The 130,357-nt window shown below is 41.5% G+C and overlaps 1 protein-coding gene across 2 annotated transcripts; it reads left to right on the plus strand.

Annotated features, from left to right (window-relative positions):
• Window positions 1–45,667: 45,667 nt before the first annotated feature.
• Window positions 45,668–110,973, plus strand: SHISAL1 (shisa like 1; the record flags this gene model as incomplete). Of its 2 annotated transcripts, XM_083366369.1 has the most annotated exons (4): window positions 45,668–45,763; window positions 48,514–48,727; window positions 75,802–76,107; window positions 110,407–110,973. In XM_083366369.1, coding segments are annotated over exons 1-4 (588 nt in total). In that variant the 5' UTR covers window positions 45,668–45,696. The 2 variants fall into 2 exon arrangements, with proteins under 2 accessions (XP_083222495.1, XP_083222494.1); XM_083366368.1 differs by lacking the exon at window positions 110,407–110,973 and having other exon boundaries at window positions 75,802–76,111.
• Between the last annotated feature and the right edge of the window lie 19,384 nt (window positions 110,974–130,357).

The raw sequence follows: 130,357 nt of genomic DNA on the forward strand, positions 1-130,357 counted from the left end.
CCCAGCTAGAAATGGGGAAAAGAAATTGTAAATAGGACCGTCTATATTTGTGTATGTGTGTTTGAGTGGGTGAGAGAGAGAGAGAAAATGAGTATGTATATTAGGGTTAGGGTAATATGTAATTTATAGGGACGCGGTGGCTCAGTGGGTTAGGACGCTGAGCTTGTCGATCAGAAGGTCGACAGTTTGGCAGGTTGAATCCTGAGTGCTGCGTAACAGAGTGAGCGCCTGTTACTCATCCCAGCTTCTTGCAACCTAGCAGTTCGAAAGCACATAAAAATGCAAGTAGAAAAATAGGGACCACTCCGGTGGGAAGGTAACAGCGTTCTGTGTGCCTTTGGTGTCTAGTCATGCCAGCCACATGACCACGGAGACGTCCTCGAACAAGCGTTGGCTCTTCAGCTTTGAAACGGAGATGAGCACCAGCTCCTAGAGTTGGAAACGACTAGCACGCACGTGTGGGGGAACCTTTACCTTTACCAAATATGTAATTTGGGCAGCAGGCTTTCCTGGAGGTTGACAATTCTGCATTGAAGTTCCAAGCAGAGGGGTGGACTAGAAGTCCTCCAAGGTCCCTTCCAACTATTATTCTGTTTATTCTGTTAAGTTAGCGCAAGTATGCAGAGTCTGATTCCTTGATTTTTTTTTTGCAGCCCCTGTAGTGAGAGTGACTGCAGAAAGCCTCTGTAATTTCTTCTATGTAGCCAAGTACTGTAATGGGTTTTGCAGAAGTCTGTGGTTCTGCATAAACCTTGTATTACATTTTTCTGGAGATTTTTTTTTCTTTGCAATCCTGGCCAGATCTAATCTGTATTTGATCTTCATTATTCATTTGGTACCTCTTTCGCCATCCTATTGACTAATGGAGAATTAGCTCTGAACTCCTTAATATACGTTTATCTCAAAGATGGACTATTCTAGAGCTTTCTTTAGTCCCTCTCCTGTTTCCCCAGAACATCTGTGGAGTCAACAGGGATAAATTTTCCCAACAGGACAATGGTAAACTGACACCCAGGGTGGGGGTTTCAGTTTACTACTTCACTTATCACATATCTAAAAACACCGAAGAATACAATTAAACCCGCTCCCCCAGCAACAATTCTGTGGGAATTTGCTTTGCAGACAAATCACGTTTCTTTTAGTTCAAAGATAGATGAATGATGAGGGCTGGGGAAAAAGATAAGCAATGAGGAGGCAGCCAATGACTGATGATTTCCAGGCTCAGAATCTAAATGGTACCATATCTTATTAGTATTTCCATTAGGAAATTCCCAGGGTTCATGGATATCCACAGGGTATGGTCAGAAAAGTCAAGATGACTGCAGCTGAAGCGCTCTCCATTTTTTATGTGCATTATGCACTATACCCGTGGTGGCGAACCTATGGCACGTGTGCCATAAGTGGCACACAGAGCCTTCTGTGGGCACCTGCACCGTCGCCTCCACTGCCCTGTGCAAAAAAAAAAAGGTTCGTTCAATCAATCAATTTCAACTTCTCACGGGGAAAAAAAGATCTTGCAAAGTTAGAATTGATTTAATTTTTTAGTCCCACCCAGTCTGCCGTTACCACCACAGCCACGCCAACGCAATGGGCCACACCCACCCAATGGGCCATGCCCACCCAGCACCCGACGATACATAAGTGGGTTTTGGGTTGCAGTTTGGGCACTCGGTCTCTAAAAGGATCGCCATCACTGCACTATACCGTTGTGGCCACCATTTTGACTTTTTTAACCATACAAGTTCACCCTTGCTAAGAGTTGGAGGCTGGATCAGGAAGCTGAAAAAATCCATTTTCAGTGGCAAATAACCTGCAACTGTTGCCAAGAACATACGGAGTTGCTCGATTTGGTGTAGAAATAGAGAAGACCCCCTATAAGTCTGTCCACAATGGAATTGTCCGTTTTATTCAGTTGCCCTGAATCATTTATTATTTAAGTCACTACTATTTAAATCGTTGTTTCTCAACCTTGGCGACTTTAAGATGGGTGAACTTCAACTCTCAGAATCTGGCTGGGGAATTCTGGGAGTTGATGTCCACCCATCTTAATGTTGCCAAGGTTCAGGAACAACCTCGGTAGGACAGGAAGTAACAGACGGAAAATTATCAAGGAGAGATCCAACCTAGAAACAGTGAGGAATTTCCTGTCAGTGACGATAATTAAGCAGTGTTGCTTTTAGAAGTTGTGGGTGCTCCCTCACTGGAGATTTCTGAGAAGAGGTTGGACAGCCATTTGTCCAGAATGGTGTAGGGTCTCCAGCTTGAGCAGGGGGTTGGAGAAGACCTCCAAAGTTCCTTCCAACTCTGGTATTCTGTTTTAGAGGTTAACAATATTTCAGAGTTGCAGATGTCCTGCGCTAAATGCATGAATTCTCCACCCTACCCTTTCGGAGAGAGCAACTCTTGTGTGGGGTTGAGGGTGGATTGTTGGAATGGCTCTGTAGTTGTTGTTTTGCCCTTTCTCAAAGCAAGAGAGAGAGTTGCTGCTATCAAAGTCCATCCATCTCCTCAGCCTAAAGAAGTCAGGAGCCCAGGCGATCTGGACCACCCAGGCTGCTCTCCAAAATGCATGTATTAGGACAGGAATTCTTTGGCATGTGCTTCCAATAAGCTCTGCAGTTAAGCAGATGGATTTGAACTTGGTAGCCCCAGTCCAGCACAAATATTTGTTCTCCTCAGTAGGGCTTCTTAGAGCCATTGGGAGGAGCACCAACATTTTAGCAGGAGAGGGATTGTGGGGATATTTAACACTCTCACCTAACGCAGCCTCCCCATGGGAAAATAAGCATTAGATCAGGGCTTTTCAACCAGTGGTACGGGTACCACCTGTGGTACATTGGCAACTGCCAGGTGGTACGCGTCCATTCTAGAAAAGTGGTAGCGGGGGAGGGGAATGAGCTGAATCGGTGACAGCACTGCACAAGCCTGAGGGAGAGTTGGCTGGAGCTGCAGGGCTGTCAGGGCTCAGCGGAAGCGCCAGGATTAGCACTTCTTCGGGGCTGTCAGGGCTCAGCGGGAGTGCCAGGATCAGCACCAGACTCCAGCTGGAGCTCGGCATTGATCCCAGGACTTCTGCTGAGCCCAGAAGAAGCGCTGATCAGCTGGAATGTTGCAGCATCTCCAGGGTCTTGTGATTTACATTCAGATGCTGGGCAACTGATTCATATTTATGACGGTCACAGTGTCCCAGGGTCATGTGAAGTGACCAAAACCTGCTGCAATCACCCAGCAGAGGGGGGAGGAATAAAAACCAAACAGCCCCCACCCCACCTGCGCTGCCAATCCTCAACAGAAATGCTCACAACAATGAAAACCTCAGACAGGAGGAAGAGCGTGGCCTGGCGGGCAGACAGGTGTCATGCTAGGCTGTGGCTTGGGGGGCACTTTTTTCAGTGCCATTGTAACTTTGAACACTCACTAAGCGAACTGTTGTAAGTCGAGGACTACCTGTACTTCATCACTTTTTTTCCCTTTTTTTTTGGTCCTCAAGTTTTTGACACCTTGCTAGGCGGCTGGTGGTACTCAGATGATGCCATATCCTAAAAGTGGTACAAGGGGTGAAAAAGTTGAAAAGCCCTGCATTAGATTTCTCTCTCGTTAAGGCAAGTTTAGCCAAATGCTTAGCCGTTCTAAGTAGTCCACGATGACAGGGCACCTGGGCTATACCCCTGCTCCCGTGTGGCCTCTTGGATGGGCTGTTTCTGAACCCAGATATACAGCGTTTTTCTGAAAGATGACTAAACCCAGGCTCAGAGGTTACTGAGGAGAGAAGCCAGACAGAGGAGGGCTGCCCCCAGCAGATTTCCCACAAGAGACTGGTAACTAAGGAGGCCAGCTCAAGCCTCAGGCTCATTAGCATCTAGAACAGGGGTGTCCAACTGCCGGCCCATGGGCCAGAAGCATCACACGGAAGCTGCGCCCACCCCAGCTCCGGCAAGGTGAAAAAAGTCACAATAGGTTGCAATAGGTCACAATAGGTCACGTTTGACACCCCTGTTCTAGAAGTAGCCATTGGTCAGCCAAGAAGAGCTTGCCCACTGAAGCAGATCTTTGGAATCACATGTGAGTAAGCCTCTAAACCTTTAATCTGCTGTATGTACATCTTCCTAAGGCCACAGACATTGCTGCTTTTAGGACTTCATTTACAAGAAAGCATGCTGCCGGCTCCTCTTTCTCCAGGGCAGTGTCCCTCTGCAAACATAGAGGCATCACTGCTCCTGGATTCAAGAGAAGTACACGGACACGTAACCTGTCAGCAACTCATGCTGCCAATCCCACCTTTCCTCGGTGCTGGACCACAGCTGCAGAACCATCTGTGCAATTGTAGGAAAAGATACCGCAACTTATATTGCTAACCAGGGTTACGTCGAGATCCACCTCCACCCCTCTCAAAGGCCTTGAAGTTGCAACCTAGTAATGTTAGAAGAAGAACATTGGAAGTTGTTATTTAGAGCAGGGGTGTCAAACTCAATTTCATTGAGGGCCGCATCAGCATTGCGGTTGCCCTTAGGGGGCCGGGTGGGTATGGCCAGGGTGGGCGTGGCCTACTGGGTGGGCGTGGCTAGAGTGTGTATGGCCTACTGGGTGGGCGTGGCCAGCTCTACATCATTTGCGTCAAGGGTGCCTATGGGGGCCTTGGCAGGAGTGGGAAAGATCTGAGGGTCTCTGGCAGAAGGAGGGTCTTTGGGCCAGGGCCAAGGAAGTAGGGGCCGTTCCCTCACTGTTTCCAGGATGGCTTCACGGGCCACATGAAACCACCCCGGGCCTTGTGTTTGACATGTCTGATTTAGAGGCTTCTAGGACCGGGCCAGTTCTTCTGACAAAGAGATTGGACAACATGGAGCCTGTTCTCTGGTTGAAAGAGGAAAAGGGGGGGGCCAAGAAATTAGTGAAGGTGGTTTATTCCCTCCTCCCTGAACATTTTTAAAGAGCTCTTGTTTTGTTTTTAAAAAATAATAATACATTTATACAGTCGTCCATCTTAGGCGAAGTGATTCTGGGCTGTTAAATCTTCCAAGCAGAAGAAGAGGGAAAAATAGGTAGCTCCAGAAACTGAAAAGGATGGAAGCGAGCCAGTGTCTTGTTGTTTTCTACCTTCCAGAAGGCAAGGTTGGCAAAATTATTTGCTACCTCAAAACCTCTTGTCTTCTTGACTGCTCTGCGTATAGTTGACTTATGAGTCAACGTTTGCCATTCTTAATCATTGGTGTCTTGGAGAGCTCATTAGTGTTTCCATGACAATGTGACCCTAAGATTGTTCTGGTTATCACTCTGCCTGTGCTTGATATTTATAGTCACACCGATGAATGGGGTGCCATGATTATCTAGCTGAGGAGGACTTGCTTTCTCCCCTGCCCTGATTTCTTTACCGTATCTAATAGGGAAAAGTGAGAGACCATCTGCCACTGACTGTTGTCTACATTAGCGTTTCTTGTGTTCTCTGGGGAATTTCTGGCAATTGAAGTCCATAGATCTTAAAAACACCAAAGCTGAGAAACAATGGTCTATATCAGACATGTCAAACACAAGGCCCGGGGGCCGGATCCGGCCCGCAATGTGGTTTCATGTGGCCCACGAAGCCATCCTGGAAACAGTGAGGGAATGGCCCCCACTGCCTTGGCCCTGGCCCAGAGACCCTCAGATCTGTCCTACTCCTGCCCAGGCCCCCATAGGCACCCTTGATGAGAACGATGTAGAGATGGCCACGCCCACCCAGTAGGCCATACGCACTCTAGCCACACCCACCCAGTAGGCCACGCCCACCCAGTAGGCCACGCTCACCCAGGCCATACCCACCCAGCCCCCTGAGGGCAACCGCAATGCTGATGCGGCCCTCAATGAAATTGAGTTTGACACCCCTGGTCTATATGTTTTTGGTTTTGGTGGATTGATACGCCAGGCAGGAAGAGTTCCAACGGGAACTGGAGAGATTTTAAACTTCATGGCTGAATATTTTGCATTTGTTTTAAGTCATTTAAATTTAGTCTGTTACATTTACTCGGAGTATCTTAAGGCATGTACTTTCATTAATAGCTGATTGCATTAAATGGTATAAAATCTTTTGTCTGCATTTCTAAGAATTCTTTCTTTAGTTGGATGTTAAACTAAATAAGGGGGAAAGAACAGCATTTTTAGGAATTAGATACCTACCTAATCTTTGGCATACGGGCAATCATATTTCAACTTTTCGTAAAAAAAATTGTCAGGATGGGAGTTATGGGGCTGATCACAACTGGGGGACAGATGTTGGGGAAAGTTAATTTATTTGTCATATTTAATTATAGTTCTATCATTACATCCAGTTTGTGTTGTACAGTACCAACCAGGCATAGAACTGGAAGCAAAGTGTTACTCTGGACTGCCATACTGCCTCTTACTCATTTCTCATCGCTCTGTATTTTGTAAAGAGGGAATTTAATGTTAAATCTGCTTCTAGCAAGTTTTAAACTGTTAAATGACGATGTAGAAGGAGTGACTTAAAATGAAAATTCAGGTTTCTTGTGCTTAGTAAATGAGTTCTGAAGAGTAACTGCGCCGATTGCATTGCCTGTCCTGATTTTTAATTTTTCTGCTTTCTTGCTCCATTGTAGATTCCCTTTCAATTGCAGTGAGCAGGGCAGATTGGATCTGACATCCAAGTGCAGTTGCTGAGCAGTAACAAAAGAGGAGGCTTTAGGATGAAGACAGAGTAACAAGACTAAACAGACATATTGATTAGAAGGTGAAAAATCTAAGTTGGGGTGCACCTAGCGTCTGTTGGAAAACCTTGAAGTAGCTATGTCTTTTTCTGGTCTCCTGTGCCTGCTTCTATAGCTGATGCACCTGATCCCAGGAACAGATACGCATTCCCTCAGGATGTTCTCCACAGTGATCCATGAGCTCCATTACATTTGGCCTTTTGAACCCAGGGGACTGCACAGCCCTAACTGGTAAGGAAGCATCTTCTCCTTTAACTGGGAAAGAGGACAATAAAAGTGGGTAAAACAAAAATTGTAGATGGTATTAATCCACACCAGGGGGGTAAGGGCTTATCACAAGCTGGTCTCCCTTGAGTCAAGCTCCTATCCTAGAGGCTGAAAAGGAACCATTTGTGCAGTTTTCTTGAACAGCACTGAATTGGCTTGTCTCTGCCTTCTACCGGGACGTTGATATATAATTTTTTAACTTCCTACTATAGGAAAGGGTGAGATTTCTTGAGGTCTTTCATCTGAGTCAGACCTTTGTTAGCTTTTTCAAGATTGGGAGAGCATTTTGAGCTCTGCTTTTATGCCCTGTGAACTTGCTTTGATTTTAAGCGGTATAATATGCATTTTCTCTGAGCATTCTTTTGTGATAACACAAGGACGCTGGTAACAAGCTGTCCTGTGCTTGTTAGGATGAGCCCTCAGGGACTAAAAATTCTTACCTATTATATATTTCTAATGGTCTGACAGGTTTAGTGTTCAAGGTTGACTCGACTCAGTGGTCAGCGAGATAGATTTGGAATGTTACCAGTGAGGCATGAAGAGCGAGTAGTATATTTCATTCGTAGTATATTTCATTCACACGCACGAATATACACTTTGAGAGCAGTAATCTCTGGGAACAGAGATTCATTTAGTCGATTGTGTTTGATAAAATCAGTCTCCATGATTTTTTCCTCACTCTACAGAATATGATTGGTCACTTTGACAACTAAATGTTGAATGAGACAGAAATTTTGCTTATTATTTTGGGTGTTGTTTTTTTGTAATTTGTTTTTGATATCAGAAAGGAAAGTGGATCTGTTGCAGACTCATCTTGCCTTTTAAGAATCAAAATTTCAGTGATGATATTATTGAGTAATAATTCAGTTTGTTGATTAGCATGCTGTATCTTAGCTGAATAGTAGCAACATGTGTTGATGCAACAATTTTGCTAAGATAGTTTACAGACTGAACCAGCAAGCCGCGATGATCTAAATTTAATGTGCCATTATGTACTGACCAAACGGAAGTAAGTAATTTGCATAGGGAATAATTTGCATAGTATATGCTAATTAATTAAATTAATTTAGAACTGCTTTGGCATTCTTTTGCTGTGACCTTACACTTGAAGTAATTGGAAGACAGATGTCCATAGTAAAGCCAAATACCAACATTTGCAAATGTTGGTAACCATCTTCACCCCACACAGATTTCTTTTATGATTTATCATGGGCCTGAAACATCTTCTCATCTTGTCTTCCAACCTATAAAAGCTCTGAATAGCTGTTTGCAAGCCTGATTTAGGCTCTATACCAACTACAATGAATAATTTGAAAAGCAGTTTTATCTTTAGTTTTTTGTTCATCATGCAACATTCATGAAATTTTATGCATGTATTACAGAGGTTCAAAAGCAACTGGTATATCATCTGTAGAGATGTTTTTAGACAACCCCTTTGCAGCAAATGCAATGCTCACATTTTGTCTGATTAGTTGAGATCTTGCAAACAGTTCCCAAATAGTCAAAATTAATCAATCCTGAGGTGCTAGTCTAGCTTTAGCTTTAACAGTGCTAAAGAAAGAAAATATTCCAAATTGCTAAACAGAACACATTTGCTAATAAGTTCATTAGATGAGTTTGCAAAGAACCACTTTTAGAACATAGCTGCATTCAAATATAAAACCAATTGAAGTGTTAATTTGCATTACAAAAGATTATTGCCTTTTAGATAGAAGGAAGGGATCTTTTGACTAGATGAAAAAATGTTTTAGAAAATCAGTTTGGATTTCCCTACTACCCTCACTGCTTTCCTTCAGAGCCTAGCTCATTTGTACCTTGTCTAACCTGTCCAACATTAAAGCCCAGTTCTGTTTGTGGCTAGCTGGCCAGGAGATTTCATTAGCTCACTAAGTAGCATGTGCTTCTCCTTCTTGCAGAAAAGTCTTGAGTGCTGGCTAATAAACCACCTCTTAGGATCTAGGAACATGTAACCCAACTTTTCCTTGGAAGAGAGATCCTAATGGTGGAAAGATTTATTTATAATCTACAATCGCCTTTTTTTAAAAAAACAAACAAACTAATTTCCATACAAATTATTGTATTTTAAATGTTCAACAGTGCTTTTATCTAATTGCACAGGAAGTAAATTGGAGCGTCCTGTCTTTGAGGTGGCTGAAATCTTGATCCCTCCCTCTCATAACACACATAACACAAAGCCCACTCTGATTGTGTGTCCTGTTGTTTTGTAGCCTTCTGCCCCAAATTCTACTTCTGTTGTTTCAGTAACAATTTCATGCAGATTTAGGAGCAGATTCCATTGGACGTTGTAGGAATTATTTCTCTGTAAACACATAGTTGGTATGTTGGTTAGATTTCCTCACTGTGTGGGTTTATTCATATAAATCAGGGGTGCCAAGCTGCTGGCCCATGGGACGGATGCATCATAGCAAAACCACGCCCACCCCATGGCTGTCAATGCCAAAAAAGTCATGATACGTTGCGACACATCACGTGACGTTGCGAGTTTGACATCCCTGATGTGAATGAACGAATCCTTGTAGAAATGGTGCAGAAGGGTAGATTCTGTGCATTTGTTGTTTTCATAATACATGAGCAAGAGTTTTATCTGAAGTATCTTAGTAATTATGTATTTTAATTGTATGATTTCCAACTCTGTTACACAGAGAACTTGATGGGATTTTGTGAGAAACTTAAAAAGTAAATTTTTAAAGAAAAATTCTTTGGGACAGGCAAGGGGTGTGCATAACATTTTTTTCTAAGGGAAAGCAATCACATCCTGATCATTGAACAGGGATTGGTCAAGTTTTAATTTTATTCTATTTTATTACTAATTTTGTAGCACTAGAGCTTTGCCACCTGATCAGGGTCCCTGGAATATACCTTCTGAAATACATATATACATTATTTTAACCAGTGGGTTCTGCCCCCTAAAAAAAGTTTGAAAATCTGATACTAGCAAAGGTAAAGGTTCCCCTGCACATGCGTGTTAGTCGTTTCCAACTCTAGGGGCCGGTGCTCATCTCCGTTTCAAAGCCGAAGAGCCAGCACTTGTCCGAGGACGTCTCCGGGTCAGGTGGCCAGCATGACTGGACTCCAAAGGCGCACGGAACGCTGTTACCTTCCCACTGTAGTGCTCCCTATTTTTCTACTTGCATTTGTATGTGCTTTCGAACTGCTAGGTTGGCAGAAGCTGGGACGAGTAACAGGCGCTCACTCTGTTACGCGGCACTCAGGATTCGACCCGCCAAACTGCCGACCTTCTGATCGACAAGCTCAACGTCCTAACCCACTGAGCCACCGCGTCCCTCTGATACTAGTACTATCAGCATAATTTAATATGTTGCATAGAGGGCCACTAGAAGAGGCATTCTGATGCTAAATCACATTTTTAAGTTAGATTTAGATAGTAGTCAATGAAATAAATGTTGAGGATATCGTATTTGTAAACCTTTGGCTTGTTTATATCTAACCGGTATTGAATTGTCTGGAATAAATTATATGCAGCTTGAGTCAGAAATGAAAATTAGCCTGTATGGCTTAGCTAGGGCATGTAGAGATATAGACAACTTGCAAGAAAATGCTGGTTTCCTCACTTCAGTCTGGTGGTGATTCACATGTTAGGCCCTGCAGGAATTTGTATTCCAAGACTTCTGTTAAGCACCCCTAGTGTCTTGTATGAAAGGATGAAGATTGCAAGAAACCACAATTAAACATAGCATCTCCTTGTATGCAACTATATAGAACAGAGGTGTCCAACTCGCAACGTCACATGACGTGTCACGATGTATTGCGACTTTTTTTCCATTGCTGGCAATGGAGTGGGCACGGTTTCGCTATGATGCATCCGGCCCATGGGCCGGCAGTTTGACACCCCTGATATAGAAGCTAAGATAAAGGGTTTCTTGGGATCTGGACAGACTCGAACACTGGGCACTATCTAACAAAATGAAATTCAATGGTGAAAAAAGTAAGGTTCTACATTTAGGCAGGAAAAATCAAATGCAGAGGTATAGTATAGGTGGTACCTTGCTCAATAGTAGTAACTGTGAGAGGGATCTCGGAGTCTTAGTAGACAATCACTTCAATGTGAGCCAGCAGTGTGCTGCAGCTGCCAAAAAAGCCAACACAGTGCTAGGCTGCATTAACAGGGATAGAATCAAGATCAAGTGAAGTACTAATACCACTTTACAATGCTTTGGTAAGGCCACACCTGGAATACTGCATCCAGTTTTGGTCACCACGATGTAAAAAAGATGTCGAGACTCTAGAAAGGGTACAGAGAAGAGCAACAAAGATGATTAGGGGGCTGGAGGCTAAAACATATAGGGAACGGTTGCTGGAATTGGGTATGTGTAGTTTAACGAAGAGAAGGGTGAGGGGTGACATGATAGCAGTGATCCAATATCTCAGGGGCTACCACAAAGCAGAAGAAGCCAAGGTATTCTCCAAAGCACCTGAAGGCAGGACAAGAAGCAACGGATGGAAACTAATCAAGGAGAGAAGCAACCTAGAACTAAGGAGAAACTTCCTGACAGTTAGAACAACTAACCAGTGGAACAACCTGCCTCCAGAAGTGGTGAATGCTCCAACACTGGAAGTTTTTAAGAAGAGACTGGACAGCCATTTGTCTGAAATGGTATAGGGTTTCCTGCCTGAGCAGGGGGTTAAACTAGATGACCTCCAAGGTTCCTATTATTATTATTATTATTATTATTATTATTATTATTATTATTATTATTATTATTATTATTATTATTATTATTATCTCATTTATAGTAGCTGGTTTCCAGCAAGGGCTGGTCATGGTTTCCTCAGTTGTATTGTTGCTTGCATCCTGGAGGGAATGAAAAAGCAACAGGAGGACTGCAGATTTTTTACTGCAATGTGTGCATTTTGGTAATCTGATCAAATGAATGCAGACAATCCCTAATTGTCTGAAAATCATGGTATAATAAAAATTGATAACTAAGGAGGGGAGTTTTCTTATTAAAGGGCATTGTCATGGTCCAGATGAATGAGACAAATCAAACCAATTGCAGGCATATTATTTATCTAAAAAGTCTTAGTAATGAAATGAAACATCGGCACTCATGGAGGGATGTCAGAATCTGAAATCTCCTCCCCCCCAAACCCATCATAACACACACACAATCCGCATCCTTATCTACACGTCATAAATCACATTATCCAATTAGTTTTACATATGAGGTCTCACCTCCCATTCTGTACACTGGCTTTTCTAATCTTCTCAAAATAGTCCTTAGAAAATTTCCTCCCTTCAAGATTCAGAGGGAAGCAGTTTAAACAAAAGGCTGTCTCTTATATTGTCAGTGCAAAAACATGTCAGTGTTTGCAGCATTGACAGGCATACTTCACATGAGTTTCTGCAAGGTGTGTTAAAAAATATTGAAGAAAATTAGGATGGTGCAATCAAAGCTCCATTTTTTTAATGTGTATCACACCCCTATACGGCACATATGATTGCGCTGGCACAGCCACCCTCTGAAGGAACCCTCTGCAGATCACCTTGCTTCATAATATATTTTAGTTGTGTCATCCTTGTAACCTATTGATAAAATACTCCCCAATTCTTATTGTAAATGAGCAGGGGGCACTTATCAAAGCTCTTTGTGATGCAGTTATTTAAAGGGATGTGACATTTTATGTTTCCCTAGTGACATTTTTTGGAAGTCATCCCATTAGCAAGACAAATTTAATTCTTCTAAGGCCATTTCTAATAAGAAAGTTGCACGAATAATATGCCTCAGTAATTCACTTTATTATAACTCCTTGAACTTCATGTGCAAATTAGTATAGGCAACCAAGTAAATAATTTATTTATTATTATTAATTATTTATTAATTTAATTTATATACCACCCTTCTCCCAGGGGACTCAGGGCGGTGAACAGGGCAATACATAAAAACTAGATACAAAAATTAAAATTATTAAAACATGATTAAACAATGCCCATAAAATTAATACAAATTTAAAATTAAAGTTCATTTATAAAAATCCCACCCCGTCCCATCAGGCCAGGCCAGCTTGTTTAAAGAGATGGGTTTTAAGATCGCGCCGGAAGGAGCGGAGATCGGGCGCCATCCGGAGCTCAACCGGAAGATGGTTCCATAAATCCGGTGCACCCACAGAGAACGCCCTCCCCCTGGGGGCCACCAGTCGGCATTCTTTGACCGGTGGCACCCTGAGGAGGCCCTCTCTGTGGGAGCGTACTGGGCGGAGGGAAGTTGACGCCGGCTGCAGGTGCTCCCCAAGGTATTCCGGACCCATGCCATGAAGGGCTTTGTAGGTCATTACCAACACCTTGAACCTCACCCGGAAGACAACTGGTAGCTAATGCAGCTCGCGGAGCAAAAGTGTGACATGGGAGTATCGGGAAACTCCCAGTACAACTCTCGCGGCTGCATTCTGTACCAGTTGGAGCCTCCGAGTGGTCTTCAAGGGTAGCCCCATGTAGAGAGCGTTGCAGTAATCAAGACGAGAGGTCACGAGCGCATGAGTGACCGTACGTAAGGCATCCCGGTCTAGATAGGGCCGCAACTGGCGCACCAGGCGAACCTATTTAACCACCTTTTTAAATTACATTTTGGAATAATAAAATCTAGCTATCAGTGCCTTTTTGAGTTAGTGCTAGGAAGAAATGATTATATCTTACCATGAAATAGAAGATCTGACTTATTTATTATGAAGAGAGATATTCAATAACAGATGCCAGAACTGAACATGACAAAAGAAAAGTTAACTTCAGCTTCATTGTTTTTTTGCTCACAGATTAGTCTGACACAGAAAGAGTAGAGACATATCAAGGAAATGTTCATTGTGTCTTTCATAAATGTAGTTGTAAAGATGTGAACACAGACAATATAATTCATCAATGCTTTCTTGTCAGTTCTGGAAGAGCACTGTTAGGCATTGGCTGAGGTCATAAAATGAAACAAACCATATTTCCAATGTCCTGTTATGTGTAAATCTCATGATGGGTGTTCTTTAACCTTGAGATCTTCTTGTGAAAACAGCCAGCAAGGTTGGTTTTGAAAAGTAATCCCATTTGTCCAGCTGAACCAGAACTGCCAAGGCAACAAATGGAATACATTACAGAATGTACTTGAAAATGCTTGAGGACCATTTTGCTGTCTCTCACAAGCATTTCCCATTCTTTCAAAGGAAATTCCAAATCGGTTAATTTCATCCAGGATTTTCAGAGGTTTCAGCCCAAAAAGTGTTAATATTTCCAGCCTTGTTTTTCACAGAGGCCAGGATCAGAAACCATGATTTGGTCTAATGCAGGGGTCTTCAAACTTGGCCCTTTTATGACTTGTGGACTTCAACTCCCAGAATTCCTCAGCCAGCGTGCCTGGCTGAGGAATTCTGGGAGTTGAAGTCCACAAGTCATAAAAGGGCCAAGTTTGAAGACCCCTGATAATGTATCTAGATAAGCCTTTACCTTCTTCCTCCTTTCACAGGAAGTGATCCAAAAGTTCTACTTCTGAAATGAATCCTTGATGACCATACCATCCAAATGCTAGGCTGTGGTTTGTTTGAACTGTAGTTAGTGAGGAAAAATCAAAATGAAACCATAGGTTTAGAGTCCATAATTTAAAATGCAGGTAATCCTCGACTTACAACTATTCATTTAGCAAATGTTTGAAGTTACAAGAGCACTGTGAAAAGTGATTTACAACGGGTCTTCACACTTAAGACCTTTGTAGCATCCCCAATCACATGGTCAAAATTTGGACATTAGTTGCAGTGTCAGGGATAATGTGATGGCCATTTACAACCTTCTCACGTGGCTTCTGACAAAGTATATAACTGCCTATATATTCAGATGCTACCTTAATAACTCTTAGGTCAGGGGTCTTCAAGCTTGGCCCTTTTTATGACTTGTGGACTTCAACTCCCAGAATTCCTCAGCCAGGCACACTGGCTGAGGAATTCTGGGAGTTGAAGTCCACGTCATAAAAGGGCCAAGTTTGAAGACCCCTGTCTTAGGTCCTTGGTTAGTACTCAAACTGTTAAGTTTTTACCAGTCCCAGACTGTGAATTGAATTGAATTGAATTGAAGATTAAGATGATGATGATGATGATGATGATGATGATGATGATAATCTGTCAAACATTCACATCTGCCTATCCCTTGGTCCTTGGTAAGAACTCGATAGGTAGACAAAAATGGCAAACCCAGTCAGAACATGTGGCTGCCTGACATGAATGATGATGATGATGATGATGATGATGATAATAATAATAATAATAATAATAATAATAATAATAATAATAATAATAATAATAATAATAGTAATAATGAAGTTGGAAGGGAGCTTGGACGTCACCTAGTCCAAACCATTGCTTGGGCAGGAAACCCTATACCATTTCAGACAAATGGCTGTCCAGTCTCTTCTTAAAAACTTCCAGTGTTGGAGCATTCACCGCTTCTGGAGGCAGGTTGTTCCACTGGTTAATTGTTCTAACTGTCAGGAAGTTTCTCCTTAGTTCTTGTCCTGCCTTTGGGCGCTTTGGAGAATAGCTTGAGTCCCTCCTCTTTGTGGCAGCCCCTGAGATATTGGAACACTGCTATCATGTGTCCCCCCTCGTCCTTCTCTTCATTAAACTAGACATAACCATTCCTTATATGTTTTAGCTTCCGTTCCTTATATGTTTTAGCTTCCAGTCCCCTAATCATCTTTGTTGCTCTTCTCTGTACTCTTTCTGCAGTCTCAATAATTTTGTACAATAAGTTGGTACAATTTCCGGTCTGACTTTTAGTTCTTCTAAGCATTGAACAACAGGATCCCTTCTGCGTTGGAGGCATTTGGACCTTGGGTGCTCATTAGCCTCATGTAAGCATGGAAAAATCAGAGCCTCCACTGTGAGTGAGAATTTTGAAAGTTTCTCTAGAGAGAGCTGAGCTGTTTATTTCTGATTATTTTTATTCCTTTGACAACTTACCTTCCTTTTTCCTGCCTCTCCCAGCCTTTAGGTAAAATTAACTGTTAAAGAGGAAGGTGAACAGTGGAAAGAAACAACAGGTCCTACCTCTAAGGAAGTCTTTTGGATTTTCATTTACACATGGTTTTCACCTTACTCATGAATAATTTAGGGATCATTTGATCTCCTCTCTCCGTTCAGACCATTTTAATGGAAATCTGTATTTTCATAGTTGGAAATGGCTGCTATTATGCTTGTAAGTGGCATAATTTTTCCAATGTTCCCCATCTTCTATTTACCTCAACCTTGCAAAGCCCAGTCAATTTGAGAGCCTTATCACTGCTTGCATCTCATGCTCAAAATACGAACATTTCTGATTCCTGATCCTCTCCCACAGGGAGCTGCTGGCCTTCATGGTGACTTATGGATTAATTTATTGCTTTTTGGAATTTTGAATTTATGGTGCTACTCCATCATTTCAATACACCTACCTTCTTTATGGGGATTCTATCTGTCCATTTTTTACAGCTGTAGATTATTGCTAGAAACAGGATTACTTTTATCTGGCCTGATCCTTCTTGCCAAAAAAAAATGTATCCCTTATGATCTGGTCCCATTTTGTCAGTACCTCCCTCCTTTGAATTAATCTCCATCAGGCTCTTTATCTGTATTCTTGAGCCCCAGAAAAGAACATTATTTTCACTTATTCATTGTCAGCTGCAAATTCACTAAGCGTGCTGATTGGCATCACCTTTGTCTTCTAACATTAATCCAGGTTTTTCACTTTCCGTTTTTATTTTGTAATGAGATCTTCTAAACCTTCTATTGTAATTTACTTTCAACTAATGAAATAAATTATTTTGAACTCTAGTTCTGGTTCCCCGTCTCCTCAGAACTTGACAATACAATACACTAGCTATAAATTAACTCAGAAAAAGATCCATTCTTGGGCATTTCTGGACGGAGGGAGGCAAGCGATATTGTAAACATCACAACATCCTTTGCGGATTCCATAAATGCAGCATTCACAGCATAATAGGCTATTATGGTGACATCATGCTGTGGTTTCCCGTGTGCACCTATGTGCTTGTCTTCCTTGTTCTCTTAATTTAATTTTCAAATTCCATTCTTAGGGTACCTGTTTCACACTAAAGATTCCCCAGAAGAATGATGGGTGGGTCTGGGTGATGGTTAGTCTTAATATATGCCACATTGAGGCATAATCTGCACAAAGGCCTTGTTGCAATCAATGAAGCAAAAACCGGCCTTCTTAACTAACAATTAAATAATATGAACATGTTCATATTGTAATCCAAAATAATAAATGCAGGCTGGGAAATTTTAGAAACTCAAGTCCACACATCTTATAGTTGCTGAGGTTGAGAAACCTTGGACTAAGCTAATTCAATGGTATGTACAAAATTTTCTTGCCAGACAAACCTACGTGTATTTATTGAGAAGTGAGTCCAGCTGTGTTCAGTGTATTTGGAAATTGAAAACTCTTGTCACTGAAGAGTAATTATCTTTATTTAAATGACTTTGACAACAGCTGTTATTGGGAATCTGTGAACTGTGTTTTGCTTTTCTAGTGTTCTGTCTTAATGAAATTCTCCGTGCCTAAGATTTTACCCAAAAGTTGGGCAAAAGCTGTTGTAGTGGGACTTCGACATAATTTAATTCTTTTTTAATATTTGTATTTATTGTATTTTATTGTTGTTAGCTGCCCTGAGTCCTTCGGGAGATAGGGAGGCATACAAGTCTCAGAATAAAGAATAAAGATTTCCGGACCAGTTGAGATATATGTGCACGTGATTTTTACACCATCCGAAGTATAGTTTTGAACAACCCATCTGAGACAAAAGTGGGATCTGGAGAACAGAAGAAAAAGGACCCACATAATTTATTTCTCATTTGCTCAGGGTTGCTGCTTGGCTCATCCAGCCACCGGCCTTCCCTATGCCAGGGGTAGGCAACCTTGGCTCTTTTATGACTCATGGACTTTAACTCCCAGAATTCCTGAGCCAGCTATGCTTCAGAAAAACTCAGCTATGCTGGCTCAGCAATTCTGGGAGTTGAAGTCCATTAGTCATAAAAGAGCCAAGGTTGCCTACCCCTGCCCTATGCTTCCCTTCCTAAGGAAAGAGTCCCATTGTAAATCTTTGAGCTATCCTTAATTCTACAGATATTCATTGGCAGGAATTGCCCAGCTGTGGGAATCAGGATCACCTTCCTCCAAGCAAAAATGTGTTTCCCACTTGTAAAGTTGGGTTTCTATGGTTTGTAAGTTGCATTGTGGATTTTCCATGAATCAAAAAATTCAACCATCTTGATAAAAACCTGTAAAGATAAAAACAATCCTTAATTTGAAGCCCATATGCGGTAGCAATAAAGGAGACTATTTCAGAGTTGAAATGAGGGGTCCTTAGTGTTCTCTGAGCTTGGTTGTTTTCTTGCGGATGTTTCATTACCCAAACCAGGTAATATTATCAATGCTGGTCACTGCAAGAAGTCACTGAACTTCTGCAAGCAAACAACCAAGCTTAGAGAGCACCCAAGGACTCCTCAATTCAGTAACTTAATTTTTTTGGTGACTCTTTCATACGGATTCTATTGCACGAAAGAAGAACTGTGTTAATGGACATTTAAAATGGTTAGCGTTTAGAACAAAAGCAAACTTGTTGAAGTTATCTGTGGGTTGTGTTGGTGTATGTATGTGTAATTTACATTAATCCATGGTGGCTCAGTGGCTTCAGACGCTGAGCTTGTCGATCAGAAGGTCAGCAGTTTGGCGGGTCGAATCCCGAGTGCCGCGTAACAGAGTGAGCGCCTGTTACTTGTCCCAGCTTCTGCCAGCCTAGCAGTTCGAAAGCACATAAAAATGCAAGTAGAAAAATAGGGACCACTACGGTGGGAAGGTAACGCCTTTGGCGTCTAGTCATGCCGGCCACATGACCACAGAGACATCCTCGGACAAGCGCTAGCTCTTCGGCTTTGAAACGGAGATGAGCACCGGCCCCTAGAGTTGGAAATGACTAGCATGCATGTGCGGGGGAACCTTTACCTTTACCTTACAGTGTAAAATTTTATGGATGTTTTTAACCTAAACATTGTGCCACTATTGGTAACAATAGCAAACACAAGATTTAGTTATAGGATTTTGTATTCCGTATTCAACAACCTTGGAAATCAACAAAAACTGTTAAATCAGTTTAGAAGAAATATCTGAATAGGCCTCCAAACTGCCAATACTCATGAAATCTCACAGATGTACCATTTTCAGTTTTCTTTTCAGCCACTTCAGAATTTTGGGGAGGTACAAATAAAATTATTTAAGAGTTAACTTGTATTAACTCCAGTCTCAGTAAAACAGGTCTCACTGTGACAGACAAGCAATAATTGGGACATTCTCTTTCCCTCCCATTTTGTTGCCTTTTTTCATTGATTTATATACTTCTTGCAGAAAGCTGGTCATTTGCATTATTTTAGAGAATTGTTGATGCCACCTGGAGGCCTATTTGTGTTATCAGGGTTACCTGAGTAGTGCAAATGGGTGTGCAGCCTTCTTGGAACTGTTGAAAGGACTGTGTTGTACACTGAGGATAGATGATGTTGTATCCCTCACCCTCTATTGAGAGGTAAAGGTAAAGGTTCCCCCGCACATGCATGCTAGTCGTTTCCGACTCTAGGGGCCGGTGCTCATCTCCGTTTCAAAGCCGAAGAGCCAGCGCTTGTCCAAGGACGTCTCCGTGGTCATGTGGCCGGCATGACTAGACGCCAAAGGTGCACGGAACGCTGTTACCTTCCCACTGTAGTGGTCCCTATTTTTCTACTTGCATTTTTACGTGCTTTCGAACTGCTAGGTTGGCAGAAGCTGGGATGAGTAACAGGCACTCACTCTGTTACGTGGCACTCGGGATTCGACCCGCCAAACTGCTGACCTTCAATTTTGAGATAGATGGCCTCTTTGACCAAACAGTCAGCCTCTTGAGATACTGTGTTTTTCAAGCGTGTGCTGATATTTCTGAAATGATTTTGTGTTAGATGATGTTCTGATAGTGCAGGAAAGAAAAGCTGTGGTTGATAATTAAAGAATAACACACCACAAGCACAAATTGCATGTGGAGACTTTTTCTGCAAAGGATAAAACTGACAACTCTTTTCCTTCGTTTAAAAATATAATACTGATGTGAGATTTGAGATATCAAAGGAGAATGAAAGAAACTATCAAGCAAAAGGATTATTGAAAAAAATCACAATAGAATAAAGGGCATGATGTTTGTTAAGTGTATGAGTTGACTGGAACGATCTTCAACTTCACTTTTTAAAAACATTTTGTGGATTCACAGCAAGCCCTCAGTCCCTCCTAGATGTGTCCGTTTAAACTCCCAGAATTCTCAGCTGTGGCCACATGAGGTAAAGAGTTCTGGGAGTTGAAGTCTTATCATTGTCCACAATGGGCAAGACTAACCCTGAAGTTTCAATTTCTGCAGTGTCCCCTGCAAGTTTTATTATAAGTCTGTTTGGGATTTGATTATTAAAGAGTTTGTGTATAAAGATGCATTTTGTGTACATGTAATCCTCAGGATTCCACAAGTTTGCCATTAAAGAAGGCCTGATGAGCTCAACTCCTGCTTCTTTCATGAATACATCCTGTTCTTTTCTTGGCTGCATTAAGAGAGCAGTTTACCACTGCTGCCTTCTAGCATGTTGTTTTGACTTAGCAAGATGGGATTTCCTAGTGGTCTCCCATCCATGTTTTGGCCAGGCCTGACCTTGCTAAGTTTTCAAGCCCAGTCAAGGTTATTGAGGCATGACTATTTGCTAATGCAACCCTTTGGGTACTTTTTCATGAACCAAATAAAATTCACAGCAAGAAAAAATCTTTTGTCATTTTAATTAATTTGTAAGGACTTTTAGTTCATAGCTATCTATGGATGAAAAAGAGATAATTTTCCTCCCGAAGGGATTCATAGCCGAAAGATTCTACAGGATTGGAAATGGTAGATAAATATTATATGTTGTTTGAATCTTATGACTAATAAATGGCAAGACTTATTTATTTTGCTCTGGTCAGATAATCAGAAACTGGAATTCAGTCTAGCTTGCAAAACCAGTTGCATTTGTTTCAGCAAACTGACCAAATTACAGGAATAAATCATTTTGATGGCAAATAATTAAACGTGTGAATAAGTAACCTGTGTGCTTTAAATGGTTTGTGGATAGTTTTGCTTCCATTTAGGAAATAGATTGATGAAAGCCCCACTCTTAGCTGTGTATGGAAAGATTTGCTGCTAGATGTCCCTAAGGCTTTATTCTACCCACAGCATAAACACCATTAGTACTCCAAAAGCTCCTCAGTTCCTCCTTAGTAGCATGTTACATTCAACTCATCCACCACTATATTGTCAGTCCATGTGTCCATTTCATTCCATGAGGTACAAAGGCAGGACCGTGAGTTTTCTTGGTAAAAAAAAAATACAGGAGTGGTGTATCCTATGGGAAAGAAAATGCAAAGACAGAATTACAGTAGGAGCAAGGCACATAAGAGGCAATTATCAATGCAAAAGAATAGGAGTTTTATGATCTGTTTCGATTGGAAATTGACAGAATATGCAAACTGTTTGCGATTGGAGACTGCAGTGCCGCAGTTGGAAACCTCAAAGAGGAAAATGAAGTTGGATCGTCTGGCTTAAGAAATCAAAATGACACAGTAGGGTGATTTATCAGTTTCTGCCACTGTTTCTTCATAGCTAACACAGTCCTCAAACAACCAAAATAAGCCTGCACACATGAACATCACCAGATGGACTATGTTATTGCTAAGATGAGCTGTTGGGGGGGAGGGGCTGAATGACAGCATCAAAAGATAGAGTGCTCATTGTGGAACGGATCAAGAACTGCTCACATCCAAGTTCCAAATTAAGCAAAAGAAGAAGAAAGCCAGACAGTTATGATATTGAACATATACCCACCGGTTTTAAGGAGAGCGTCAAGAATGGCTTTGAACCCTATTAATAAGAGAACTAGAGAAATTGTGCCACGAACTCAAAGGGGCCATTAAGGATAAATATGAAAAGAAACTGCCAAAAATAAAGAAAGAGAAGAAAACAAAAGTGGATATCACTAGAAATTGCCAAGAATTTAAAAAACCCAAACTCAAACGCACTAAAGAGCCTTGGTGGAGCAGTGGGCTAATGCCTCCTTAAGTAACACCAGCTGCCTGCAATTAGTGCAGGTTCGAGTCCCACCAGGCTCAAGGTTGACTCAGCCTTCCATCCTTCCGAGGTAGGTAAAATGAGGACCCAGATTGTTGGGGGCAATAAACTGACTTTGTAATAATGCCGCTTGGGGGGTGGTGTGAAAGCCCTAATAAGCAGGCATATACATAGAATGAAGGCTACTGCTAAGCTTGTAAGCTGCCCTGAGTCTTCGGAGAAGGGCGGGATATAAATGGAATTAAAATAAAAATAAAAAATAAAGACAAAAACCTCAGAAAAGAACAAAGTTTCAGCTAGCGGCTAGAAGAGACAAGAGACAGTACTACAACATCTGTAAAGACACTGAAGATGGAAACAGAGATGAAAAAAACAAGGAAAGTCCTTTCAAAAGATGTCTGAACCCAAAGAGGTTCCAACCTCGAATTGTTACGTTAAAAGGACGTCAACAGGCAGATTATAACCAATTCAAAAGAGATCTAAGGAAGGTGGAAGGAGTATGTTGAAATACTAGATAGTAGAGATGTCAACATCCAAGATATCTTTAAAAGTTTTTTTTTACTTATAAGAGTCTCTAGGACTAGAAGGTGATGTTTTATTAGCACTCTGGTCATTATGAAGCTGAAAGTCTACTACAGGAAAAGTTGGAATGCCTACAGAAGTATGGCAAGCCACAAGGTTCAAACCAAGGTACTGTATGTCAGTGAATCTGGAAAAATGACATACAATTAGAACGCCCAATAGATTGTTTCTTTTCATATTTATCCATAATGACCCCTTTAAGTTCATTCCATAATTTCTCTGGTTCTCTTATCAATACAATCTACATTCCAATACCAAAAAAAATTGTAATACAGTGTGCAGTATATCTATGGCAAATAAATCATGTTTCCACATTGGAGAAGTATTTGATAGCCACACAGACCACTCCCACCTATATGTGTACATGGGACCATGTGCACTATTTCAGTCAGTAAAGATAGTGCTCAGCTTATGATTATAACTGAACCTGAAATATAGGAGATAAAATTTAATGTAATATAGATAAAACCATAATTAAATCACCATAATATGGAGCCATAGTACTGCAGTGGGATAGAAGCTAACCATCTAACTGCTGGTGTGGCAGCAATGAGATCATCCCAGGTGCCTTGAAATTTCTTGAGGAGACATTCTTTAATTATATGTGTTATAGTTTCTTCCCGGAGCACCACCGTTGCATTGTGGATTCTCAGCAATTCCCTACTTGGAGCTTTATCTTAGTTCTGGCATAGCCTGTCCTGAGTCTGTTCAGGTGGCTCCATATTTTTCAGGGCAACTGCATTCCTGGAATTGGTTTTGTTGGATCTGCTTGATCCGTTTGGTTATGGTCAGTGCTTTTTTTGTAAAAGAAAAAGGTGCCGGAACTCACACATGTCATACAACCCGCCTTGCCTACTCTACAAGGTTCCATCCAAAAAAGGTGCCAGAACTCTGTTCTGAGTGTTCTATGAGGGGAAAAAAAGCCCTTCTTCATCTAGATCGTAAGACTGTGGTAGTGGGCTAGAATGCAGTATTGCAGGCTAATTCTGCCGACTGCCAGCAGTTCAATTGTGACCCGCTCAAGGTCGATTCAGCCTTCTGTCCTTCCGAGGTAGGTAAAATGTGGACTCAGATTTTGTGGGGCAATATGCTGACTCTGTAAAACGCTTAGAGAGGGCTGTAAAACATTGTGAAGCGGTATATAAGTCTAAGTGCTAGTGCTATGTTATCCCAGATTGGTTTCCTGGTGAGAGAGAGTCTAATAATTTATATATTGGAAGATCTCTAGGAGTGGATGGGATGTTTTGGATTGTCTATTGTTGCCTGAGATTAGGAAGGGCAGTGTTAGAAAGAACATGGAGCTGTGGAGCAGTGTGCATTTAAGCGTTCCAGATACTATTCTCATTGTGTCATTAAAGTGAACATTAATCTTGCTGGTATCACAACTTCTTCCCCATACAGGTTCAAAGCATTTGGCAACAGAGTATACGGATGGCTATGCCATTATACACAGTGTTTTTGCTGGTGCTCCCCCCAGCCTGTTGCTGCAAATTTGTAAATCAAGAACTACCTGTATTTCAATTAATAAAGACATTTTCTTGAAAAAGACATGCAGTAGCTCATCAATTGCATTTAATGAACCAAAATCAGATGATGAGGCCAAGTTTTCCTTCTAGTTTCTTTTGTAAATTTGCTCTGTTTGTGTTCATAATAGACTATTTAAGAAGAGGCTAGAGTAGACAGTCAGATGCCTGAGATGGTATGGGTTCTCCTGCTTGAGTAGGGGGCTGGACTAGAAGACCTCCAAGGTCCCTTCCAGATTCTATTCTATTCTATTCTATTCTATTCTATTCTATTCTATTCTATTCTATTCTATTCTATTCTATTCTATTCTATTCTATTCTATTCTATTCTATTCTATTCTATTCTATTCTATTCTATTTTTGAGGCATCCAGCAGAGATAATGGCATACAAACTGTTGCTTCCTTTTTCAGACTCCTTATTAATCCAAATTTTGTGGTGGAAAAGTCTCCAACTTTGCATGTATTTTCATGCTTTCATTTTCAATGTTATGGATAACGATATGAAATGTTTCTGTTGTTGTTTAGCATAAATTCCATAAGAAACAGAGTGTTGTGTCTAATCTCATTGTATGTCTTTGCTATTGCAGAAGAACACTATTTAGTAGGAATTGTTTATTTCCTAGTTTTTTAGAAGAATGGTTTGCAGTTCTGTCTTGGTAATTTTGATACCTTAAATCTAACTAAATCTAAATACTTTTAATTGCAAGCATGGATTTCTAATGAAATGATGATCGATTCTGGCTTTAGCTCCAGATTAGCTTTCCTTGTTTCTGTAAGAGAGCCATTTTATCAAGCAAGTCTTCTTCCTACAAAGCTAAAAAAAATCTGTTTACCACAAAAGGAAGATTTTATCTGGTCAGATGCATTTGTCTTGCAGAATCTTGCCAATAAGAAACTAACATTTTAAAAAGGTCAGGGAAACGCAGCTGAGCCCAAGCTCTTGTCAAATATGTGCTTCAAGCTACTGGCATTTTCTTTATATATTTTTGTCACTTAAAATGTACTTTATTTTAAAATGTACTTTATTTCAAAATGTACTTTATTTCAAAACTGTATTCAACACTGATTTAAAATTGTAGCTTGTTGAATGTTCAAATAGATCATCTGATTTGTTCTGGATTTTTTTTAATATAAATCCTTAATGCATTCCTCAAATAATAAGATATGAAAGCTGTCTTTTCAGATGGGAAATGCATTGGTAAAATCCTGCAGAGGATGTTGGGAAGAAAAAGGTATAGAAGTAAAGCTTTCTTTGGATCTGACATATCCAAATGGCCCATAATTAGAGTTTTCCTGGAAATAGGTATTTCATGGCAACAGTAGATTGCTGCTGAATTTTTCCAGGATTTTTTTACTTCTCATTCTGAGAAGTATTAACTAGGCCCAACCCCACTTTAACTTTTTGAGATCATTTAAGGCAGACATGTCAAACTCGCGACATCACGTGACGTCATGTGATGTATCGGGACTGTTTTGCCATTGCTGGCAAGGGGGTGGGCGTGGCTTCCAGATGATGCGTCCGACCCGAAGGCCAGCAGTTTGACACCCCTGATTTAAGGCATTATGATTTTGGTCTTCTTCTGGGATTTTTTGTTTGTTGCAATACCCAATCTAGCCAATGACTCTGGTATTTCCTGGTGGTCTCTCTTCCAGATACTAACCACCTTCCAATCAGCAGGCCATAAAAAGATCCACCTGCTGAAATGGCCACCAAGAGAAGTGGCAAGAAATGGAATAACACTCAGCTAGTAAAGAATGTCTTTCTTTGAAAGAGGCACCCTTGTTGGTATTTTCTATTAATTTTGAAGGTGGAAGAATTAGCCACTAGATCAGGGGTCTTCGAACTTGGCCCTTTTGTGACTTGTGGACTTCAACTCCCAGAATTCCTCAGCCAGGCACTCTGGCTGGGGAATTCTGGGAGTTGAAGTCCACAAGTCATAAAAAGGCCAACTTTGAAGACCCCTGCACTAGATTAAAGAAGAAGGGAAGGTTTGCTTCCACATGAATTTCCCTCTCTCTGCTATCAGCTGTGATGAGTTAATAGCAATGTAGATGGAGACTAATGCAGAGGTCTGGGTTTAATCAGTCTGCTTAGGTAGGGGAAGTTGAAAACTGCAAGATGGTGGATGCAGTGTGGATGCAGTGGATGCAGTGTCCTTGTGTATGCTTCTGCATTAGCCACATCGGCCAAAGGAGCAGGGCTTTTATCACAAGGCCATACCCAGCGTCTTCCAGACTTCCCATTAAGCTGACAATATAAGAAGATGAGCCTTGTAGGAAATCATCAGAGGGGGAAAAAACATGACTTTTATTTTTCTGGCCAACTGCATGTCATAGGAAGTGTTTAAAAGTTGCCACTTCAATGTCTTGCAGATTTTTATCCTCCTATGGATGCCCCTCCGAGTCTACTCTAACTATGGGATATATTTGTTTTTTTCATCAGCAACAGACGATACATAGTCCTCTGCTGTCTCTGCATTGCACATTAAGTGGTCTCTAAAAGTTTTCAGTTTGGTTTTCTAGGTACTGTGGAATGAGAATCGTGTGCTACAATCGTCCAGGGAATATGACTAGGCAGATAAAATGGGAGATGTTTCTGTTGTGTACTGGGTTCGTTGCTTGAGAGAAGAGACGAGGCGAGTGAATTCGGCTAGTCCCGCTTGGAGGCAGCCAATGGCGGCACTGGAAACGGGTTGTCTGAGGAGCTGGGAGCCGTTAGCCTGCTTAAGCAACCTTCCAGTATTCAAACCCACGTGGTACACTCAGTAAAACAAAGCCCAATACGTTACAGTTTCCTTCCTGAAGACAGTTGTTGAGCCCCCAGAAATCATCCAGGCTTGTCTGTCTTGTCAGAACACACAGAACACAACTTGTAATTGTTTTCATTTGAAGTGCTCCCTCTGGTAAGATTTTACAATTGAATAGTTGTTGCAGACAGGCCAACCCTTTTTCATAAAGGCAAGAACAATAATACCACTGGCAAAGGGTAGCAACTTACTTGTGGCTCTCTGACGGCTTTAGGGCTGGACTCCCTCTCAGATGATCTTCTCTGGAGTTGCTTTAGTTTCCTAGAGGTGGTTACACCTTCCATATTCCCCTGTATAGTTTAGTGAATACCGAATAAAAGGGAAATATGACTTATTCTCTTGATTGTAACACTATGATCGTGACATTATAGTGATCTGGTCTACCTACTGGGGCTAACAGCATGTGTGAATCTTTTTCCATCCTATAAGAATAGAATAGAATAGAATAGAATAGAATAGAATAGAATAGAATGGAATGGAATGGAATGGAATGGAATGGAATGGAATGGAATGGAATAGAATAGAATAGAATAGAATAGAATAGAATAGAACAGAATAGAACAGAATAGAATAGAATATAGAGGAATGGAATAGAACAGAACAGAACAGAACAGAACAGAATAGAATAGAATAGAATAGAATAGAATATAGAGGAATGGAATGGAATAGAATAGAATAGAACAGAACAGAACAGAACAGAACAGAACAGAACAGAACAGAATAGAATAGAATAGAATAGAATAGAATAGAATAGAATATAGAGGAATGGAATGGAATGGAATAGAATAGAATAGAATAGAATAGAATAGAATAGAATAGAATAGGACCTTGGAGGTCTTCTAGTCCAGCCCCCTGCTCAAGCAGGAGAACCTATACCATCTCAGACAGGTAATTGTCCAGTCTCTTTTTGAAAATTTTCAGTGATGGAAATTAATCTGCATTTTTACCAGTAGAAAATAGGACATAAACACGCTTCCTTCTTTCCTGTGGAGACACCTGTAGGCTCCAGTCTCTGATTCAGAAGCACCCCAGAGTCAGAATTCTTTGTGTTGGGAATTTCCATTGAGACCAATGACACTCAAGACTGATTCATGGTTCTAAGGGAGAGGCCAGCTCGGCAAGCTTTTCACCATCAAGGGTTTTTGTTTTGATTTGCAATGGAATTGGGAGGAGAATAAAAAGAAGTTTATGGAAATGGATGCATTCCCTCCAGGTTGGCTTCAGTGCATTAGCTTAAAGAAACAGGCCGAGCTGCCCCTCTTCCCAAATTCTTTTTTCATGAACTCTTGATCTCTTAATTTCCTCTCCACTTGCCCTTTAAACTTGACCCACCAACCACATTGGGGTGGGACGGGGAATCAAAAGCTTCTGGCTTTGGTTTTTGAAGTCGGGGTTTGCCCACAAAGCAGATTGTTCAGCCCCGGCTGAGGCATACTTGGAAAGATTGATTGGCAAGCAACCTGATCAGCACAGAATGGAGGAAAAACAAGTTCTTTACAAATAAAAATTCCTCATCTTGCTTGTGGATGAACAAGGCAGTCTGGACAGAGAAGACGAGCAGACATCTTGTCATGATAACATAGGAAAGGCCCCCACTTTGTTTAGAAAGATCTCCTGCCTTTGGTTCTATCACTAACACAAGTCCCAAATCTCAGTTTCACTGCTTTCAGCAAAAGGAACATTTTTATCCCTGCACATCCCCATCCCAATTGATCACAGCCTCCTAAGACTCTTCCCAAGCTTGTCGATGGGAACCTCTGCTCCCCAAATCCAGCTGGATTCTCTAGCACTCCTGCGAGTCCTCTTATGACCCTAAAAATAACCTTTAAAATCAGACAGCAAATCAGAGCTGATTGCAAGAAACTCAAACAGATTGTGGTCTGAGATAGATTGCCAACAATTTTTATTTTAACTTTGTGGGACTGACCTCTTGAAGCCATAACTGTGTTCATGTAGGAGGACTGACAGAGCTAGTGGGAAGGAGTAAAAAGAGGGATCATCCTAGAACTGCTAAGTAACTACAAGTGAACTAATTCCATCTCCCTTGGACGCCAGTTGACTCTTATCTGACTATAACCAGGTGCAAACCCTTAGTTGAAAATATCCCTATGCATAGGCTTTTAGCAATAAATCAGTTAAATTAATCCAGAGTCTATCAACTTCACTGTGAGGGTAAAGGGCATGATTCATTATCGTGCTAGTTGGGAAATTCTGGGACTTGAAGTCCACATGTCTTAAAAGTTGTTGAGGTTGAGAAACACTGGTCTTTTGCTTTGGATTGTGGCATGAGAGTTTACAGTGCAGATTCTGAGACAGGTCCTCATGAATATTCACTCATTTTTCTCTACATCCCTGCCCAGGCCTTTGTGATGCTACAGTAATCCTGTTCTTTCTCTTCAGGCATGTCTTCTTTGAAAGCACGTTCTTTTTCTCTCTCTCTCTCTTTCCTATGATTTTTTTCCCCTATAGTTTTGGGTTTATTTAATCCAAAACTAATCTGTCACTACACAGAAGTTATAGTTTGTCTTGTATGGCAAAGAAACACAAGTTTCAATTCATGGTATCTGCTTTTCCAGTGGTGTGCAGTAATTAGTTTTGCTTTGTTTTGTTTTTTTGCTTTTTGCTTTTGGTTCTGAAGTCAGTGAAAAAAAATAAATAAGCCAGTTTGGAAGCTTCACATTTTAACTCTAGACATAATTTTTTCCCCCTTGGTGCAGATTGTCAAAGGCTTGCCCTCCCAATCCTATTTCACCCTTCGTGACACTTTGAGGATTTTTTGGAAGCTCTGTGCCTTGTCCACACAGATGATTTAATTTATTTATTTTTAAAAAAATGAGGAAAAGAAATGCAAATCACCAGACTTAAAGTCTGTGTATCCTAGAGATAAATTTCTTTTGATGGCGGATATTTAGGTGAATGTACAAAAAAAAAAAAAAGCTGGAATCAAGGGCCTCCTGGGAAGAGGTGTCAAAAAAACCAAGATGGGGGCTGTGACCACATGATTGGTACTCTCACTTTTTTCTAGGAGTTCATCGTCTGTGTGGCATTAGTGAAAAGGGACTTTCATTGTACACGGGGATACCATCCAAATCTTGTGGACTCCCACCATCCGATCCTATGTGGATCACACTTTGCCATGGAAAAAAAAACAGTCCTAAAGGCACATGTGAATTATGGTTTGTCACACCGTCAACCAGATGTTCAAACTGGATTTGGCATTTTTATCCTAAGCACCTAGGATAGGCAGATTCTGATGTTTAATGATATTGAAAGTATGTCATAGATGTAAGACTGTTCCCAGTAAAGCTGCCTTTTGCAATTGACTGATGATTTTGTCAATGCTGATGGTGTTCAAGGGGTGCTCCAGTTGTTTTGGGATTGCACCCAGGGCACCTTATTAAATTTATTTGATGCCCATCTCGCAGTTCGAGGAGACTCTGAGTAGCTTTACGGTGAGATAAAATATACAAATCTCCAGGCAATTATAAATCTAAAAACAGATTAAAATGACAAAAAAAATAAAACTAAAAAAACAGGCTTGGAATGGAGACATTCTATTAGTGCACCAAACCACTTTCAGCCAACAACAACTCCATCCGGACCCAATGCCAGCTGGCATAACCAGGTTTTAAGCCTTTTCCTGAAGGCTAAAAGGGAGGAAAAGGATATTACCTCCTTTGACAAAATATTCCAAAGGGCAGGGGGCATAGCAGAAAAAGCTCTTCTGGATCCCACCAGCTGAAATTCCTTGGCTGATGGGATCCCAATAGGTCCCTTCGGTCAGCACAAGTGGGGCAGGCCAGTCCAATGGAGGAAAGACAGTTCCATAGATATCCTGAATCCATGCCGTAAATGGCTTTAAAGGTAACAGCCAGCATCTTGAATTGCACCCGGAAGCAGATCAACAACCAGTTAGCTTGTGTAACAGTGTTGTTATATGTGCCACCCTAGGGGCCTCCAAAACTACCTGTACTGCTCTGTTCTGGAACAATTACAGCTTTGGGATATTCTTAAAGGGTAGCTTGGATTATTGCAATATTGCATATTGCAATAATCCAAGCGGGAGTTGCTCAGGGTGTGAGGGACTGAGCGCAGGTTCTCATGATCCAGAAAAGTGTGTGCAGTTGGTGCACCACACAAAGTTGTGCAAAGGCTCTCCTAGCCATGACTGCCACCTGCTTTTCAAGCAGGAATTGCAGGTCTAGGAGAACGCCCAAACTGTGCATCGTGGCTATCTGGGGTAATGCCAACCCATCCTGCACTAAAGATGATAAGCCTCTTGATCCCAAGGCCCAAAGCCATTCCATCTTACCAGGTTTCAGCTGAAGCCTGTTGTTCCCCCATCCGGGTCCCCACAGCCTCTAGACCAGGGGTAGGCAACCTTGGCTCTTTTAGGACTCGTGGACTTCAACTCCCAGAATTCCTGAGCCAGCATGGCTCAGCTTGGAAACCTCTCCCTTTCCCCTCAGCATGGCTGGCTCAGGAATTCTGGGAGTTGAAGCCCACGAGTCATAAAAGAGCCAAGGTTGCCTACCCCTGTCCCGAATCTCACAGTTAGTCCAAAAGAACACCACAGTCAGCTGCCAAGGGGTCCAGGAGAGCAAGATGGATGCACTGACTATCCTCCTGTCCTCCTCTCGCTAGAGATCATCAACAAGCACAACCAATGCCATTTCTGATGCATAACCAGGCCTGAAACGTGACTGAACGGTAGATAATTTTGTGAGCAATGTAGCCTGTTTCTCCTGCTCATCCAAAACCATTGAAACCTAACAAGAGTGTTTCTCAACCTTGGCAACTTGAAGATGTATGGACTTAAATTCCCAGGCTGGTTGGAGAATCCTTGGGAGTTGAAGTCCACAGACCTTAAAGTTGAGAAGCCCTGATCTTAACTGATGGGAACAGGTCTGTCGGTATACTACCCAAAATGTGATTTTCGGTCAAATAATCTTAGTTCTTAAATATCATCTAGCAAAAACAATATTTGCAAAGCTCTGCTTTTTACATTTGATGTCTTATGGGATGCATTAAATCCAATCTAGCCAATGACTCTGGTATTTCCTGACAGTCAACAGAATTAGCCTGCAATACTGCATTCGCTAACCACTGCGCCCACCATAATAAGACAAGAACTAACAGACTCCCCATGGCAAATCCTTGCTTATCTGTGTATTTTATATCTTCTGCGAATGTGGTATGCTTCCAAAGTGCAACTTCAGGAGATCAGCACAGGTACAAGGATTCACACACAGGGCTGCCACCCCAGAGTGCTGGGGCTTTATGTAGAAACATGGTGCTCCTGGTCAGTGGCAATAGCCCTCAGACTGATGGAGCGTAGGATAAGCAGGCCAGTCTAATTATTGATTCCAGGGTTGCCTATAAATTGAAAGGAGAACCAGGTTTTTGAAAGCTGAGGGGACAGTGGCAAAAATTTCCAGACCATTGCTGCAGCAAATAGCCATATTCCTGTTTGCAGTGGTGGGTGTTTGTTTCACAACCTTAAAGTAATTTGAGTATAATATGTGGGTCTGGGGTCCATTAGTGTGGTGCCCCAGGAGGAGGTTAATTTCTCTGGATAAACAAAAAGTGACACTAAGAGCCTTACCCTTTGCTGGCTAATGCACTGCCCAAAGTGTGTTTGTGGTATAAATAAACCAGGCTATAGATGCAAATAGGCTAGAAAATGTTTCTCTAATCCTCACTTCTTTAGCTCCCCTACAATGCACCAGCCTTTTATAATTATATTTAATAATTTGTGCTTGAAGTTAGGAGCTTAATGAGATGAGGGGTTGTTTTTTTCTCCATAAGGCTACTTCCTAAATGTATTTTACCAAAATGATATTTTGCTATACTCTTGAGAAAAAGGCAGCACACATGAGTGCCTTTACTCATAACAATCCTGCAGAGTAGAGCAGGGGGACCCAACTCCTGGTCCATGGACCAGTACCGGGCTGTGGCATGCTAGCAACCAGTCCGTGCAAACAAGGAAATCCCCATCTATGGGATGCAGGCAGTACGCAAAACCATGCCCTCTCCAGTCCGCAGAAAAACCTCTCTCCATAGAAGTGGTCCCTGGTGCCCAAAAGGTTGCCTGCCCCACTTTACATTTGGGGGGGGGGGCTGTGTGGAGAGAGTTTCCTTCTTTAAATTTCTGAAAGTCTACCTCTGTGAAGATCTTACCTGGAAAGTTAATACAACCCAGGTTGTAGAGAGCGTCCTTTCGCACTGTATTGTGGTTTGGTATGCTGGTCTGAGAGCCGCGGATAGGAAGGCATTACAGAGGGTGGTGAGCACAGCACAAGACATTGTGGGCTGTCCCCTGACACCACTGGATGACCTCGCCAGGGCTCGCTGCCTTGGAAGAATGAGGAAAATTCTCAGGGATGACTCACACCCTGGTCAGTACCTCTTTACTCTCCTACCATTGGGTAGGAGATACAGGAGTATAGCCAGCCACACCAACAGGCTGAAGAACAGCTTTTATCCATGGGCTGTTAGGCTCTTGAACGGGAAATAATTTTATAATTTTATGTATGACTGACTTGCAAGGCCAGTGTGTTGTGCAGTTAGCTCACATGTTGTAACAAGATGGTGGGTTTGTTGTCACTGTGAGTTGTGGTGGTGGTGGTGATGGGGCACGAAGGGAGGCTCAGCAATCTCAATGTATACATGGTTGCACTTTGACAATAAAGGTTCATTCATTCATTGGGGACCTCTGTAGTAGAGTATATAACTGACCTATAGTTCTGGGAAAAGTGCGTATAGTCAAGGCTATGGTCTTCCCAGTTGCAATGTATGGCAGTGAAAGTTGGACCATAAGAAAGGCTGAGTGCCAAAGAATGGAGGCCTTTGAACTATGGTGCTGGAGAAGACTCCTGCGAGTCCCTTGGACTGCAAAGCGATCAAACTGGTCAGTCCTAGAGGAGATCAACCCTGACTGCTCTTTAGAAGGCCAGATCCTGAAGTTGAAACTCAAATACTTTGGCCACCTAATGAGAAGGAAGGACTCACTGGAGAAGAGCCTAATGCTGGGAAAGGTTGAGGGCAAGAGAAGAAGGGGACGACTGAGAATGAGGTGGCTGGATGGAGTCACTGAAGCAGTAGGCGTGAGCCTAAATGGACTCCAGCAGATGGTAGAGGACAGGAAGGCCTAGAGGAACGTTGTCCATAGGGTCGCGATGGGTCAGACATGACTTTGCAGCTAACAACATAGTTCTGGGAATCAGACAGGGAGCTCTGCAGGTCCAATAGGGACTGGTCCAGCACCTTAATTGTTATGCTATGTTTGCTTTTTCAACAATTCTGGCAAGTAGAGGAGAAGAAGGGCCTTTATAGAAAACCTGGTGGTCTCCTCTTACATTTCTGAAAATATGAAAGCCATTGAACAGTGCCCTTTCTTTCATTACCATTTCACCCAAAAGCTAGTTTGGTGTAGTAGTATCAGGTTAGAAACTAGGAGGCTGTGAATTCTAGTCCTGCCTTAGGGATGGAGCCAGCTGGATGACCTTGGGCCAGCCACTTTTTCTTAGCCCTGGAAAGGAGGCAGTGGCAGACCACTCCTAAAAGAAATCCTGCCAAGAAAACCTCAGGGACTTGTCCAAGGCAGTCGGTTGCTATGAGTCAACACTGACTCGAAAGCACCCCCAAAATAAAATAAGATACACACATCCGCAGGCTTTCTTTCTCCTTGAAACAGCAATTCATGCCGTACCATAATTGAAGAGAATAAAATTCATGCCTGGGTCATATTTACTTTATGAGTGACGGGTGATTCATTCCATGCTCCCATTTGCAAGTCCTAAGATGCTTACTGTCAGCAAAGATGAATGTAGGGAAATGTAAGTGGATTCAGGATATAAGGAGAAAAATAAAAGTTTTTTTTAAAAAAAGGATGTTTTCCTTTTTTTTGCAACATAAACCGCTGTTGTCAGTGCAAGGGTGATTTTCACCATGACATTTGCAATTCATTAGTTTGTTGTTCCATTTCAATTACTCTCGGCTTCTCTTTATCTGGGCTTTATGGGGCACATTTTATGATGGAAAGTTCAGTGTTGAATATGAAACGCTTACATTCAAATGTTCAGATCAGGATTACATAGTTTTCAAGAGTAAAATATTCTGGTCTTTTCTTGGCTGTAACTTAACAATAGCCCCTGCCCTGATGAACAGCTTATAGCTATCCAGCCCGGAAAGCTTCAGCCAAAAGTGCAGCTTAGGTATTTCTGTAACCCCCACCCCACCCCAATTTATTTTATGTCAAAAACTATTATGATAGCAGTTATATGCCTAAGGACATCAAGGACACGTTATTTGCAAGATAGGTTTAATTTAAATCAAATTGCAAGGGTGGATAAAACACAACTGCCTGAAGGTTAAATCCAAATTATGTTTAGCTTTTTGGATGAATTTCTCATGGTGGTTAATGTCACCAAGGATAAACCTTATGGGTGTTTTTTTTAAGGTTGAATCAACATCTGGTAATTTCATGGGTTCATCCTTTAAATTTTATTATTTGTTTATTACATTTGTATCCTGCTGTAATTCAATGAAGGACTCTCAGCGGTTACATGCAATGTAAACATCCACAGTAAAAAAAAAAGTGGAAATTTAAGAGTAGAATTATGAAATAAGAATAAACAGTACCAATCTCAAAGAATTTCAAGCTGTTTGTGGAAGACGGGGAGAAAGCCAACTTAATCACAGCAGTTCCAAAAAAAAAAACAACCCCACAGCCCTTGTCACCAATTGTATCCTCTGGAAACATCATGTATCTTGGGCTGATTCCAGTTCTGAATCTGACCTGCTGCTAACCATTTAAACCTTTAAAGCAGTATTTCTCGAGTTCCAAGGAAGTAGTGGTGAACTAAAGATAATTCCATGAGAAGGGGAGCGAACGACCATTGCAAAGAGGGGAGAGAATGAATCAGTTCCCGAATTCCTCTCTGGATGAAGGAGAGGACTTGGGAACATCCACAGGGCTCCACACAGGTGTTCCCTGTGACAAGACTACAAAACAGCAATCTCTGCCGACCTCTGAAAGTGAGGAGAAAAACCATGGGACACTGGGATGATCCACTTCCTTTCTTAAATCACTTTTATCAGAAGTGGCTTGTAAATTGCTTTTTGGATATTAAGAGCTTCAGAAGGACAGGTTTTATTATACTGGTTGATTTTCATTAAAAAGAAAAGCAGTAAAATTGTGATTAGAATGTTGGTCTTAGAAAGCCTTTTCTTCTAGTATCGTGTCCTGCATTGGTGACGCCCTGTTGTCGAATCAGCCTCACTATTTGCTTCTGAACGTTTTGCAGATGGAAGTTCAAACCCCATGTTACCTAGTTCTTCCTGTAAGCTAAGTCCAGCATCCAGAAAGTGTTTCAAGGTGAGCAGATAACAGGGGCAAAACATGTGCTTGATGGGCAAGGCAGAGGAGATTCTATAACTGTGGTGGCGAACCTATGGCACGAATGCCACTGGTGGCATGCAGAGCCTTCTCTGTGGGCATGCGCGCCATCACCCCAGTACTAGGCCTTCAGCTGGGTTTTATAAAACCTTTTTGCTTTAAGCCTCTGCCGCCATGTGCAAAAAAAGAGGTTCATTCAATCAATCAATTTCAACTTCTCGCGGGGGGGGGAAATCTCACAAAGTTGGAATTGATTGATTGAACTTTTTAATTCCCACCCAGTCTTCCATTACCACCACAGCCATGCCCACCCAATGGGCCATGCCCACCCAATGGGCCACACCCACCTGACAATACATGAGTGGGTTTTAGGTTGCAATTTGGGCACTCATTCTCTAAAAGGTTCGCCATCACTGATCTATAACATGAGAGTTCCAACTTTATGAAGAGTTGAGAGATCACCACCACCACCCCTCCATGAGTATTGAGAAAGAGATTGACTGCATAACTTGTAGATGAAAGCACATACTTACTCTAATTCCAGGTAGTCAACTAATCAAAAGCCTGAGTACAGATTAATTGGGGCACTGCTTCTCAATCTTAGCAATTTTAAGAAGTGTGGACTTCAACGCCCACAATTCTAGGAGTTGAAGTCTGCACATCTTAAAGTTTCTGAAGTTGGGTAGCATTAGTTTAGAGCTCGATTAATTATAATAAAAGCAGACAGAGACTCAACATATTTTGTTGCTGTGGCATAGATGAGTGACATTCTGCTTGTCTCTCTCAAAAAGTAGATTGATGTTTTTCCTTCTGCTAATTTGGTTTTCTGCTTATTAATCACAACCTTTTGCCCCGAAGGTGGTTAATCCATATGAACTGTTAATGTGAATACCTGTCATTTGCTAATACCACTGCTCCTTGAAAAAGTAGATATCAATTAGCCAACTAAGAATGAAAATAAGACAACAATCAGTTTGAATGTGAGATCTGCAGTGGAAAGCCAGAGGGCTGTGAGATTCAAAGTGGCATTTCAGAAGCAACAAGATTCAATCCTGGGATCTAATGAAGAAACATCAAAGACATCTGCAGTTATTTCATTGTTCTGCGCAGAATGGGATGTGTTTAGGAGAGTAAGGCTGCAAATTTTCAGTTCAAACCCCAAAGGGTTCATTGCAAAAAAAATAAAAAAATAAAATCCCATATGACTTCTTTTCAAGCAGAAATAGCAGGGGTGAGCACAACACAACTCAGCAGGCTCCCTGCGTTTAGAGTAGAACTTCAGAGAGGTTGTGCCAAATCTTTGTAAAAAGTGTCCTATCCCACTTAAAAATAAACCCTCTTTAAACAATGGTTAAAAAGTCAGCTCTGTTTAAAGATCAAGTGGACCATTACTTTCTGAGAACTTGATTTTCTAGTCTTGTTGACAATCATGCCTCTTTGGGGGAAGATTCCAAAGTCTGCCAACAACTTCTTGCATCTTGTAACTCCCATGGTTTTCAAAATCCAGATCTTTAAATACAAATGTCTAATCTTCATCCCTTTGATCATTTCCTTTCTTGGCAGCCAAGCCTGGCATGATTTCTTTTTTCTTGGCAAGCCAACCCCTTACGGGAATAATGCAGGACATCCATTTGCAAATCCAGTGTAATATACATTCCCAGGATCTTGGATCATGATAAAAATCTGTGTACCTAAAAACCAAGAGAAGCTTTGATTGTACCATTGGGGCATCTTCACCTTTTTTTTTACCACATTCTGCATGTCAATTCAGAGCTCTCGAAAAATTAAAGTCTTGGAGCTGTGGCTGTGGCTGTGGCTCTGTTAGGAATTTGATAGAATTAAAGAGCAAAACTCAAAAGACAGAACATTTGTCCCTCCCCAAAGCAAGAAGAAGCAGTAGTCTGATAGGCAGAGTTCTGCAGAAGTGATCAAAAGGTTGATTTCCCATTGTGGAGATTCCAACTTTGGAAGGAAAACTTCAGCAGTATTTCACACTTAAAAAAACCAGAAAACCCAAAGGTGCTTTTTCAAGAACCCACTGGACTTTCTTGTTTTTAATTGAAGATATTTCGCTTCTCATCCAAGAAGCTTCTTCAGCTCTGGCTGGATGGTGGGGAATGGAAGGATTTATACTCCTTTCAGACAGCTGGTCATTTGCATTCTTTTAGAGCAGACATGTCAAACACAAGGCCCGGGGGCCGGATCCGGCCCGCAAAGTGGTTACATGCGGCCCACGAAGCCATCTTGGAAACAGTGAGGGAACGGCCCCCACTGCCTTGGCCCTGGCCCAGAGACCCTCCTTCTGCCAGAGACCCTCAGATCTGTCCCACTCCTGCCCAGGCCCCCATAGGCACCCTTGATGCGAACGATGCAGAGCTGGCCATGCCCACCCAGTAGGCCATACACACTCTAGCCACGCCCACCCAGTAGGCCACGCCCACCCAGGCCACACCCACCCAGCCCCCTGAGGGCAACCGCAATGCTGATGCGGCCCTCAATGAAATTGAGTTTGACACCCCTGTTTTAGAGAGTCATTGAGGCCACCTGGAGGCTTATCTGTGTCGTCAGGGTCACCTGGGCAGTGCAAATGGATGTGCAGCCTTCTTGAAACTGTTGAAAGGACTGTGTTGTAGACTGGAGATAGATGACGTCGTATCCCTCTCTGTTGAGAGAGGGCTGTTCAATTTTGACATAGACGGCCTCTTTGATGCCTCTTTCAAGCCAGCGGTCCTCTCTGTCCAAAATGTGGACTTTTGCTATCTTTAAAAGAGTGGCCTTTCTCTTTTAAATGCAAATGGATTGCTGAATTGTATCCTGATGGGTTTGTTCTCCTAGGTTGTGCCATGCATTTATGAAGTGGTTGTTTTATTTCCCCAACATACTGATCTGCTCATGGTTCACTGCATTTTACTGCATATACCTTGTTGTTCAGTTTGGGTCTGGGTGTTTTATCCTTGGGGTAGACAAACTTCTGCCTTTGTGTATTCTTGGGTTTAAAGTGTGCACATATGTTGTGTTGGCTGAAGATCCTCCTGAACTTTTCTGATATTCCTGAAATGTATGAAATGACTACATTGCTTCGTTTATTGTTTTCTTCTTTGTCTGTTATGGAGGCGCTCCTACTGGGTCTTTTTGGCGATTTGAAAATCTCCATAGACATTAAAAGGCCAGAAAGTATCGAGATGTCCACCAAATCTGCAATGTGTCCTCAAGACTCTTCTTGAGATATTAGACTCAATTCAACACTTTGAATCACCTTGGAAATTTGATTTGGAGATTCATTTCAGGGTTGATAGACTCAGGTCGCTTTCAACTCTATCCCCCCTTTGAAGCTTCATAGAGCCTTAGTTGCTGAAATCAGAAGCTGAATGATCTGCAGCTACATTAATTGCTGCTGTAATGAGAGTTGTCCAAGCTTCTCTCTCAGTTCATATCAGAAGGACTCTGCCCACACCGTTTCCAGCTTAATAACTTTTATGAAAAGGCAGATACTTTCTTGAGCTGTGGCTCAATTCATGAGATGCACAGAAGTCCTACATCAGTCTTCTTCTTGTTAGCTGCGAAGTCGTGTCTGACCCATCGTGACCTCATGGACAACATTCCTCCAGGCCTTCCTGTCCTCTACCATCTTCTGGAGTCCATTTAGGCTCAGTCCTACTGCTTCAGTGACTCCATCCAGCCACCTCATTCTCTGTCGTCCCCTTCTTCTATTGCCCTCAACCTTTCCCAGCATTAGGCTCTTCTCCAGAGAGTCCTTCCTTCTCGTTAGGTGGCCAAAGTCAGTTTAGTCTCTGCCTTTTCATCAAATGTGTTAATCAGAAAAAGTGCAACCAGACTCTTCTGATCCTTTGGCTAACCTAGATTTAACATGGCTCTCCTCCTCTAATGTCCCCATTCATATGAAGTTCCAAATGAAGGGAGCGCTCCCTCTTTATTTTTCCACCCAAAATGCTGCATGTTCTCTCACCATCTCCACAATGAGGACTTTCTGATTTTCCAAAGATTTGGAAGCTTGTTCCTCCTACCCTAGAATTGGACGTGAGCATTGGGGGTCTCTAGTCTGATCTTTGGATCAATGGAGGCGTCCTCACTGAAATATCCCTGACTGGTAGCTTTTAACACTCTGCTTGAACACCTCCAAAGAAAAGGAGCCCACAATTTCTCTGGGTTTTGGTAGCTAAAATATTCCATTGGAACCTGCTTTCCTTTGTCTTTGGTTCATTATTCCATGTCTAGAACTTGGAAATGATCAAGAAGAGGTCTGGAGTTTTCGTGTTGAAAGCCTAGGTCTCTTTAAGGCAGACATGTCAAACACAAGGCCCGGGGGCCAGATCCAGCCCACGAAGTGGTTTCATGTGGCCCATGAAGCCATCCTGGAAACAGTGAGGGAACAGCCCCCTCTGCCTCGGCCCTGGCCCAGAGACCCTCCTTCTGCCAGAGACCCTCCGATCTGTCCCACTCCTGCCCAGGCCCCATAGGCACCCTTGATGCGAACGATGTAGAGCTGGTCATGCCCACCCAGTAGGCAACACCCACTCCAGCCACACCCACCCAGTAGGCCACGCCCACCCAGGCCACACCCACCCAGCCCCCTGAGGGCAACTGCAATGCTGATGTGGCACTCAATGAAATTGAGTTTGACACCCCTGCTTTAAGGTATAAGACTTAGCAACCTGATCATCCCGGCTCCTCTTTTCCAAAGCTGTTCTGGGTTCTTTGAATCCGTCTTAAAGTGCAATTTCAAGTGTATGGCATTTTTGGGGAAACAAAGTGCTATTACCTTCCTCTCCCTATCGCCTTTTCTCAAACAGAACCATATCTAACCTTTCAATCTTTTGTAGTTCCTCCATCGTCCTAGTTGCTTTTCTCTGACCCTGATCCAGCTTCACCAAATCCTTAAACCAGAGTTTATAAGATGTGTGGACTTCAAGTCCAGAATTCCCCAGCCAGGACTTAGAGAGCAAAAGGGAAGGAGTATTTTCTGTAATATAGCAATTGTCTTTTGTATTGTGATTGTTTATATTAAGCAGCCTATGTTAAACAGCTTAATAAGGTTAAAGTAACACGGACGCGGTGGCTCAGTGGGTTAGGATGCTGAGCTTGTCAATCAGAAGGTCGGCGATTTGGCGGGTGAAATCCCGAGTGCCGCGTAACAGAGTGAGCGCCTGTTACTCATCCCAGCTTCTGCCAACCTAGCAGTTCGAAAGCACGTAAAAATGCAAGTAGAAAAATAGGGACCACTACGGTGGGAATGTAACAGCGTTCCGTGCCCGTTTGGCGTCTAGTCATGCCGGCCACATGACCACGGAGACATCCTTGGACAAGCGCTGGATCTTCGGCTTTGAAACGGAGATGAGCACCGGCCCCTAGAGTTGGAAACGACTAGCACGCATGTGCGGGGGAACCTTTACCTTTACCTTTAACACTGATTATATTTGTATGAGCTGTGGTGGTGCAGTGGTTAGAATGCAGTAATCCAGGCTATTCCTGCTGACTCCCGGCTGTCAGCAGTTTGGCAGTTCAGGTCTCACCAGCTCAAGATTGACTCAGCCTTCCATCCTTCCGAGGTCAGTAAAATGAGGACCCAGATTGTTGGGGGCAATATGTTGACTCTGTAAACCACTTAGGGAAGGCTGTAAAGCACTGTGAAGTGGTATACAAGTCTAAGTGCTACTGCTATTCTACTCTTGCTTCTTGTTTTATAGAGGTTCTGCACAGTTATCTCTTTGATAATTCTTTTATCTTCCTAATCACCCAATGCGGTAGGGTAGCAAAGGGGAGGAAAGTTGACTGAAAGTTCCCCATGAATTTTCATGGCTGACTGAGCAGTGAATTTTCCTCTGCCTACGTAGCTCTGCCCACATGGCTGTGCCAAAAGTAACGGCTTCACCAACGTGGCACTTGATTATTTGTTGGACTGTATCCTGAGATATCAACAATTTGAAGATGTAAGCTTGGAAATGCTTGATTTCCAATTTGTTGGCAATAAGATAGCAATTGTAGTTGGGGCACCACTGCAAGGGTTATTGAGTTAATGATGAGTGCTTACTTCTATTAACAGAAATAGATGCTTAGTACTATATTTATTTTCTATTTGTATAAATACATAATTAGGAGTGCATTTTATGGATTATTAGGAAAGCAAATTCTCCATAAAAGGAGAATCAGCTCTGTTTTCCAGTAAGCCTTCAAGGATAAATTCCCAACTCTGCAGATTTCTCATCCAGTGTTTATAGAAAATGAAGCAACTAGATCAGACTTAGGGGTGACTGAATGGACGTAGGCCTTATGTTAGGAGCTTTGTGAAATGGCCAAGAGCTCCCTTTGATATTTTCTTAAATGTTTTAAAAACCTGTTGTGCTTAATACCAGCCGGAAGCCTTTGAACATAATCATAATAGTAATGTTGGAAGGGACCTTGGAGGTCATCTCGTCCAACCCCCTGCTCAGGCAGGAAACCCTATACCATTTCAGACAAATGGCTGTCCAGTCTCTTCTTAAAACTTCCAGAGTTGGAGCATTCACAGCTTCTGGAGGCAGGTTGTTCCACTGCTTAATTGTTCTAACTGTCAGGAAGTTTCTCCTTAGTTCTAGGTTGCTTCTCTCCTTGATTAGTTTCCATCAGTTGAGTGATCTTATCTGTTTCTCTGAGGGAACATAGATTGGCTTTGGAGATTGGACTTATTGTATTCAATTAATCAGCAATTGATAAGAGATGTATCCTGTAAAGAAAAAAAAGGATATTTGATCCAGGATCAATTAGGATTAATATTTGGGATGATTTGGGATTGAAGCCATGGTAAATTTTCTACAAGTTGACTGTAATCACAGTTTGTTAACAGAGGGTTTTGGAATCTCAAACTTCCCTTCCTTTTATTCACAATTTTATTACCTTTATACTTTTACATAATGTATTCATTACTATTGTTTTTTCTGTTAACTATTTTATTATTAATATAGCTTATAGATGACAGGTTAACAATTTGTAAAAAGATTTAGTGGTTTACTAATTTAAAATTCTTTTGGCCTATTTCACAAAGGATGGGAAACCAGCATTGCTGTATTATATTAATCAGTATTCAGCTAGGGAGAATGTTATTTGTATCCGTGTTAGTCTTTATTTTAAGACACTTTTTCTTTTTAGTATCTTTTTTGCTGTTTTTTAATTCTTTTGTCCTTCAAAATATTTCGGTGTTTTGTATTTTAACCTTCCTTGAATAAACTAAATTTTTGAAGAGAAAAAAAAAGAGGCACAATTCAATCACATAGTCATCTCTTGATTTTTTTTGTACCTTCCCCCATCCATGGGCACTCTGTTTAATTGCAAACCACTTCCATATTTTTGCTAAGAAAACTATTTATTAAATAAGATGAGCCTTACTTGAAAGACGTATTTTGTACATTCTTTATATGAGCATCCATGGGGGCAGGACCAAAAGAAACAAATCACATAGTTATCATCAGTAAACTACACAGTTGATGCAAATTCTATAATTACATCATTTGTTTAATCCTGTTATGTCTCAAACATCTTTCGGGTGTCATTGTGACTTGTTAGAGAGGTGATTGCTTTTTTGAGTGTGTTTTAGCAATAGCAATAGCAATAGCAGTTAGACTTATATACCGCTTCATAGTGCTCTCTAAGTCGTTTTACAGAGTCAGCATATTGCCCCCAACAATCTGGGTCCTCATTTTACTGATCTTGGAAGGATGGAAGGCTGAGTCAACCTTGAGCCAATCAAGATTGAATTCCTGGCAGCGGGAAGAGATTTAAAGTAAAGAACTTGGATGAAATAGTTAAACATACCCCCATCTCCCCCTGTATGTGTTTCATGATACATCATACATCATACGTAATCCCAATTTTAAGGGACCTGAAAACATTTTGGGCATCAAAATGTTTAGATTTTCTTTGCATTTTAAAGAAAGAGCAAAGGAGATAGAAAAAGGTAAAACTGCAGGATAAGTCTAAATTCCGAAAGGGAAACATAGGAGGCAGGGAGAAAAATTACTAAAGGAAAATGAAAGACACACACATAATAAGCAAAAAAAGTGATTTGACCAGAATTACCATTTCCAATTCCTCAAATTTGGCCATTGTAACTTGACTTTAGAGACCTGTCAGTTGATTTATATTTACTTCTAGGAACCATCATCTGTGTTGGGACAAGATAAAAAGAAGTTATGGGGTTTTTTGAGCTAGTCTTTTCCAGTATTGCAACTGAAAGAAATTGTAGATTGAGTTTTGGGTACTAGTTAAATAATGCTCAGTAAATCCAGAAAGACTCAGAAATTCTATTTCACACATCAGTCTAGAAACTTAATAGCTGAAGTGCAAACAATTCTGCCATATAAACATTCTGTGAAGGTTCTGACTGATGAACCCAACCAAGCAAACACCCTTAAGACATTCCAATCTCTTAATGTAAAACTTTATTGAGTACATCATTTTGGCACGTATGAAAGCAAAACCAGCTCTGACAAACCCCAGGCCAAATCCCTATAGTAAAAGCATAGAATTCCATCCCTGAATAGGTCACATTGCCCAATTATATTGTTATGAGAAAATGTCTCTGAGTCAGGTCAGACACCTGATGAATCGTCCTTGATTCTCATGGTCTGCCTTCTTTAACTTTGTAGCCCGCATTCCATTTCCCCATCTTTCCTGCAAGATCGTTGGCAAGCTAAGAAGTAATCATTGCTGCAGCAGCAAAGCGAGCTTCACGTTTGACACATTCCCTTACCACTTATAGATTCTTTGTAGTACTTATGAACTGCAAAGCAAAAAAGGTTATACCGTCAGAGGTTCTGCATACTTTGGTCGAGTATACTTCAGTCTTGAAAAGCCAGAGGATGATGAGCCTTAAAGCTTCATCCCCCTTTTTCATGGCATTACAGTAGAAGTCCCCAACCTTTTGGGCACCAGGGACCGGTTCCATGGAGAAAGGTTTTTCCATGGACCGGAAAGGGTGTGGTTCTGTGTGCTGCCTGCATCCCATGGATGGGGCTTTCCTTGTTTGTAGGGACCAGTTTCTGGCATGCCATGGCCCGGTACCAGTCCATGGACCAGGGGTTGGGGACCCCTGCATTACAGGTTGAAGGTGAAGTTTTTAAAGCCTTTTGGTTAGTTAAATAGATCAGTGTGTGTGTTTGTGTGTGTGTGTGTGTGTGTGTGTGTATGTATGTCCCCCTCTTCTAACTTCACAATTTTGTCTGGTTCATTAGGTAATTCTCAAACAGCTCAATGAAAAGAAAACAATGACAAGTTGTGGTCGGCAATCCTTACATACACTGATGATTGTATTCTGTTCGCTCTTGTCAGCAGGTAAGTCAGACTTTTTAATTTATCAGTGGCTTTTGTTTTGATTTGCCTGAAATCGTTGGCTTTTATTTTGATTTGCCTGAAATAAAATTAATGTCCTTTTTGTATGAGCTTTTCATGGGTCAGTACAGATTTAATAAAAGACCACAGAAGAAAGTGACACTTGTTTTTCTTACAAAAGCTGCTTTCACCATCTGGCTGTTTTCTTCCTGTTTGTTTTTAAATAACAATAGAGCTGATATGTCTTGGGGAAAGGCAAGTAAACCATCCTAGAAATAGTTTATTTAATATGGGTGCATATTATTTCCTGCTGTCCATTCGTTTAATAGAGCAACACCAGTAAAAAACAACCTATCGGCAGATATTTCAAGACCTCTGAATAGCTTCAGGAGAAAGAACTTTAAAATGCAGAGCTTGGGGAACACAGGGTGAAAAGAGTTTTTAAGAAGAGATCGATCTGCACCTCAGATAAGGTGGTGTAGAAGAACAATGGCATTTCCAGGTTGACATGGACTTTGTGATTATACCTAGGACTATGGGTCCAGAAAGGTCAACATGGCCATAGCAATTGTCTACCACATGGGGGGGGGAAACTAGGTGGGGTTTTGATTATATGGCTGTGGCCATGATCGTGACTCTTTTTTCCCTCCTCCTTAAGGACACTACAACTGGGACAGATCAGGATATAATGACTGATTCTCCTGTTTCTGAAAAGGTCCTAACCTACTAATTGTCTAGACATGTCTCACACCCTAGTTAAAATAAGCAACCATTTTTACCTCCACAAAGGTGGACTTCGATTTAATTGTCCCCTATGTGAACCACAGCAACTACAACCACAGGCTCCTAAAGGATTCTCACAAGGCAATATTGATCGAGGGCAGATTGCAATAGTTGTTTGGGTTTTGTATCCTTTTGTTCTCTTCAATATCACAGACACCTTCGTATTTGATGCATCATTAGCCACAGACAGTCAGGAGGATGCTTAGTCTAAGAAAACTCCTTTGTTGTATTGATTTCAACAGGGAAATTAAAGGGCTTTGTTTACCGGAAAAGTCAATAGGACTTAACCATTTGAGCCTAATCAGTCCGTGAAATGGAGAATCTCATTTCACATGTAAGGCTATAGCTTTGGGGGGGGGGAAATGAAACCATGTCTTTGGCTGGAAGAAAATGTTAAGCCTGTAGATCCATGAAATTAAGATGCCTCCGGCTGATTGGAGATAAAGGACTACACCAGTGTTTTTCAATCTCGGCGACTTGTAAGATGTGTGGCTTTTTTTAGCTTCCAGAATTCCCTATCTGGCATATTTCCCAGTGAGCAGTCAGCATAGAGCAGACATGTCAAACTCGCAGCGTCACGTGACGTCGAGAGACATATCGGGACTGTTTTGCCATTGCCGGGAATGGGGTGGGCGTGGCTTCCGGATGACACGTCTGGCCTGCGGGCTGGCAGTTTGACACCCCTGGCATAGAGGGTGGCATAGAACCCAACATACTGGCTGGGAATTCTGGGAACTGAAGTCCACACATCTTAAAGTTGCCAAGGTTGAAAAACACTGGATTATACTGTAAAGAATTAAAAAGGGTATTCAGACAATGTCAGTTCCAATGAGAAGGAAAAACTTTTTGATCGAAACTAACCTAAGCTATAATCCTGTTGCAACAGTTTGGGGAAATATGGGGGTTGTTTGGGGGGGTGATTGCCCCAAGTTCACAGCTGTGGCATTAAGAAAGCCCAAGATCTACCTGAGATTACAGAGGTGTGTGTGCATATGATGAAGGGAAGAGATCTTGGAGAATGAAGGGAAGAGATGCAGTTTGGGGTACCATCTGATAAGAGCAGGCGGAGCCCCCAGTCATTTTAATGGTCAGAGAAAGAAACTTAGGAAGCAGCCACCAAGTAGTTAAAAGTGGCAATGGGAATTTTAAACTTGCGGATTTGCCAGATTGTTAGTGTATTATGATGATGATGATGATGATGATGATGATGATGATGTTGCTTTGCATGTACACTGAGTGCTCCTGCCCTGGAGACAAATTCCTTGTGTGTCAAATCACAAAGAGGAAGGAGTCAAGCTATTCTCCAAAGCGCCTGAAGGCAGGACAAGAAGCAAACTAATGGAAACTAATCAAGGAGAGAAGCAACCTAGAACTAAGGAGAAACTTCCTGACAGTTAGAACAATTAACCAGTGGAACAACCTGCCTCCAGAAGCTGTGAATGCTCCAAACACTGGAAGTTTTTAAGAAGTTTTTAAGTTTTTAAGACAGCCATTTGTCCGAAATGGTATAGGGTTTCCTGCCTGAGCAGGGGGTTGGACTAGATGACCTCCAAGGTCCCTTCCAACATCATCATCATCATCATCATCATCATCATCATCATTATTATTATTATTATTATTATTATTATTATTATTATTATTATTATTATTATTATTATTATGCCAAATAAAGTTCCATTCAATTCAGTTCAATTAAGTAGAATTAATTCATCTAATTGTGTCTCCAGCCTGGTTTACCTGGGAGGGCTGACATCCATCCTGCAAGTATCCTAAGTTTCTTTCTCTGACCGTTAAGCCACTTTGTCTAATAGTTTCCCTAGGTAGCATCGCTTCCCCTCGTCCCCTAAGGTCATCTGTATATTATGCTATTAACAAAAATGCCTATCTGCTTCGCACTGCTGCAAAAAAGCTAACTATTATTCTTTTCTGTTGCCAATGAGTTACAGAGAGATTTACACCTTGCCTTACAGCTTTCTCTGCACATTTTCGAGTCTGTGAGCCATATACCGATTACAAAGGTCGTTCCCACTTTGGATTCCATTGTCCCCGACTTTCGGACAATAAATCATACATCTTTTGCTGCCACCATAACAACACCGTGTTTAAATATTGCTGTAATGAAACAGAGTTTCAGACTGTTATGCAAATGAACTTAACAGGCAGTGCAGATGGATACATGCATAAGTAAGTAAATATCGTAAACTAAAATTACCTCTTTTTCCTGTAATCAAAATCTGATTTTTCGGTGTTCAAAGTTTTACTGAGTCATAAAAGCAGGTAGCAGAAATGTGTTTTAACTGCGTGTGTACCTAAAAATAAAAGAAGTAAATAACACTGGAAAATGAGGAGGAGAGGGAATTGCCATTTTTCTGCAGAGCAGAAATGTTATACTTGGCTAATTGCTATTTTAAACTTGTGCAGGCTTTGCATATTAATTACTTCTAATCATCTGCACTTAAACGGTAAGGTGCACTTGATTGTGTAATCCCTGGAGCATGCCCTCTTCATAAATTTTATTTTTATATTTTTACTTTAAATCCCATGGACTGTTTTTATTGCTTCCCTCCTCCCTTATATTCCATTTTATTTTTGGAAATCCCTTTTATAAACTCTGATTAAAAGACAGTGAAGAAAGCAGTTGAATTTCCCAGCAGGTCTGTATATGAAGCAGTTTTCACCACAGCCCCTGAATTTGCTTCTTAGTGCCTACGCTCAGAGTTGAGAAACAGCAAAGTGGAGTCTAGTTGGATAATGGGAACTTCCCCATCAGTGTGTTATTAGTAGAGCTATGTACATGGAGTTTCAATTGTGTCTCATGGCTGCCATCTTGACATTTTTGACCCTCTCCCCTGGAGACACTTAAGTCAATTGGATGCTTCCATTTTCTCTTTCAGCCGAGAGTCATTTCTTTTATTTGCACCGATAATTGGATTACTTTGGGGGTGAATTCTGTTCAGAATCGAACATGGCAATGTGATGTTGGCGTATCTGGACAACACACACAATATTAACCAATTCTGGTCTGTGATATAATAAAAAATTGATTGAAACAAAGTTTGTTAAGAGTCGGGTGAGGGTCAGTTGAAAATCGAAGTGAATGTTTCTAGTTTATAGTTGTGTGGAGAAGGAAGTAAAATGAAAGAAAGATGCACACCTAAAGGAGATAGATATAACATTAAACCATGGCTTATGATCTAGGTCTCTCGATTGCATCTTCTCCCAGCTCAAGTATTGATCTATATTTGCGGTGTTTGGGGGCTAAAATACATAGAATGATGATCAATTGATCACCTGATTGATCTCACACTCCAACCCTTGAGATTTCTGCTTATTTTGTTTAAATGTCAGGCAGGCTGATGTGAATCAGAATATTTGTTAGTCCCTCCCTGTAAGCACTTGCATAGACTGGAAGGTCTGTTGTTATTACAACAAGAATGTTCTTTGGCTTCATAGGGCTAATAAAATAAAATAAAATAATACATGGGGAATCCCGATACTTTTCAAAGGAGGTCTCACATCCCAGATCAAATTCAGCCAACTTCTACTTATGCTGGAGTTGACATTCTGCTGATCTTTATGGAGATGCAGAAGGACAAGACCTCAGTGTAAGTCCTGGGCAGATATAACTTAAAGACTATCTCTCTTTGGAAGCTGGTGGGAAGCAGACAATGATTAGATCTGTGAATGCTCAGGCTGAAGGAAAAATCTTCCTCAAAGCTTCTCTCCATCTCTTACACCTCTCTGATGTTACCTTCATAATCTAAAAGAGCTACATGTTGAGTGCTTAGCTGGAAAAGCTTTAGATCTTCATGCCATCTGATGTTGCCTTTCCGTTTTAACCCAGTTTATCTCACTTTTGCAGTGGTTGCTGGCAACTGAACAGAAAACAAAGCAGGCCTTAAGCTGTTTATGATTCACTCTGGGTGGGGGGTGAGGTCAAAAATCAAAGATGGAGGCTGCAATTATGCAATCAGACCCCACTGCTCTTTAACATGCACTTTAAAAACAGGCAGGGGGGGGAAATGAAGGTCTGGATGTCTTTGAAGATTCTCAGTCATCCAGATCACGGTTGTCCCAAAGGTGCTTGTTCAGGAGGCAACTGGATTTTCTTGTTTTTCTTGGTCAGAGCTGAAGAAGCTTCTTGGATGAGAAGCGAAATAGACACAGAAAACCTCCAAGTGGCATCAATGACTCTAAAAGAATGCAAATGACCAGCTGTCTGCAAGGAATATAAATCCTTCCATTCCCCACCATTCAGTCAGAGCTGAAGAAGCTTCTTAGATGAGGAACAAAATGTCTTCAAAGAAAAACAAGGAAGTCCAGTTGCCTCCTGAAAAAAGCACCTTTGGGTCAAGATCTTGATTTTGCTTCCCTGCCCCCACAGATGCCCCTCCATCCAGCCTTCTAAGAGTTTGGTGGTTTCTTTTCTTACTATTTTTCTTACTAAAAGTTAGCATTACATTAGCTTAGAAGCCTTGGCTAATCTTTTGCATCTTTCCCAAACTCTCTCTCAGTGCAGCTGACCTCACAAGGTTGCTACTATGTGGGGGGAAAAGGAGGAGGAGGCAGTCTATGCACCACCTTGAAACTGTTCAAAATTAAGACGAAATATACATGTAGTCCTCAACCTACGACCACAATTGCACCCAATGTTTCTGTTGCTAAGTGAGACATTTGTTGAGTGAATTTTGTCCCATTTAAAGACCTTTCTTGCCACAATTGTTAAGTAAATCACTACAATTGTTAAATTAGTAACACAGATGTTAAGTGAATCTGGCTTCTCCATTGACTTTTTTTTTTAATCCCATTTATATCCCGCCCTTCTCCGAAGACTCAGGGCGGCTTACAATCTAAGAAGCACAAACCAATGTGCTTAGCAATAGCCTTCATTCTATGTTTATGCCTGGTTATTAGGGCTTTCGCCCCCCCCCCCCTCAAGCAGCATTTTTACAAAGTCAGCTTATTGCCCCCAACAATCTGGGTCCTCATTTTACCTACCTCGGAAGGATGGAAGGCTGAGTCAACCAAGCTTGCCAGAAGGCCGCAAAAGGGAATCATATGTCCCTGGGTCACTGCAACTGTCATAAATATGAATCAGTTCCCAAGTCTCTGAATTTTGATCACATGACCATGGGGGTGCTGCAACGGTCGTAAGTGTGAAAAATGGACACTATTGTCAGTGCCATTGTAACTTCAGAACTGTTGTAAGTCAAGGATTAGCTGCACCTCCATGGAGTGACATTTTGAGTTCATTTTGCAAAGCTTCTCCAGCAGAGAAATAAATGTGGAACAGGTTTCCTGAAGTTAGAAATAAATGGTTAAATTTTTCATTTTTTAAATTTCAACTAAGTTTCGGTTGAGCTGAAACAAGAACAGGAAAGTTTACATTTTTTTTTCAAAAAATGCACTTCATTAAATTTCTGCAAAGAATAAAATATTAACAAGAATTAGGAAAAAATAGGGGTAAAGTGCAAGAGAGAGAAAGAAAATAAAAAGTAATTTTGGACGTTGTTTGATATAGTTTCAAAATACATTAACCTTTTGATCTGAAATTCAGTAATACATAGCATTTATATCATCATAAACAATTCTAATCATCAAATCCTAGAATTAATGTAGTATTCTCTCTGTCTCAAGTAAAAACTCCAAAAGTGGTTTCCACATAGAAACAAAGCTAGTTGTTCTTTTCTTTCATCAAAGTATTTAGTTTCGCCAGCCAATTCCATCAATTCACCATCATACATAGCATCTGATTATTTGGATTACATGGCTGAAATAATTAGGTTTATTTTTATTTTTAAACCCCACATGATAACTGAGAAGCAAGGAACATGAAAAAAATATATTGGAGAGTCTTTTTGAAAGTAGCGTGCCATGCATAGAATGTCTTTTTGCCCCAGAAATGTCCTACAGAAATTTAACTGGGTTGTAATAAAAATTCTCTTGATTTGCTATCATTGCATGAATTGCATGCCTTATTTTCAATGTGGAATTGCATCGGGAGAAGGGCGGTTTATAAAAACAAACAAATAAATAAATAAATAAATAAATAAATAAATCTTTCCAAACTGGTTTGAGGGAGGAGATGGGAGAGAGAGAAAAAATCCGTATCATATACATTATGTATCAACTGTTCAAGTGGACACCAGAAATATACATATAAATTATACATAATTTATATGTATATTTCTGGTGTCCACTTGAACATTGTGATTGTTGCTGTGCACTTAAAAAGGTTTGTCCTCCTTTCAATCCTGGAGGGAAAAACCCTAACACAAGATCTGGGATTTTTTTTTTACCTCCATTCTCTCAGGGCATGCTGGAGTTAGGATAAGTGCATGTGGCCAAGATCCATTCATCCCTGTTTAGGTTTAGATATAAGCACACACTTGCTTAAAAAGTCAAGAAGTTTTTCTATTAATCAACAGAACATCACAGTGAGAAAGATTAATCAATGGAACAGCTTGCCTCCCAGAATGTGGGTGTTCCATCAAGAGTTTTCAAGAGAAGATTGGACAATAAGGTGTCGGGCATGATATAAAGCAGTGATGGCGAACTTTACAGAGACCGAGTGCCCAAACTGCAACCCAAAACCCACTTATGTATCGACAGGTGTCGGGTAGGCATGGCCCAATGGGTGGGTGTGGCCCATTGTGTGGGCGTGACCCATTGGGTGGGTATGGCCAATTGGGTGGGCGTGGCCCATTAGGTGGGCATGGCTGCAATGGTAACGGCAGACTGGGTGGGACTAAAAAGTTCAATCAATCAATTCCAACTTTGTGAGATTTTTTTTTCCGTGAGAAGTTGAACTTGATTGATTGATTGAACCTTTTTTTTTTTTTGACACACGGTGGCGGAGGCCTAAAGCAAAAAGGTTTTATAAAACCCAGCTGAAGGCCTAGGACTGGGGCGATGGCGCGCGTGCCCATAGAGAGGGCTCTGGATGCCACCTGTGGCACGAATGCCATAGGTTCACCCCCACGGATATAAAGTCTCCTATCTTGGACCTTTCAGCCCTGTAATTCTATATTGCATAAAGCCAGAAGGAATCTGGTGGTACCCCTTCCTTTTTTTTCCTCTTACTCTCAGATAATTTTATTATATTTTGCAAAGAATACACATAAAAAACCGCTAGCAAAAGATAAAGAATAAAAAGAGAATAGGGATAGAAGTGCAAAAAAAATATTTTAAAAAGAGGAAAATAAAAATATGTACAAAGAATGACCTCTAACTTCTTCCAACGTCTTACATTGAACTCATAGTTTCACATTGCAAAAAAATTCCCATTTTCCCCCCAAAAAAGGGGGGGGGGAATGAAAAAAATCCTTTTAAAATTTTAACAAACGTGGTAAAATGGTATAAAACCATGACACACGCAAATAAGTCATGGGTTTTGTTGGCTGGGAGGGGTGGGTAATTCTGGGAATTAAAGTTGCCAGGGTTGAAAAACATTGGATTAAACCTTTTCTCCACTTTGAGGAATCCTCGCTGTGAGTTCTCACCAAACTTCAAAGAGTAGGGAACTGTTTGAAAACAGTAGGAAAAGAATTGCTTTGAAAGCCTATTTGCAGAATCTCTGTAAGAAAATGATTTAAATTGAGATGCAATTTTCAAGGCTATAGTTCCTCCTCCTATTATTGTGTGTGCATTTCTTAGCAAATTGGAGTTGACTTTGGTGACTTAACTTCCATTACGCATGCTATCTGTGGAGTGAGCTGAGCTATCTTCCTTGAAGGAACAAATAAGAGCAGGTGAAATGATTTCCTTTTGAAGCAATGAAAAGTGTCAGGGATGTTCTTTTGGTCTGTTAATTTCAAGTATTAATGTTAAAATAAATCATTAAGGGCTCATGAGCAGCCACCAAGAGGTGAATTATAGAAGATTTACAAGCATTTCCACGGTCATTTCTCCTGATATTTCTCCTAATAGAGTATGTGTATTTCGCAGTGCCCTTTCCTTAATATAATGCATTTTATTGAATTGAATTGTATCCTTCTTTGGGTATATTTTAAAAATAATAGCAATAAATGTTATGAACAAATACACCTTATGCATCGTTATCTTTATTTATTTGGGGGCCCGGTTATTCACATTTTAATCTCTACTTTTGTATGCTCTGTATTAGTGTTGAAACTGCACATTTTACGTTCTTTTTCTATCCTTCTCAATTTGGGAAGTAGCAAATGAGAAAGTTTCTGTGAAAAGCACAAATGGAACAACCCATACCCATTTTTTTTCTCATTTTCACAGGATATCAGCACAGCCTCTTTCATTTACCGCCTTCCATCTTTTTGCAATACTTGTTTCACTTCATTGGTGCTAATTGATTGGAACAGCTGTGGGGCAAACTTAGAGGATATAAAAAAAACTCTAGTTATAGCTATGGCCAAAAGACTGAAGGCTTTGCCAGTTTTTAGAATATGCTTCAAAGAACTTTGAAAGGAGACAGGGCTTCTGTCTCACAGTTGCAGCTACTATTCTTGAGTGTTTTATCCTCCCTCCCACAGATGTTTCTGAAGAGGTGGCATTTTTCCACAACCCCCCCCACCTCTCCTCAGGAAAAGAACAATATCACAATTCTGACTGGATGTTATGAGGTCACTGCAGTGGTGGGATTCAAATGTGTGAACAACTGGTTCTCTGTGTGGATGCTGCTTCTGGAAGTCCATTCTGGGCCTGGGCAACAAAAAATTAGCTACTGGTTCTGCCAAAGTGGTGTGAACCGGCTGAATCCCACCACTGGGTCACTACATGGCAAAATCTCAATCTGGACTGTGTCATCGGGGACAACTTAAGCCGAACAAGCAGACTCTTCAAATGGCATCACTGTGCTTTAAAGCAGGGGTCCTCAACCTTGGCAACTTTAAGACTTGTGGATTTCAACTCCCAGAATTCTGGGAGTTGAAGTCCACAAGTCTTAAAGTTGCCAAAGTTGAGGACCCCTGCTTTAAAGCACTTCAAGCTGGGAGTCTGGGTTGGTCATGTGAATCCAACCAGAGGCCAGTAGTCCATTCTCTGTCTCAAGGTCATCTTTTCACCATCCCATGTCTCCTTTGCCCTACTTGGTTTAGTAGCCAAAACTTCTTGCTTGCAAATTCATGCACTTATAAATGAAAGATAATCTCTTGTGATGTTGGCCATCAAAGCAGCATGACATCCACTTACATCCATCCAGGTTTTTTTTTCTGTCTGTGTCTGTGTGGAGAGAAAGAGAAAGAGAAATTGGTTTTAACAAATCAGAAACTTAATTAAAACGTGATCAGCCCCCAGCACAGGTTTTTTTGTTGTTGTTTTGTTTTTGTTTGTTTTCTTTGGTTACTGTACATAGGGAAGGTTAGAGATCCAACGAAAATACAAGAGGAAGGAAAGAAATAGGCTCAACTTCAGGAAAAAAAACTTTCTGATTATGCAAGGTGTATTATATGTATATAGTTCATTTAATGTGTTAACGCAATTGGTTCGCAACATAAGGAAAAACGTTTGACAGCCGAACATGAGGTAAAGTGTTTGACAGCCGAACACGAGGGAGTTTTGACAGCTGTCAAAACTCCCGACTTACGCAGGCGCACTAGTTGACAGCTTTCAGCTGTCAAAGCAACACATGCCGCCAGCACGAGGAACCGAACTGTCAGGCATTCCGCGGAGCTGATTGGAGCAGAAGCAAAGCGGGAAAAAGACCGGCCGGCGATTGGACCAGACAACCGGCGCCAGACTATAAAAAGCCGAAAGGCTCCTGTTATTGTTCGCTCTGTCCTAATAAATCTGTTGAAGTTACCAGCTGTCTTCGAGTGGTCTGTTCCAGCCACTTCACTGGCGACGAAGGTGGGATCCGCTTCCAGAGCTGAAGTCACGGCCAGGAAGAGTCCTCGGCCGGCAGAGCTAGTCACTGGGAGTTTTAACTTCCACAGCGAAGCGGACCACCAAGCCCTGACAGCATGGCAAATTTCGGACGAGTGAGGGAGTGATACTCGCCACCCCGAGCGATGGGAGTCGCATCTGGGGCAGGTCGAGGGGTTCCTCCTCGTCAGCAAAATAACAGATGACAGAGCCAAGGCAGCAGCACTTCTATACATCAGCGGTCCACCCGTGTACGATGCTGCTGTCGGACTATTCAGCCCCGTGCCAATCACAGAGGTCCCATATTCAGAACTCGTTGACCGGCTCAGCAAGCACTACATGCCGGCCCGCTCAGAACTGTACTGGCGGGTACAGTTCGCCCAGCGAAGACAGCGGCCGGATGAAGCTGCAAACGACTTCATCGCAGGAGTCCGGCACGCTGCGCGGAGCTGCAACTTTCCCGACTTAGAAGACCGGATTCGGGACCAGGTGGTCATCGGGCTGAGAGACGAACGCCTCAAGAAAAAAATCACGTCAAAACCCGAGATGACACTCGCCCAGGTCTCCCGGGAGATTTTGGCGTATGAAGATAACCACAAGAAGCCCCTCAACCGAACAGCAATGGAACCCCAAAGCAGCGTCCATCAGGACGAAGCGTCTCTCAGCGACGAAGAGTCCATCGATCTAACAGACACCGACGCGATACAACGCCGAATGGAGAGAAGGCAAAATAGACGGAGTGACAACAACGACCGTCCCAACCCAAGAAACTTCACCTCAGCCCAAAGAGAACAACGAAACTCCTGTGCCAGCTGCGGAGGCAACCATGCCCGGGCAAATTGCCGGTTCCGGAGCGCTAAATGTCATAATTGTGGCAAGACCGGCCACATTAAACCCGTCTGCCGAGGCCGTCCCCGCGACAACCTGCATGAAGTGGAGGCTACCCCCCCAGGTACGATCACCCACCGAGCCAGTAAGGGAAAGCCCTCAGAGGGGTTAGTGAAGACAGTGGAGGGGGTACACAGTTTGAGCCCTAAGGTAAAAATTAAAACTAAACTGCAGGGAGTCTATTGTGACATGGAGGTGGATTCAGGTTCAGCTGTAACCCTAATTTCGTCAAAGACGTATAGGGAAATCTGTAGGCGCAGTAAAAAAACAATACCGTTAGAAAGCCCACAAGTTCAATTAGCTGACTACCAGAAAACACCGATTCAACTCAAGGGCAAGGCTAAGGTCTGGGTGGAGTACAAAAAGTTCAAGGGACCTCTAGAAGTAATAGTCACCCAGGGGGATCGCACTAATCTAATAGGGTTAAACTGGTTTAGCCCCTTAGGAATTGCCCTTACAGGCGTCAACGCCATACAAACGTCAAACCTTGAGACCGTCTGCAGAAAGTATGCAGACGTCTTCGACGGTTCCTTAGGCAAATACACAGGCCCTCCCATCGCCCTTAATTTAAACCCCGCCATACAACCTATCAAAATCAGGGCCAGGCGGGTCCCCTTCGCCCTCAAACAAAAAATTGAGGACGAACTGGAACGCCTTGTCAAACTGGGAGTTTTAGAACCTACTGACGGGGGCAGTTGGGAAACCCCCATCGTAACACCTGTGAAACCTAATGGCCAAATTAGAATATGCGCAGACTATAAGGGGACGCTAAACTTAGCACTCAATGCCCACTCTTACCCCATTCCAGCAGTAAGGGACGTCCTGGCTTCTATTCGCTCCGGCGCCATTTTTGCGAAATTAGATCTCACGCAGGCGTATTTGCAATTGCCTGTGACCGATGACACCGCGGTCGCTCAGACAATTGTCACACACCGCGGAGCATTTAAAGTGACAAGACTACAATTTGGCATTTCGACCGCCCCAGGCATTTTCCAAAGCATTATGGAAAAAACATTAAAAGGAATCCCCGGAGTCTCCCCTTATTTCGACGATGTACTTATCGCCGGAGAAACAGAAGCCATTCTGGCTGACAGGCTGTCAGCTGTGCTAGAGCGATTCCGAACGGCCGGATTTAAACTAAAAAGAGAAAAGTGCTCTATAGGAGTTCCCTCTACGGAATTCCTCGGGTACAAGATTGATGCCCAGGGCATTCACCCTACAAACGACAAACTAAAAGCCATCCAAGCAGCCCCCAGCCCCAAAAACAAACAGGAACTTCAGGCGTTTTTGGGACTATTAAATTTTTACCACGCCTTCCTCCCCCACAAGGCTACAATTGCAGAGCCACTTCATAGGCTATTAGACAAGGGCAACCCCTGGACCTGGACAAGAGTGCATGAAAATAGTTTCCAGTCACTCAAGAGCATCATTTGTAAAAGCTCCACTATCACCCTATTCCAGGAGGACACTCCCGTCTGCATCGCTTGCGATGCGTCCCCATACGGGATAGGGGCAGTCTTGAGTCACCTGGACCAGGACGACACCCAAAGACCCATTGCATTTTATTCTCGAACTCTGACTAAAACAGAAAGAAATTACGCTCAAATTGACAGGGAGGCCCTGGCCATCGTCGCCGGGGTTAAAAAATTTCATGACTATCTGTATGGCAGACCTTTCACTATCTTCACAGACCACAAACCCCTATTAGGCATATTTACCTGGGACAAAACGACCCCACAAATATTGTCCCCTAGAATCCTACGCTGGTCAACCTTTCTATCAGCATACTCCTACAAATTGGTATACAAGCCAGGCAGGGAACTAGGGCATGCAGACTGCCTAAGCAGACTTCCCATACGTCGCCACGACCCAGACCCAGCCCCCGCGGGCAACATATTGGCTATCAATGAATTACCAGAATTTCCCCTCACAGCAAAAATCATTGCTGACAACACCGCTAGGGATACAACTCTCAGCAGGGTTCTGCAATGGGTCACGACAGGATGGCCACACAAATGCCCAGAAGAAACATTTCGCCCCTTTTTTTCCAGACAAGCAGAACTAACCTCTCATTTAGGCTGTCTACTATGGGGAAATAGAGTGGTGATACCACACACAAATATACAACAAACATTAAAAACCTTACACGAAGGGCACCCGGGGATGGTAAAAATGAAGCTACTTGCAAGGAGTTATGTATGGTGGCCAGGAATTGATAAGGACATAGAACAACATGTAGGGGGATGTTATACTTGCCAACTAACAAGAAGCGAACCACCCCATGCCCCAGTCCATAAATGGGAAACAACAAAAAACCCATGGTCCCGTATCCACCTAGATTTTGCGGGACCAATCCGAGGGCAGAATTTCTTAATAATTGTTGATAGCTTTTCTAAATGGCTCGAGGTGATACCCCTAAATAAAATAACAACATACTCCACTATACAAGCACTTAGGAAAGTTTTCGCAACACATGGCCTCCCAGACGTCATAGTTTCCGATAACGGCCCACAATTCACCTCTCGTGAATTTCAGATGTTCGCTTCGAGGAACTGTATTAGACTGGTGACGTCCGCGCCCTTCCACCCATCGACTAATGGCATGGCAGAAATAATGGTGAGGTCAACAAAAGAGGCACTTAATAAATTCATAAAAGGGAACTGGCACCGACGCCTCAGCCAATTCCTCCTAGCCCAACACACCACACCCGGCACCACCACCGGAAAATCACCGGCTGAGCTTCGATGGGGCAGGAGGCTAATAACAAGATTAGACAGACTGCACCCAGATAGAACTCCTAATGACCAAGAACTTCCAACATCCGCACCACGAACCTTTTCCCCAGGCCAAACTATCTGGGCAAGAAATTACACCGGCAACCAAAAATGGATTCAAGGGGTCATAATAAAGCAAACCGGACCTGTCTCATACTTAATCCATTCTGACACACAAGGCCAACTACGGTGACACCTAGACCAAATACGAATCCGCAAGCCACAAAACACACCCCCACCATCTCAACAACCTCTTTTAACCCCCTTCATACCTACTATTCTGCCATCCGAAGAGGCACAGCCACAACAACCGCAGGAGGAAGGATAACTCGGAAATGAGGCTCCCCCACGACGGTCCAGCCGATCGAGAAAACCACCGACTTACTTACAGGACTATGAATGGGCAGGGAGCAACAAACAAACACACGGGGGTGGAAACGACCCAGGGGAAGGGTAAGGGGTGTATTATATGTATATAGTTCATTTAATGTGTTAACGCAATTGGTTCGCAACATAAGGAAAAACGTTTGACAGCCGAACATGAGGTAAAGTGTTTGACAGCCGAACACGAGGGAGTTTTGACAGCTGTCAAAACTCCCGACTTACGCAGGCGCACTAGTTGACAGCTTTCAGCTGTCAAAGCAACACATGCCGCCAGCACGAGGAACCGAACTGTCAGGCATTCCGCGGAGCTGATTGGAGCAGAAGCAAAGCGGGAAAAAGACCGGCCGGCGATTGGACCAGACAACCGGCGCCAGACTATAAAAAGCCGAAAGGCTCCTGTTATTGTTCGCTCTGTCCTAATAAATCTGTTGAAGTTACCAGCTGTCTTCGAGTGGTCTGTTCCAGCCACTTCACAAAGTGTTGGCCAGAGAAACAACTTCCATTTGAAGTGATGACAGGTCTTCAAACAGAGGCTGAATGGCCATCTGTAGGTGGGGGGGTTATTTATGTATTTATTTTTTACTCAAATTGATTTGCCATCGAACTTGCAGTTCAAGGTGACTGAATGGTAGAGAGAGGGATTCCTGCAGTGGGCAGAGGTTGGGACCAGATGACCACTAAGGTCTCTTCCAATTCTGACTTGTATGTGATATAGGATGAATAAAAAAAATAGACTGGGAAATTCTTTTAATGTTCTCTGTTTTCCCAGCTAGGTCCATCTGCATCAAAATTCTTCAAGACAAAGCCACACTGTGTGGAAAATAGGTGTGTTTTTTTTCTTCTTCTTCTATTCTGGCAATTTGGTTTCTCTGCTAATGCCTCTTCTCTGCTCTTGGCTCCTATGGGCATCAGCAAAGTCAGGAATAGTTTCATGGTTGAGCTGAAACCAGAGAACAATTTCAGGCTGATCCTGAGGTTCACCTGATTTGAGTTTGTTTCTAGCTTACTGACCACCAGCTGAGATTGATTGTGTAGTTTGCTTGCATTAACCTGTTTCTTGGGTGTGAAGGAGCTAATGATAGGGTGAGAAGAATCCTCCCAATTCTGGCTTCATTGTTTTAAGCAGACTTAAATGGCATGAAAGTACACCGGAGGGAAATGTGATTTGCACCAGAAGTAATTTGCTTAACACAACAAACATTTTATATATAAGGCAGGAGATACTTAACCTCTAAAGCCCTAAGAAGATTTATATCTTGGGTAACAGAGGGATTCCCTGACTCATGATGAACTTGCCCAGATTTAAGATATTTTAAGCTATTCTCCTACTTGTAATATCTATTAAATAGCTTTGGTTACAATTGCTCAAAGGAAGGATGTTATCTTTATACAGTCCTTCTTAAATAAGGCTTCAATTATATGTTATTAAGGGAAATGTTAATATTTAAATCATTAGTAATATAACACAAAGGTGTTCAATTATTATGAATGTGTTTTTTATTATTAATAAAAACTCTGATGTATTTTTATCTATCCAATAGTAAATATTTAAACAACCAATATTACCTTAACAAATTAAAATAGCTAACAAATCATTAATATTTTAATAATATTTCTTGTGTTTATTGGTTTAAAAGTTGTGCTCATAATTACTGGGTTCTATCCACTGAAATTGGTTGTGTAGATTTTTATAAATGACCACCCTGAGATCCAATCTATGGCTCAAGTAGAATTCTTGGAATATAAACCCAATACAAATATTTGAATTTGGACACTTATAGATGTTCACTGCTCACATGGTCAGGAGTTGATGCCTTTTTAAAAAGAACAGGAGTTTCTGGCATGTGGCCCACTCTGGAAAGTTGACTTGTTGAATCAGATTGGGTCCTTCTGAGGTCAATTTGTCCTGTTTGATGTAATCAGCAAGTATCAAACATGAGTCAAGTGAGATTAGCTAATGAAACAAGAAACACTATAGCAGGGGTGTCAAACTCAATTTCATTGAGGGCCACATCAGCATTGCGGTTGCCCTCAAGGGGCCGGGTGGGTATGGCCAGTGTGGGCGTGGCCTACTGGGTGGGCGTGGGTAGAGTGCATATGGCCTATTGGGTGGGCATGGCCAGCTCTACATTGTTCGCATCAAGGGTGCCTATGGGGGGCCTGGGCAGGAGTGGGACAGATCTGAGGGTCTCTGGCAGAAGGAGGGTCTCTGGGCCAGGGCCAAGGCAGTGGGGGCCGTTCCCTCACTGTTTCCAGGATGGCTTCGCGGGCCACATGAAACCACTTCGCAGGCCGGATCCGGTCCCCAGGCCTTGTGTTTGACATGTCTGCACTATAGGGCTCAATAGCAACAGCACAGGAGTTCCAATACACAGCATACAATAGGGGTCTTCAAACTTGGCCCTTTTATGACTTGTGGACTTCAACTCCCAGAATTCCTGAGCCAGCCAGTTTGAAGACACCTGGCACACAATCACAGGGTCATAGAGGAGACTTCATGAGTTTGTTGATTTTATCTGTTGAAATAATCCAAGGCGGCAAACATATCCAACACATCTTCCTCTTCCAATTTTCCCCACAACAACCCTGTGAGGTGAGTTGGCCTGAGAGAGCTTTCATGGCTAAGGTGGGACTTGAACTCACATTCTCCTGCTTCCTAGTCCAGTGCCTTAACCACTAGACCACACTTGGAGTTATACACAATGATACAAGAAGCTACCATGGTAAAGACCAGTGAAAGCTCATGTAGGTTTAAATGTTAACAAATGGGGATCTTCCTTGAAATGCAAATAGTGTTAAATGTATTCAACAGAGAAATTTAAATCAATACTTTCTGGTGGCCATTTTGGTGGAAAACAACTCTTGATCACTGTTGTCCAAGAGTTGTACTGTGGATTTGGGAGACAGCTTGGAAATTCTAAAGAGTGAAAAAGTACCTAAAAATAGCAAATAACTAAACGGAAGCAGTCAGTCCAAAATTCCATGTCATAGCATAGGGTCTTCAAACCTGGTCCTTTTATGACTTGTGGACTTCAAGTCCCTTAGAATTCCTTAGCCAGGTTTGAAGACCCCTCTCATAGCAAATCACAGCACTGAGGTATCCTTGGCTGATCACCAGAGAGGTAGTCAAGCTAAGTAATGTGGATCTGGGTAGAAGTACAATGGGAGACCATGAGAACGTATTAGAGTATGAGATGGATTGGGAAATTGTCTCTTGGAGAAGACAGTGGAAAACTATTTCCATTATTGTTGTAAGAAATCCCAAACAAGCAAATCCTAAATGGATGTGGCCCAAAGGCGCTATGAATCAGACCAAATATTGTAGTCAAAAAACTAAGATGGTTGTGACAGTGTGACGGAAGCTGTTCCTGCAACATACATGTGACACAATAAAAAACATGACTTTTTTTTAACCACACCACACACAGGCTCCTTGCTCAACTCTACATGAAATTGTATTAATCATGGAGTATCTCCAGATATTTTACAGAGTGATTCCAGAACATTTCTTTGTAAACCTGGGTTGAAAGCAGCTGAAATCCAGCAGGCAGTCAAAATGACCTGTTTAAGGGAGAGTAAAATAAACTTGGTTGCAACACAAATAAAAAAGACACAAGGTTTCAATCACATGGGTGCAGCTGCCATCTTGAGTCTTTTTTATACCCCTTCCTCATACACTCCTTTGTTTTATTGATTACACCAATGCTTAGTTCAAGAGATTAAACTTAAAGGCTGAAGGTAGCAGAGTTAACAACATCTAAAATGAAGGCATTTTGTCTTGTGATCACATCCTTTTTATATATATATAAAAACGTGTTATATTTAAATTCAGATAAAATACATTTTTGTATTTAAACTTACCCAAGCAGATGTTGTTTTTGAGGAACAGATGGAGAGCCCACATAATGGCTTCATTGAACAAATTGCTATTTTAAAATTGAGTGTTCACTTTTCAGTACATAATTTTTAATGAACCAAAGTAAGCACTTTATGGACAAGGGGTTATGTAGAGAGGCAATACAGTTATGAGAAGAGCTGATTTGCCACTCTGGATCCTTGTAAGTCTACAAGTGACTTTTAGCAAATCAGGAGTGAATATAGGTAATCTTTATTACCCCAGCTGGGATCAGAACTTCCATTTCTAAGTGAGCTGTGGCTGATTTTTACCATTATTCTGCCATGATCGTCAAGCGAATCGAGCTTCTTCCATTGACTGTTTGCAGAAGCCAACTGGGAAGATTGCAAATGGCGATCATGTGACCCAGGACACTGCATCTGTTGTAAATACATGCCATTGCCAGGCACCAAAATTTTTATCGTATGACTGCAGGGTCATAACTGCAAGGACAGACAAATTTGTAGGTCTTTTTTCTTCCTGTGCTATCATAACTTTGAACAGCTCTTAAATGCATGGTCGTAAGTTGAGGATTACCTGTATTCCTTTCTGTGTATTTCAGAGTCACACAGTAGCTTGTAGGCCAAAGCAGATAATTTCATGAGCAACTCTCATCTTTTTGAGGGTTTATTTGCCCCCTTTCCATCACCTGAAATGCTCATACACAAAAGCCATTCATTTAATCATTTCCCCCAGTCTTTTTCCACCCACCAAATAAAAATACAAAGAGATTCTTGGTGTATATGATCCATTGTCATTATTTTGATTCAGATAACAGCCCTTCTGCAGTATTGTTTTTTTCCCAAAATGTAAAACTGGGATGAGGTGAAGAACAGAGACTCCCCCATTTCTCCAGGCTTTTCCACTAAAGATTAAATTTTTGTATGAGTATACGGAAAAGGTAAGGGACGCGGTGGCTCAGTGGGTTACGACGCTGAGGTTGTCAATCAGAAGGTCAGCAGTTTGGCGGGTCGAATCCCGAGTGCCGCGTAACAGAGTGAGCGCCAGTTACTCGTCCCAGCTTCTGCCAACCTAGCAGTTCGAAAGCACGTAAAAATGCAAGTAGAAAAATAGGGACCACTACGGTGGGAAGGTAGCAGCGTTCCGTGCGCCTTTGGCATCTAGTCATGCCGGCCACATGACCACGGAGACGTCCTCGGACAAGCGCTGGCTCTTCGGCTTTGAAACGGAGATGAGCACCGGCCCCTAGAGTTGGAAACGACTAGCACGCATGTGCGGGGGAACCTTTACCTTTACCTTTTATACGGAAAAGAAAAAGGAAGGTGAAAGTGGTGGAAAGGTTGCCATGCCTATAAAATTGGATAGTGAAAAGAATCACCAAACAGATCGGATGAAGAAAACTAACCAGATCCAAACTCTTTGTGACCACAAGATATTGGATATTATGGTTGAGCAGCAGCTGGAGGTGCACCCTATTGTAGTGTGGAATCTCAGTGGCTCAACTGTGAATTAGCAGGAAGGAAGAAGCATTTATTATTAACCCAGGAGACCCGTTACTTTCCTGTGTCAAAATAAATACTGGGAAGACCTACCAAATACAGCTCCCCTTTTCTCTGTTTTGTCTTGGAAAAGAAATAAAACCGATGGGCATCTTCATAGATTTCACTGTAGCACTTCTGAACTGTTTACAAGCCAGCGTACAACACATGCAGCCCTCCTGCCTCATTTTGGAAAAAGCCAAAGTTACTTTTCTAAGAGAGCTGAAATAATGGCTTCATCATTTTGCAAGTACTGCTTGTATGACTTTTGTTCTCTTCTTTTTTTTTTTCCGTGAGAAGAATCTTCGTTTCTACAGTTTTTACAAATATTTGTTTCCAGTGCTAAATCTTCAGAGCATCAAATGTTTACCAGGATTGTGCAACACATGAAGGACATTGCTTTGGATTGTGCTAAAGTTTGATGCAAGCAAAGTATCACTTTATTATTATTATTATGTGCAGGTAATCTACAGTTAGATTCACAGTCTATGACTGGTGGAAACGATGTATGGACCTAATCAATTATGAAGGTAGCATCAAAGAATATAGGCAGTCCCAAGCAGAGTGGCATTTTGTAAATTAGAGCGCTCAGGTGTGATAAATTCAATATTTATTTATTTATTTATTATTTGGATTTATATACCGCCCCGCTCCTGAAGGACTCGGGGCGGTGTACAGGGCAATTAAAACACTATATACAACACATAATATACAAAAATTAAAATAAATTAAACCAAGTAGCCCTAAATAATAAAACACGTTCTAAAATTTAAAATTTAAAACTCCAGTCCCTCAGTCCAGGCCGGCAAGTTCAAATAGCCAAGTCTTCAGGTTGCGGCGAAAAGAACGAAGGTCGAGAGCCGTCCGGAGCTCAACAGGAAGCTGGTTCCAGAGGGCAGGCGCGCCCACAGAGAATGCTCTCCCCCTGGGGGCCGCCAGTTGACATTCCCTGACCGATGGCACCCTGAGAAGGCCCTCTATGTGGGAGCGCACAGGACTATGGGAAGTTAACGCCGGCAAAAGGTACTCCTGTACATAATCCAGGCCCATGCCATTTAGGGCTTTATAGGTCATCACCAGCACCTTGAATCTCACCCGGAAGACAACTGGAAGCCAATGCAGCTCGCGGAGCAGAGGTGTTACATGGGAGTATTGGGAGACCCCCATCACAACTCGTGCGGCCGCATTCTGCACCAGTTGGAGCCTCCGAGTGGTATTCAAGGGCAGCCCCATGTAGAGAGCATTGCAGTAGTCTATCCGAGAGGTCATGAGCGCATGAGTGACTGTGCGTAGGGTCTATCTCGGTCGAAATAGGGCCGCAACTGGTGCACCAGGCAAACCTGGACAAAAGATCTTCCTATATGATCTTCTAAACTGAGCTGTGAGTCAAGGAGGACACCCAAGTTGCGAGCCCTATCTACGGGGGGGTAACACCTCACCCCCTATAGATAAAGATGGAATAGAGTGGACAACCCGAGATGCCAGTATGCACAGCCACTTCAGGATTTAGACGAAGCCTGTTCCTCCCCATCCAGACCCTCACCGCCTCCAGGCAACGGGACATCTTGGTGAGGGCATTTCCAGATGTCAAGGAAGTCCTTTAACTTGCTGCGGGACAGGGATTACACTAACAGAACAGAACTATGAAAGAAGGATGCAAAAAGAGGGAGAAAATGAAATGTGAATGACAAAAATTAAAATATTTTAAAAATTATTTTAAATAATTAATTTGTTGAAGTGTCCTGTGGCGACTTGGCTGCAGTGAGTTGTCCTGTGGCAATTTGGCCACGGTGAATTGGCCTCACCAGTTGTCCCATTCCACCTTTAAGTATCTCTCTGAGAGCTCCAATCACGATCAGTATAAGAATGGATTTCTTTTTCCGTAAGTGCTCAACTTCGATCTGCAAGTTCCAGTATTTCATATTTTTTCCCAATTGTTTTTCCTCAACCCTACCATTCCCTAGGATAGCAAAATCAATGAACCAGATTTTCTTCTTTTCAATACCTGTTCTATCTGGTGTGTTATGAACAAGAGGCCTGTGTGTTTGGATCTGTAAATCCCATAAGACCTTAACTCACTTAGTTTCCCAAACCTTCTCAACTTGATGGTCCTAGTAGTTTTTACTACATTCTGATCCAAACCTCTGGCAAAGTTTCTGATGAATAATTCTGGCAACTCACTCAGGATGCTGCTCATAGTTTGTGAAATTTTGCTGCAATGACGGATCAAATATATTGTTTCACCCTTTCTACCACAAAGGCTATATTTGCTGTTGTTTGTTATATTTTGTTATTATGGTTCGTCAAGCAGTCAGCCAGATATTTATACTGGATTTTATCCACCAACAAGTCCTTCTGAAGGAAATGTGTTAGGCAGATGTTGTTTGATGGTGTTAAAGATACCACAGGATGTAAGCTGTTCCAAGTAAAGCAGCCTTTTGCAATTGACTGGTGCTTATTTTCTCTATGCCGATGATGTTTAAGTAGTGCTCCAGATGTTTTGGGATTACATCCAAGGCATCTATTATTATTGGTACTATCCTTGCTTTGTTTTGCAAAGATAGTACTAATAGTGATAGGCATCTTGGGTGCAAATCTATGATGATGAATAATGATGATGATGATGATAGAGGAGGAGGAAGAAGAAGAAGAAGAAGAAGAAGAAGAAGAAGAAGAAGAAGAAGAAGAAGAAGAAGAAGAAGAAGAAGAAGAAGAAGAAGAAGAAGAAGATAGCTGCCAGTTCTTTAGCTGGTGTTAGTCTTCATGTGAATCAGGTTCTTCCCCAGAACTTACGATGTTGTAATGTTTAAGTGTAGTATATGTGCAGATTCCAGCAGTGTAGTGCTTTCACACAGCTTCAGACTTTTAGTTGTTTCGGAAAATAGATTGATACACATGCGTGCACGCACACACACACACACACACCTCTTCTTTGTGAGTCAAGCTATTTTCCAAAGCAGATGATAGCAGGACAAGAAGCAATGGATGGAAATTAATCAAGGAGAGATCCAACCTACAAATAAGGAGAAATTTCCTGACAGTGAGAACAATCAACCAGTGGAAGGGCTGGCCTTCAGAAGTTGTGGGTGCCGTATCACTAGAGATTTTTAAGAAGAGGTTGGACAGCCATTTGTCCGAGATAATATAGGGTCTCCGGCTTGAGCAGGGGGTTAGACTAGAAGACCTCCAAGGTCCCTTCCAACTCTGTTATTTTTTTTCCTGGTCTTTTGTAATTGACAGATGGAAATTTTGTCAATGCACAGATTTTCTAAGTGTCGTCCAAGTTTTTCAGTTTGGCACCCGAAAATGTGCTGATAACGATTGGGTTCACCATGACTTGTTTATGCCATAATCTTTCAGTTCCAGTTTTTAGATCTTGATGCTATGTCCTCTTGTCTAAATCTTTGTGTCCTATTCTACTATTTTCTGGTATTGTATTATCAACCTTTTATTTAGTGTGTTTGTGTATTTCCTATTACCAATACACACCCTTTTTTTCCTTAAGGAAATCTGGCTTACTTTTTTTTTCCTGATTGTTCAGCTCCAGTGGACTGGGCTAGACTGGACTGGGTTTGAGTTTTCTTCTTCCATCTATGAGTGATATGTTGGCCTTATAAAGGAGGTCAGATCCTTCAGCCATATCCTCCATTAATGTTATTCCTTGCTCGATGGTCTCCTTGCTCCATCTTTTAATTCAATTTTGTTCTTGTGTATCCTCACGAACGTTTGTTCTTGCTGTAAAGCCTTCCTGATTATCCCAAAATATAGAGAAAGCCACTTAACTATTTGGGCAAGATTCCCAAAAGCTGCTTTAGTAATATGCAGCATGATATGTAAATTTCATAGTAGTGCTGTTCTTCCACACCTTTTAAAGATACAGTTGTTAGATCTGCCAGCAGGACACTTTGCTTCAGATTGCATTGCTGGCATCCTGCCATAAAAGGGGGAAGGGAGGGATGAGGGGGAATAAGGGAACACCAGGAGGGGGATGACAGGAACCAGAGATGCCAATCAAAGACAAGGACATGAGTGTGAGAATGGAATGCAATCACCCACCAAAGAAGCACCAAACTATAGAACTGTTACCAAAACACCTAATTTGAATACTATTGGACACTGACCAGATGACCAAGGGGGGAGGGCCTGGGAGGTTACCGGGTTTTACGCAGGAATACTCAGATCTGGCTTTGCTAATACTGTAATCACTTGTCTTTATCAAAAGCATACCTCTTCTCTACAAATGGAGTCAAGTGTCTTTTTTTCCCTAAACGCCCAAGCTAGAACAAGGCTGACATTAAGCCAGATCATCAATAACACTCCACCTGGAGACTCACATCTACCATGAGGAACCTGCATGGAATGTCCATCCATGAGAGTGAGCAGGAGGAGATGGAGAACTGGGAAGAAGCTGCCTCAAAACCCAGGAGCAGGGAAGACTACCCTGGGTTGGAAGAGGGAGGCAGAGGTCCCAGGGGACCAGCCAAAACCCCGGTCATGCATAGGCATCAGGAAGATGGAAGAATGGGTACAGAAGCCCTCCGGGGTGACTTTTTCCTGGAGAATCTGAGGAAGCCAACCACAGGCCCCACTCTTAGAGTGCAGAACAATAGGAAGGTGCGGGGCAATGGGAGGTGAACCCGACCTTCATGATGTCATTTTTGAGCAAGCCATTGACTTCCTGAGGGATGCTTTTGACTGGCTCTGGACCTGTGAAGGCCAAGAATGGCCGGCACTACCACCAGCTCAGCTGGCTGATGTAGCAAACGCAGCAGTCGCATGCTTCTGGCTCCAGCACAACAGTCAAGATTGGCCTAGTGGTGCAGACATTTTCCCCAGCCTGGGCAGCCCTCTCGTGGAAGAGAGAACATAGACCTCCAGCCCTAGGGGTGAAATTCAACAGTGACCCAAAACATCTAGCGTTCATCCTAACCCAGTTGTGGACCTACATGGAGGAGTATGGGGCCAACCTGCCAACCCACCTAAAGTGAAGATTGTCATCATGGCATTGTGGAACCAACTGCCGGTGGAGCTCCGGACGGCATCGGACCTCCGAACTTTCCGTCGTGGTCTGAAGACCCATTTGTTTGAATTGGCCGGTCTGGCCTGATGGGGGAGTTGGGTTTTAAATTGTCATTTTAGATTGTATTATTGTTTTTTAATTGGGCACTGATTTAATCTTTGTTTTAACTTTTGTATAGTATTGTATTTTTATTTATATGCCCTGTGAACCGCCCTGAGTCCCCAGGGAGAAGGGCGGTATATAAATTAAATAAAACAAAAAATAAAACATTAGAAGGCGAGACAGCAGATATTTTTGATTTACACTGAAACCACGAAGGAACACGTGAAACTACAGAGAGCAATACTGAAAAAAATCCATACTGCCCAGTTGTACAAAAAACTCTCTAAGTAAGAGTTCCAGAAGGAAAAGATTGACTATCTGGGCTATGACTTTTCCCATGAGGGGGTTGAAATGGACTCTGAGGAGATGCGAACCATGCTAGAATAGGGGACCCCAGGCACCTGAAAACAGTTACAAAACTTTCTGGGGTTTGCAAATTTTTATCAACAATTCATCCCTTCATTTGCTGAAATAGCACTACCTATCACTAACCTTCTAAGGACTAAGAGGCAGGGGAAACCCAAGCCAAGCCAAGCCCTGAAATGGACAATGGAATGCCAAACAATGTTAGAAAAACTTAGGTGCCTATTCACAGCCAAGCCATTGCTGAAGCACCCAGACCCAAACACCCCATTTGTCATTCAAGCCAACACTAGCAATATGCCAGTCAGAGCGTCCTACTCCAGAAAAATGAGTAGAGGTTTCTGCAGCCATGTGCCTATACCCAATGGTGGAATTCGAGTACCTGAACAACTGGTTCTCTTATTCAATGCAGGGCTGGGCCTTTGAGGCCTAGAACAGACTTCCAGAAGTGGTATCCATGCACTTCTGGTGGTCTGTTCTAGCCCTGGGAGGCCTCCAAGGCCTAGAATGGACTTCTGGAAGTGGCATCCATGCACTTCCTCCAAGCCGTTCTAGGCCTGGGAGGCTTCCTCCAGGCCTCCAAGGCATAGACTGGACTTCTGGAAGCCAGCCAGTTCTCCAAATGCAGCAAAATTTAGATACCAGTTCTGCCGAACTGGTGTGAACCAGCTGAATCCCACCACTGCATATATCTCTAGAAAACCAGTAACTGTGCAATTAGATTTGCCAAAAACCCTTTGACGCATCCACCCAGTCTTCCACTGCAGCTTGTTGAAGCCAGCAAGCATGAGACAAGAATTATTAAGCTAAATAGTTTCAGGAAGATTGATATGTGTCTGCAAATGTTCTTGCTGTAATGAAAGTTAAAGTTGTTTAACTCCTTGGTTGTCTGTGCTGACGACACTAAAGCAGTGGTTTGCTGTTGGTTTCTTTCAGATTTTTTTTCCTCAACTTCCCTCTATTCCAGTGTTTCTGAACCTGGGCAAACTTCAGTTGTGTGAATAGAGCCATGGTGGCACAGATCTTAGAATGCAACATTGCAGGCTAATTCTGCTGACTGCTGGCTGCCAGCAATTCGGCAGTTCGAGTCTCACCGGCTCAAGGTTGACTCAGCCTTCCATCTTTCCGAAGTTGGTAAAATGAGGACCCAGATTTTGAGGGGCAATATGCTGACTCTATAAACCACTGAGAGAGGACTGTAAAGCACTATGAAGCAGTATATAAGTCCAAGTGCTGTTGGTATTTCAATTCCCAATTCATTAGCCAGCATAAAGTTCACAAATCTTAAAGTTGCCGAGGTTGAAAAACTCTAGCCTAGCCTATCTCACTGGGATTGCCTGCTTGTCTCAAGGATAAGCAGCAGTTGCAGATGGGACAAAAGCAGTAATACTTAATTTTAAATACTGAAATTAAGAGAAGCATAGCGTAGGCATCTCTCTTTTTAGCTTTGCCATACCCTCTTCTTTTAAGACGTTTTAATTTGTCTTTTTAAAATATACATAAGTTGTATATGTCGTGTACATAGATAAGTTTAAAGTCAGTACAGGAACACTGGTAAAAAGAATATACTAACAAACTTCAGTAGTCAAAAGATTGACTATTACAGGAATAGCAAGTGGGACAGAGCTAGATATGATATTCCACAGTTATGGCCCTTTACAAAAAGAGCCTTGGTGGAGCAGTGGGCTAATGCCTCCTTAAGTAACACCAGCTGCCTGCAATTAGTGCAGGTTCGAGTCCCACCAGGCTCAAGGTTGACTCAGCCTTCCATCCTTCCGAGGTAGGTAAAATGAGGACCCAGATTGTTGGGGGCAATTAAGCTGACTTTGTAATAATGCCGCTTGGGGTCCCCCGAAAACCCTAATAAGCAGGTATATACATAGAATGAAGGCTGTTGCTAAGCACATTGTGCTTTAGATTGTAAGCCGCCCTGAGTCTTCGGAGAAGGGCGGGATATAAATGGGAATAAAAAAAAAATCTTGAAGGGTGGAAACAGGATGGAAATATAAGCTTGTGAATAAAGAAAGGTGGGTCTTGGTTGAGTGCCTGCCTGAGAAACTTAATTTCTTAAGGGGGAAGGGAGAGATCCAATAATACCGAGGATGTACTAAAACAACAGTGGAAAAGAAGGGAAGTAAAGATAGAAGAATAAGAATGTGGAAGTCAACTTGTCATTTCTAAAATGCTTTATGGCTGTAAGTAAAACACGAAGAAATTAGCTTCAGTAACATAAAATGTCAGTTAAAAGGCAGAACATAAAAGCGTCAGTAACATAAAATGTAACAGAATATATCAGAAAAAATATATGAGGATAAAATCTCTCCTCCAAATAGTAAACAAGATACCTTAATCTAGATCACTCCAGGTTTCTTAAAGTGCTGATTATCTGCTGAGACCCACATTAAGATCCATGGGACCTTTTTCATTGTTTTAGTTTGATTTTGCACCCAACCAGCAGATACTGCAAATTCATATGGAGAATGCCATTCATCAGTCTGAATACTGCATCTTTGTTGCATTGATGTTTCTTCTGTTTGACCACAAACTTAGTAGACTTGGAACCTTTCTGATTCTCTTCCTCTTCTCTAACTCAGCTTGATAAAAGAGTTAACTGTAGTTCAATTGGAAAATGTTTTCCTTGGCTGCATTGTACCTAGGCAGTATAAAACTTTTACAGCAAGCCCTTACACAGTGGAAGTGAAAAGATTCCTGTAAATAGAAATGCATTTGACTTTAAAACTGAATAAATGATAGGCAACTTTTGAAAAGAAAATCGATCCTATCTGAAAGAGGAAATCGCTTAAAAGCTCCATTTAAAATAAACTATTTGATCCGAGAGTTTTTTTGCTTCTACATTTCTCTGTTCATTGAACTAATACTATGTATGTAAAAATGCTTTCGATCCCACCTTTTGCATCAACTCTTATCCGATTGTAAATGACTTTCTAGATAGCATATACAGAATAAATGTAGGACAGAAATAAAGTAGGCTGTGAATCTAATTAGTAGCATAATGTAATACATTTTACAAAGCATTGCTAGAAGCAGAACTCTGGATAAAAAGGCACATATTGGAATGCAAAAATAGGGAGCTACTTGGCAGACCTCTGTTTTTCATAGGCCAAACTCTGCAATTGGCAAAATCATATTGAGTAATTTTTACTCAGGCTGAACTGTCACAGCTTGAATGTCTCAAAACAAAAAATAAAGGGAGGAAGTTTCCTTTCATGTTTTGTAGCTTCTTTAGTCTTTTCCCCAGCAAATTATTCTTTTTAATGGATGGCGTTGTTGAAACATAGGATTTCTGAACTGCACTCTTTAGGCTATGTGATGCAAAATAAGTTCTCTGATCAAGACTATTTGCCTTTTCAAAGAAGCCATGGGACAGAAAAAACTTCCAGACTTCATCTACACCAATGTTTTTCAACCTCAGCATCTTTAAGAAGTATGAACTTCAACTTCCAGAATTCCTCATGTTGGCTGCAGAATTGTGGGAGTTGCACTCCACACATCTTAAATTTGCTGACATTGAGAAACACTGGTTTAGACCATCTCATTTAAAAGGTTTCCAGGTGTCATAGAGTCCAGATTTCCCCTGACCTGGCCATAGCAGTGAGTTAGTCTATCCATTCAAGATTTTGCAGGTGTGTGTGTAGATTTCCCTTGCTGATGGGCATCAAGATGTACCGTCTTGTCATAGGCAGATGTCCCATCGTCTTGTTGAAGCTAGGCAAGGTGTGTGCAATGTTACAGGAGGCTGAAAAATAGTCTGAGCACACTGGTTTCACTTTGGGGAAGAAGAGAAGCAGAAGCAGAGATAGAAACCATGGTGTCAAGTTTCCAACGGCGTTGACACATGGAATATAACAGGGGTGCCAAACTCGCTGCATCACGTGACGTGTTGCAATGTATCATGACTTTTTTTTTGCATTGCCAGAACTGTGGTGGGCACGGCCTCTGCATGATGCAACAAACCCGCAGGCCGGGAATTTGACACCCCTGGAATATAATAACTATATACAGGTAGTCCTCAACGTAAGACCACAATTAAACCCAAAATTTTTGTGGCTGAGACACTTGTTAAGCAAGTCTTGCCCCATTTCTTGCCACAGTTGCTAAGTGAATCACTGCAATTGTTAAATTAGTAGCATGGTTGTTAAGTGGATCTGGCTTTCCCATTGCTGTTGCTTGTCAGAAGGTCGCAAAAGGGGCTCACATGCTGGGACACTGCAACCATCGTAAATAGGAGTCAGTTGCCAAGTGGTTGAATTTTGATCATGTGACCATGGGGATGCTACAACGGATGTAAGTGTGAAAAAAAAGGTCGTAAGTCAATTTTTTCCAGTGCCATTGTAACTTCGAACGGTCGCTAAGTGAACTGTTGTAAGTCGAGGACTACCTGTAGTTCATAGCTTTAAGTGCCTAATTAGAGAAGCAGAAAGCAAAGCGCGTTAACAGTCCCTTTCTAACACCAGCTTTCTCTTCTCTTTCTACAGCAATTACAGTGCATTGTTAGGAGTTTGGGTCTATGGGTTTTTCGTTGTAGTCTTGCTGGTTCTGGACCTTTTATATTACTCCTCCATGAACTACGACATTTGCAAAGTTTACATGGCAAGATGGGGAATCCAGGGGAAATGGATGAAACCGGAAACGAGCCGGTGGATTAAACCAACTCAGGACTCAAGGCAAGTAGAGACTCAGACTCATTCTCAGCCTGTCACTCAACCATCCCAGGCTGTCCACACCTTAAAAGGAGAAGCTTTAACTCCACCACTGATGTCTTTCCCGAGCTCAACTGCCTGGTAAGTTTGTCAAGGCTTCTTCTCTTATTTTTTTTCATATCCTAATCTTTTATATGGCAGAAACTAGATAGTGCTTATCAGATGGTTTCAGAGCAATGGGATCGTCTTTAAATAATTCTGGTGTCTCTCCGGAACTGAAGCCTCCAGAAATAACCATGCCCATTTGGTACCTGTTTCCTTAGTACTAGAACAGGGGTAGGCAACCTCGGCTCTTTTATTTGAGATTCAAGGTACTAGTAATGGTGTTCAAAGCCCTCCATGGCAGGGGGCCGGAGTACCTCAGGGAACATCTGCTGCCGGCATCAAGCTCCCTGCGCCCTGTGCGTTCCCACAGAGAGGGCCTCCTCAGGGTGCCACCGATCAGAGAATGTCGATTGGTGGCCCCCAGGGGGAGGTCCTTCTCTGTGGGCACTCCGGAGCTATGGAATCAGTTACCGGTAGAGCTCCGGATGGCGCCCAATCTTCGCTCCTTTCGTCGCGATCTCAAGACGTTTTTGTTTGTACAAGCCGGCCTAGCCTGATGGGGATTGGTGGGGTTTTTTATTTTTGTTTTCTTAATTTTATCTTTGGGGTTTTATAATTGTATATCAATTGTTTTAAAATTGGGCAATCATTTAATTTCCTTTTAATATTTGTATTTTGTATTTTACTCTTGCCCTGTGAACCGCCCTGAGTCCTCAGGGAGAAGGGCGGTATAGAAATATTATTAAATTAAATTAAATTAAATTTATGATTCATGGACTTCAACTCCCAGAATTCCTGAGTCAGCTATGCTGACTCAGGAATTCTGGGAGTTGAAGTCCATGAGTCATAAAAGAGCCGAGGTTGCCGACCCCTGTGGTAGAAGATAAGCTCCATATTTGGATGGAGCAAGCACAGGGCATATCAGGATGGCAAGGCAGGCTGGGAAACCAAACAACGTTCCAGAAGAAAGTGGTAGCTAATAGTTTCCTGCATCTGCCAGGAAAAAACAACAAAGCAGGTTTTTAACAAAGAACTGGTAGACTTGACTAGAAGAAATGTAGGAATTTCAAGCTACCTGGCTTCAAGCATCTTGAGAGAATAAATAGGGTCGCGTGTCTGCTCTCCAGGGCACCCCCAAGGTCCGTCATTGTTCTAAGGACAAACGGCCAGAGACAGTTTCAGGAGACCCCACCCACCCACCCACTCAAATCTCAGCGGGAGGGAAGCTAGTTGATCACTGAAGGCAAGCAAGCAGCATGGCCCAAAGGAAAAGTGTGCAGAGATCCAAGGTCAGGAATCAAGGTCATTGGGGGATCCATGTCTTACTCCAGCGTGGTTCTGCCCATAAGGGGTAAATGTCCCGCTGCCTCTGGAGCCTCCATCCAACATGAGCTGTTGTTTTTCAAGGGTGGTTTGGTCAGAAGATGAATGCAAGGTCAAGGGGCTTGCCCTGCAATGGGCAGGCCTCAGGCAGAAGAATCCCAGGTAGCCACATGAGAGTAATGCCAGCAGCCATTACTCGAGTTCTTCTTCAGGCTCTGCACATCCATCAAGTTGGACAACATTCACACACACCCTCAAATCCCATGGTTTGTGGGGGGAATTCTCTGCATTTCAAAATTCATCCATTAGTCAGCATTAATGAAGCTGAGGGCATCAGAGCCATCTATCCTAGGTGGCCTTTGGGATTAAAATGGGGGTGGGGTGGAGTGTAAAAAACAAAATCAAACTAGTAGGCATAACTGTGTAATTGGAACTCTGCCCCAAGAGCCATGGATTTAACTCAGGAGCTTAAACTGGAAGAGCCATAAACTGGCCCTGGAGATCTAGAATTAAACCTCTGTTCCTTCAGTTTAAAGGGGGACACAACTTGCATAGAACATTCATGGCCTTCATCTTGACAGTGATGATGATACATTTTAAAAGAATATAGAAAACAGTAGACATACAAGAAAATGTGGATCCCTGCTTTGGTTCCTTTTTTTTTTTTAAAAAAAAGGACAACTCTTTTTTTATTATTATTAAAGAGTTTTACAAAAACAAAATTTTACAATATATCCCCAAATCCCTCCCATCCCAAACCCACCCACTTCCCCCCCACCTTCCCAGAGCTAAATACAGGATTATAGTTACAATAATCATATTCTAAATAAAAATTATGCATAATATACAATTAACCAAATTCATAATGTGCTTTAACTCCCCTTTAATTTAATTTAATTTAATTTAATTTAATTTAATTTATTGAGATTTATATACCGCCCTTCTCCCAAAGGGACTCAGGGCGGTTTACAGGGCATAAATATAAATAACAATATAAACATTACAAACATTAAAAAACAATTAAATCAGTGCCCAAGTTAAAACAAGAATAAAACAAGCCAATAAAAACCCATGTACCCCCATCAGGCTAGACCCGCTAGTTCAAATAAATGGGTCTTCAACCCGCGACGGAAGGATCGGAGGTCTGATGTCGTCCGGAGCTCCACCGGCAGTTGGTTCCACAAAGCCGGGGCACCCACAGAGAAGGCCCTCCCCCTGGGGGCCACCAGTCGACACTCCCTGACAGGAGGCACCCTGAGGAGGCCCTCTCTGTGGGCGCGCACAGGGCGGAGGGGAGTCGACGCCGGCAGCAGGTGGTCCTCGAGGTATCGCGGACCCATGCCATGTAGGGACTTAAAGATCATAACCAAAACCTTGAACCTTACCCGGAAGACAACCGGTAACCAATGTAGCTCACGGAGCAAAGGTGTAACATGGGAGTACCGGGAAACTCCCAAGACAACTCTCGCGGCCGCATTCTGTACCAGTTGGAGCCTCCAAGTAGTCTTCAAGGGAAGTCCCATGTAGAGAGCATTACAGTAGTCTAGGCGAGAGGTCACGAGCGCATGAGTAACCGTACATAAGGCCTCCCGGTCCAGATAGGGCCGCAACTGGCGCACCAGGCGAACCTGGGCAAAAGCCCCCCTAGTCACGGCCACTATGTGATCCTCCAAAGTGAGTCGTGAATCTAGGAGGACTCCCAAGTTGCGAACCCTATCCACAGGGGGTAAAAGCTCACCCCCCATAGAAAGAGATGGAACATCCCAAGTGTCCCGGGGAGACGGAATGCACAGCCACTCAGTCTTGTCAGGGTTGAGTTGAAGTCTGTTCCTCCCCATCCAGACCCGAACCGCCTCCAGGCAACGGGACATCACAGCGAGGGCATCACTGGGGTGGTTTGGGGTCGAAATAAAAAGTTGGGTATCATCAGCATATTGATGATACCCAACTCCAAAACCACGAATGATCTCACCCAGCGGTTTCATATAGATGTTGAACAGGAGAGGCGAGAGGACCGACCCCTGAGGAACTCCACAAGCAAGAGTCCTAGGGGTCGACCTCTGCCCCCCTGCCAACACCGACTGCGAGCATCCCAGGAGATAGGAGGAGAACCACTGAAAAACCGTGCCTCCCACTCCCAATCCCCTGAGACGCTGCAGCAGGATACCATGGTCGATGGTATCGAAAGCCGCCGAGAGGTCTAATAGGACTAGGACAGAGGAATATCCCCTATCCCGAGCCCTCCAGAGATCATTCACCAGTGCGACCAATGCCGTCTCCGTGCTGTGCCCGGGCCTGAAACCCGATTGGTAAGGGTCCAGATAATCCGCTTCATCCAGGACCAGAGGGAGCTGATGCGCCACCACACTCTCAACAACCTTCGCAAGAAAGCGAAGGTTGGAGACTGGACGAAAGTTGTTCAATACAGCTGGGTCCAAGGCAGGCTTCTTGAGGAGAGGTCTCACCACCGCCTCCTTCAAGATGGTGGGGAAATAACCCTCGCTCAAAGAAGCAGATATAACCGCCTGGAGCCAGCCTCGTGTCCTCTCCCTAGCTGCATAAACCAGCCAAGAAGGGCACGGATCCAATAAACATGTGGTGGAACTCAGCTTCCCCATAATCCTGTCCACTTCATCAGGGGTCACAGTATCAAACTCCTCCCAGATAACATTAACATAACTACAAACAAAGTACCAATAACAATATCCCACTAAAATCTACTCATAAGCTAAATGGAACTTTTTAGTCCCATATTTGTTCTGAATATAATTTATCCATCTCCTCCAAACTGAAATATATCTTTCCTGTGAATAATCTTTCAAATAAGCAGAAATCTTAGACATTTCTGCAAGATTCGAAACTTTAAACACCCATTCTTCTATAGTGGGCAAACTATCCTTTTTCCAATATTGTCCCACCAGTAACCGTGCTGCTGTTATCATGTTCAACATCAAGTTAGTTTCTTTAACATCACAATCTACAACAATACCCAATAAAAACAATTGCGGAGAAAACTTTATCTTTCTCTTAAAAATCTTTTGAATGTTCCACCAAATTTTGATCCAAAAAGCTTTTATATTTCTACAAGTCCATCACATGTGAAAATAGATAGCTTCTAAACTACCACATCTCCAACATTTAGACTGTAAATTAGGATACATGTTGGACAACTTTTTGGGATCCAGATGCCAGATCAAAATTTAGTAAAACAAATTAGAGATTTAAATTGTGCACATATAAAGAGGATATATAATGCTTTAATTGAATTGGATTCGGAAACGGAACTGGTTAAAGACTGTATGATAAAGTGGTCACAAAATATTCAGGAACCAATTTCGTTGGACACCTGGGAGATAATTTGGGTTAGAAATGTTAAATTTACTCAGGCTCAAAATTTAAGAGAAAATTTTTATAAAAAGGACAACTCTTGATCACTGCATGAAGAAGGGATCAAACCATGGGCTGGAGTTTGAGGTGTCTTCAGGGATGTCCGAAGAGTAGGGTTCAGAAAAGTAAGATGGCAGCCACGATGCCCGTAAAAACTGGCTGGAGCTTCTGTCACAACATCACAATGACTTTCTGCACACCCCTGTAGGCCTGAATTTTCCTGTTGCAACAAAAAATGGGAGATGGAAGACATCTGGGGCTTGAGGAGAATTGAGTGAGAGAAGACAAAATGAATCAAATTTGGGGTCTTCTCAGTTTTGTAAGGTTCTAATTACTCTTATACATACCGTAGCAGCATTTATCAGTTGGAAAGGCAGATTCTCAGATGTAAATAAAAATAAAAGCCAAAAACATTCATTGTTTTACAAATGAAATATTTTGTGGCATCTTGCATAGCTACAATGCAGTTTTTCACCTCTTTCATCCTTGCCTGAAGAGAACAATGAAAGAATATAGAAGGAGAACAAAGAACAAATATAGAGCTTTGTTTGAAGAGACAAATAGGCTTAGTTTTGAGTTCTAATCAAGATGACTGTGGGCAGCAGCTGAAAAGGTCTTTCGGCAGCCTTACAGAAGTCATTTTGCCACTGCTTGCTTTGGTTTTTAACCTAACAATTTGGGATTTTCTTGTGGTCTCCCATTCCTCAAGGATTAGCTTTTGGCAGAGAGCCAAGTCAGCTAGATGCTGATAAGTAGCTGGGACTTCAGAAATCAATAAGATTACAAAAGAAGGGGAACATGTCTGATGTTCTGTTTTCAAAGAAAAAAATTCATATTTTTGGCACTGAGTGGAAGGTCACAAGTATGCAAATATTTTCTTTGGACCAGTTAGAGGAAGCAGAAAGGGCACTTGAACTGTACACTAACAATCTAGATAATAGTTTTTAGCTCTGTATTTTGCATTTGATTGGAATACATGATTAAGTGTATTGAAATGACAAACAGACAGAAAATTTGAATTCTAGTTACTTAATCTATTGCATATGTATCCATCCCAAAGAAACACCATGGTAGGCAGCAAAGGTATGCTAAGTAATTCAATCTCCCTTGCAAGTGTGTATATTTGATTTTGTAGAAAAGTGTTCAGGGCTCGCAGTATGAAGGTGGGAGAAGATAAAATATATCCACACACACTAAAGGGCAGGTTTAATCTAAGCCCTTACAGAATCTGTTTGAATAGCAGTAAGGCAGTAAGTCTCTACCCAAAACTTTTGCAAAACAGCCACATGGAGCACCCTAAGGGCCAGATTTTTCCAGTCGTTCTCCTCAGATACAAAATGGAAAGAGCCTTGCATGACTATTAGCTGGTGCTCCAAGCCTTTTTTTTAAAGCTCTATCATGAATTCTGCAAGGCCATTACTGATCAGAAGCGCAGTGATAAAGATGACATGATTAGTTTCCTAAAAATTACAATGACAAAGCGTTTTCCCCAGAGAAAGGAGAACGTGGCCTCTATAAAGTTACTGAAGGAAACATTTTACCAATGAGCTCTATCCAGTGTTCATTAATAATTAATCCACGTGCCAAGTGAATAACCTCTAATTGAAGAAAGCTTGTTGACATGGGTAGCCAACCATCCATTCCCCAGGTTAAAAAGGACCCATAAATTCTAAGTGCCCATTGTGGTAATGTAGAAAAGGGAGCATCTTCAGGCCTTCACGCAGCCTACGTAGTCCTTGTGATGGGAGAAGTGATAAACAAAAAAAGTGTGATGGCTTTTAGCTAAACAAGCTCTGCTCCCTGCAATTTAATGGCCTAGATTCTTGCAGGGAAAAAAAGTCAGATATTTTGTGCGTAGTGTCAAGTTACGAATGGCACTTGTTTTGAAATTTCCCAAGCTTCCTTTTAAATAGAGGACTGATAATATTTAGGTGAGTGTGCTAGACGTATTTCTTATGCTAGAGAATTGTATTAAGAAATAGCTGCTACAGCACAGTTATTTCTGTTTCTCTTCAAACTTCCACCTTCCATTTCCTTCCAGCCTGCATTTGCACATTACTACGTATGTACACTTATTGTATTTCAGTATATGCCTTACATATATACTGGTAGGTGCATCAGTCCGTGTACCTTGTTCGTTAAAAATATCCTCACAGTTAATACCACTACACTTTGGGTTGATTTTTTTGCTACATGTGATATACTCAGGACTATAATGGGGCGACAATATTTTCCTTCTTTTTTTCTTAATTACTCTTCATTCTTTAGAACTTCTTGACCTTATTATTTCTCATTGTTATGTGGAGGTCTTAGCTGATTTTCCCAGCCTTATTTTAAAATTACTTTTTCATTGCTACTCTCTCATTTTCTCCCCAAGGTCCTTTCCTACTGAATGGGCCCAGCCAAGGGACAAAATGTTTTTGTTACCAGTATCTCTGTTGTCCCCTCTTTGCCAAAGGAGATGAGTGGATCCTCAAAATGTTTACTTCTATCTTTGTAATCGGGCTGGTTTATTTCTGCAACTTTCCTTGGAAAATAGGAAACGTATTAACAGCTCATTAATGCCTAATGACTGTGGTTCTCATTGTGCTGAAAGTTGGTTTGCAAAAAGTGAGAGGGTACAGTTTCTTCCCCAGGGGAGTCAAAAGTAGTCTGCAGGTGGGAAAAGAATGACAGTGATTAGGAGGCAGATTGTGGAAAAAAGATGAAAAACAAAGATAGAGTTGTGAAGGGAAGGAGACTGGTCACGGGGATAAGGGCAGAAGGAGCTGGTAGGAATAGATGAGGAAACCAGATGAGATAATGAAACACCAGTCAGTAGACAATCCTCTTCCTCTTCTTCCTATTTCCCCTCTTCTTTTTCTTCTCCTCTTCCATGTTCATAAGTTCTGGGTCGTTCATTAATGCCTCTTCATAAATTTGTGTGTGTGTGTGTGTGTGTGTACGTGCGCAATGGCAGCCTCAAGTATATGTTTTTGTGTTCATTTTTATGACCACACACACTATCAATATCCATTCTTAGTTTCATACCGGTAGTCCCCGACTTACCGCCACAATGGAGCCCAAAATCTCTGTTGCTAAGTGAGACATTTGTTAAGGGAGTCTTCCCCATTTTGCAACCTTCCTTGTCACGGTTGTCAAGTGAATCACTGCAGTTGTTAAGTTAGTAACACGGTGGTTAAGTGAATCTGGTTTACCCATTGACTTTGCTTGTCAGACAGTTACAAAAGGCGATCACATGACCCCGGGACACAGCAACCGTTATAAATGTGAGTCAGCTGTCAAGCGTTTGAATTATGATCACGTGGCCGTGAGGATGCCCCAAGGGTCATAAGTGTGAAAAACTGTCATAAGTCATTTTTCTCAGTGCCACTGTAACTTTGAAGGTCACTAAGTGAACTGATGTAATTCGAGGACTACCTGTACATCTCTTCACGTATGAGGGACCATCTGGCCATAGTGTATTATTTCTAATAAAATTGTTCATGCATTGAAGCTAAGTATTGGAAAAGATCTTCAAGATAACAGAAGGAATAAGCCATAAATGAAGTCTATATTGGAACCCAGTGGGATTTTACCTGGGGTTAGGGTTACAGTTAGGCTAAGAAGACAGCAGCAAATAGTATTTTTATATGGTGTGCAGTTCTTTCTAAATGCAGGAGAAGATCTGTTTCCCCTCACAATGCTTGTGAGGTAGATTCGGCTAAGTGACCAGTGAGCTTCTGTGACAAAAGTTAGACTAGAATCTTCCAGCTTTTATCAACATTAGCTATCACATCACACTCGATATTTCTGTATGATTGCCATCCAAAATATGAGTTACACAGTAGATAGCGGAACCTAACCCAGTGTGACTCAACCTCAGCAATTTTAACAGTGTCAGACCTGGTTAACAGTTGAAGGTCAAGACAAAGTTCTTCCATTCTTCCAAGAAAACTACCTGTGTGTATCCATGAAATCACCACAAGTTGAGCTGAACTCAACTCAGAAGATGTTACCTTTTCCCCATTTACACGGGGATCTGCTCTGATGAGCTGTTGAAATTAGTAGTTATGTGAATCCCCTAGAGAAAAAAAAAATCTGGAGGAAGTTGACCAATGAAATCAAGCAGAGAGTCACCTGGATGAAGAGGACTTATATTTGCATGAGAATGGGAAGCATACAAAAGCCGTTAGAAAAGCCAAGATGGCAGATCAAGAGGGCAATCATAACACACACACAAAAAGGCTTTAATCACCTGGTTCTGGATGCCATCTTGACTGTTTTGACTCTTATATACACTCCCTATAAGAGTGTCTAAGCAGGGAAATAAAGGAAAAGGAGGCTGAGTTTCGGTGTGAAGCTTTCTTCAAATTAGAAGGTTTTACAGCTGAAGCTTTACAAGAGTGGAGGAGTTTTGCCTCATTAGAAAGAAGCAACAGAAACTGTGGGTCTTACAGACTTCACATTGACTGTTGTCCACTCCAAATCACCCAGGAGAAAAAAGTGGCATTGGAAAGTGCATCCTGTGTTGGTATTTGATATAGGTTTCCATCCTCAATTACTGTGTCTGATATAAAACCTTTTGGTTTTTGATAAAAGTGAACCATAACCTCCTTTCACGTTCTCTTTTTCAGGCTTACAAAGATGGGGAACGGGGTAGTTATATTTGCATACATGGAGTTAAAAGAATAATAATTATGTCAAAAATGTATATATTTAATTAGAATTCTTGAGTGTAATCACTGCCTGCTCTCTGACTGAGTTGCCTTCCTTTCATTGTTTTCTCATGAATGCTGTGATAGCTTCCAGAGGTCAGTCCTAAAAATATAGAATACAGAATAACAGAATTGGAAGGGACCTTAGAGGTCTTCTAGTCCAAACCCCCTGCTGAGGCAAGGAAAATGATATCATTTCAGACAAATGGTGGTCCAATCTCTTCTTAAAAACTTCCAGTGTTGGAGAATTCACAATTTCTGGAGGCAGGTTGTTCCACTGATTAATTGTTCTCTCAGGAAATTTCTCCTTGGTTCTAGGTTGCTTCTCTCCTTGATCAGTTTCCATCCATTGCCTCTTGTCCTGCCCTCAGATGCTTTGGAGACTAGGTTGACTTCCTCTTCTTTGTGGCAATCCCTGAGATATTGGAATGTTGCTATCATGTCACCCGTAGTCCTTCTTTTCCTTAAACTAGAGGTACTCAATTCCTGCAACCGTTCTTTATATGTTTTAGCCTCCAGTCCCCTAATCATCTTTGTTGCTCTTCTGTGCACTGTTTCCAGAGTCTCAACATCTTTCTTATAATATGGTGACTAGAACTGGATGCAGTATTCCAAGAGTAGTTTTACCAAGGCATTGTGAAGTTAAAATGAAAGTTGGTTGTAATCCATCTCAGACCATCACCTGTTTGCATTTCTTGCAGTCAGCCCTGAATCAATGTCTGAGGTCATTTTTAGGGTTACAAGAAAGCACCATATGGGGACTCACAGGATTGGTGGAAGAATCCAGCTGGATTTGAAGAGTGTAAATTCTCCAGGGTATCTCCAAGCTTAGGAAAAGCCTCCGGAGGCTGCAATTACTTGGGTTGGGGCTATGCAGGAAGAAAAAGCGCCCTATGCTGAAAGCTCTGGGTACGGCCTCAGTGCTGTTATCAAACCATAGACAGTAACCTTTCTGATGGAGGGAAAGTTTCCTGTGTGATGTCTAGACCATGGGTCTCCAACTTCCAGTCCATGGACTGACATTGGGCCGCAGCATGCCAGAAACCAGGCCGCACAAACAAGTGAAACTCCATCCGAGGGATGCAGGAAGCATGTGAAACCAAGCTCCCTCTGATCCACAGATAAACCTCTCTCCATGGAATCAGTCCATGGTGCCCAAAAGGTGGGGGGGGGCCGCTGGTCTAGACTACCTTATTCATTATTTGCAGCAAAATGTGTTTTACTTCCATTCTGTACTGATGATGCTCACCAATTAATCTTTCCAAGTATGTATGAGAAATTCTTTTTTATGATATAGAAATGGTAGCAGAGGATAATTACGTAGCCATACAAATCAAATAAAGTGTACAGTGTACAGTCACCATGGGCCTTGCTGCTGAACGGTTTCAACTGTCGCAGGAAACTCTCCTCAGAACATAAAGGAACATAACCATAGATGCAAACTAAACACTACCATCTACTGACTGAATAATTCTGGAGTTGTTGCAATACAAAATCATTCCAACATATATTCCAACGGTGTGCTTGGGCTGGGGCTGGACAATCTGCTTTGTGGGTAAACCTTGACTTTAAAAACTGAAGCCAGAAGCTTTTGATATCCCCTTCTCATCTTGATGTGAAATATTTTAACTCCAGAAGAATGTAAGGATATTTGCCAACAATGTACTCAGAACATTCTCTTACAATTGTCTGTTATTATAAAATGGGTTTAAAAGAGGAGATGGAAGAGGATACAACTGAGAGTTAGGCTGTTTGGGATATAGATTTTAAAATGACAGGCTATATGGACAAAGGTGTTACAAAGGAAAGTGGCTGAAGTTTTAATAGCTAAAAGAGACACAAATAATAAGTCAGAGGAGTGACTTGGATGTGTGGCTTTCAACTCAGAAGAGAGACTTGGAGAACTTTCTTATCTTGGACTTAACAAGTTGATGTGTTGTATTATGAAGAAAATTCTAATAAATCATATAGAGAAAATGAAAAGAAATAAACTTTTGGGACACTACTTAAAAGGAGTTTTAAAAGCAAAAAGAAGGAACATAAAGTTGGTTTATTCAATCAAAATTAAAATATATGTTTTTTCTAGTAGCTTTTAAAGAAAATTTCTTGACTAGAATTGAATGACAAGCCTTTAAAGATTTGTTTATAGATAGGGGATGGGAAGAAGATATATTTTGTTCCATTTTTAGAGAATGTGATAAGATATGGTGTTACAATTGAAGGAAAGTGTTAAATTTGCTAAGGAGTTTATGGAAGGAAATGAAGAGAAAATGATAAAAAATTAACTTGTGGAACACTATTTGAAGAGATTAAAGATCAAGATTTTTAATATGTTGTTTCTGGTAGCTATAAAATGGATTAATTTTTTATTAAGTTTCAGTGATGCTTTTTTATATATATAAATCATGGGAAGAAGAGGTATTTTTCTCATAAAGAAATAAATTGATTTGGATGGATGGATGGATGGATGGATGGATGGATGGATGGATAGAGAGACAGACAGACAGACAGACAGACAGACAGACAGACAGATAGATATGGATTGAAGATCTTAAGTTGAAATGTTAGAGAAGGTAATAAATTGTAAATGAAAGAAAATCTATATAGGTTTACTTTTCAGCTTCTGGAATTACCTTGGAACTTCTAGCCTAAGGTTTTTCTTCTATATCTGTGGTCATCTCTGGAGTGAGGGCTAGTGTTTGATTTAACTCTGTGTTAGGTTAGGATTAGGGTCAAGAAGTGTGTATGAGGCAAAGTTATTATGTTATTAACTTTATGTTTGTGTTTTGTTTTTAATTTGCTTTCTGAAGCATTAAACGAGGAACATATGTTAGGATCAGGTGAGCATAACCCACACAGATTATATACTTCCAGTTATATCTGTAGTGGGACCCTCATCTCCTCTGATTTCCTTCCCCAGTTGCCCTCCTTTTTTGTACAAGAAACGTTTGTGTATGTGTATTTCCTGTGTGTGTGTGTGTGTCTGTGTGTGTGTGTGTGTGTGTATGTATGTGTGTGTGTATGTACAGTATATGAATATGCATATGTGTGTATGTATATTTGTACACGCACATGCACATACATACATATTCCTTCTATTCATCCTTTCTCTACTAATTTTGGTCAAAAGAGGCATCACAAATTCTAATACCTTTTAAAACAAAATTTGGGCAAATATTTCTATTTATTTCCTCTTTCCCACTGAATCAGTATCATGCACATCAGTAGAAGCCCATTTTATCCCAGATTATCACATTCTATACAACAAGAAAGGATTCTAGCTTTTTTTCGTGTATTATGACAAGCTTTGGCCTCACTGAGTCGTTCCACTGTGTGCTTTCAGCTCCATGATGTCATACTGATTTCAGTGATAAAAACTGAAGTCTGCATTGTTCTTCCATAAAAAAAAAAACACGGTGCGTGCTACACTCTACAATACTGTCTTCATTTTTTGCCTGCATCAGTGGATGCCTCCATTGGTTGGTCAAAACAATCAATATTGTAGCCCGGCCCATGGAAAACCCTCTCCCATATTTTTAATGTGCATTGTGGTAGACAATGCACATTAAATAAAAGGGAAAGGGCTTCAGTCGTATGGTTGTGGTCACCATTTGGGCTGTTTTAACCATTCCCACCCCCCTTGTGCATCTCCTCTGATATTTTGGAACCCAAAACAGGCTGAAGAAGCAGCAAATGGACCAGCTGTGTGGCACAAGAACAGTTAAGAAAGATGTAGAAGGACTTCTAAGAAACAATTTCAGGTGTTACATGCTCAGAATGTCGTGTTTGAAGCTCAAAACCATTGTTTTTGAATTTGGCGCTGGTGCTTCCTACCTACCTGGAGATGTTCCAATCATTCTAGAAAGTTCAAAACAGCCATTCCAGGCTTCTGAAGTGGTAGATTTGACAGCAAAACCCAGGGACTCTGTGCTCTGTTACAAAATAAGGGCAGAACATTTTGAGCTTAAAATCTTTTGCACACTCCTTAAAACAGCTTACTTCTTGTGGATATGATTTATACCACGACAGACCAAAAACTGGGACCGGACTTCAATTGCATGGTGGTGGTCACCACCTTGCCTTTTCTGTAATAAAGGTGCAAATACTCCTGTCCCAGAAACTATACATTGAGACCTACTTGGATTACACTATTTAAGCCTACTCTAATGAAATCTGTAAAGGTAAATCCAGTCAGCTGTTAGTTTGCAAATGGCTTTTAATTACCATATAGAACATCGGCCTGTAATTTTAATATTAAATGGCTTTAAAGATACAAGAGGCCATTTATCAAATTTCTATAAAGTGATTGAGATCTGGAGGGGAGCTGGTTCTGATCCCCATATTCATTTTGTGCACTTCGGCAACTGGAACCAGCCAGTATTGAATGGAGATAGTGAGGTTTGCCCTCGCTAATGAAGACATGGGTTATGAAGCCTTTTCAACAGCTGATTCTGTGAAGTAAGGAAAGAACATTATTTTGTTGTTGTTGTTGAAACAAAGTTCTTCTTTATCACCCCTGGCACAGAACAGAGCTGTGCCTGCTTCAAAAATGATTTGGAAGAAGCATTTGGATCTCCCCTGAAGGCCATCTCTGCCCTTTAAGCTTCTTTCTTCTAATCAGAAGAAAGCCACCAATGCTTGAGGAGCTGTTTTAAAGATTGCTTAAAGCAGCAGGGTCTCTTTTTCAGGTTTGGTGGAAAGTTGGAAAAAGTGGGGCTGCTGTAATTAGGAATAGAGGCACACTGTGTCCCTGCAGGTAGATGGTCCAGGGGGCTCCTAATCACGTGCACACACACCCTTAATCAACCGTAACCCAATACAAAATGTTCTGGAAATCCATATTTCAATCAAGATATTACCAGTTTTTGAATAAACAAATTATACTCTCAATCTTAAAGGCTTTGTTGTTGTTGTTAGCTGCGAAGTCGTGTCCGACCCATCGCGACCCAATGGACAACATTCCTCCAGGCCTTCCTGTCCTCTACCATCTTCTGGAGTCCATTTAGGCTCACGCCTACTGCTTCAGTGACTCCATCCAGCCACCTCATTCTCGGTCGTCCCCTTCTTCTCTTGCCCTCAATCTTTCCCAGCATTAGGCTCTTCTCCAGTGAGTCCTTCCTTCTCATTAGGTGGCCAAAGTATTTGAGTTTCAACTTCAGGATCTGGCCTTCTAAAGAGTAGTCAGGGTTGATCTCCTCTAGGACTGACCGGTTTGATCGCTTTGCAGTCCAAGGGACTCACAGGAGTCTTCTCCAGCACCATAGTTCAAAGGCTTCAATTCTTTGGCGCTCAGCCTTTCTTATGGTCCAGCTTTCACTGCCATACATTGCAACTGGGAAGACCGTAGCCTTGACTATACACACTTTTGTTGACAGGGTGATGTCTCTCCTTTTTAGTGTGCTGTCTAGATTTGCCATGGCTTTCCTCCGAAGGAGCAAGTGTCTTTTAATTTCTTGGCTACAGTCCCCATCTGCAGTGATCTTGGAGCCCAGGAAAATAAAATCTGTCACTACCTCCATTTCTTCCCCATCTATTTGCCAGGAATTGAGAGGGCCAGATGCCATGATCTTGTCTTAAAGGCTACTGATGCTTTAACTACCCTCTCTTATGGCACAACATTGTTTCTGATTCTTATTTGCTCTAGCTCCTCTCCGCAGTAATAAAATGTCCTATGCAAATTTTAGAAACAGTTTGCTTCTTTCCATTCAAGGATTCAGTGCCCAATATACTGTAGCAATCCTCTTTTTCCAAATCCATATGAGAAGAGCATTGAAACTGTAAAAGGATTTTAAGCCAGCACCCCAAAGATTTCAAAACATGCCTAAACAAAATCCATGTTTTAATGAGCTTTGCAGACCCTTAGACCTGTAAAATGTGTGCATTCTCTCAATATCGTCTTCCAAAAGGAAGAAGATATTGCTTTTGAAATTGCTCTGAATATTTTTCTTTTTTTGAGCTTTTTTTTAGTTTTAGTTTTAGCTTGGATGTGCCTCAACCTGGAAAACATTGGCTAATTTCCATGACAATAACTTTGGGAGAATTCATAGAACAAACAATAATAGAGTTGGAGGGGACCTTGAAGGTCTTCTAATTCAACTCCCAGACCCTATAACATTTCGGACAAATGGTTGTCCAACCTCTTTTTGAGAGCCTCCAGTGATGGAGCACCCACAACTTCTGAAGGCAAGTTATTCCATTGGTTGATTGCTCTCACCATTAGAAATTTTCCCCTTAGTTCTAGGTTGCTTCTCTCCTTGGTTAGTTTCCATCCATTGTTTCTTGTCTTGCCTTCTGATGCTTTGGAGAATAGGTTGACTCCCTCTTCTTTGTGGAAGCCCCTGAGATATTGAAACACTGCTATCATGTCTCCCCTAGGTCTTCTTTTCATTAGGCTCACTAGACATATCAATACTTGTAACCATTCTTCGTATGGTTTAGCCTCTAGCCCCCTAATCATTCTTGTTACACTTCTCTGCATTTTTTCCAGTTGACCAGAACTGGATGCAGTATTCATGAAAAAATTTGCTGGTCTTCAAAATGCTTGGGAGAATCATGTATGATTTATTCCCACCACCACCACCCCACTTACCTTTAGAGTCTCAGTTTATCCCAGCACAGTGGCAAAAATTATGTACTATTTCTTTTACTATTGTAAAAGAAAAAGGTGCCGGAACTCACACATGTCATACAGCCTGCCTTGCCTACCCTACAAGGTTCCATCCAAAAAAGGTGCCGGAACTCCGTTCTGAGCGTTCTGAAAAAAAAGCGCTGGCTATAGCTACCCAGAGTTCATTTTAAAAAATAAGCTACTATTTTATATTTATTTTTATCCACAGAAAATGAGACTTGGAATAAAGCAGCCCCCTTCCCCTCAGGATGTTTCATTGGATGTTCAGGATGGGCTGCATTTAGAGAACATAACTCAAGATACCTTTTGAGTTCAGGCCATAGGGAAACACTAGGAATTAAACATAAGCCCTTTTTTCAATCCTGAGCCACAATAATAGGTTGCTGACTGCGACCTACCATCCAATTTACAAAAAAAAATTGTCAGGAAATGACTTTTTAATTTAAAAAAATATATTCATATCCCTCATAGGAAACACTCTTACTCAAAATATCCCCAGTTCCCTTGACCATTTTTCCATGGATTAGATGAAAATAATAGGCAGCATGAATTTTCATCTATCTACTAGGTACATTTAAAGAATGGGGAGGGGGGGGTTATAGGTTTGAAGTCTGTCTATTTTGCAATCTTTTTGTCAAGTTTAGACAAAAATCTCTTAGAACACATCTGAAGTGGCCATTTTGCCCAGCCCTACAAAGGTCTTGATTATATGTAATGCCAGTAGCTTTACTTGCCCTATAATTATTTTAGTGGTCACTGCCTAGAATTGATGTATATTCCCCTTTCCACATAGATCTGAGTAAACAAGCAGAAAAAAATTACATAATAGCTCCAAATACTTGGTACCTCTGGTTGGCTGGTTGGTTGGTTGGTTGGTTGATTGATTGATTGATTGATTGAAAATATATATAGGCCACTTGCTGTCCAGAGGATATCATATACAGGTAGTCTTTGACTTGCAACATTTCACTTAGTGACCGTTTGAAGTTACAACAGCACTGAACAAAGTGACTTATGACCATTTTTCACAGTTATGACCATTCAGCATCCCCATGGACACATGATTTACATTCAGACGCTGAACAGCTGACTCACATTTATGACAGTTGCAATGTCCCGGGGTCATGTGATCACCTTTTGCAACCTTCTGACAAGCAAAATCAATGGGAAAACCAGATTCACTTAACAACTATGTTACTAATTTAACACCTCTGCAGTAATTCACTTAACAAATGTGGCAAGAAAAATTGTAAAAAGGGACAAAACTCATTTCTCAAATTTCTGACTTAGCAACAGAAATGTTGGGCTCAGTTGTGGTCGTAAGTTGAGGGCTACCTCTACAATATTCACATTTTACTTCCTATTTCTATGTGTGTTATGTATGGATACACTTTTGAGAGCAAGCAACAAAATTTCATTTTTAATGTGTGCCAGTGTGTCTACAGTAAAAAATGACAATAAAGATTATTTATCTCTCTCTGTGTATGTGTGTGTGTGTGTGTGTGTGTGTGTCTGTCTGTCTGTCTGTCTGTTTGTCTGTCTATCTATTCCAGACTAAATATTTTGTAAGCCTAAGTTTATTTTTGAATATATGAAATTACCTTTGAGATTCTTTTGGCCTAGGCCTGTTTACATTTATTGCAACGAAGATGAAAAGCATATCTAAATGTAATTGAATTTCTGTGAATGCGGGTTTTAGATTCACAGTGGAAACTCAGTTGAAGTCCTTTGCAATTCATGTTTGCAAATAGTTTTCATCTTTCATTTCATCTGCAAACACTGCTCTTCTCCAAAAACAAAGGTGTCTGGAATTGCTAGGATGTTTAAGGTTGGAGCAGGCCATTGTATTTATTTGCAGGGAAAATATCTATAATCAAAATATTATTCTAGCTGGGGACTCTGGCATGTATCATATGTTCCTGGTTGCTTGGTACTAAAGTTTTACAGAGGAAGAAGGAACAATAATTAAGGTCAAAAAGCATAATTTTGTCTTTGAAGCTGTAGCATAATTCTAGCAGCAAATAGAGTTACAGACTAATTGTAGCATTTCTTTCTGTCCAGTCTGGAAACCATTTGAGAGCTCTGTGCTCTTAAACAAGATTCTGTTAGGTACCTTTCCACAACATAAACCAAATATCAACATACTTAGCTTCTAGTCTCAGATGAAAGCATCCATGTCGTGGTCTGCGGTGATTTCTCCTAAACATTTGCAAGATCTTGAGTTCACCAAATTCCACCAATGGCTGAAACATAAAGTGAGCAAATTTCTGAAAGAAAGTTAACTTCAGTTTTTGTACAATTGTAAATAACTAGCAGAGCAGGTCGTAAGTGTGAAAAACAGTCGTAAGTGCTCTTGTAACCTTGAATGGTCACTAAATGAATTGTTGTAAGTCAAGGACTACCTGTGCATGTGGGCTATCCTTAAGAGAATTGACAGCTGCCTTTTCTCTTGCTAAGAGGTGTTTCAAGCCGTATTCTCTTCAGATGGCTTCAAACCCTCTGCCAGCGTGAGGGAGATCTCACCAATTGCTTAACTTGTCCATTCCCACACGGGGAAAGAGTGTTTGACAAGGTGGGCTGGTAACAAGGTCTCCTATTTTAGGAAGCTATTTATGCTTCCTTCATCTCAGCCCTGGAGGACAAATTCTGTAAGGGAAACAGTCTAGTTAAAAACCAGCACTAAAAAAAATAAATCAAAAAAGGGATTTCTGCAGTAGTAGCCATCTGCTGGTACACGTTCCCCTGGCCAGTCAAGACACGTGAAAGATTATTTTTGCTTTCTTTGTAGATTGCAAGATGAAAGTCGGCTTTTGTGGAGAAGCCTCATTAAATGCTGGCAAAATCACTGGGGTAGAAGATGAACTTTTAAGAGATTCTCAGATGCCAACCTGCAGCGATTAAATTGCAAAGCAACAAAAAACACCTTTAGGATAGGCCTCCAGAGTGTATTTTCCTCAGCTGACAATTTTGGTCAGAATGAGAACATTCTTTTTTAATAGTTTGTACTCCCATATAGAGACACACTTCTGGAGTGTGTCAAGAATAAAACGGGAGATGTAGGAAACAAAGCCAGGGTCATCCATAAAGGACTCAGATGCCTAAACGCTAAGGCTCAAAGTTTGAGGAACAAACAAGGGTGAACTTGAACTACCAGTTTACGAGGGCAGGTATGATATAATTGCCATTACCGAAACTTGGTGGGATGAAACTCATGACTGGAATGTACTGCTGGAAGGATATAAATGGTTCAAAATAAACAGACCTAACAAAAAAAAGAGGAGGTGAAGTTGCATTATATGTAAGAAATCACTGTACCTCCACAGAAAAGTATAAAACCAAGGAGGAAAGCCTCCTTGAATGCATATACATTAATATAAAGGGGGGAAAGAGTGACATTGCCATAGAGGTATGCTACACGACCTCTAATCAAACAGAGGAAATAGATCAGGGGTGTCAAACTCAATTTCATTGAGGGCCGCATCAGCATTGCGATTGCCCTCAGGGGGCCGGGTGGGTATGGCCTGGGTGGGCGTGGCCTACTGGGTAGGCATGGCTAGAGTGGGTGTGGCCTACTGGGTGGGCGTGGCCAGCTCTACATCGTTCGCATCAAGGGTGCCTATGGGGGCCTGGGCAGGAGTGGGACAGATCTGAGGGTCTCTGGCAGAAGGAGGGTCTCTGGGCCAGGGCCAAGGCAATGGGGGCCGTTCCCTCACTGTTTCCAGGATGGCTTCGCGGGCCACATGAAACCACTTCGCGGGCCGTATCTGGCCCCCGGGCCTTGTGTTTGACATGTCTGAAATAGATGAACTGATTTTTGTTAATCAGTCAGTTAAAGTATGCGGGGAAACATCCCGCAGTAGTAATGGGGGATTTTAAATATCCTGATATCAATTGGGAGACAAACTCTGAACCAGGTGGGAGATCCAACAGGTTCTTGTAAGCCGCCCCGCCCTGAGTCTTCGGAGAAGGGCGGGATATAAATGGAATTAAAATAAATAAATAAAAAATAAAAAAGAGGGTCAGCTATACTAGACTTAATTCTTACTGACAGAGATGAAATGACAGAGGGGGTTGAAATTGTGGGAAGTTTGGGAAGACTGACCTTGTTATGCTGGAATTCACCATAATACAGTCAGAAGTAACTGAACAAGCTACTTTCTTAGGTTTAAGAGAGCTGACTTCAACAAACTATGGAAGAGTTTAGGAAGGATTACATGGATGAAAATCCTAAAGGGGAAAACAACTCAAGATGCTTGGGAAACTCTGAAAATTGAGTGTCTATGGAGATTCTCAGTCATCCAGGTTATAGTTATCCCAAAGATGCTTTTTCATGAGGCAACTGGGCTGGTCCAGTTGCTTTGTGAAAAAGCATCTTTGGGATCTGAAAATTGAGATTATAAAAACACAATTTAATACAATACTACAGAGAAAGAAAAGCAAGGGACCCCTGACAAAGCCAGCATGGTTGCATAAGCAACTCTGACAAAGTGAGAGAGAAAAATATATAAAAAAATGGAATGTATACAAATCTCCATATAAAAAATAGAAAGAGGGACATACTACTAAAAGAGAAAACTAGCAAAACTGCAAGGACAAAGTCAAGAAAGCTAAGGCTCAGAATGAACGAAGACTTGCAACAAATGCCGAAAATAATTTTAAATGTTTCTTTCAACGTATAAGAAACAAGACAAATGACAAGGAAACAATTGGTCCATTAATGGGAAAAGATGGTAAGGAGATAATGGCTAGCAGGGAGAAAACAGAACTACTTAATTCATTCATTGCATCCATTTTCACGCAAAAAAAAGGAGCACCTTAGGAGACAGAATAGAAATGCATGCCAAAATAGTCAAGAAATTGCTGCCATCGTGAAAGTCACAGAGCTGGTTAACCAGGGCTAATTCATTAATTAACAGCCTCTAAATGGCTTTCATACTCATATTTCACCCTTTCCAACACCCATGATATTGACATCTGCATCTGCTAGTCATCAAATCTTGAGAAGTTTAAGGACGTAGAGGAGCCCACTTGAAATCTTCTCTTCAAAAACGCTTGAAGGTTGAAGTTGACTTTGCAATGAGATGCAACAATTCCAGGGCTTATCCTATGGAGAGGCGGCAAATATATTGTTGAATATTTAATGTCCTGTATTGCAATTCTAAAGTCACTTTAAGAGTGTTTGCAGGGTGTGGTCAAAACAGATGCCAGCCACAATGGTGCTTCCTGTTGTGTGCTATGTGTCTTAATCTCGCTGTTACATCCATTGTCTTGGCTTTTTTGGCCATACCCCACAGAAGATCTTGGCCACTTTTGAAGGAGAAGATAAGTAACAGGAGGTATCCTCACACAGATAGGTTGTGCCATAGCAGTGAAGTGATACTTTTTACTGAAGCAAAGAGGAACATGCTTGGTTTTGTAAAAACTCATCGTATTGTCCCGGAGCTTCTCAGTGAAGAAGTTTCTTCTTGATTTGGCAAGGTCACACTGTAGAAGGCAGAGAGGCTGGTTCTCTGAAACATCTTGCCAAAGTGTCGGCTAAGCATGTGTTGAAGGAGGTGAGCAGAGCATCTTCTTCAGCCTTGTTTTGGTAGGCAGGCCAGAAGAAGAGAGCGGTACTTTCTTAGACCTCATTTGCCGAAGCTTGGCTAGAAATTCTCAGGGCTGTGGAGCAGAGCCAAACAAAATGATGTTTTGTTGTTAAAAACAAGATGGCAGGCAGCTTGGAGTGTGTGCTTGCTCAGACCTTCAAAGTGGAGTGCCCTTCAAAAAATTTGCAGAACCTGAATAGTTATTTATTAGTTTATTGAACTTACCTTTCCTCCAAGACCTCAAGGTGGTTCCCATGGGGATCTTCCTACATTTTTGGTCCACAACAATACGCCTGCAAGGTGTGTTGGGCAGAGAAAGTGACTCAGTCACCAAGTGAACCTCCACAGCTGATGGTAAACTGGACTCTGGGATCCCCAATCCTTCAAGATTTTCACCATTACATCTCACAGGATAATTTTGTCCTACTGGATAACCTAGCCTCAGTCATCTAGATGTGTTGTTAGTTGTGAAGTCATGTCCGACCCATCGCGACCTCATGGACAACGTTCCTCCAAGCCTTCTTGTCCTCTACCATCTTCTGGAGTCCCTTTAAGCTCACGCCTACTGCTTCAGTGACTCCATCCAGCCACCTCATTCTCTGTCGTCCCATTCTTCTTTTGCCCTCAATCTTTCCCAGCATTAGGCTCTTCTCCAGTGAGTCCTTCCTTCTCATTAGGTGGCCAATGTATTTGAGTTTCAACTTCAGGATCTGGCCTTCTAAAGATCAGTCAGGGTTGATCTCCTCTAGGATGACCGGTTTGATCGCCTCGCAGTCCAAGGAACTCGCAGGAGTCTTCTCCAGCACCATAGTTCAAAGGCCTCAATTCTTTGGCGCTCAGCCTTTCTGAGTGAACTAAGCCTCCTGGTGAAGCCACTTCAAACATTTATAACCCAGAAGATGGATGCTCACAGTTGTGACTGAAAGGCTGTACTCTCCATTGTGGGTGAAGACAAATGTGATTTATTTCAAGGCCACAACAGAGTGGAAAGTGAAATGTTTGGTGCTGAGAGAGGAGAAGAGTGAATAAAGAAGCCTGCAGCCTGGGATCATGGGAACTGATCATATCATCCCTGGAGGAAAGAGGACAGTATGTTTTCTGCCGAGAGTTTTATAGCTGTACTCCCACCATAAGAGAAGTCACAGCTCAGATACCTGCTTATTGAAAAGAGACAGAAAATGAAAAGCATCCTGCTAGCTGACTTTCTCTATCATAAAACATCTTGACAATCCAGATTAGGCTCAAGAGGGGCCATAAAGCACATCAGTTAATAGCATTACCAAATCTAGTTATTAAACCTAGGCTAAACTTTTCTGTGATTTTGATTATAGATTCCTGTTTTCCATGACAATATTTTGCTTTTCTCTCAGTCATCCAGGTAGAGTTGTTTGGAAGTTGAGTCATGCCAACTGGACTGACTACTTTTCTTTTTTTGGTTTGAAACATTTCGCTGCTTATCCAAGTAGCTTCTTCAGCCTGAGCAAGTTCATTGGGGGACCCCACCATATATGTGCTCCCGGGAGATTTTATTTCTCACCTAATCTGAATAGGCTCTAGGCCAGGGGTCGGGAACCTTAAACACTCAAAGAGCCACTTGGACCCATTTCCCACAGAAAAGAAAACACTGGGAGCCGTAAAACTTTCAGGCGTGCAGGAGGGAGGGCCCTTAAGAGTTTAATTAAAAAGAAATAGAGGCTGCTGTGCATGAGTTCTCTCTCTCTCTCTCTCTCTCTCTCTCTCTCTCTCTCTCTCTCTCTCTCTCTCTCTCTCTCTCTCCGATCTTCGGCTCACGCTGTTCTCTGACAAGATGACACACATTCTTATTGGGCTGGCTCTCATGCCCTTGGTCTGCCAGTCCTCTTCCCCCACTCAGTGTGAGTGAGAGTGTGTGTGTGTGTGTGTGTGTGTGTGTGAGAGAGAGAGAGAGAGAGAGAGCTGCTGCTTTCTACTTTCTGCTGCTTCCTGCAGAGACGCAGCAAAGGCAGGAGCTCCACCCAATAAGCTTGTCAGCTTGTCCGAGAACAGCATGAGGCAGAAGATCAGAGAGAGAGAGAGAGAGAGAGAAGGGAAGCACATATGCCTCTCTCTGTCTCTGTCTCTCTTCAAATGGCGGAGGAGGACTGGGAGCCGCAGTAGAAGGCTCAAACAGCCACATGCAGCTCCGGAGCCACAGGTTGCCGACCTGTGCTCTAGGCCGAGAGTCGTTAAGGGTCATTGTTAAGTGTGGGGAGAGGTAGTGTCTGAAACCTCTACTGATGGAAATTTTCCACTTCAGCATAAATGGTTTCCTTAATTCCTCTCTCAAACCATCTGTGTTCCCTGTCCAAAAGGTGAACGTTATTGTCCTGAAAAGGGTATCCTTTTTCTTTTAAGTGAAGATTTGCTGCTGACTCTGGTCCACTGGTGTTGTTTCTTCTGGACTGGGCCATCCTCTTGGGCAAAGGCTGCTTGCTTTCTCCAAGGTAGGACTCTGAAGACTCCTCATTGCACTTGACGGCATATGCTACATAACATGTAGTCCTCGACTTAACGACCACAACAACCGAGCCCCAAATTTCTGTTGTTAAGTGAGACATTTGTTAAGTGAGTCTTGCCCCATTTCACGACCTGACTTGCCATAGTTGTTAAGTGAATCGCTGCAGCTGATAAATTAGTAACCCAGTTGTTAACTGAATCTGGCTTCCCCGTTGACTTTGCTTGTCAGAAGATCGCAAAAGAGAATCATGCGACCCCCCCCCCAGGATAAATATGAGTCAGTTGCTAAGCATCTGAACTTTGATCACACGATCATGGGGATGCTTGCAAAGGTCGTCACTTTTAAGAGATTCTCAGATGCCAACTTGCAGCGATTAAATTGCAAAGCAACAAAATACACCTTTAGGATAGGCCTCCAGAGTGTATTTTCCTCAGCTGACAATTTTGGTCAGAATGAGAACATTCTTTTTTAATAGTTTGTTCTCCCATATAGAGACACACTTCTGGAGTGTGTCAAGAATAGAACAGGAGATGTAGAAAACAAAGCCAGGGTCGTAAGTCACATTTTTCAGTGCCGTTGTAACTTTGAACAGTCACCCGTTGTAAATCAAGGACTACCTGTACTCTTAGAGCGAGGAGTCTGGTTCCCCCCAGTTTTTTGCTGCTCCTGCATCAAGAGCACTTCACAGGTTCACTAGAGAAGTCGCAGTTAAGGATGTAGGAGCAACTACATCTAACAATCCTCCTAAAAAGCCTATTCAGATTAGGTGAGAAATGAGACTGAAGAAGCTACTTGGATCAGCAGTGAGACATTAAAAAAAGTCCACTTGCCATGACTAAACTTCCAGATGTTTTAATTTATTCTTTTTTGCTATCCTTTTTGAGGTTCATTTAATCTAGTGATCTTACTCCAAAGCACTCTGGGCAGTCTTAATAAAGGATGTGTTTCCCTCCTCTCTCCCCACCACGTAAGAAACACATTTCCTATTTTATGGAAGAGAGGAGTGGTTGAAGCCTCTTTTTTAAAACAAACAAACAAACAACATGCCAAGCCTTAGAAAAATCACTGCATAAGCACATCAGTGACTACTTATCTTGTCTTCCCCCCGAAAGCATTACTTATTTTGAAATGAACAAGCACTTCGTTTTTCTGCATCAGTGGGGTATTGAACCTGAGATTTCCCATTTTGAGTCTCCATTTCTGTTCCAAAATTGGCTCTTAGTTCAATGCAGAGTTTTGCATTTTTAAGTTAACACCTGTGGCACTTACAAATGCATAACGTGGGTGGGAGCACCAACAGACATGATAATCCCTATTTGATCATGGAACTGCTTGTATGGGAAGCTTTTATGCACATCCAACATGAATTGATAAGGGGGAATGGGTCACTTTCTAGTGCTATAAAGCCAAAATTGTGACTCACATCAAGAGAGAGGGTCTTCCCCTGCAGGAATCCCCCCTTCCTTCTTGCTTTCGACCCACTTGAGAGCAGCAGAAGGAGGAGGGTCTCAAGTCAAGCCAAGCTTGGCCCCTGTTGACTGCAAAGCCCCTGCATTTTCCTGGCAAAGCCAAGGTTATGTATTGCTGCAGCCGCATTGGATGATATCCTTGGAACCGGCCAGTTCAGCCTATATGTTCTTCCTTCCAAACCCAGACCTTTCAAACTGCCCCTTGCTGAATTGTTCCATTGATGACACAGCCGTTATGCCTGGGAAGAACATTTATAACACTTTCCATTCAGTAAGTTTTTAAGCAAATGCAACTGCTCTTATTTTGTAAGTTTTAAGTTTTCAGGATATTTTGTGTGTGTCAATCATTATGCATTAATGCATGTTGTAAGTGTGTGTGTGTGTGTGTGTGTGTGTGTGTGTGTGTGTAGGATTCAGTTTCTTTTGTTACTAGGCAAGGTAAAAATTGCCAGTCATCTCTCTGTTTTACCTTCAAGTAGTTTGCTATTGTCTTCTTCCCAGTGTAGCCTACAATGCTGGCCATCTGCCACTCAAATACTAATCAGGACTACATATTCCAACTTAGCCTTCCAAATCAATCCAGGCAAGGAGATGCTGCCACCAGCTGGGGCCCATCTAGAAAGAAGAAGCAGGGGGCAGAAATCTTGCTAGGGATTTGTCTACAGATGATGGAGACTTCTTTGCTCCAGGAAAGTTTATGCGGACATGTTCCTCTTCAAGTCCTGAACTCCCTCACCATCCCTATAGAAACAACCTACAGGAAGAATTTCTGCTTTGAAAAGCAATAATAATAATAATAATAATAATAATAATAATAATAATAATAATAATAATAATAATAATAATAATAATAATAATAATAATAGGAGGAGGAGGAGGACATGACCGAGTTGCTAAACTAATCCACTGGGCATTGTGTAAAAAATACGACTTGCCTGTGTCCGAAAAGTCATGGGAACATAGGGTGGAAAAAGTCGAGAACAAGAGGGTGAAGATCTTGTGGGACTTCCGAATACAGACAGATCCCTATTTGGAACACAGTGCGCCAGATATCGCTCTCACAGAGAACCAAGGCGTACAGTTGATTGATATTGCTGTACCAGGAGATGCCAGAGTTGAAGAAAAAGAACTGGAAAAAATTACAACATACCGCGACCTGGCCATCAAAACTGTGTGATTATGGATGAAACGCGTAACAGTGATACCCATTGTCATCGGGGCACTGGGAACTATGTCCGAAAACTTTGCAAAAATACATCAAGAAATTGCAGCTTCCTGCAATAACTCCAGCAAAACTACAAAAAACCTGTGCTATTTGGAACATCTTACATTTTAAGGAGATACCTGGTTGATACCTAGGATGCTGGCAGCAACCCGTGTCAACCATTAGTGCCAGTCAATTTGAGTGTTCAGTTGACTGAATTTCATGATTTATGAATAAATATTTTTATAATAATGTTGGAAGGGACCTTGGAAGTCATCTAGTCCAACCCCCTGCTCAGGCAGGAAACCCTATACCATTTCAGACAAATGGCTGTCCAGTCTCTTCTTAAAAACTTCCAATGTTGGAGCATTCACCACTTCTGAAGGCAGGTTGTTCCACTGGTTAGTTGTTCTAACTGTCAGGAAGTTTCTCCTTAGTTCTAGGTTGCTTCTCTCCTTGATTAGTTTCCATCTGTTGCTTCTTGTCTTCAGGTGCTTTGGAGAATAGCTTGACTCCCTCTTCTTTGTGGCAGCCCCTGAGATATATTATATCGAACTCCGTGCTCTGTTGTGTATTAAAAATGATGCCTTGAAACAAAACTAACCACAGAATGTGGTGATTCCTTCATATAATGTGGCCTGGTGAATGAAATTAGTCATCTCTGGAGCTTTGCTATTCTTTTGTTCCAAAGTAGAAATATCAACATTCTGATGGAAAACTTAAAAAAAAATATCTCATCAACGACCACCCATTAGCAGAGCCATTGAAAATTGCCATTTTTTTCCTGGAGAACTATCACCTAATCTCTCCTAGACACATTTTCCTCTCCCCCCACCCTCATTTTATAACAGTATGTTCCAGTGCCAGTTATGGCAGATGGGAGTTAGCACTGGACTCAATAAAAGGTTGGCTCTCTCTGTAAGGGAGCTGACAAGCATCAGCTTCTGGAAAATGCACAAGACATGAGATGCGTCTTTCTTAATTCCTGCCAATCAAAACATTTGGCAGCTTCAGGCAAGGCTCTTATGCCTTGCTAAAGAATTGGGCATGGTCAGTTGTGATGATTACGTTGCAAATAATTTTGTCTTTCCTGCTACTGGTCCAATCACATCTCTGTTGAGTTGAGTTGATTGCTGGTGGCTTCGTGGATGTGTCTGTTAGGGTTTTTTGTCAATGGTAAAGTGGTTTGCTGGCAAATGGTAAAATGGCTTGCTATTACCTTCTCCTGAGATATTTTTTTTTTCATTTTCCAATCTAGCCTCAGTCTGAAATATTCCTGAGGAAATTTTCTCCTGTCCAAGTTGTAGTTTTTTGAAGTTAATGCCACTCCAGTCCAGCTAGTATAATAGTCCTGTGGTTGACATCAAAATGTAACGTCCGAAAATGATGTTATTAGTTCATTGGTCCCCTTCAAACTCAGACAGATAACTTAGTCACCAAAAGAGGAGGAGGCTGTGTTTCCAATTTATTAAAATAAATGTATTTAGTGAATTGTATGTTTGGGGGGTTATTCTTACTGCTGGTGTTGGGATGGAATTGTCACTGTCGCTGCAACAATTTTGAAAAAAAGCAGAGACGATGGCATTCATAACAACTGACTGCATTATCCGTGTGTTGAAATGTGGACATTGACATTATCTCACAAATTTTCCAATTATGAATTCATGGCATGATAACCTGAGGCAAAGCCATATGCTATATTTGAGTTGATGCTGTCATGCCTGTGGTTTCATGGTTCGATCTTGCTCCCTCTACCTTTAGCTTTCCCTATCTCTGGATAAGTAAGATTATCATGGAAACAGAGTTTTATCAAATAGATGACTTAGTTGAGAAGTGCTAAAAGATTAGCTTTGTATCCAACAGTCCACATCCAGATTTGACTCCAAGGTCATGCAGATTGTTTTGGTTTAATTAATACCAACAGTAAGTATAAAGCAAGTGTTTCTCTTTTTTAATAGCTATTAATTTTCAAAACAGAAAATTTAAAAATTAGACAAGAAAAAGATTTTTTTTTATTAAAGAGTTTTACAAAAACAAAATTTTACAATATATCCCCAAATCCCTCCCACCCCAAACCCACCCACTTCCCCCCCACTTCCCAGAGCTAAATATAGGATTATAGTTATAATAATCATATTCTAAATAAAAATTATGCATAATATACAATTAACCAAATTCATAATGCGCTTTAACTCTCTTTTAACATAACTACAAACAACGTACCAATAACAATATCCCACTAAAATCTACTCATAAGCTAAATGGTACTTTTTAGTCCTATATTTGTTTTGAATCTCCTCCAAACTGAAATATATCTTTCCTATGAATGATCCTTCAGATAAGCAGAAATCTTAGACATTTCTGCAAGATTCGAAACTTTAAACACCCATTCTTCTACAGTGGGCAAACTATCCTTCTTCCAATATTGTCCCACCAGTAACCGTGCTGCCGTTATCATGTTCAACATCAAGTTAGTTTCTTTAACATCACAATCTACAACAATGCCCAATAAAAACAATTGCGGGGAAAACTTTATCTTTCTCTTAAAAATCTTTTGAATGTTCCACCAAATTTTAATCCAAAAAAGCTTTTATATTTCTACAAGTCCACCACATGTGAAAATAGGTAGCTTCTAAACTACCACACCTCCAACATTTAGACTGTAAATTAGGATACATGTTGAACAGCTTCTTGGGATCCAGATGCCATCTATAAAACATTTTATAAAAATTTTCTCTTAAGTTTTGAGCCTGGGTAAATTTAACATTTCTGACCCAAATTATCTCCCAGGTGTCCAACGAAATTGGTTCCTGAATATTTTGTGCCCACTTTATCATGTAGTCTTTAACCAGAAACGGAAACGGAACTGGTTAAAAAGATTTTTAAAAAGTAAAAAAATCAAGAAAGAACAGGTGCAAAAAGAAAAGGAAAAACTATAAAAATAGAAAAAAAGAATGACTTCTGGCTTTCTTTGGTACAGATATGAAGAAAAAAAATAACACAAACTCTTATGCTAAGATTAACATTTGTCTACATTATTTCTATAATCCCAGATAATTCCAATAATTAAATCTCAAACTCAACATTTAATTTCTTTCAGTTTCTTGCAAAAAAAACCAAAAGCGGTTTCCAGGTAGAAATAAAATTGGTCAATTTTTTTTTAATCAAGCTGTCAATTTTACCATCTATTCCAGACGTGTCAAACTCACGACATCACGTGACATCGTGCAACGTATTGGCAGAATTTTGCCATTGCCAGCAATGGGTTGGCTGCGGCTTCCGGATGATGCATCCACCCGCGGGCCGGCAGTTTGACACCCCTGTTCTATTCCAATGCTGGTTCAGGATTTCTGGGAGTTAGTCTACATATACAGTATCTTAAAGTTGCCAAATATTGAGATACACCATATATCTCAATATGACTAAAAATATCTTATCTTATCCTGAGGAGACTTACATGAAGTTGGGGCCTGAAGTTAGAGTTACCATATCTACCAAATCTAGAGGTCTTTGGATTACTAGAGGTTAATTAGAGGTAGAAAGCTCTAAAAAAAACCTTACTTCAGGATGTTGAATAGGATAAGTCCAGAGTCACCTTGTACAGGAGATGGGCAGCATAAAAAAATGAATACATAAATAAGTCACATATCTGTGATTGTGTGCATTTAAAAGATTGTCAAAAGTTATTGTAGAAGGAGAGTTGTGTCTGTGGTGTATTAAAAACTGTGTCTGGAGCACTAACATTTCCTTATAAGCTGCGTAGGTTTCATGAGATGCAGCTTTTTAATAAAAGCTAATCTCTTAATTACATTTCTTAGTTGGGAAAGGAGCATTTCAGAACACACAGTTGGCATATTTTATTTAATGACTCTGTAGTGGACAGAAAACCTACAGCTTCTAAAGAGACACTTTGCAAAAGCTCTCAACTACTTTTAATGTGTTTTTACGTTGTATAATTGGAATCTCCTCTTTGTTTTAAACATGTAAATCTAAAGCCATCATACCAAAAAATAGAATCATTTTAACACCAGAAGCTTCCCATCTCAAAATTATCTTTGCAGCAAATGCCTTTTGCAAACCCTCTGGCACCACAGATTTAGTGCACAAATGTGCATTTGGGGGGGGGCGGGGAACAGCCTCTGGCAATAGCAAATTTCATGAAGCCTAATTAAAACATCATCTCCCATTCTGCCAAACCAATGAGCAGAATCTTTTCCATGGGATCAAAGGCGCTTTCAGCACCATGTAGCCCATACGTCGATTTTTATTATATTTTTGAGGCATCTAAACATCTGATGTTCAATTATAATAAATTGGGAGTTGTTTAAAAACTCTTGCTTTGCTCTATTTTGTTTTGTTTTAATTTGATAGTAAACCTGGAAACCAGCCCAGCCATCTTCAGAGACACCCAACAACCACTGAATTTCAAAAGGAGAACATTAGTCATTTGCTTTCAAAAGCTCTTCAGAGACAGCTGAACTGGTTAATTTCATTTTCACTTTGCATATGAAAAGAGGAAGCAGTCGGTGATGGTCATCCTTAATGTAAATGTATAAATGCAAATGAAATCAGCAGATCAGCCTGGTCATTTTTTTTAATACACTTTTGGGCGTAAGCTTCCTACTGCTTCAGATTGTGAAAACGATTGCTTTCTAAAGTCAGTCCTTTGGATATGAGTGTAGAATGATACGTGTGGGAGAAAAATCTGTTTTGTTGATTTATCTATCTGAAGTTGCTGGGGCAGCCAAGTTCAGGTTGTGGTGCCCTGTACTTTCCATAGGATGTCCTCCAGAAAACCTGAAGAACATCAACTGATTAGCTGATGAGGAAAGAGCTGTAGGATCCCAGCTCCCTGTCTGTAATTATTGAGTGCCTGCAATTCTCTCTTTTGGTGGTGTCATAGCCGGACAAACTATTTGTCATTCAGGCAGACACCAGCAAAGTGGCAGTGGGGGCTGTGCTCCTCCAAACAAAGTTACAACCCTGTGCATTCACCTCGGGCAAACTTTCCAAGGTGGAAGTGTGTTGGGCAATCTGGGAGAAGAAAGCTTTGCTTGGAAACAATTCCTAGAGGGCAGCAACATCCCTTTAGAAGTCTGGACTGACCATAGCAATTTGGAAACACACAAAAAAGCCAGTTTTTGTGGCCATATATGAAAAAGGACATTGAAAAATATGTGACCAGCTGCCTGATCTGTGCCTCAGCCAAAAGATGCCCCCCAAAAGACCCCAGGACTGCTACAACCTGTTGCCAGGCTTACCGCCCCATGTAAAGAAATATCTATAGATTTTATTGTGGAATTATCAGAAAGTGCAGGAAACACCATGATTTGGGTCATTATGAACCTATTCTCTAAGCAAGCCTACTTTGTGGTTTGCCCCAAGATTCCATCCACATGAACTCAGGGCAAAACTATTTGTACAACACGTGTATTGGTTGCACAGAGCACCTGAATGCATAATTTCATATCACAGCGTTCAATTTACATCTCTCTCTCTCTCTCTCTCTCTCTCTCTCTCTCTCTCTCTCTCTCTCTCTCTCTCTCTCTCTCTCTCTCTCTCTCTCTCTCTCTCTCTCTCTCTCTCTCTCTTCTGTTTCCATGTCATGTATCACCTTAAAGAGGTGGGGCATCATTGACACAGTTGTGGCTACCATCTTGATTTTTTTGACTTCCCAAGATGCCCTGTGAAGTACTTCTCTAGAATGGATTTTTACATCAAAGATTGTACTTTTTTTCCACTAGGGAACTGTTATGTCCCACTCTTTAAAATGCTATGCTTGAAAAAAGATTTTCAAATTAATATAAGGAATTATCATCTCCTTCTGTAAACAAAATACAATATTTTAAACCCTCTTCCTTGCTCTGTTTTGTTATTTTTCTTCCTTTCCCTTTCTCTTAACCTAGTTTGGTACTATGTTCCTAGTTGTAGCTTGTTTGCTTAAGCCAGTGTTTCTCAACCTCAACAACTTTTAAGATTTATGGACCTCAGCTCCTTCTTGCTGTTCTCTGTTATGGAGCTGTTATGAGCTATTTCACTTCAGATTGTAGTGGGATGGAGCTCAGCTATGATATAGCACCATGGTGGCGAACCCATGGCACGTGTGCCACATGTGGCATGCAGAGCCCTCTCTGTGGGCACGCGTGCCGTCGCCCAGTCCTAGGCCTTCAGCTGGGTTTTATAAAACCTTTTCGCTATAGGCCTTCACCACCATGTGCAAAAAAAAAAAGGTTCAATCAATCAATTTCAACTTCTCACGTGGAAAAAAAACATCTCGCAAAGTTGGAATTGATTGATTGAACTTTTTAGTCCCATCCAGTCTGCAGTTACCACCGCAGCCACGCCCACCCAATGGGCCACGTCCACCCAATTGGCCACACCCACCCAATGGGTCCCACCCAACCAGCACCCGATGATACATAAGTGGGTTTTGGGTTGCAGTGTGGGCACTCGGTCTTTGAAAGGTTCGCCATCGCTGATATAGCACCTTAATCTCCTCTAGGAAGGTGTTCTCAAGAAATGTTCCATTGGATAAGTCTACACACCATACTTATTCAGAACATAATTCAGTTCCTCCATGAGATCCAAATTCCCTTGTCTGGTAGTCATCAATATCCTTCTGCAGTTTGCATGTTTTTACCTTAAAGTAGCCATTCAGAGAAGAACAGAGGGGCACATGAAATAGTTAACTGGTTGGTTGCTTACTTCTGGTAACTTCAAGGATACATTTATGTAGCTTTGGAAAATTATAATGAAATAGTTTTGCTGGCTGGCTGGCTGAATGGATGGATGGATTTTAACTTTCCAGTCTAACCTTACGCGCACACACACACACACACACAAAGAGAGAGGGAGGGAGGGAGGGAGAGAGAGAGGGAGGGAGGGAGGGAGGGAGAGAGAGAGAGAGAGAGAGAGAGAGAGAGAGAGAGAGAGAGAGAGAGAGAGAGAGAGAGAGAGAGAGAGAGAGAGAGGGAGAGAGACTTACCCTCATGGTTTCCAGATTACAGACCTTGGGCTGAATCAATTGGTCCTTACTGGTAACTGGTGGGAGCTGTGTTTGTTAGCTACCTTTCCCTAATGGGCACCATGTCCTTGATTGTGAATTTTGTCTCTTTATTTTAATCTCATGTTTTAAATCTTATTCTGGAAGCCTTCTAGAGTCACTTCATGTCTAAGGCAACAAAGCAGGTAGGCAGATAATTTTAATTTTGCTCTACCTTCCATGCATGATATCCAGCTGTTTTTAATACTGTTAGGAAGCTAGGGAAGGGATAAAATAGGTTAAGGTAGATAAAAAAGAACAGTTCATACTTAAATTCTGTCATATCCAATCCACTCAGAAGAATTACAAACTGGGGCTTGTTCCCAAGTGAACACAGGAAGCAAATAAAATATGCAACTATGACATGTTATTGGGGATGAGCAAACAAGGAATATTCACATCTGTAGTTACATTTTGTCGGTGGCAAATCAGAACCACAAGTCTAGGGGAAAAAATGAGAATTTTTTTTAAGCACCCAGGACACAAATGATTACTTAAAGTATGTTCTCTTTTTTTTCTAGAAAAGATAATATTTTGACATGCCTCGAGATGGAAGAGGTAACATTACAGCCCAGAAAAAGCAACTTTATCTGAAAAGCACAATGGAAAGTTTGTGAACGATTAGGAAAATGAGTCCAAGGAGATGGGTTATTTGAATCTCCCCTATGGCAAGTGATGGTATCCAGAGATCAAGGTGAGGCAATATTACTGAAATGACATCTTGGAAACCCAGGACATCCATCCTGAAAGAAGAAAGAATCTGAAGGAAGACCATGCCCATGGAAATCCAACCTAGGATGAAAAATATACTCCAGCACCAACTGTTGGCCGATACACTTATTTTTTCTCCCCCATTCGTTAAATCTCACTTAAGCCAGCAAGTAAGGATCAAAATAAGAACGTGACTTTTCCCCCAAAAGTTCTCTAGTGAATATTGTCACAGTAGGCCAGATGTGGGTTGGCTTAATCTCTTTGTCCTCATGGATTTCCTCCTTTGGGAGACAGATGAGAGAAAAGCTACAATTCGAAATGGGAAAGAGCATCATTTTAATGGGCAAAAAAAGTAGCAACCTCACATTTCAGTTTCTGAGCACACCAAAGTGGCCTCTCCTACTTGTGTAGATGGGGAATTGGGAAAAGAGCATCTCTTTATCCTGGCCCCAATTGGAAAAATCAAAGAAAAAATGGAAACACTTGTAATAAGTGAAAGCAATAAAACAGCTGCTACCTGTCCAATCATTATCTCATTTGTTCATGTAACCTAGCCTTTGCCTAATGGCTAATCTTAATAATTACTAATAATCCCTCAGGAACCCTGCTGATGTCCTTGTTAAGAGTACCATGAGGATTCCTCGGTTAATGTTCAGGATTGAGGGCAAGCCTTGTACATTCTGAAATAAGTTGATTCAGAAAAGGAATATCATCTGAAGAAAGAGCGTAGCTGATGGTTTGTGGTTACAAAATCCCATTAGGCTCCACCATTTCTACAGAGCAATTTAATAACTATTGGAAGAGCAGTTCAGTTTAGCAGATTATTGTTAGGTTTTTACTGGAAATATTTTTTTTTCTATCGGTATAAGCCTCTTATCCTTTGGCATTTGTGCTGAAAACATTGACCAATTTTCTGCAGAATAGCTGATGGAAAAGGAATGCAAACTAGAATTACACACATTGTATATATACTTTGGGTAGATCCAAGAAAGAATGTAAAGTAATGTAAAAAGAATGTAAAATTTCTTCCATGGAGACATCTTGCCTTGCACACAAAGTTTGGGCAGTTCCTCCTCACAAAGTGAACATCACAATGTTATATTGCCCCTTCTCATGCAGCAGTCCTGCCTTCAGACTGAAACAGCTTGTTCAGATTATCTTGGTTCTCCATTCCTTGCAAGGATCCTGAAATAACTAGAGGAGAGTTATTTCTGTTCTCAAGGTACTGCGTATTTCCCAACTCTTGTAGCAGCAAGGCTTGAGCAGTGCTCCTGCATATTCCATCTCTCCATAAAGGGACTTGGTAGGTTCCTAGGATAGTCCCTGCCCCTGGATGCTTTATTTACCCCATTGTCAATATTTTCTGAGAAATGCAGTAGTCACATGTTCAGGCCAGTGCAAAGAAATGCCCTGAAACTAAGGATCTGCAGCAAAAGGAAAGACAAGTGGAGATTACATCAGCTTCCATATGGTTGATGGATTATGCAGTCTGATGATCTGACCTGCATGTGTGGTTGCGTTACTAGGATTTTTCCCTCAATATTTCTTTAGAATTCAAATAGATTTAAAGTTATACATGAGTTGAGCCTCTTTAAGTTTAAGTTTAAGTTTAAGTTTATTATATTTGTATACCGCCCTTCTCCCGAAGGACTCAGGGCGGTGAACAGGGCACATATAAAATACAAAGTACAAAAATTAAAAGAGAATTAAATACAGGGCCCGAGCTAAAACAATAAATAATAATATAAAACCACAATAAAAAACCCCAACACATCCCCCATCAGGCCAGGCCGGCTTGTTCAAATAAAAAGGTCTTCAGATCGTGTCGGAAGGAGCGAAGGTCAGGCGCCATCCGGAGCTCAACCGGCAACTGATTCCATAAGTCCGGGGCGCCCACAGAGAAGGCCCTCCCCCTGGGGGCCACCAGACGACATTCTCTGACCGGTGGCACCCTGAGGAGGCCCTCTCTGTGGGAACGCACAGGGCGCAGGGAAGTTGACGCCGGCAGCAGGTGATCCCCGAGGTACTCTGGACCCATGCCATGTAGGGCCTTGAAAACCATTACCAAAACCTTGAATCTTTAATTAATTTAAGTGATGCAAATCACTTTAAACAACTTGGCTTACTTGAAGTTGCAAATATTTCCCATCATTTGACTTAGTGTTAAAAATTAAACAACTTATAGATGTAAGAACAAATACCATCACAGATTTCTAAACCAACTCCTGCACTTCAGAGTTGACAGCCTGAAATGTTGTTGTTGCTGTTCAGTCCCTAAGTCATGTCTGACTCTTTGCAACCCCATGGGTCATAGCATGCCAGATCTCCCTGTCCTCCACTGTCTCCTGGAGTTTGCCCAAATTCATGTTCATTGTGTTGATGACACTATCTAACCATCTCATCCTCTGTTGTCTCCTTGCCTTCAATCTTTCCCGGCATCAGGGTCTTCTCCGGTGAGTCCAATCCTCTCATTTGGTGGCCAAAGTATTTGAGCTTCAGTTTCAGGATCTGTTCTTCCGAAGAATAATCAGGTTTGATGTCCTTTAGAATTGATTTGATATTCTTGCAGTCCAAGGGAAACTCTCAAAAGTCTTCTCCAACACCACAATTTGAAAGCATCAGTTCTTTGGGGCTCAGCTTTGCTTATGACCCAACTCTCAAAGCCCTACATTGCTACTGGGAAAACCATAGCTTTGGCTGTACAGAACTTTGTCAGCAAGGTGATGCCTCTGCTTTTTCATATGCTATCTAGGCTTGCCATAGCTTTCCTCCCAAGAAGCAAGTGTCTTTTAATTTCATGGCTACAGTTGCTATCCACAGTGATCTTGGAGCCCAACGAAATAAAATCTGTCACTGTTTCCATTTCTTTGTCTTCTATTTGCCAGGAAGTGATGGAAGCAGATGCCGTGATCTTATTTTTTTTTTAATGTCGAGTTTCAAGCCAACTTTTGCATTCTCCGCTTTCACTGTCATCAAAAAGCTCTCTAGTCCCTCTTCATTTTCTTCCATTAGAGCAGGGCTTTTTTTGTCATAGAACGCTCAGAACGGAGTTCCGGCACCTTTTTTGGATGGAACCTTGTAGGGTAGGCAAGGCGGGTTGTATGACATGTGTGAGTTCCGGCACCTTTTTGTTTTACAAAAAAAGCACTGCATTAGAGTGCTATTGCCTGCATACCTAAGGTTGTTGATATTTCTCCCAACTATCTTAATTCCGGCTTCTGATCCATCCAGTCTAGCATTTTGTGTGATGTACTCTGCATATAAGTTAAATAAGGAGGGAGACAATAGCAGCCTTTCCCTGTTTTGAACCTATCACTTGTTCCATATCCAGCTCTAACTGTTGCTTCTTGAACCTCATACAGGTTTCTCGGGTGACAGGTAAGATAATCTTGTCTGCCCACCTCTTTAAGAACTTGCCACAATTTGTCATGATCTACACAATCAAAGGCTTTAACATAGTCCATGAAGCAGAAGTAGATCTTTTTTTCTGAAACTCCCTTGCTTTATCCATAATCTGGCAATTGTTAGCAACTTTGATCTCCTCTGCCTCTTCGAAACCCAGCTTGTACTTCTAGTAGTTCTTCTTCACATACTAGCTTGTAGGATTTTGAGCACGACCTTGCTGGCGTAGGACAGGAGCTCAATTTTATGGTTGTTTGAACGTTCTTTGGAATTGCCCTTCTTTGGGATTGGAACGTAAATTGACCTCTTCAATCTGATGGCCATTGTTTTCCAAATTTCTGGCATCTAGAGTCAGAATCTTTAGGATTTTAAATAGCTGGAATACCGGCACCTTTGCTAGCTTTGTTGTTGGTTAATGATTCCTAAGGCCCACTTGACTTCACACAGCAGGATATCTGGCTTGAAGTCAGTGATCTCACCATTGTGGTTATCAAGGACATTAAGATCTTTCTTATCTAGTTCTTTTGTGTATTTTTGCCACCTCTGCTTAATCTCGTCTTTTAGGTCCCTGTCATTTTTGTCCTTTATTCTTTTGTTCTTTGCATGAAACTTTCCCTCCAATTTTCTGGAAGAGCTCTCTAGTCTTCCCCGTTCTGTTCATTTAAGAAGGCCTTATTATGTACCCTTGCTATTCTCTGGAAATCTGCATTCAGTCATATCTTTCCCTTTTGCCTTTGCCTTTCCTTTTCCTTCTTTCCCCAGCCATTTGTAAGGCCTTATCAGACAGCCGCTTCACTATCTTGCATTTCTTTTTTGGAGGGATGGTTTTGCTTGCTGTCTCCTGTACAGTGTTGTGAACCTCCATCCATAGTTCTTCAGGCACTCAGTCTGCCAGATCTGATCCCTTAAATCTAACCATCACCTCCACTGTATATTCGTAACGCATATGATTAGGTCATATCTGAATGGCCTAGTGGTTTTTCCCTACTTTCCTCAATTTAAGCCTGAATTTTGCAATAAGAAGTTCATAATCTGAGCCACAGTCAGCTGCAGGTCTTGTTTTAGTGACTGTAGACAGCTTCTCCATCTTAGGAACCGTGGTGGCGCAATGGTTAGAATGCAGTATTGCAGGCTAACTCACTGTTCACTGTGAGGAGTTTGATTTGGACCAGCTCAAGGTTGACTCAGCCTTCCATCCTTCTGAGGTCAGTAAAATGAAGATCAGGTTGTTGGGGGCAATTTGCTGACTCTGTAAACTGCTCAGAGAGGGCTGTAAAGCACTGTGAAGCGGTGTATAAGTGCTATTGCTATTTGGCTGCAAAGTACATAATCAATTTGATTTTGTATTGGCCATCTGATGGTGTCCACGTGTAGAGTTGCCTCTTGGGTGTTGGAAAAGAAGAGTATTTGCTACGATCAGCATATTGACTTGACAAAACTCCATTAACCTTTGCCATACTTCATTTTGTACTCCAAGGCCAAACTGGTCTGTTATTCCAGTTACCTCTTAACCTCCTACTTTAGCATTCCAATCCCCTATGATGAAAAAGACATCTCTTTTTTTGGTGTTAGTTTTAGAAGGTGTCTAGGTCATCAAAGAACAGGTCATCTTCACCTCTTCTGCATCAGTGGTTGTGCCACAGATTTGGATTATACTGTGATATTAAATGGTTTGCCTGGGATTCAAACTGAGATCATTCTGTCATTTTTGAGATTGTATCCCAGGACTGCTTTTCCAATTCTTTTACTGACTATGAGGTTTACTCCCATTTCTTCTAAGGATTTCTTGCCCACAATAGTAGATATACTATAATGCTCATTTGAATTAAATTTGCCCATTCTTGTCCACTGATTTCCAAGATGTCGATGTTCAATCTTACCATCTCATGTCTGACCACATTCAATTTACCTTGATTCATATATCTTACATTGCAGGTTCCTATGCAATATTATATTTTACAGCATTGGATTTTGCTTTCACCACAAAACATATCCATAGCTAAACATCCTTTCGGCATTGGTCCAGCTGCTTCAATCTTTCTGTAGTTATTTGTAAGTGCCCTCTGCTCTTCCCCACGAGCATATTGGATACCTTCCAACCTGAGGGGCTCATCTTCTGGCATCTTATCTTTTAGCCTTTTGGTACTGTCCATGGGGTTTTCTTGGCAAGGGATACTGGAGTGGGTTGCCATTTTTTTCTCCAATGGACCAGGTTTTGTCAGAACTCTCCCCTATGACTTATCTGTCTTGGGTGGCCCTGCACAGCTTGGCTCGTATCTTTGAGCTGCGCAAGCCCCTTCACCAAAACAAGGCGGTGATCCATGAAGGGGGACAGCCTGAATACTCTGTGCCAAATCTTGCATAGCCTTTCTCCCGTTCAGCAGCATAAGTAGGATGTTTCCTTCCATTTCATTGGTAGTTTTTGCAGAAGGCAGAAATTTAAGAATGTGAGAAATGGGTATTTTGCCTAGAACCCCTAGGCATTGCGAGGGCTGGGCATGTTATGACAATATCACACAAATGACATGAGTGATATAATGTCCAATGGTGTGCATGACATCAAGAGACCTGTGTTAGAGGAATGTATAGAGTGTGGGTCATAGACATATCCCACAACCAGGAATATCGGCATAAATTGGGTAAAACAATTAATAACAAATGAGAGAGTTTGTTTAAATTGTGCTAATCACAGAATTGAAATTGCCTGGAATATATTCTGATTTATTTTAGTATGAGGAATAGAGACCTGACCGTTAAGTTTAACCATCTTACAGAGACAGATTTTGTGGGGCAATAGACAATTCAATCTAAGTAACATTTTCAGCAAATAAAATTTATCTAGCAAATGTTCATTGAAACAAGTTGTTTTCTGTACATATCCACTGGGTTTACTTCCAAATTAACATTTTAGAAGCTATAGGTTTAAAACAAACCAACAATCTACTTTAATTGTGAACATTGTCAGAGACCTTTGTGAAAAGCTTGTGTTTATGAAGGAATTTGTATTAGATCATGATTTGTATGATTCACTGTACTTTGTAAGGGTTTATTTCCCTTTGGGAATTGTGTGTTTTTAATGAGCAGTTTTATGCTTCTAGTTTGTGTATGTTGTAACTGATGTGTTGTTGTTTTTTTGACTATCTGCAAGGAATAGATTGATATTTGATAGATAATAACTGTCTAAAATTTTCATATTGCCTACAATAATTGCATATGTTAATAAAACCCATACTGTATTAGAACAGTTTGCCTATGGTGATAATAAAATTAAAATTAATTTGCTCTTTATAAGCTGAAAGTCGACCTTACGTTTAGTGTTGCGTTTCAAACATGGATCTTCATCCTTGCTCTCTGTCGTTTTTTGCATAGTATAATCATCAACCAAACCATTAAAAGCACCACCAGAAGGTCAGAATCCGAATCCAAAGTTCAGGAAGTTTTACACACATTCCATGGATGTTTTCCAATTTCGGGGCAAAGTGCCACAGTGGTGAACAGTCCATTAAGCTTCAAGAGGATATGTAATAAAATAGCAAGTAAGAGGGGAATCTTATCACTCCACAAAACTGAAATCTTTCATCAGCTTGTGCTGAAGCCCTTCTCTTCTAAAATGCATTGCAAGCTTTATTCACTTCAGTTTAACACCTGCAATTACCCAGCTTCCAAACAGGAGATGATTTATTGCATATATTTGTCAGTTGATGATCGGCATCCAACCAAAACATGACACACAAAAGAGGAATGCAAGGGACAAGAAAAGTAAAAATTTGCAAAAGCAGCTTGTATAATTGTAACATTATACTCTTACTGAAATCCATGTTTATTTCTAGCATTTAGGTTCACGAGTTTCTATATTCTGGAAGCATATGGGCATCATTCACACAAGCGGAAAACCAGTGAAGTAGGTTGGCTGTGAAGTCCACTTCCTAAACAACTGGCACTTTATTGATTTACTTTTTGCTTCTGTTTCCAATAGTTTTGATTGGTTTACGGCAGGGGTCTTCAAACTCGGCCCTTTTATGACTCATGGACTTCAACTCCCAGAATTTCTCAGCCAGTCATGTGTGCCTGGCTGAGGAATTGTAGGAGTTGAAGTCCATGAGTCATAAAAGGGTCGAGTTTGAAGACCCCTGGTTCACTGTTATTAAGATAAATCTCTATACTTGGAAGAGGAGGATGAATGGGACATCACCATCTTTATTCGAAAGCCTAGATCAGGGGTGTCAAACTCAATTTCATTGAGGGCCGCATCAGCATTGCAGTTGCCCTCAAGGGGCCAGGTGGGTGTGACCTGGGTGGGCGTGGCCTACTGGGTGGGCGTGGCTAGAGTGCGTATGGCCTACTGGGTGGGCGTGGCCAGCTCTACATCGTTCGCATCAAGGGTGCCTATGGGGGCCTGGGCAGGAGTGGGACAGATCTGAGGGTCTCTGGCAGAAGGAGGGTCTCTGGGCCAGGGCCAAGGCAGTGGGGGCCGTTCCCTCACTGTTTCCAAGATGGCTTTGCGGGCCACATGAAACCACTTCACGGGCCGGATCCGGCCCCCGGGCCTTGTGTTTGACATGTCTGGCCTAGATTGTGCAGTAGCAAAGGAGCTAGTAATGGAAGCTTTGGGTTTCAGTCAATTATTTTCAGCTTAACCTAGCTCACGGCATCCTTGTAGGGATAAAATGAAGAAAGACTATGGATAAACCTTGCATACCTTGCAGAGGAGATGGAAGAGGAGGAGAAGTACTTGATGTGGTAAAAAGAAGGAAAAACAGCATTTCTAAATCCCAAAGGAGAAGGGCTGGGAACTTCTTAGTGGAGAAAGCATAGGCGATGTAACGACCCATCTTCTGCTCTCACCCACCTTTAGTCAATGGATGCAATTTTATGACCTTTTTCGCAGCAGCAGTCGTTAAGTAAGATGGAGCCAATTTATTCTTTAAAGCATCTGAGGGCAGGATGAAAGCTCGTCAGGAATATCCAACCTGGAACTAAGGGGAAATTTCCTGACTGTGAGAACTAATAAACTTGTGGGTGCTCCATCTCTGGAGATTTTCAAGAAAAGAGTGGACAACTATTTAATATAAGGATTCCTACCTTCAGCAGAGGGTTGGACAAGGAGACCTCTAAGGTTCTTTCCAGCCCTATGATTCTATGATGTGCCCATCGTACAATGTGCCCATTCAATCACAATTCATTATGATCATCCAAACTGAAGATAAGGGAACCATTACTTCAGCCTGGGCTTTAAACATTCAAATGAACTACTCTGCCCCTTACTAAAGGCAGAGATAATAAGTGCAGAGATTATATGGGAGAGAGGTAAAATTCTACCTCTTCATCATTAACCTGCATTCCCCCCTTAAAAATCCAGCTGAATCTAAGAAAAATCACCTTATTCATTGAGTTGATCCGTTCTTTGCACTGCTTGCCAAAATAAGCAAATACTTCTTTACTTGAAGAATCATATAATCAAATATGTTCCTTTAAAAAAAAGTAGTTTTGGAAAACAAAAATTAAGCAAATGCCAAACAGTTTTAAAATGTCCCAAATAGTAAAGCAGCTGTGGGAAGTCAGCCCCCACCTCCCAAGAAAGAAATATTTTGGGGACTATTAAAAAGGCAGAATATTATATTTCCCCAAAGGAATAATGAAAAAGATCTTAAAAGGCAGAAGCCACCCCTACCCCCAAGTCTCTCTGCCCCAAGGAGAAACCGGATCTGCAGAAATGTAGATTTGATCATCCTTTCAGAAAGACAGGAGCCAGGAAGCTTGGAGCTAATGGGATTAGAAAGACAAAGATCCCTAGAACCAACAACCCCTCACCCATCTAACACAGGACATATCCATCAGCCCCAGCCCCAAGGAAGCAGGACATGACCTTTAGGATATAATAGGATTAACCCAGCACCATCAGAATACAAAAAGAGCATACCCGGACTCAGGTCAAAGTACATGACATAGGAAATAGAAAACCACAGGAACAACTCCAAACACAAAAGCCCAAGAAGGTATAAAAACCCACCACTCCCAGCTACATGTGATCAGCTTTCCCAAAGCCACATTCTGTCTGGCTCCGCTCTTCAATAAACTACAACCTTCTTTCTAAAGCAGTCTCCATTTTGCTTATTCCCAGCTTGGATTGGACCCTGATGAAGATTTTTCTTTCAACACAGCTTTGAATCAAGGACTCACAAATTAATCTTCAGATTGCTGCCATCACTAAAAACAAAATTAGATTACACTCTGAAGGTCTCACAAGTGGGGGAAAAAAATCTAACATTAATCCTGAAGTGGAGACTAAGTTAGAGAATTAATTACAACAACCTTTGCCTTCAAAGATCAAAATTTCATATTGCCAGGAAAAATATAAAGACGATTGGGCACCATGGTAACTTTTTTAACTCCCACCCCAATGGCAATGGTGGAAGCTCATGCAGCTTTTACAAATCAGTTCTGCTAAGTTCACATCAATGATCCTAGTTAATTTCAGCAATTTCATCTCTTATAATTTACGTGCAACTGGACTGGTTGGGGAAAACCTTCACCCAGAGGAAGATGACAAAATGATAGTTTTCTTCCTGTTGTGCTTACAAAGTAAATTCAGGGAAACTTGCTGTGGAACCACATGAAAAGTGCAGCCCTCAACCTTCATGGGTGGGGGGGAAGGAAGGAGGAGGGGATTGCTGATCAGAAACAGGTCTTGTGTAACCTGGAGAAACTTCCATCCATAGCAGAGTTGAGACCTGGCCAACAGAACTGTCAAATAATAACAGATCTCTCTTCCCAGCAGAACCAGGAAGAGGAGACTGCCTTTTGTACTGAAACCTGACCCAGTTACATGCTTCTGGATTGTGAAAACCAAAGGGGGAAAGAAATCTATTTTATGTTTTCCAGAGATCCAAAAGTTTAACAACACAGCATCTGTAAAACAGAATTAGCACAGTCCAAACAAAGTAGAGCATTTGGCAGAGAAATCACACCCACAAATGGAGACAAACAAAAAGCAGGCCCTCTTTAAGTTGGCGTGGGTAAGAAGTACAGCACAGAAAACCACAACAACAATTAGATATTTTCAAACACAATGAAGAAAAGTTTCTTTCTTTTTGGTGCGGATGACTTCCAATCTTAAAAGCAGGAACCAGTATAAACAGCAATGTGTCTCTCCCAGGGCTTTTTTTTCTCATTGAATGCTCAGAACGGAGTTCCGGCACCTTTTTTGTATGGAACCTTGTAGGGTAGGCAAGGCGGGTTGTATGACATGTGTGAGTTCCGGCACCTTTTTCTTTTACAAAAAAAGCACTGGCCTCTCCTCCCCTTAGGGCATACTTATAAAAACCAAGGAGCCCTGATTTTAAGTTAAGGAAAAGATACAGTGCAAACTGAGATAAATTATGAAGGTGACAGCGAGAGCAAGGAGAGTCAGAGCGTTCAGCTGGAAACTCTTATTGCCACCAGTTTGCAAATTAATGATGTTAAAAAGCCAGTCTAACATCACCAAGTAATTACCTCAGAGTCATCGTTGAACAGTCACAGCAATTGACTTTTTTAATTACCGGTACTCATTTTCTGATGTTCCATTGCAGTACACGTATTGCGGAATAAGAAGGAAAATAACAATTGTCCTTGAAACTTTTACAAGGTGCACATTCCTCCATCACTGGAGGCACCAGTTTCCCGAGCCTAGGAACACCTTGGAATTTCAGTAGGACCTCTCCATTCTTGCCCCAAGGCCTAGCCCAGGAGTAGGCAACCTTGGCTCTTTTATGACTCATGGACTTCGACTCCCAGAATTCCTGAGCCAGCATAGCTCAGCTTGGAAACCTCTCCCTTTTCCCTCAGCATGGCTGGCTCAGGAATTCTGGGAGTTGAAGTCCACGAGTCATAAAAGAGCCAAGGTTGCCTACCCCTGGCCTAGCCCAATCTTGTCACCATGATGGTGGTTCCTCTTCTTTGCTAGGAGAAACCAGTCAAAGATAGTTGTCCTGCTTTCAATTGATAGATTGCCAGTACTTAGGGAGTTGGCAAAAGTCAAGCTGGGACTGTAATTTGGTTTAGGGATTGAGCTGAAGCACAGAGAGTTGATGTGCCCAGGTTCCTGCATCCGTACCAGGAAGCCATTTTGTTAAACCATTCTAAGGTCATAATCATAATAGTAAAGTTGGAAGGGACCTTGGAGGTCATCTAGTCCAACCCCCTGCTCAGGCAGGAAACCCTATACCATTTCAGACAAATGGCTGTCCAGTCTCTTCTTAAAAACTTCCAGTGTTGGAGCATTCACAGCTTCTGGAGGCAGGTTGTTCCACTGGTTAATTGTTCTAATTGTCAGGAAGTTTCTCCTTAGTTCTAGGTTGCTTCTCTCCTTGATTAGTTTCCATCCATTGCTTCTTGTCTTGTCTTCAGGTGCTTTGGAGAATAGCTTGATTCCCTCTTCTTTGTGGCAGCCCCTGAGATATTGGAACACTGCTATCATGTCACCCCTAGTCCTTCTCTTCATTAAACTAGCCATACCCAATTCCAGCAGCCGTTCCCTATATGTTTTAGCCTCCAGTCCCCTAATCATCTTTGTTGCTTCTTTCTGCACTCTTTCTAGAGTCTCAACATCTTTTTTACATCGTGGTGACCAAAACTGGATGCAGTATTCCAAGTGTGGCCTTACCAAGGCATTGTAAAGTGGTATTAATACTTCACATGATCTTGATTCTATCCCTCTGTTAATGCTTTTTTGGCAGCTGCAGCACACTGCTGGCTCATATTTAAGTGATTGTCCACTAGGACTCCAAGATCCCTCTCACAGTTACTACTATTGAGCAAGGTACCCCCTATACTACACCTGTACATTTGGTTTTTCTTGCCTAAATGTGGAACCTTACTTTTTTCGCCATTGAATTTCATTTTGTTAGATAGCGTCCAGTGTTCGAGTCTGTCCAGATCCTCCTGTATCTTTAGCCTGTCTTCTGGAATGTTGGCTATTCCTGCCAGCTTAGTGTTGTCTGCAAATTTGATGAATTCCCCATCTATCCCTTCGTCCAAATCGTTGATGAAGATGTTGAAGAGCACTGGGCCCAGAACCAAGCCCTGGGGCACCCCACTACACACTTCCCTCCATGTAGATGCTGACCTCCATGTAGGTCAAGGATGTTGACCTCCATGTAGGTCAAAAATGTTGACCTCCATGTAGGTCAAGGATGTAGTATTTCAGAAACATAATTGCAAAAGTTAGAGTAGACACAAATCCAAGACAAGCTCATTGAAGGATCTAGAGCATATTATCCAGTAAGAACAGGTCCCCACAATTAAACCATGTCATCTGTTGGGATCAAGAAATAGTGCCTTCTCTATTGCAGCACCTTCTCTCTAGAATAGTATCATTGCAGAAGATTCAAAGGGCTCCCACCAGTCTTTCTAAACTCCCCAAAATCGAGCTATTGTCCCAGACCTTATGGTTGTTCAACCCCTGTAAGTTGTTCTTTTATTCTTTTATTTCCTTTTTTTATTTATAAATATTTAATAACAACAACATATCTACAGAGGTCATGATTCAATGATACACAATTCTAATATAGTGTGTTATGCACACAAATAAAAATATAAGTTTAAGTAGAATATCAGCATATAAATATATTCTATCTAGCTATCTATCTACATGTCATATATATGAACATTTTTCATTTTTTATTATTATTATTATTTTAACAACTACATATTCAATTTTATTTTCCCATTTCTTCCACAAACAAGTCAACAAATATATTGCCATACATAAATACATACACGTAAGTTTGGGTGTTGCTCGTCCATTTCCCCTTTCGCTGTATCCACCCTCCTTCTCTCTCTTCCCTCTTCTCTACTTTTTTTCCCTTTCTCCTTTCTTTCCTACTTCCCTCTTCTTCCTCTCCTCTCCTCTTTCCCTCACCATTCCCCTCCCGTTTCTCCCCACTTCTCCTCCTCTTTCCCTCCAACCTTCCTACTTCCTTCCCCCTCCTCTACTCTCTTCCCTCTCTCCTCTCCTTTCTTCCCTCCCATTCCTCTTCCGATACAATTCAGGGGTGAGGTCCCAGCAGCTCCTCTCCTTAGATTTTCAATGTCTATATTGGGTATGATAATATCCTTATCTCCTCATTTTTCTTCCATCTAAATTAGTGTCAGCTGTCTTTTAAGCATATTCTCTTTTTCACCCACTCATAAAATTTTCCCCAAATTTCATAATACTCCGACTCTGTCTTATCTTTAATTATCATTGTTAATCTATTCATTTCTGCACATTCCATTATTTTCCTGATCACCTCTTCTTCTGGAGGAGCTTTCAGGGCCTTCCAGTTTTGTGCAAACACAATCCTAGCTGCAGTGGTTATATGAGTAATCAAATATGTGTTCTCTTTGCTATATTTCTCTGGTAAAATACCCAACAAGAATATTTCTGGTCTTAATTCTATCCGTTGTTGTATCATCTTTTCTATCCATGATTTGTTTATGTTCCAATAGGTTTTAGCTTCTGCACACGTCCACCACATATGATAGAAAGAGCCTGGTATTTGATGGCATTTCCAACATTTCATAGATCTGTCCTTAAACATTTTAGCTAGTTTTTCTGGAGACATATGTCATCTGTAGAACATCTTGTACATATTTTCTTTATGCGCTGTCGCCATTGTCAGTTTATAGTTTCTTTCCCACAATTACTGCCATCTATCTAATTCAATCATATATCCAAAATTTCTTGAACATTTTATCATTGACTCCTTGACTTGTTCCTCCTCTAATTCCCTATATAATAAGTAGCTATACATTTTTTAATCTATTTTTCTTCAGTTCCCGTATTTCATCTAACTCTATTCTCCCCAAATTAAAACCATCTATTTTAGCATCTTTTTCATATCTAGATTGTATTTGCATTCTTATGTACCAATCCATCTTTATTCCTTGTTCCTCTAATTGTTGTTTGGTTTTCAGCTTCCCCGTATCTGTTAGTAGGTCTTTATATCTTATAATGTTTCCCATGTTAAACATATTGGGATGTATTAACACTTCCATCATTGAGAGCCAATCTGGAATCCTCAAGTAATGCTTCCTCTTTATTTTCTCCCAAACCATCAATAAAGAATTCCTGATATAATGTCTCTAGAAATAGCTGTGTATTCTATTTTTCCCCATACCATATGAACAAATGCCATCCCAACTGTAAATCATGTCCCTCTAATGTCAGTAATCTAATATTCCTCAGTAAAATCCATTCTCTCACCCATGACATTACTGCAGCCTGGTAATATAATTCCCAATTAGGTAAGCTAAACCCACCTCTGAGTCTTGCATCCTGTAACATTTTTAAATTAATCCTTGCCTTTTTCCCCTGCCAAATATATTTCAAAATTATTTTATTTAGCCCCTCAAAATATTTCTTTTCCAGTCTTATTGGTATTGTTGAAAACAAAAACAACAATCGTGGTAATATATTCATTTTGATTATTGCAATCCTGCCCATTAATGATAGTTGTACTTTTTTCCATTTATCCAAATCTACTTCAATTTGTCTTTTCAATTTGTAATAGTTATCTTCTTTAATTGTTGTACATCTTGCTGTCAGGTGAATTCCCAGATATTTTACCTTCTTTACAATCTGTATCTCCCATCAATTCTTTTTTTTTCAGTCATATTTTTCACTAACATTTTTGTTTTATCTTTATTAATCTTCAAACCTGCTACCTCACCATATTTTTCTCTTTGTTCTATTAATACAGGTGCTGTCTCTAGTGGCTCCTCCAAGATAAATACTAAATCATCTGCGAAAGCTTGTAGCTTATATTCTTCTCTCTTAACTTTCATACCTTTTATATCCTTATTCTTTCTTATAGTTCTAAGTTGTTCTTTTATTCTTTTTTTATTGAAAAGTTTTACAATACATTTTTAAAAAGGAAAACTCCCTCCCTCCCCCTCCCCTCCCCCTTACCCTCCCTTACCCTCCCCTTCCCCCCCCCCCGCTTCCCAGAGCTGAATACAGGGTATAAACTTTACAAACGTAAGCTAAAATATGCTAAGAGCTAAAAAAAACATTAAATTCTATCGCACTTTAACTCCCCTTAAACATAACTAAATTACTAACAAATAATAAATAACTAATAATACATCATATAAAACTAATACTTATTCAAATGCTAAATGAAACTTTTTAGTCCCATATTTATTCTGAATATATTCGATCCATCTTCTCCATTCCACAATATATCTCTGTTGCGATTGTTTTTTCAAATATGCTGAAATCTTTGCCATTTCCGCCAAGTTGGAAACTTTCAAATTCCACTCTTCTATAGTAGGCAGTTCCTCCTTCTTCCAATATTGCGCTACTAAAAGTCTTGCTGCCGTAATTAAATTCAACATTAATTTAGTTTCTATGACAGTACAATCTGTAATAATACCCAACAGAAATAACTGTGGAGAAAACCTTATCTTTTTCTTAAATATCTTTTGCATATTCCACCAAACTTTAATCCAAAAAGCTTTAACTTTTTTACAAGTCCACCATATATGATAATACATTGCATCCTCACAACCACACCTCCAACATTTGTTCTTTTATTCTTGTGTATGTGTTCTCTTCTGGATGTGCATATCTGTGCCTCCATGTTTTTTTTGTTCCTATTTCTTGCTTTTAAAAGATAAGCCACTCAGAGTTATTTGGAGTCTGGCAGTCTCTTAAATAAATAAGCAAGCAAGCTACAGACCCAGGAGAGCAGTTCCGTTGGTGAGATATTCCCAAGAAAATGGGGATCTGTTAAATATTCTTTAAGGGCTGTCAAGAGAGCTTGAGAAATTGCTTAATTGATCTCATCTCTTTCTAAAAGTACAAAAATCATCCTCCCCCCTCCCATTCTTCTCATGATAAACTTTCTTTAAGGGTCTGGGGGCATGATCACAATCTCTATTATGCCCTTACTGCCCAGGCGTATTGGACCGCTATGTGAAGTTGGCTCATTAGCTGACTTACTTATTCACTAAGTGAAACCAGACAGATTTCTTCCATTAGGTGAAGAGCCCATTCAATTCCTCTGTTCCCAAGAGTCCATGACCTCTGAAATAAAGCCTCAGAGATTAAAAAAACATTCAACTTTTTTCAAGTTAAGCTCAGCTTTTGAGGATTTCTTGGATATATCCATGCCATTTGGGAGGCAGTCTTCCAGAAATGGTTTGCTGTTGCTTTATCCCAGGATTTGTTTTCAGTTTCACATGCTTTCCTGTATCATGGAAATGCCCAGGGAAGTAGGCCATTCATGGCTGTGTCCAAGTAACCAGTTTGAATGAAAAAGCAGAACAGATTTTATTTTAAAAAAATAATTATTATTATTTGGTGACCTTAGTGCTCTCTTAGCTTTGGCTGTTTGGTTGCAGATGTTTCATTACCTGGCTAGGTAACATCATCAGTGCTAGTGAGTGTGGGGTTTGCTCTCTATTTATGTACAGTACCTTGAAGGATTCTTATACAAAGGATTCTTTTACAAAAATGGTGCCTCTATTCAAAGCCAACAAAATGGCCCCAAATGAATCATATTTTACAGGGTTTTTATACGGTTCGACAATTTTCTAACAAGCAATGTTTCACCTATTGCAAATCAGGATATTAGCACATTTCAAGTTGCCTATTGATCAATTTCAGAATTTCTACACTAGTTTCTAATGATACACTCTGTTAGACAACGGTGTTGCACTCATTAGCTACTTCCACATTCCACTGGCTATGTGCTTAATGCCTAACTATAGAAAATTCCACAATACCTGAGATTATCACATGGCCTCCAATAAACAGTACCAAGAAACTCAGCATTTTAGGGCTTGGACAAGATCATCTAGGACAGGGGTGTCAAATTTGCCACGTCACGTGATGTGTTGCGACATATCGTGACTTTTTTCCCATGGCCGACAATGGGGTGGGCACGGCTTCTGTATGATGAAACTGGCCCACGTGCTGGCAGTTTGACACCCCTGAGCTAGGACAAGATGACCTCTTGCGATAGAGTTAAGAAAGATCTCCCCAAATGAAGAAGAAGAAGAAAAAAGTCTGATATCAGGAGATGAGACCATCTGGTGCACCAAACCAGCCACTTCAACAACAGCAAAAAAAAAAAAAAAGCTTGCCTACAGGATGTTTTCTGCCCTGTGTTGCTTCACTGTTGAAAACAGGCACAGGCTATTGGGGATGAGTCCTGCAACCAAGAAGGGTCCACACACATTTGCACTTCTCAGGTGACCCTGAGGACGTACAGTAGGTAAGCCTCCAAAATGGTTTCAATACCTGAATGACTGAGAATCTCCGTAGACGCCTTTCCTTATGTCTGGAGAGGCATCAGGTAAATTCTCAATTTTCCCATCAGAATTTGGCCAGACAATCCTCTTTCTCGGCCATGTGTTCTGTTTTTAAAATACCATTCGCTCCCTAAACAGACCTAAAAAGAAAAACATAAAATTCTTGGGAGGGGGGGCGGCGGCGTTGTGAGGTATATTGGTTCTTTCACTAAGCATAAATGAAACGGTCAGTCCACGCTTTGCATGTGGGGAAAATCTCTACAGACTCAAAACTGACAGTATTTGCCAAAAGCTCAGCTAAATCAGCGGAAAAGCTGGCAAGTGCAATATTGTGATGGCTTTTCCAGGAATATATGTTCACATTGGAAAAGCTTCTTTGATTCAAGCTGGACTATTTTCAAAAAATCCGGTTTGTCTCTGCACATTGTAGGTGGGCTTCTTCCTATTATCTTGCTGACCTCAGTGGGATCAGATCACTGCAGTTCAGTGCCAAGAGCTCTCGTGCTGTATATCAGCCATAATTTTAAAAAATGACTTTCAAGTTTCTTATTTCAGGAAAAAAAAAGCAACAATAAAATAATGAGATAAATGAAAAGTGACTAGGTGAACTCTTCAAGCTCCAAGACTCAGGAAAACAGAATAGCAAAACACATTAATTAGCAGTCGAGCGGCATTCAGTAATTACATTTTTGACATTTTATATTTTATCATGACCTAAAACTCAAATCAAAAGTGGATTTTCTTAGTATTATTGTTAACCTCCATAAGCGGAAGAGCGGGGGCGGGGGGGGGCAGGTTGGCTTAAAGGATAAGCTAAAATGCTTTCAGTTGTTTAAAAAAGGGGAATAAAAGAATTCAAGAAAGATGTGAGGTATATGGGTTTGATCCACACACAGTTTCTTTCTGTACATCCAATGTTTTGTCAGTAATCTACTTAGCATTTATTGAGAATAATTTCAGTCAGTGGGCCGAGCACCTCTATTCACAAATGCGGATTTCTTGAGATTATCGTCTGACGTCAGAAGAAATACTCCAAAAAACTTTTCCTGAGATTTATCAGCCTTTATTTAACTCTGTAGCACTTATCAACCGACTGTATTTTTTCATTTAGACACCTAATTAACACAACTAAACTGGCATTAAACTAGCACGGCAAAGCGAAGATGGTCATGGGTCATGTCATGAATATGATTTTTCACATCTGATGCACGTTTCAAACAGTGCTAGTAACACAGCCCTTTTGGGTGTGGTTTATCTTTTTTTTTTTAACTCCCCATACTTTTGTGTGTGTACTGTAGGTACTGTAGGTGCACGCACATATGTGTGCTTTAGAGCAGCAGACAAGAAGAGAGTTTTCCATGTTGCAACTTTCCTACTAGCTTCTCTCCCACCTGTGTTCTGGTTTTGTGATACTTTCTTATTTTCCTAAAGGAAAGATCTTCCCTTGGCCCCTCCTCCTTCCTTTGGCCCCTCCTCCTTCTCTTAGCTCTTCCTTTGCGACAGAGATGTGGCTCTCTGGCCTGAGCAGTTATGAGTAAACCATCCTAATTATGGTGATGATAATGTGGAGAAGGAAATCACAGGATCAGCACACCTGGACTACAAAGGGGTGAGCCTCATTCTGGGAAAGCCATCTTCGTAATCATGGTGTCTCCCCTGCCAGGTAAGGAAGGAAGAGGAAGAATTCAACTTTATAGCATTTTTTTGCTACTAAAAGTAAAGGTAAAAGTTCCCCCACACATGCGTGCTAGTCGTTTCCGACTCTAGGGGCCGATGCTCATCTCCGTTTCAAAGCCGAAGAGCCAGTGCTTGTTCGAGGACGTCTCCGTGGTCATGTGGCCGGCATGACTAGACACCAAAGGTGCACAGAACGCTGTTACCTTCCCACCGTAGTGGTCCCTATTTTTCTACTTGCATTTTTACGTGCTTTCGAACTGCTAGGTTGGCAGAAGCTGGGACAAGTAACAGGCGCTCACTCTGTTACGCGGCACTCGGGATTCAACCCGCCAAACTGCCGACCTTCTGATCGACAAGCTCAGCGTCCTAACCCACTGAGCCACCACGTCCCTATAAACCAAC

This window comes from Vipera ursinii (assembly GCF_947247035.1).
Source record: "Vipera ursinii genome assembly, chromosome: 6".
Classification (NCBI taxonomy): domain Eukaryota; kingdom Metazoa; phylum Chordata; class Lepidosauria; order Squamata; family Viperidae; genus Vipera; species Vipera ursinii.